Genomic DNA, 123,275 nt, shown 5'->3' with positions numbered 1-123,275 from the left:
CTTACAGCAAAGAGGAATTTTCACACGCTCTGAATCGGAATGTGGGGAGTAGCTGCTTGAAGGTTATTTGGGGGGGGGGGGGGGAAAGAGCACGTACGTCTGATTATCTCATTTCAAGATCCACAGTAGGCTTTTGCGAGAGAGGCTGAACACATCTCAAAGAAGATCACACAGAGACCCTTTTACTACAGTATGGTGAGCAATTACCACATGAATTAGCATGCGGTAATAGTTACCGCATGGCCATGATATTAGTCACATGCTAATTCACATGTAACTGCTTGCCATGGAGGGCAAACAGGTGTCATACAGTTAGCGCACAATAAGCTACTGTGAACTGTCATCACTGCAAATAGCATTGAATCTGAGGAAATACTCTTTCGCGGAAAGGGTGGTGGGGAGGCTTGGAATGGCCTCCTGGTGGAGGTCATGGAGACGAGGACTGTGTCGAGAGTTTAAGAAGGCATGGAACAGGCACGTGGGATCTCTTAGGAAAAGGAGGAGTTAGTGGTTACTGAGGATGGGCCATACAGCCCTTATCTGTCTTCATGTTTCTATTTTACTATTTATTTATTAGGATTTATTTACCGCCTTTTTGAAGGAATTCACGCAAGGCAGTGTACAGTAAGAAAACATGAGCAATAGACAATTACAGCAGTAAAAATATTCAAATAACAACACAAAGTATGGCTTAATATACTATTTACAATGTCAACACAATACGTAATAGAACATTTTAATTGATAGTGAAGGGTATAAGCAAGGATGGAACATATAGATAGGTAGGAGAGTAAGAAGAGTTAGAAAGTAAGGCAACTGATTTAAAGAAAGTTGCACGAGGTCAGAGAGATGGTTAAATATTATCTCACCTAGGGTAGGAGTGAATAAACTATCCCATGAAGAGGGAGCAGTAAGTGTATCTGCACTATTGAGGATGACTTTAACACACCCAGTACAGCATTAAAGGCCCACCTAACCCTTGGTGACATCTTCACTCAACCCCCCCCCCCCCCAGTAGCATCTTCTCTCAAATCCTCCTGACCCTACTATCTAGCCTCCTCACCCCAAAACCCCACCTCCCAATACCTTCCCCCTCCTGGCTCTTACCAGGGGACCATGGTGGCCAGTAGGAGGCAGGAACAAACCTGCTCTGTCTGTAACTGGTAAGGAGGTTTGATTAACAGGAGATGATGTGTGTGATGCTACCAAGCTCCACCCAAGGAGGATTTCATTCTCCCCAATGCAGCTGCCGCCATCTTGGTACACTCAAATCAATGTAATTGATAGGGCGACAAGCTCCGCCTACCGGCTTTAGGCCAGATAATGGGCTAAGCATGATTCTGTCTCATGTTAATCAAACCTCCTTGGTGCCTGGGCTCAAAATGGTGGCTCTGATTTCTAGTGGCAATCTCATCCTACCACTGCTAAAGGTTAGGCTGACAAATAAGGAGCAACTATTAACACTTGGCACGCTAGCATTTTTACCGTGTGCTAAAAATTAGTGGGCACTAACCGTGTAGATGCCCACAGGAATATTACGGACATGTACATGGTTAGCACGTGCTAAAAACGCTAACGCACCTCTAGCACGGCTTAGTAAACAGGGCCCTTGAAGTTCTGGCCAGAAGTATTTCACTTTGAGACGCATTTTATAAATAATTTCCAGGAGCAAATACAGAGTATTTATATAACATGTGTTTCTAAGGAAACAAATCTTTCTGAGCTTCCCAGATCAAGGTTATAAATGCTGCAAATAGAAAAATAAATGAATAACCACTTACCTCACAAGCAAACTAATGTAGCAGGACCCTGAGAAATGAAAAAGGAACATATTAAGAACAGTTGCTTTTATAGGGAGTAACTTTAGAAATGTTTTTTCCACATGTAAATCCTATTTTACCCATAGAAAAGGACTCCTACATAACTACCCCAGGGATTATGCCTGCATAAAGTAGGCATGAAGAATACCTGTGCTTTCTTTTACACACTTCTATTTTATATTAGTACGAGCTGAAGAGGATAACTTTATAGTACACAAGGAGTAGAGGCTGACCACAGACTAAACCAACTCGGGAGATGATGATGATAAAAACTCTTTATTAGTTGCTCAAGGGACCCGACAGGGCCCGTGTTTTGACGCACCAAGGCGTCTACTTCAGGGGGTCACAAATTGTATTCACAGAATGTGCATGTTAAACAGAAATGCAACTAAATGTTCATAAGTACATAAGTAATGCCACACTGGGAAAAGACCAAGGGTCCATCGAGCCCAGCATCCTGTCCACGACAGCGGCCAATCCAGGTCAAGGGCACCTGGCAAGCTTCCCAAATGTACAAACATTCTATATATGTTATTCCTGGAATTGTGGATTTTTCCCAAGTCCATTTAGTAGCGGTTTATGGACTTGTCCTTTAGGAAACCGTCTAACCCCTTTTTAAACTCTGTCAAGCTAACCGCCTTCACCACATTCTCCGGCAACGAATTCCAGAGTTTAATTACGCGTTGGGTGAAGAAAACTTTTCTCCGATTTGTTTTAAATTTACTACACTGTAGTTTCATCGCATGCCCCCTAGTCCTAGTATTTTTGGAAAGCGTGAACAGACGCTTCACATCCACCTGTTCCACTCCACTCATTATTTTATATACCTCTATCATGTCTCCCCTCAGCTGTCTCTTCTCCAAGCTGAAAAGCTCTAGCCTCCTTAGTCTTTCTTCATAGGGAAGTCGTCCCATCCCCGCTATCATTTTAGTCACCCTTCGCTGCACCTTTTCCAATTCCACTATATCTTTCTTGAGATGCGGCGACCAGAATTGAACACAATACTCAAGGTGCGGTCGCTCCATGGAGTGATATAACGGCATTATAACATCCTCACACCTGTTTTCCATACCTTTCCTAATAATACCCAACATTCTATTCACTTTCCGAGCCGCAGCAGCACACTGAGCAGAAGGTTTCAGTGTATTATCGACGACAACACCCAGATCCCTTTCTTGGTCCGTAACTCCTAACATGGAACCTTGCATGACGTAGCTAAAATTCGGGTTCTTTTTTCCCACATGCATCACCTTGCACTTGCTCACATTAAACGTCATCTGCCATCTAGCCGCCCACTCTCCCAGTCTCGTAAGGTCCTTCTGTAATTTTTCACAATCCTGTCACGAGTTAACGACTTTGAATAACTTTGTGTCATCAGCAAATTTAATTACCTCGTTAGTTACTCCCATCTCTAAATCATTTATAAATATATTAAAAAGCAGCATTCCTAGCACAGACCTGAGGAACCCCACTAACTACCATTCTCCATTGTGAATACTTCCCATTTAACCCCACTCTCTGTTTCCTATCCTTCAACCAGTTTTTAATCCACAATAGGACTTTTCCTCCTATCCCATGACCCTCCAATTTCCTCTGTAACCTTTCATGAGGTACCTTGTCAAACGCCTTTTGAAAATCCAGATATACAATATCAACCGGCTCCCCTTTGTCCACATGTTTATTGAAGGAGTAAATTGGTCAGGCAAGATTTCCCCACACAAAAGCCGTGCTGACTCGGTCTCAGTAATCCATGTCCTTGGATGTGCTCTGTGAACACTTAAAAATTTATACCAGGATTGTTCCAAAGTGCAAAGATTTTGGACCGCATTGAATGCTCAGGTATCGCAGATTTGGAGCACCACTTGGTGGTCATACCCGGGACAACTATTTGACCTTATCAAAACTCAGAGATCAATGCCGGAGGGGTTTGTTGCATTTGCAAAGAAAGCTGTACTGATGGCAAAGAAGGTAATACTACAATTGTGGCTGGCTACAGAAACTCCAAGTGTGTTGAATTGGAGGTCGGTGATGATTCAGTGTTGCTCATTGGAGAAGAAGGGCATAGCGGACCTGGCCTCTAAGAGAGGGGACAGGTTTTGTAAGACTTAGTCTCCATTCTGGGGCACTCTCACTCCAGTGGCTAGGAGTAGTATTCAAAACTGTTAGAATGTTGGTTGTGGGTAGTTTAAGGGGTGGGAGAGTGAGGGAAGGAGGGGTGGGGGTACGGTTTGGGGGGAGAGGGGAAGAAGAAGGGAGGGTTTAGGGAAGGTATAAAAGGAAAGAAAACGTTAAAAACATCTTGATGTATCAAAGTTCATTTTGGATTGTAATATGACATTGGTTTGAGATGTTAATAAACAAGAATTTAAAAAAATTATACCAGGTTTCTTCCACATGCTAGCTCGGTGGAGAAAAAAACTTACAGCATGATGGCAGGAAAAAAAACTGCTCGTCAAAACACGGGCTGTGTCGGGTCCCTCGAACAACTAATAAAGAGTTTTTATCATCATCATCTCCCGAGTTGGTTTAGTCTGTGGTCAGCCTCTACTCCTTGTGTACTGTCTGGACTCATTGTAGAGGTTTTTCCTGTTTTCAGGATAACTTTATAGCATACAGATTCAATAGTCCTGTTCTCAACTTAACGGTTTATAACAGTTGACTTCAGATCATATGTTTCACATCCAGCATTTCACCAGAAGAAAAGAGGAGGAATGTTAGAGGAAAATACCTCAAGAGAGAGCTGCAGAAAAGGTGCTCAGGACGCCAGAACAGTGATTGAGACCCGCCACGGACCCTGAAGAAGGTTCAAAACTCTGGCCATAGTCATCCATGGTGCTTGGATAACACTGGGTAGCACACACAGATAAGTTCAGCTTATAATAAGAAAAAAAAAAAAAAAGAGAAAACTTGTATTATTGAAAATATAGAAAAGTCATAAGGAGGTAGAGGATTTGAGCCGATGATGAGAGTGAATGCTCCCGGATAAAGTAGGCTGTGCCACAATAAGAGGGGGCTCTTTTGATGCATTTTTCTCCTCTTTCCTTCTGGTGAAATGCTGGATGTGAAACATATGATCTGAAGTCAACTGTTATAAACCGATAAGTTGAGAAGAAGACTATTGAATCTGTATGCTTTCTTTTGCTCAACCTGAGTGTAGGCATGTTCAGGGAACAGTTTCAGAGAAGAATAAGCAAAAAAGGCCACATAATAACACTTTCAGGGGTGGGGGGGAGTTATAAGTACATAAGTATTGCCATACTGGGAAAGACCAAAGGTCCATCAAGCCCAGCATCCTGTTTCCAATAGTGGCCAATCCAGGTCACAAATACCTGGCAAGATCCCAAAAAAAGTACTAATCATTTTATACTGCTTATCCCAGAAATAGTGGATTTTCCCCAAATTCATTTAATAATTGTCTATGGACTTTTCCTTTAGGAAGCCGTCCAAACCTTTTTTTAAACTCCGCTAAGATAACTGCCTTTACCACATTCTCTGGCAACAAATTCCAGTGTTTAATTACATTTGAGTGAAGAAACGTTTTCTCCGATTTGTTTTAAATTTACTACATTGTAGCTCCATCGCATGCCCCCTAGTCCTAGTATTTTTGGAAAGCATAAACAGACACTTCACATCTATCCATTCCACTCCACTCATTATTTTATAGACCTCTATCATATCTCCCCTCAGCTGTCTCTTCTGCAAGCTGAAGAGCCCTAGATGCTTCAGCCTTTCCTCATAGGAAAGTCGTCCCATCCCCTTTATCATTTTCGTCGCCCTTCTCTGTACCTTTTCTAATTCCACTATATCTTTTTTGAGATGCGGCAACCAGAATTGAACACAATATTTGAGGTGTGGTCACTACTATTAAGTTGGGTTATTTTAACACAGGTCTCATTGCATAATATGGGACCTGGGGTAAAATAACTTGACCTGTGGTAAAATAATCTGACTTAATAGTAATTGATTTCTCTCTTGTGTAATTCTTTTTATTTATATATTTTTAAGCTGAAAGTAGGAAAGAATTTGTGTTTCACTTCTCTTCCTGTTTGAGATTTGAGCCCATGCTTCTATGCATGAATTTTTGGACATGGGCCCCGTTTTCACAGCAAGGAAACCCACTGAAAATGTTTTGAGCCAAGACCTTGCTTCTACAGCATGGCAGCAATGTTTGGGCATTCAAAAGAGGAAAAAAGTTGTTTTGTCTATAAACTTTTGCAGAAAGGAAGTGCTAAAGAAAGTGAACATTAAAGAGGATTTGAGCTGAGTCCTTGCTTTCCTGCCAGGAAACCATTTTTGATCCAAGACTGTGCTTTTGCTGAAAATTTTAAAAGTGACATGCTGCACTATGTGACCTGAGAGCCTGCTTTTCCTGCCAGGGATCCGTTTTTGATCTGAGGCTGTGCTTTTGCAGAAATGGAACCATGGTAAGATTCTTACATAAGTACATGCCATACTGGGAAAGACCAAAGGTCCATTAAGCCCAGCATCCTGTTTCCAACAGTGGCCAATCCAGGTCACAAATACCTGGCAAGATCCCAAAAAAGTACAAAACATTTTATACTGCTTATCCCAGAAATAGTGGATTTTCCCCAAGTCCAATTTAGTAATGGTCTATGGACTTTTTTCATTTAGGAAGCCGTCCAAACCTTTTTAAAACTCCGCTAAGCGGAGACGTATTCAAGATGGCGTCCGGGTAAGATGTGCGGTCTTACCTCGGAGGATTTTTTTCAACTTTGTACATTTCTTTCCTATCGTTATGCCTAAAAGAAAGGGGAAAACGAGGGGTGGTAGCTCCTTACCCTCTATGGACCCTTCTAGACGGCAACCTCCGATTACGGACTACACAGTCCCTGTCACTACAACGGGCGTCCTGCAGATTGAGGCTGAGAGGAGCCTCGATCAGGGGAGTGAATTATCACTCAGCCCAAGGAGTCCTCGTTTGCCTCGAGTGGCAGGTAACGACGCGGAGGGAAGTCCCGCCCTACAGTTGGAAGCTGTGGTTTCGGGGAAGGAGCACTCCCTCGGCGCTGCGCTGCTACAATTGGGAATTTCCCGCCAAGAACCGAGTCAAACACTCACCCCCAGAAGCAGTAGTAGCCCGGTTAACATCCAGGAAGAAACCCGGCCCGTTCAGGAAATGGCGGACCAACGGTTGGAGCCTGTGTTGCAACTACAGCCTCTGGAAAAACCAGCAAAGGTGACGTTGGAATCCTTGTGGGGGGCGATGGAATCCCTGCATAAAATATGTTTTTCCTTTGTTTCTAGCTTGCAAACTAATACTTTAAAGACAGAGACTCTTCAGTCTGAATTAGTATCTCAAGCAAATAAATTGAAACAATGTGAACTTTCTATTTCACAACTGAAAGAACAAGAATGTAAATTACTTCAAAATGCAGACCTGATGCACAGGAAGATTGAGAACTTAGAGAATGGATCTAGAAATTTAAATTTGAGGTTTTTGAACTTTCCCTTCGTTAAATTTACCTCATTGAGAGATTTGTTCCATAAGCTCTTGAAAGATGTCTTTAAATATTCTGAGACAAATTTTCCTCCCATACAAAAACTTTACTTATTGCCTGTTCGAGATATTAAAGAAAAAGATAAAATTGTGGAGAATACTACTGTGGAAAACTTGGATGTGTCGGCTCTGCTAGAGCAGTCACAAGAAGAGGTAGAATTTAGATCTACCTTATTAGTATCCTTTGTCTTTCTTACAGACAAAGAAGCGATCTTGAGGCAATATTTAAGACAAATTTCTTCTGTTGTTTTTTTGGGAGAAAGAATCCAAATTTTCCCAGATGTGTCAAGGACTACACAAGAGCGTCGAAAAAAGTTTTTGATGATGAGGCAAGAGACTATACAACTGGGAGCTAAGTTTCAGCTTCGATTCCCCTGTAAATGTGTAGTGCATTATGAAAATAAGACATATCATTTCTTTGATGTTTTGCAATTGCGATCTTTCTTAAATGCAAGGTTACCTAAACCACCATAGGATCCAATGGAAGGACTTTAATTAATAGTAGTGACAACCCCAACGCCTTTTTTGACTTTAATATACATATTTCCTGTAGTATATTCTTATCCTCTTGTAAGATTTATTTAAGTCTCCCCTTCAGTTGAGGACTATAATAATGATACTTATTTGATGAGATTATTCTCAAATTATGTTTCCTTATTAAGTTAAATTGCTTACTGTTTCTTGACAAAGTTCTGCTTTGGTATGTAATTGTAAATTTATAAATAAAATAATAAAAAAAAAAAAAAAACTCCGCTAAGCTAACCGCCTTTACCACATTCTCTGGCAAAGAATTCCAGAGTTTAATTATACGTTGAGTGAAGAAAAATTTTCTCAGATTCATTTAAAATTTTTACTACATTGTAGCTTCATCGCATGCCCCCTAGTCCTAGTATTTTTGGAAAGCGTAAAGACACTTCACATCTACCCGTTCAACTCCACTCATTATTTTATAGACCTCTATCATATCTCCTCTCAGCCGCCTTTTCTCCAAGCTGAAGAGCCCTAGCCGCTTTAGCCTTTCCTCATAGGGAAGTCGTCCCATCCCCTTTATCATTTTCGTCGCCCTTCTCTGTACCTTTTCTAATTCCACTATATGTTTTTTGAGATGCGGCAACCAGAATTGAACACAACATTCGAGGCGTGGTCGCACTATGGAGCGATACAAAGGCATTATAACATCCTCATTTTTGTTTTCCATTCCTTTCCTAATAATACCTAACATTCTATTTGGTTTCTTAGCCGCAGCAGGCACACTGAGCAGAAGGTTTCAACGTATCATCGACGACGTCACCTAGATCCCTTTCTTGGTCTGTGACTCCTAACGTGGAACATTGCATGACGTGTACAATGTTTTATGCAGTACCATATGCACACCTACTGTATTCCTGTTTGTTCATTTACAGCACTTTCTTTATTCTTCCTCTCACAGTAAATGACAGCAGATAAAAACCCAAATGGTCCATCCAGTCTGCACCACAATGTGGTCAGAGCCACGGCGGCAAATCTGTGTAGGTCCCAGTCACCCATGCTTAAACGTTGGTTGTCAAGTCTCCACCAGCCAACCATGATGCAGTCTTGGTTATAACCTCATATCATCCCTTAGTATTGCTGACAGTATTCAACTTTGGTAAGTTGATTGGTATCAAGATTTTTCCCCTCCTCCTGAGCTGCACAACACCCTTACTTATAGCACATGACAATAAAGCTTCACCTGTCTTTTGGGAAAGCGATAGAACTAGAGGGCACAATACGAGATTGAAGGGGGGCAGACTCAAGAAAAATGTCAGGAAGTATTTTTTCATGGAGAGAGTGGTGGATGCTTGGAATGCTCTCCCGCGGGAGGTGGTGGAGAGGAAAACGGTAACGGAATTCAAACATGCGTGGGATAAACATAAAGGAATCCTGTTCTGAGGGAATGGATCCTCAGAAGCTCAGCTGAGATTAGGTGGCGGGGCTGGTGTTTGGGAGGCGAGGATATTGCTGGGCAGACTTATACGGTCTGTGCCAGAGCCGGTGGTTGGGAGGCAGGGATAGTGCTGGGCAGACTTATACGGTCTGTGCCCTGAAAATGACAGATACAAATCAAGGTAAGGTATACACAAAAAGTAGCTAGCACATATGAGTTTATCTTGTTGGGCAGACTGGATGGACCGTGCAGGTCTTTTTCTGCCATCATCTACTATGTTAGGGGCTCATTTTCAAAGCACTTAGCCTTCCAAAGTTCCATAGAAACCTATGGAACTTTGGAAGGCTAAGTGCTTTGAAAATATATCTATATGTTACCTGTCTTTTGCCGTTTGCTGGACACAGATCATAAGAGTCAGATCCCACTACTTTTGCCTCAACAGCCATGTTCTGTTTCCATCCTCTTTCTGTTTAGACATCTTTTGTGTCTATCCCATGCATTTTTTAATTTGCTCACTGTTTTTGACTCTACCACCTCTCCTGGAAGGGTGTTCCAGGCATCTAATACCCTCTCTGTGAAAGTTATTTCCTGATGTTACTATTAAGTCCACCTCCCTGCAACCTCCATTCACGTCCTCTAGTTCAACTGTCTCTACATCTCATAGTAACATAATAAATAACGGCAGATAAAGACCTGAATGGTCCCATCCAGTCTGCCCAATAAGATAAACTCATTTTACATGGTATGTGATACGTTATACCCGAGTTTGATTTGTCCTTGCCCTTCTCAGGGCACAGACTGTAAAGGTCTGCCCAGCACTCTTCTTGTACTAAACGTTCTGAAGCTAACTTCAAAGCCCCTTAAAATTTACACCCCAGCCCATCCCTATCTATTCAGTTACGATCAGGGCGTAGACCATAGAAGTCTGCCCAGCACTGGTTTTGCTTCCCAATTACTGGCATTGCCACCGGAGGCGTAGCTAGGGGGGATGCCAGGGGAGTGGCTGCTCCTCCATACGGATTTCCGACGGTGCCTATTTTTTACACAGTCTGTCATATTTAAAACATGCGCCAGTGCCAGTCCGCTCTCCCCGCGCCTTCAACCTGGCTACTCTTCTGGTTGCCACCCAATCTCCGCTAAGATTCCGTAGATCCATTCCTTCTAAACAGGATTTCTTTGTGCTTATCCCACACGTTTGAATTCCATTACCGTTTTCATCTTCACTACGTCTCACAGATGGGCATTCCACATATCCACCACCCTCTCCGTGAAAAAATACTTCCTGACATTAGTCCTGAGACTGCCCCCCTTCAACCTCAATTCATGTCCTCTAGTTCTACCGCCTTCCTGTCTCTGAAAAAGGTTAATTTGTGGATTAATGCCTTTCAAATATTTGAACGTCTGTATGATGCCACCCGTTTCTCCTTTCCTCCAAGGTATACATGTTCAGGTCGGCAAGTCTCTCCTCGCACGGGTTGCAACGCAAATCCCATCTCTGGAAGAGTTTATTTGAACATTAATAACTCCCAAGTACTTACATGTCTATTATATTACCTAACTCTCCCCTTTTCGCTAGTGTATACATAGTCGGTCCTCTAGTCTCTTCTCATAGGTCTTATGGCACAAACCTTGGAGACATTTAAATTCCGGAGGGTTTGCGGTTTCCATTCTGTTGCCTTGATTTCTGCTTCATACTGGTTTTGACTTGAGAAGACAATGTGTGTGTAGTGAACTTGAGAAAAGGGGCTCTGTTTGGTTCTCTATTTCTGTATATGCAGTTGATAAAAATGGTTTCCCTTGCTCGGTTCTGTACCTGTACGGTATTGTATTTTTGTTCACATTGCCTGCTGTACAATTGCTGCGCTGTTTTTTTAAATCTATTTTTGTTGGTATTAATAAACAATATTTATAAATTAAAGATAACCGATACCTGTTCTTCATGCATAAAGTATGTTTTCCATGCACTGTTTGAGGGGTACCATTGTTTTCCATACTATCTGACTTGTCCGACAACAAGTCAATCCCGTTTATGTTGGATAATCGAAACTGGACTGTATTTTACCACAAGTTGGGTAATTTTAGCACAAGTCTCATTGCATAAAATGGGACCCTGTCCTAAAATAACTCAACTTAACATTAGCCCACATCGATAACTTCCCCCGTTTCATGACCTATGATAAAAAATGAACCACTTACAAACATAACCATAACATTGTAGAGAATATCTTGAAGTTTTTTTCCTCCCTACACTCATTTTTTGTTAATTGTTTCTCGCAACTGAGTTTTCTGTTGTTGTGTGGATCGATTTGCTGGTCATCTATCAATACTCCATATTTTATAAAAGCATCATAAGTGCATGTGCTAAATAGGCTCCTACCAGCAGCACACAAATTCTATGCTGAATTTATGCTTGCTTCACAAGTGTAATCTGTGCATGTATACTGTGGGGGGTAATTTCATAAAGGATTTCTAATGCCTAAAGATCTTTTAATGTGCCTAAAAAAGCTTTTAGAACTTTGCTTTAACCCAACTAAGACCGAGCTTCTGTGGATCCCTAACACAAGTGGGCTCACACCTGACATCAAAATCTCTTTGGGGAATATGAACTCCCTCTCAAAGCACAAGTCAGGAACCAACACTCTGATCCCTCAAATCCAAGCAACCTTCAAGAGCTGTTTCTATCATTTGAAACAACTATGGTGCCTCTCTCCTTACATGGAGAAGACAAGTCTTGTCTCAGTTGTTCATGACATGATAACATCAAGACTAGATTACTGTAATGCACTCTACACTGGTCTAATTACAAAGGGCCTGCACCAGCTCCAATTGATCCAGAATGCTGTAGCAAGACTAATAGAAGGTTGTAAGTGACGTGACCACATCACACTATTTTTGCAAAAACTTCACTGGCTACCAGTATAATACAAGGCTAAATTTAAAACTCTATGTCTGATCTTGAAGGCCCGTAAAGGAAATGGATCACTGTCTACACACCTCCAAATTCCTCCCAAGGAGTATCCCTAACCACATCCTCTTCAAAGGGCATTATACAACATGATTTCTTTATTTATTTATTTATTGCATTTGTATCCCACATTATCCCACCTATTTGCAGGCTCAATGTGGCTTGCATAGTTTTGTTAACATTGTCATTGCAGGGTGACAGTTATATTTAATATTGTGCAGAGGTTAAATAAGGGTAGAAAGAGGAAGGAAAGGATTGATTAACGTAGTTATATTAGGTAAGCTATCTTGATTGAGTGGGTTGTCGGGTGATTTAGTGTGGCTATTAGTTCTCATTGTATGCCTTGTTGAAGAGATATGTCTTCAGAGATTTGCGAAAGATATTTGTTTCATCGATTGTTCTCAGTGCAGTGTAGGCAGTGCATTCCACAATTGCGTGCCCAGGTACGAGAATGTGGTAGCATGCATCTGCTTGTACTTTAGTCCTTTACAGCTGGGGAAGTGCAGGTCGAGAAATTTGCGGGATGATCTTGTGGCGTTTCTTGGAGGTAAGTCTACTTGAGTAGCCCCACACTATGGAATACACTCCCTAAAGGCTTCGCTTAACACAAGATTATTTCTACTTCAGGCAGCAGGTAAAAGTTTGGCTCTTCATCCAGGCCTTTAATGGAAGAAGTAACTAACTTCTTAGTCTCTCACACACAAACAAGGAGTGACACTGGCTGCACATTCTGTAGCAGGACATGTTTATCCACTCCTACCCTAGCTAATATTCAAGCACTTTTCTGACCTCACTTGCAATTTTCCTTAAATCAGTACTTTTATTTTCTTACTCTTGTTGCTCTCTTATCTATATGTTCCATCTTTTCTTATACCCTATGCTATTAAAATGTTTTCTTGCATATTGTGTTGACATTTTGTAATGTAGCAGACTATGCCATATTTTGTATTGTTGTTTGAATATTTTGACTGCTGTAACTGTCTATTGTTAATGTTTGGCTTATTCTTGCTATACACCACTTTGAGTGAATTCCTTCAAAAAGTTAGTAAATAAATCCTAATAAATAAAACAAACCTGTGAGAAAGTGTGTACTTTTATGCAACTGAGGTGTAGGTGTTTTCCAGGCAGAGTTTGAGCATAAATTATAAAATGAATGCATATGCATCTACTTTATGCATGAAAATTTATGCCTGCAGCTTCTAGCCACATTGTCTGCTGCTTTGCTTCTAGTATTAAAACAAAAAACAAAACCAAGTGTCTTTAAAACCTAGGCTGGAAATAGGTGTGTTTGTCTTCACATATTGGAAACCTGTTATAAAACTATCCTCCACCTGGGTATTCATGTATTTTATAAAATAAGGGCATATGTCACAGCTCCAACTAATCTCTGCCCTGGGAACTCCTGAGAGCAATCTTAGCACATTTATTCCATTTTCCACATATAAAAGTTACAAAAAGGTTTAAACAGAACTTGTTTATATACTCTGAATTTATGTATATGAACTAGGTTAACGGTGTTTCTTTGAATTGTCATTAATAAAAACTGTTGAACCTTAAACTAAAAGGAAGGGAGGGCGGGGGGGGGGGGGGGAGGGGGTGTCTAGGGATAAAAGAAGAAAATGATTTGATGTATGTGGACGGATTACAAGTTGTCTGTTGTATTAATAAGGTTATTTGCTGGACATTATGTATATATGTTTTATATAATACGTCAATAAACAGATTTAAACATAAAAGTTACAAAAAAAAAAACCTCCCACTGTATGAGCAACCAAAACTGTACACTCACATTATCTTCAAAAGCTCCTAAGAAAAATCTATTTTCCCCCGAGGTTACTGTGGAAGGAAAGTTTGGGAGGCCACAACCTCTCAAATTAAAGCTCCCTTCATTCAAGTTTAAATAAACACAGTCTAGCCCGGTCTCCAGCTGGTTGCATATGTTTCTGCCTAATGTCTAACCAAATGCGGGGAGATTTCAGAAACTTAGATGAACAGTGCTTCATAAAGAAACTTGCATTAGTTTGGGAAGGGTGCTTTCATTTACAAATAATGGGAGTTAATAAGAGCAGAAAGAGCTCTAATTCGTAAATCTTGTAGGAAAATGGCCCCCAAGTCCTTCCCCTGTCCTGGACGGCTGAGCTGTGAAAGCTGCACAACGAGCCCTTGTTTGCTAAACCCGACCGCTCCCCCTACCCTGCTCCACTGGTTGCAGTTTGTTTACATTTTTTAATGGCGATGATGAGGCCCCTTTTGTCCTCCTCCCGGGCCGGAAGTACAGCTGGCTATTCCAGAATGCCGTGCGGCCCTGTGGGCCGGCTGCAGTCATCGGGGCGCTATTCCATAGCCCCTGCTGGCGCTAGCTATCCCGGTATGCTGTGCGGCTCTGTGGACCGGCTGGCACCCTCTCGCCGCTCTATGGTGAGCCTTTCCGGCAGGGCGGCTATTTAAATAGGTCCATTTCCGGTTGGCGAGTAAAGCGTATTAGGAATAAACGGCGCTTTAACTTTTTTTTGCAGTAGCATTGGAAAAAAAAATGAAGCCGTTGCTGGCGGAGGGACAGAGCTAGTGCGAAAGTTTTAGAGCGTTAGATTGAGGGGAGTTTATTGAGTATACGACTGTTTGTTCATGTTTGTCTATAGGGTGGTCTGGAAATGCAAGGCCTTCGTTGCATAGGGGCTGAAAGGCAGAGAAACAAGTGACATAGGAGCCGGTGCTGTGGGTGTTTGAGCACCCCCAATACTGAGAAACTCCCTTGTATATGTCCAGGGAGGGTTATTTCCACTGGGCTTAGCACCCCCAATAATTTTGAAAAGTTGGCTTCCATGACGTGCGAAAAACAGTCCTTCAGGGGGTAGGGCTGCCCTGTCTGTGTTAATAGAAAACATATACCATCATACCATCTCTGTCTGTGTGCTGTCTTTTCTTTTTCCCCAGCTGTGTATATTTCTACATCTTTCTGGTAGGACACGGCGATAAAAATGAAATTTCCCCTTTGAAAACTTGGGTTTGGAAAGTCTGCTGGTACAAACGCATGTGGGGGCCAGTTTCCAGACCTGTGAATTTGCTCACCAGTTTATTGGGACACACTATACAATCTTTCAACAAAAATCAAAATGGTGTACAAACAAAATCAAATAACCAAAATAAAAGAAACAGAAATTGCAATATAGCAGAAGACAAGGAGAGGTGCCCAACAAACTAAAGTGTTACCATTTTTTTTATTTCCCACTAGTAAAAAAGGCCTGTTTCTGGAAGAAATAAAATGGGCGCTAGCAAGGTTTTCCTCGGAGTGTGTATGTTTGAGAGAGAGAAAGAAAGTGAATGTGCGAGTGTGTGTGTGACAGAGTGAGTGAGAGTGTGTGTGTGATTGAGAGTGTGTGCCAGGGGCGCCCCCCTCCCTCTGAGTTCCAGGGTCGGCCCCCCTCCCTCAGGGTTCCAGGGTCGTCGTCCCCCTCCCTCCGTCTGAGTTCCAGGGTCCCCCCTCCGTCCTTCCCAGTTCCAGGGTCGTTATCCCTCCCTCCCAGTTCCAGACCCCCTCCCTCCGATTTTTAAAAATCGGAGAGAGAGGGCCTGGAACTGGGAGTGAGGGACGACACCGTCATGCGGCTCCTGCGTTGCGTTTGGAGGAAGTACTGAGAGTTAAACCGGCTCCTGCGTTGCATGTGGCTGAAGCGGCTCCCATGTGCAGGAAGGGCTCAGTGTCGAGGGAGAGCTAAACCGTCTCCCACGTTGCGTGTGGAGGAAGGGCTGAAGTAGCTCCCGCGTTCTGTGTGCAGGAAGGGCTCAGTGGCGAGGTAGAGGTAAACCAGCTCCCGCGTAGCATGTGGAGGAAGGGGTGAGAGCTAAATCAGCTCCCGCATTGCGTGTGGAGGAAGGGCTGAAGTAGCTCCCACGTTCTGTGTGCAGGAAGGCCTCAGTAGCGAGCGAGACATAAAGCAGCTCCCGTGAGAGGGACAGGCTACGGAGGAGAGCGGCAGAGATGCAGAGTCCAATGACAGCGAGACAGAGGCGACCACAGTAACATCTCCTGACGTCAGGCACGCAGGCTTCTACTGTGGGAGAGTGACGTCAGGAGATGGTTACGAACACAGGTAGCCTCATTGGAACGTTGGAGGAGCAAATTATTAGATTAGTACTTAAAATGTTTTAGAAATATGCCCTACGTGCAAGAAAATCCCACTTCTTGGGGTTCAGTCTTATGAGCCAGTGCTGTGGGTGCTTGAGCACCCCCAATAATGAGAAACTATTTGTATATGGCCAGGGAGGGGTTATTTCCACTGAGCTTAGCACCCCCAATAATTTTGAAAAGTTGGCTTTCATGACAAGTGGCACCCTGTGCGAAAAACAGTCCTTCAGGGGTAGGGCCGCCCTGTCTGTGTTAATAGAAAACATAAACCATCTTACCATCTCTGTTGTGTGCTGTCTTTTCTTTTTCCCCAGCTGTGTATATTTCTACATCTTTTTGGTAGGACATGGCCATATAAATGAAATTTCCCCTTTGAAAATTTGGGCTTGGAAAGTCTGCTGGTACAAACGCATGAGGGGGACAGTTTCTAGTCTGGTGAATTTGCTCACCAGTTTATTAGCGCACTTACTATACAACCTTTCAACAAAAAAGTGGGGTACAAAGCAAAACCAAATAACCAAAATTAAAGAAACAGAAATTGCAATATAGCAAAAGTCAAGGATAAAGGAAGAGGTGCCAAAGAAACTAAAGAGCTGCATTTTGTGTTACCTTTCTCTTTTTCCCATTAGAACTTACATTTTTCAAGAAATGTGCCCTGTGTGCAAGAAAATCCCACTCCTTTGGGTTCAGTCTTATGGGGTGGTAAATATCACTATTCGGGAACACCTTTGGCTCTTCTGCTGTTGCTGTGGGTCCAAGAGAACAACAGATTCCAATAACTATATTTACAAAACACTTGCATGTTTTTAATGTATATGGGGAATAACTTTATAACTATAATACTTATTTTATAGTGCTGCTATATGTATGCAGCACTGTATAGTGGCACATATACATTATGTAGGTATATGTCCTATCCCAGAGAGCTTACAATCAAAGTTGTGCCTGAAGCAATAGAAGATGAAGTGACATTCCCCAAATCACAAGGCACATTGGTGGTGGCAGTGGGATTTGAACTGTGGTTTGCAACCTATTGCTCTAACCACTAGGCCACTTCCTCTCCCAGGATGCCTATAAGAACAAAAAAAACAAAACTTGTTTTATAAGGTTAAAATATAAGCATATGTCTTTCGTTTTAAGCAGTTTTTATTGAGAGCCAAAAACAACTTTTTAAACAGCTGTTTACATAGTAACAAAGTAAATGATGGCAGATAAAGACCTGAACGGTCTATTTTGCATGGATGTGATACTTTATACAGTGGGGGAAATAAGTATTTGATCCCTTGCTGATTTTGTAAGTTTGCCCACTGACAAAGACATGAGCAGCCCATAATTGAAGGGTAGGTTATTGGTAACAGTGAGAGATAGCACATCACAAATTAAATCCGGAAAATCACATTGTGGAAAGTATATGAATTTATTTGCATTCTGCAGAGGGAAATAAGTATTTAATCCCTCTGGCAAACAAGACCTAATACTTGGTGGCAAAACCCTTGTTGGCAAGCACAGCGGTCAGACGTCTTCTGTAGTTGATGATGAGGTTTGCACACATGTCAGGAGGAATTTTGGTCCACTCCTCTTTGCAGATCATCTCTAAATCATTAAGAGTTCTGGGCTGTCGCTTGGCAACTCGCAGCTTCAGCTCCCTCCATAAGTTTTCAATGGGATTAAGGTCTGGTGACTGGCTAGGCCACTCCATGACCCTAATGTGCTTCTTCCTGAGCCACTCCTTTGTTGCCTTGGCTGTATGTTTTGGGTCATTGTCGTGCTGGAAGACCCAGCCACGACCCATTTTTAAGGCCCTGGCGGAGGGAAGGAGGTTGTCACTCAGAATTGTACGGTACATGGCCCCATCCATTCTCCCATTGATGCGGTGAAGTAGTCCTGTGCCCTTAGCAGAGAAACACCCCCAAAACATAACATTTCCACCTCCATGCTTGACAGTGGGGACGGTGTTCTTTGGGTCATAGGCAGCATTTCTCTTCCTCCAAACACGGCGAGTTGAGTTCATGCCAAAGAGCTCAATTTTTGTCTCATCTGACCACAGCACCTTCTCCTAATCACTCTCGGCATCATCCAGGTGTTCACTGGCAAACTTCAGACGGGCCGTCACATGTGCCTTCCGGAGCAGGGGGACCTTGCGGGCACTGCAGGATTGCAATCCGTTATGTCGTAATGTGTTACCAATGGTTTTCGTGGTGACAGTGGTCCCAGCTGCCTTGAGATCATTGACAAGTTCCCCCCTTGTAGTTGTAGGCTGATTTCTAACCTTCCTCATGATCAAGGATACCCCACGAGGTGAGATTTTGCGTGGAGCCCCAGATCTTTGTCGATTGACAGTCATTTTGTACTTCTTCCATTTTCTTACTATGGCACCAACAGTTGTCTCCTTCTCGCCCAGCGTCTTACTGATGGTTTTGTAGCCCATTCCAGCCTTGTGCAGGTGTATGATCTTGTCCCTGACATCCTTAGACAGCTCCTTGCTCTTGGCCATTTTGTAGAGGTTAGAGTCTGACTGATTCACTGAGTCTGTGGACAGGTGTCTTTCATACAGGTGACCATTGCCGACAGCTGTCTGTCATGCAGGTAACGAGTTGATTTGGAGCATCTACCTGGTCTGTAGGGGCCAGATCTCTTACTGGTTGGTGGGGAATCAAATACTTATTTCCCTCTGCAGAATGCAAATAAATTCATATACGTTCCACAATGTGATTTTCCGGATTTAATTTGTGATGTGCTATCTCTCACTGTTACCAATAACCTACCCTTCAATTATGGGCTGCTCATGTCTTTGTCAGTGGGCAAACTTACAAAATCAGCAAGGGATCAAATACTTATTTCCCCCACTGTATGTATACTCGAGTTTGATTTGTTCTTGCCATTCTCAGGGCACAGACCGTAGAAGTCTGCTCAGCACTGTTCTTTTATTAAAAGTTCTGAAGATTCTGGAATCAAATAAAGACAAAAGAAGCTAAACTTATACAAAAAAACTGATTGAAATAATAAGCACAATGCTATCATGAAACCTCCCCTCCCCAGAAATTATTCAGTTCAAGTCCACTACAATTAGTAGTTCCAATTCTCATAACAAAGGAGAATAAAGGAAAAATATTAAGAAAAGATTCAGTACTTTCAAATTCCCCTATTACTCTGTAACCCATATATGCAATAAAATAAAAATGAAATGAAAAGATATACAATAAAATAAAGTGATGTGTGAACTATAATGTACAATATAAAAACATATAGACCACCAAGGTATTAAAATTGTTTTAAAATATATACCACAACTCTCTGACTCAAGAAGACTCTGACTCTGTCTGTCATCCATAATTGTCTGTCAACACACAGAAAAACAATAAATAAAAATAAAATAGTCATAATTAATACCTTATACACCAATATACCAGCCATACGGAAAATGCAGACCGTCAACAATATGAAGCTAGCAAGGGATCATAATATCACAATTCTCATGTAGAGCCACAAAACACCCTTTTAGAGGTAATGTGTCATGATTTAGGCTCTACACCCTTTCTGATGTTTGGTGCCACCTTAGTAAGGCCAACACACAATCTCTCCACTGCAAAACACTATACACAAACGTGCAAAAACACACTCATAACCTTAACAAACCATAAACAGCACTAATTCCGAGGACAGGACGAGCTAGAACCTTATGCATGGTGTGGAAAGGCAACTGTAATTACATCAGGCTCTAAAACACCAGTGCACAACCTAGTGAAAAAAAAACAAAACAAAAAGGGCTGCAAACTATACGCTAGCAGAATACTGCACCTTCCTTGATCACACCTGAAAAACACATGAAGGCAAAATACTGAACTGGAAAGTTACCTCAAGAAGTCAGACTCAGCATGCAGCAATACTACAAAAATTGAAACTTACATGAAAAATATCACAGATGCACATTTCCAAAAACTGACATATTCCAATTAATAAATCCTGAATAAAATAGTTTTTTCTAACTTTGTTGTCTGGTGACTTTGTTTTTCTGATCATGCTGGCTCAGTATCTGATTGTGCTGCTATCTGTCCTCTTAACTCCGTTTCCAGGGCTTCCTTTCCATTTATTTCTTTACTTTCCGCCCTTCTTCTTCATTTCTTGCCCTACATCTACAGTGGTGGAAATAAGTATTTGATCCCTTGCTGATTTTGTAAGTTTGCCCACTGACAAAGACATGAGCAGCCCATAATTGAAGGGTAGGTTATTGGTAACAGTGAGAGATAGCACATCACAAATTAAATCCGGAAAATCACATTGTGGAAAGTATATGAATTTATTTGCATTCTGCAGAGGGAAATAAGTATTTAATCCCTCTGGCAAACAAGACCTAATACTTGGTGGCAAAACCCTTGTTGGCAAGCACAGCGGTCAGACGTCTTCTGTAGTTGATGATGAGGTTTGCACACATGTCAGGAGGAATTTTGGTCCACTCCTCTTTGCAGATCATCTCTAAATCATTAAGAGTTCTGGGCTGTCGCTTGGCAACTCGCAGCTTCAGCTCCCTCCATAAGTTTTCAATGGGATTAAGGTCTGGTGACTGGCTAGGCCACTCCATGACCCTAATGTGCTTCTTCCTGAGCCACTCCTTTGTTGCCTTGGCTGTATGTTTTGGGTCATTGTCGTGCTGGAAGACCCAGCCACGACCCATTTTTAAGGCCCTGGCGGAGGGAAGGAGGTTGTCACTCAGAATTGTACGGTACATGGCCCCATCCATTCTCCCATTGATGCGGTGAAGTAGTCCTGTGCCCTTAGCAGAGAAACACCCCCAAAACATAACATTTCCACCTCCATGCTTGACAGTGGGGACGGTGTTCTTTGGGTCATAGGCAGCATTTCTCTTCCTCCAAACACGGCGAGTTGAGTTCATGCCAAAGAGCTCAATTTTTGTCTCATCTGACCACAGCACCTTCTCCCAATCACTCTCGGCATCATCCAGGTGTTCACTGGCAAACTTCAGACGGGCCGTCACATGTGCCTTCCGGAGCAGGGGGACCTTGCGGGCACTGCAGGATTGCAATCCGTTATGTCGTAATGTGTTACCAATGGTTTTCGTGGTGACAGTGGTCCCAGCTGCCTTGAGATCATTGACAAGTTCCCCCCTTGTAGTTGTAGGCTGATTTCTAACCTTCCTCATGATCAAGGATACCCCACGAGGTGAGATTTTGCGTGGAGCCCCAGATCTTTGTCGATTGACAGTCATTTTGTACTTCTTCCATTTTCTTACTATGGCACCAACAGTTGTCTCCTTCTCGCTCAGCGTCTTACTGATGGTTTTGTAGCCCATTCCAGCCTTGTGCAGGTGTATGATCTTGTCCCTGACATCCTTAGACAGCTCCTTGCTCTTGGCCATTTTGTAGAGGTTAGAGTCTGACTGATTCACTGAGTCTGTGGACAGGTGTCTTTCATACAGGTGACCATTGCCGACAGCTGTCTGTCATGCAGGTAACGAGTTGATTTGGAGCATCTACCTGGTCTGTAGGGGCCAGATCTCTTACTGGTTGGTGGGGGATCAAATACTTATTTCCCTCTGCAGAATGCAAATAAATTCATATACTTTCCACAATGTAATTTTCCGGATTTAATTTGTGATGTGCTATCTCTCACTGTTACCAATAACCTACCCTTCAATTATGGGCTGCTCATGTCTTTGTCAGTGGGCAAACTTACAAAATCAGCAAGGGATCAAATACTTATTTCCACCACTGTATAAGTAAAAGCTGGGCCCTCCGCAGACTTGACTGTCCAGTGGATCCAGCTTCTGCCTATTTTCTATATCCATGTGCACTTTTTCTCCTCTCTTCCTTTTCCCTCACCTCATCTCCTTCCTCACTTTTCCCTCGCCTCCATCCATGTCCAGCATTTCTTCTCTCTCCTCCATCCACCCATGTCCAGCGACCCTCCTGTCCCCCCTGCCATCCATCTATGTCCAGCAATCCCCTCTGCCCTCCCCTGCCATCCACCTATGTCCAGAAACCCCCCCTCCCCTGCCATCCACCCATGTCCAGCGGCCCTCCTGTCCTCCCTGCCCACCCCTGCCATCCACCTATGTCCAGAAACCCCCCTCCCCTGCCATCCACCCATGTCCAGCGACCCTCCTGTCCTCCCTGCCCGCCCCTGCCATCCACCTATGTCCAGAAACCCCCCTCCCCTCCATCCACCCATGTCCAGTGACCCTCCTGTCCTCCCTTCCCTCCCCTGCCATCCACCTATGTCCAGAAATCCCCTCCCCTCCATCCACCCATGTCCAGCGACCCTCCTGTCCTCCCTGCCATCCACCTATGTCCAGAAACCCCCCTCCCCTCCATCCACGCATGTCCAGCGACCCTCCTGTCCCCCCTGCCCTCCCCTGCCAACTGCCATCCACCTATGTCCAGTAACCCCCCCCCGTCCCCCTACCCTCCACCCATGTCCAGCGGCGCGACTCTCCTCGTTCCCCTGCTCCCCCTCCCTCCAGCCACCTGAGCCCCCCTCCCATCTGAGCCCCCACCCGCCCGACCCACCAAACTACCCTCTTCTGCTACCCGACCCGACGGCACCTCACCTGACCCAGCATTGCGGTGCCTCACGTCTGAGTAAAAGAAGAAAAATCGCTTCGTCCATTGGCCGGCCTTCCCTCATGTTCCGCCCTTGCGGAAGTTACATCAGAGGGCGGGACATGAGGGAAGGCCGGCCGACGGACGAAGCGATTTTTCTTCTTTTACTCAGACGTGAGGCACCGCCGCTTGTAGATTTTTAAAAAATGCTGGGTCAGGTGAGGTGCTGGCGGGTCGGGTGGCAGAAGAGGGTCGTTTGGCGGGTTGGGCAGGGGGGGGGCTCAGATGGGAGGGGGAGTCAGGTGGCTGGAGGGAGGGAGAGCAGAGGAACGAGGAGAGTCGCGTCGCTGGACATGGGTGGAGGGCAGGCGAGCAGCGGCGGTGGTCGGAGAGGTGAGGCAGAGTTGAGGCGCGCCGCCCTATGTGGCCACCTCAGTTGCCTCTGCCTAAGACCGGCCCTGTTTTTTGGTATCCTCCTTAGTTTCTCCTCACTTTTTTTTTGTTTCACATGATCTTTCTTATGATCTTTCTTTGCCATTTCTGGGACATCAGATCGTAGAAGTCCGTGTTTCGGCCCTAAGGCCTTCCTCAGGGGTCTTGATCAATCTCAGATGTTGCAGTGTTAAATTCAGTTTATTAACTGACAACACAACATTTTTATGAGAGAGGAGACCAACAAAGTTTTTGATTTAACAACAATTGGTGTGCAAATTTTCATCGGTGTATAATATTACACTGCAACATCTGAGATTGATCAAGACCCTTGAGGCAGGCCTTAGGGCCGAAACACGGCCGTGTCGGGTCGTTTTTTAGAAACCCAGTAAGGTTTATTTTTTTGTATCCTCCTTGGTTTCTCCTCACTTCTTTTTGTTTCACATGATCTTTCTTTGCCATTTCTGGGACATCAGATCGTAGAAGTCCGCCCAGCCACTGTCCTTCCATTCCAGCTACTGGAGTTGCTGTCAAAGCCCGCTCCAGCCTATCCAAATCCATCTTGTCATTTGCGGGATAGACTGTAAGTCTGCCCAGCACTGTCCTCGCGTTCCAGTTACTGCAATTGCCGTTGAAGCCCTCTCTGTCCTCAACCGAATTGCCACATACGGGACACAGATCGTAGAAGTGTGCCTGGCACCGGCCTTAGTTCTTTACAGCTGGAGTGTCTATCTAAGCACTACTCATCACATCAACACACATGCAGCAATTTAAGTTTTGGGTGTTTTATACCATTCATTAGTTGGAGATTCTCTGTTTTGATCCCATGCTTTTTTTAATTTCGTCACCATTTTTGTCTCTACCACTTCATTCAGGAGGGATTTCCAGACATCAACCACCCTCTCTGTGAAAAAGATCCCAAACAGCAAAATAGATGTTTTGCTGCTTATCCTAGAAATAAGCAGTGGATTTTCCCCAAGGCCATGTTAATAATGGCTTGTGGACTTTTGTTTTAGGAAGTTATCCAAACCTTTTTAAACCCTGCTAAGCTAACTGATTTTACCACATTCTCTGAATTCCAGAGTTTACTTACACGAGTGAAGAAATATGTTCTCTGATCATTTGTTTTAAATTACCTCTCCCTACACTCCACCCCCTCGCAAACTCCATTCATTGGGTAAATCTCTTCCACTGCCAACTCCAGACTCCATTCCCGTATGCCTAGAATAGACTTACTGAGTAAGTAAGTCAAGCTCCATCTCTGTCCATATTCAAATCAAGGCCAAAAGTTCCCCCTTTTTTTAGGCTACTTTTAACTCCTATTCGCTTGATCAGTACCCATGTCTGTTTTAATCATTCCCATCTTAAGTATATCCATATTCCTTTATTTGTCCTTTTGTCTGTTTTGATTAGATTATAAGCTGTGTTGAGCATGGTCTGTCTCATCCGTGTTTAGTGTACAGCGCTGCGTACATCTAGTAGCACTATAGAAATAAGAAGTAGTAGAAGTGATTAGCATGTACTGCTTCCATTGTATGCAGATAGATCTCATGCATATTCATTGTGGAAATCTTGAAAACCAGACTGGGTTGTGGCCCTCGAGGAGTGTAGTTGCCCACCCCTGCTCTAGCTAGTTGGGTTTTCAGGCTGTCCACAATGAATATGCATGAGCTAATGCATGCAAACTGTTTCCACTGTATGCAAATATATCTCATGCACATTCATTCTGCAAATCATGAAAACCAGGCTGGTTGGGTTGAGACTGACTACCCTAAAATTTTGTCTGCTACCCTTTGAGTATAATTAACATATGTTTCAAAAACCTGTTCCTACACATGCTCTTTGGAATGAATCCTTACTCTATTTTATGCCCAATAAATCTTAGTAACATAGTAAATGACGGCAGATAAAGACCTGAACGGTCTATCCAGTCTGCCCAACAAGATAAACTCATTTTGCATGGTATTTTAACTCCTAACCCTTATTCACTTGTTCAGAACCCTTATTTTATCATCCTCACTTTAATATTCCCTTATCTCTTGTTTGTCCTGTTTGTCTGTCCTAATTAGATTGTAAGCTCTGTCGAGCAGGGACTGTCTCTTCATGTTCAAGTGTACAGCGCTGCGTACGTCTAGTAGCGCTATAGAAATGATAAGTAGTAGTAGTAGTATGTGATACTTTATACCAGAGTTTGATTTATCCTTGCCATTCTCAGGGCACAGATGTAAAGTTTGCCCAGCACTGTTCTTGAACTAAAAGTTCTGAAGCTAACGTCAAAGCCCCTTAAAAATTTACATTCAAGCCCATCCTTATCTATTCAGTCATGATCAGGGCACAGACTGTAGAAGTCTGCCTAGCACCGGTTTTGCTTCCCAATTACTGGCAAAGTCCGGCATTGCCACCCAATCTCCGCTAAGATTCCGTGGATCCATTCCTTCTAAACAGGATTCTTTTGTGTTTATCCCACACATGTTTGAATTCCATTACCATCGTCATCTCCATCACCTCCTGTGGGAGGGCATGCCACGTTTCCACCACCCTCTCCATGAAAAAATACTTCCTGACATTACTCCTGAGTCTGCCCCCCTTCAACCTCAATTCATGTCCTCTAGTTCTACCGCCTTCCCGACTCCAGAAAAGGTTAATTTGTGGATTAATACCTTTCAAATATTTGAACGTCTGTATCATGTCACCTCTGTTTTTCCTTTCCTCCAAGGTATACATGTTCAGGTTCTCTTCATCCGCAATTTTAGCCACATTAACTAGATTGCTACTTAGGTGAAGGTCTGTTGTGATGGTATGAGACTGGAGTTGGCTCTAACAATAGCCCCAGCAGCAAAGAAATACAAATACCTGAGAGCACTAATGCAGTCTGAATCCACAACTTCCCACCCACCCAGCCCTTGGTCAGACTGCCAGAGCTGACATTAATGAGATAAGGTTCCTACTGTCACAGGAAGTTTGGCTAATTTATTACAAACTCATGAAACCAGGTTTTGAATTTCTATCTACCTTAGCCCAAGGATTGACTCTTCGGGGCCAGTTCTTTAACTGGGGGTCTAAAGTGAGGCGTTTGTACATCTAGAGCAGTATTTACCAAGTCTGGTTCTGGAGTACCCCTTGCCAGTCAGGTTTTCAAGATATCCACAATGAATACGCATGAAGTTGATTTGCATACACTGCCTCCATTATTCAGTAACATAGTAGATGACGGCGATAAAGACCTGTACAATCCATCCAGTCTGCCCAACAAGATAAACCCATAGCATAAGGTATGATGCGATATTACATATGTGTGCTTGATCTTGATTTGTCTTTGCACAGAGCATAGAAGTCTGCCCAGCACTAGCCTTGTCCTCCAACTACTGAAGCTGCCATTACAGCCCATCCAAACCTCTCCAGTCACAGATCATAGAAGTCTGCCTGGCCCTGGCCAATTTCTTTCATGCATATTCATTGTGGATATCTTGAAAACCTGACTTCCAGGAGTGGACTTGGGAAACGCTGATCTAGGGTATATGTTTGGTCTAGATGTGCGAAAACCAGGTGTAGCTTGAAGCTTCTGGGCCAAAGATATGCTTTGGACATATAGACTCCCAATGTTGGCACCTAGATATGAAGGAGGTGAGCCTTTTTCAACTGAAGGAAAACTCTGGAATGAGAGGGCACAGCAGGGGCGTAGCCAGATAGCAGATTTTGGGTGGGCCTAGGCAAGAAGTGGGTGGGCACCAAATGTTCTCTCCCTCACCCCCACATCAAAAAAATATCTCAGCTGGTGGGAATATGCTTCTCTCCAGTCTCCACCTTGGTAGTCTGCAGCAGGCATGCGCTGAAAACTGAGCATGCGAAGGTGCCAGTATTGTGGAGAGCAGCATTTTCATTACCATGTGCTACTGTTGGATGGGCCTGAGCCCTAAGTGGGTGGGCCCTGGCCCACCCAGGCCCACCTGTGGCTACACCACTGGGGCACAGGATGAAGTTAAGGGGAAACAGGCTTAGGAGGAATCTAAGAAAATACTCTTTCATGGAAAGGGTGGTGGATGCGTGGAATGGCCTCCCAGAGGAGGTCGTGGAGACGAGGACTGTGTCAGAATTTAAGGAAGCATGGGACAGGCACATGGGATCCCTTAGGAAAAGGAGGAGTTAGTGGTTAATGAGGAAGAGCAGACTGGATGGGCCATTTGGCCCTTATCTGCCGTCATGTTTCTATGCTTCTAAGAATAAATGCATAAGTATGGATAGAGCAGGCACATATTCTCCGCAGGGCACGCTAGGAGAGGCGCTGCTGAGAATGAGCCTTACTGACATCGCCGGACATCCCGTTTGAAAATTGATCCTAAATGCGTACAAGACGTAGTATAATATATAAAAGTAGAAACCCCTAAGTCTGCAGGATTTTGTATAGAAGTTACAGAATGTCAGTGGTGTCTATAACGTAATAGACTAATTAACTGCTAATTGGCATTAATGATCAAGTATTGACTAATTGGTGTTAATTGGCACTGAGCAGTTACATGGGTGACTGTCCTAAGTCGATATTCTATAAAAACTGTGCACAAAATCTAAAGTGTAAGGGGGTACGTGAACCTGGGAGGGGCATGGATGGGTGGGGTGGTGGCCAGCACTTGCGCATACAGGTTCTAGAATACTAGCATTTACATCAGCCATTGAGCTAGCGTAAGTGTTCGTGCCTTCGTGCTTAGGCATCAACATGATGCGAGCTAAGTTTAGTCAATCTATGGAGAATTACCCCCATACCCCCGTATTCTAAAGATCTGCGCCAAAATCTAAGCGTATTCTATAACAATGAGCTTAACTTAATCGACTTAGCAAGCTAATCAGCGTCAATAACAGCTCTTAACAAGCAATAACAAGCACTAATTGCCAATAATTACAATTTACGCACACAACTTGCTGAAGTGCATTCTGTAATGCAGAGCGCCTAACTTCTAATGCATGCAGGCAAAAAAGGGGCGTGGTTATGGGTGGGGAAATGTGTATTTTTGTAGGCATTCCAAAATTTACACGTGTAGTTATAGAAATATGGCCCAGTCCTCCTAAATCTATATGCCAGGATTTACGCCACATTTTTGCTGGTGTAAATAGAGACGCATAGTTTTAGGCGCTGTGATGTCAACTAAGCGTATTGGTTATAGAATATGCTTAGTCGACATTGATTTCTGTACCTTGGAGCCGAAACACGGCCGTGTTGGGTCATTTGAGGGTTTCCTCCTCCTTTTTGTTTTCTTTTGGATACCAGTTTTTTAGACGCCATATATAGAATCTTCCCCCATAATGTCCAATTATGGAGTTTTACTGGATTATTCTGAGAGGGGTAAAATTGGGGTAATCCTGATCATTGAATTTAATTATCAGAATCTTGGAGGGATGGGGGTAGAAGCCTGAAAATGAACTGGTGAACCTAATACTCTTGTGCAGGCCCTAGATATTTACGCTGCGTTGGGGGAGGGGGGTGAGCGGGGCAGATGTCTTTCCAGGCCTGTGGGGGATGTGGGGCCATGTACAGACATTCATTGTGCAACTTGTCACTTGCATAAATATTTGCATAAGTCAGTAGGGATGAAACCATGTGACTCTCAGAGGGAGGTGTGCCAGCCCAGCAGTGGAAGCTGTCTGCTCTTCCTGTAGGGAGTAGCTTGAAGCAGTTGCACATTGCAGCGCTGGGTGGTCTGCAGGCATGGGGGCAGGGTCCTGGTCAGAGTGGAGCCATGTATGAAAAACAATAACCACTTGTGTGGGATGTCCCTAGTTCTTTTTGCGTGTGTCTCAGTGTGATGGAGAGGTGGTCTTACTGTTTACCCTCTACTCTTTCACTTACAATTTATTTATTGATTTACATGTGGTTTTATTTTAATCCGGTCTGTTTGTTTTTAAATTGTTATGTTTTTCAGTTGGTTTTTAAGTGAATTGTTCTTGTATATGTTTTTATTGTAACCTGCCTAGAATGTTACAAACGCATGGGATAGAAATATTTGATGCAAATACTGAAGCTGCTGCACATTTAACAATAACAGCGAATAAGCTCAAGCAGAAATAAGGAAACTAAATAGCTGTCAGATTAGGATTTTAGATTTACGATAATTGCCTTTCCAAATCTATAACACTACCAAATGCATGCAGTGTTGGACAAGCTTGCAGAAAGATGATGCAGCAGCTCCTGTTTGAAGAGCTTACAACATACAGGACAAAGGAAGCTTTGGGAAGTTCATTTCAAGAAAATGGTTAAAAACAGCCCCAGGGGTTAAGATTTAAAAGCAGCCTCTGAAAGGGAGGGATTTTAGACTGAACAAGACCAGAGAGGGACCATGACCCACTGATTTGGGAGCCTGTTTCAGGCCTACCGGGAAGCAAGATGTGCAACACTGGTCCAGAGTTGGCAGGGTTGGTGTGGGGCTAAGGAGGGGGGGGGGGGGGTGCTGAAAAATGTTCCACCTAAACTGCTCCCCCTTGGTTGCTCTGCTTACTTTTCATATCTTAATCCGCCCAGTGGGTGGGGTGGGGGGCAAGGAGTGCCTATACACACTTTGTAACTAGTTAAGTGGGCATTTCCAAAATACTGCTTGGATGCCCTGCTAACATTTACATGGCACAGATTAGATATAAAATTCTGATTCTGGCCCATCTAGCCCAGTATTCTGCTTCCAACAGTGGACAATCCAGGTCACAAGTACCTGGGCACAAACCAATCCTAGAACAAGCAGTGGCTTCCCCATGTCTATCTTAATAGCAGACTTTGGACTTTTCCTCCAGATACACTAACCACTGTAATCACATCCTCCAGCAACGCGGTCCAGAGTTTAACTATTCTTTGAGTGAAAAAATATTTCCTCCTATTTGTTTTAAAAGTATTTCCATGTAATTTCATTGAATGTCCCGTGGTCTTTGTACTTTTTGAAAGAGTGAAAAATCGATTAACTTCAACCCATTCTTCACCACTCAGGATTTTATAGACCTCAATCATATCTCCCCTCAGCCGTCTGTTTTCCAAGCTGAAGAGCCTCATAACCTCTTCAGCATTTCCTCATACGGAGGAATTTAATCTCCTTCATCATTTTGGTTGCTCTTCTTTGAACCATTTCTAATTCCGCAGTATGTTTATTTAGATAAGACGACTAGAATTGAACACAATACACAAGGTAAGGTTGCACCATAGAGCGATACAGAGGCATTATAATATTCTGGGTCTTATTTTGCATCCCTTTCCTAATCATTCCTAGCATCCTATGTTCTGGATTGAAAGGTCATGAAATAAATAAATTTAGACGTGTAGAACCTCATATTAGGATGTAGAAGGTCGGAATTGAGACCTCGAGGTCAGGACATCTCCGGTTTCACTAGTATTTTAGAACAAAATCTGCTGACCTAGAGGCTGTTCTAAAACACAGGAGAAATGAACGTTTATGCAACGAGCTTGTGCAGCATAAACATCCATTTTAAGAAAACAAAGCTGTCGAACATTTCAACAGGTTGAAAACCAGTACACAACTGTGTTTGTGCTGATATATACATGTTTATCTTTACTTGATCCAGTCCTGCTGCTACCAGGACTTCTTATTTTTTTTTTCTTGATTCTTTATTTAATCAGTTTCAGAAACAGAAACAAGAAATTTCAAACATTATAGTAACAAAAATATAACAATAAGAAAATTCAAATCGATTCCAGCCCACATTACAGGGAGTATTGGCAAACTTAACAACAGAATACGGGAAATTAAGTACCAGTAAAACTAGTACTAACCTACTGCTGACTTACTAGTTACAACTCACTAACTACCTGCATTGGTCCTTACAGATGATTCTTTCTCCATCGAAAAATTTTCAGAATGGCCAGGATCCTGAAATACATAATCATTACCCTGAAATGTCGCCGAACACTTACAGGGAAACTTAAAAAGCAAAAGAAGCCCCTAATGCAAGGAGACGAGGCTTCAGGTCAAGAAACGTTTTCCGTCTAACCTGTGTGGTGGCTCTACCACATCAGGAAAGAGTTGTACTTTTTGGCCACAAAACAAAGCATGTTTCTTCTTAAAATAAGCACGCAACTCCATAACCGTATCTAATTCAGATAGAAAAGTCACAAAGAGAATTGCTCGGTGCGTAATCTCATCCTGAGAAGTTTCTACAACCTTTTGTTGAATCAAATTGAACCTTGGAGTCTAAAACATCCAAAGCTTCTCCCTCTGGTTTCTGAATAATTTTCCTTTGAGGTATATAACTTACATGCCCCTTATTTTTCTATAAAATGCTCCCAGATGTATGCAGAACTGGGCGATGTTAAATCTTTGCTTAGTACTTTGACTTTAGACTATAAGCACTGAAACAGAAGAGGCTGATTTCTTTCTTTCTGCTTATTTGTTCGTATTTTATAACCCACATTGTCAAAATCTAAGTGGGATGCAATTGACGTCCACAGGAAACAACAGAATAAAACATGACAAAATACAAAATCTTATAAAAATATAAAATCTTATAAAATTAAAAACATTAACACTAAAACAAAATATATAATAATGCATGAAAAACCCTGACTGTGCTTGCCAAAGATGAAAATAAAGAATTTTCCTGCTTATTTTACCTTTTTTTCATTGAATTTCCTGCTGCAAATCATTTAAGGGGCCTTTTACTAAAGGGTTGGCGCGTGCCAGTCTGGAACTATGGCTGGGCTACCGTAGGAGCCAGGCGGTAGTTCCCATCCCCAGTGCGTGCCATTTCCGGTGTCACAGGAATTTTTTCGATGTTTGTAGCGCCGGAACTTAACCGGCAGTAATCGGGCAGTGCCGTGTTAGTGCCGGAGCTCCTGCTGCCATCTCAATGGGAGGCAGTAAGGGCTTCCCAATGAAATGGCCATGTGGTAAGTGGTTCACTTACTGTACGGCCATTTATTTTTGTCAAAAATAGACAGCCCTTTACCTGCTGCAGTAAAAAACAAAAGGGGGGCCTTGGCAACAATAAAGACTTTATCTGAAACTGCACTTTCATTATTGGAAAAGACTGATTCTCAAACCCTGGAAGTAAAAGCTCTTACCGAAAGAACTTCTAAAATGGAACTTGTGGGTCAGGCAATGCTTAAAGATAAGAACTTTACCTCTAGGCGGTTGGAACATCTTGAAAATCAGTCTAGGAGATTAAACTTACGACTAATACATTTTCCCAGTTCACCTTTGGTTACACCTATACAAATGGTAAAGAAGTACCTTGTTGAAATATTGGGTATGTCAGATACCTCTCTGCCACCTATAACTCAAGCTTTTTACTTACAAGCGGATACACCTAGAGTATCAGGAGAATTTCCTCAGGATGGCAGGGAGATGAATTTGACTGCCTTTTTGGAATCATCTTTGGAGGTTGTGACGAAGAGGGCAACTTTATTGGTCTCATTTGCTTTGGAATTAGATAGGGATGCAGTATTGAGACTTTCATTGAGACACTTGGATTCAAGTTTTTTGGGGTCTAAAATAAGAATTTATCCTGACCTATCGAGAGAGACTCAAAAGAGGCGCAAGGCCTTTTTGGCTTTGCGCACAAGAACTTTGGCAATAGGAGTTAGTTTCCTATTGAAATTTCCTTGAGTATATAGAGTTGTATTTCAGTCTAAACAGTTTAAATTCTTTGACCCCAAACAACTGGAGGAATTTTTAGTAAGTAGGGAAGAGGTAAATGTAAGGATATAGTCCCATATGTTCACTGTTTATCGAACTAGGAGGAGGAAGCACCCGGGACGGGTGCATCATTATGAAAAAGTTTATTGCTTAAAAATTTCTTTTAGATTATTAGTACATAATCTCACATCTTGGATTAATTTCTTTAACTAGTGGTCGATATTTAAGTTGTAACTTGATTTAAGAAACTTATTTCTATTGTAAAATATTTCTGATTTGTGTATTATCATGCATAACTGTGTTTTATGTCTGTTAATAAAGCTCAATAAAACAAATTTAAAAAAGGGGGGGGGGCTTAGCGCACGTCAAAAACACACGCCAACACTGGCATAGGCCACCTTTGACCGAAACTTAGTAAAAGGGCCCCTAAATGTCCTTTTTGGTGCTTTCTGTGTCAAAAGAAGCAAATTTAACACTTCATACTGGTCAAATTATATCCTTTTCAAAGTGCAATTTTGTCTCATGGTCCTGCCACTCCTGCCTTCACTCACCCAGTTCTCTTCTGTTCTTCTTCTATGAATTATGGGCTACAATCTGGATTTCTTCCATTTTTCCCCAGCCCCACCCCATTAATGCTTTTCTCTGTTACTCCCACCTGTTCCCCAACATAGGGGCCGATGCTCACAGCCATGCGCAGATGGACCCACAATGCAACACTAATGCAAAAAAACGAGCTCAGCGATACTCGAAGCAAATGATATTCAGATTTTAGGTGCGGTGAAATCGGCACCATTAAACAGAAAGTGGAGGGAGAAATTCACCGGACACACGTGCGCAAAGGTTTTATGGTTAGGTCGGCTGTTGTATGCGCAGCCAGACAAAAATGGAAAGGGCCAGCACACGGTGTTTTTTTCTTCACTGCTTAAATATGAAATTCACAAATTTTACACGCACTTGGGAATTTTCATAAGGCTCACAGGGACCCTTTTACAAAGGTGAGCCAAAATGTGGGCTGTGGTAGTGTGGGCGCATGAATTGGACACGTGCTGGACCATTTCTCCGCAGTGTCTAGGAAAAAAGGGGGGTTTTGGGCCGTGAAATGGATGTGTGGCAAAGCTAAAACCTGCGCGCATCTATTTACTGCCTGATTCCTTAATGCCACTCATTGACTTAGCAGTAAGTACTCATGCGTTACCTGCATGGTAACTGTCCAGCCTGCATAAACTGCCAATTACCGCTGGGAATGCCCCCACGGTAGACAAATTATTTTCTACCACGGGTTTTCGGCACATGCCAAACTCAGAATTACCTAGCCAGGTGGTAATGCCGATTTGATGCACGCACATAGGCTCTTACGTGTCTTTGTAAAAGGGTCCCATATTTAGATGCAGAACAGGTGCCGATGTGTGTTTTTACATAGTAACGTAGTAGATGACGGCAGAGAAAGACCTGTACGGTCCATCCAGTCTGCCTAACAAGATAAACTCATATGTGCTACTTTATGTGTATACCTGACCTTGATTTGTATCTAAATATAATGATTAGAGCTAATAGAGTATCTTAATGTTCAACAACCAATTCTAAATCATTATACTCTATGTATTAACTACTATGGTAATTCAATAGAGGAAAAGCTTCAAATACGGATAGAGACTCCTTTGTTGATACACAACCTAAGGGAGCTCCATCTAATCATCACAGGCTGACAAACCTCCCCAACTTTAATAACGTGATGCCTAAACACTCAAACTTGTAAATGTGCAATGATCACTTATCTTCCAGCTGTTTGATCGATATATCTGTCTGACTTCGGCCGAGTTTCGACTCCTGCTTCAGAGTACCGTGGTGTCTTATAATCGAGGCAGTCAGATCCAGCACTTTATATATCGATTATAAGAGACCACGGTACCCTGAAGCAGGAGTCGAAACTCAGCCGAAGTCAGACAGATATAGCGATCAAACAGCTGGAAGATAAGTGATCCTTGCACATTTACAAGTTTGAGTGTTTAGGCATCACGTTATTAAAGTTGGGGAGGTTTTTCAGCCTGTGATGATTAGATGGAGCTCCCTTAGGTTGTGTATCAACAAAGGAGTATATCTGTATTTGAGGCTTTTCCTTACTTGATTTGTATCTGCCATTTTCAGGGCACAGACCATAGAAGTCTGCCCAGCACTAACCCCGCCTCCCACCACCGGCTCTGCCACCCAATTTCCGCTAAGCTTCTGAGGATCCATTCCTTCTGAACAGGATTCCTTTATGTTTATCCCACGAATGTTTGAATTCCGTTACCGTTTTCATCTCCACCACCTCCCGCGGGAGAGCATTCCAAGTATCCACCACTCTGTCCGTGAAAAAATACTTCCTGACATTTTTCTTGAGTCTGCCCCTCCCCTTCAACCTCATTTCATGTCCTCTAGTTCTACCACCTTCCCATCTTCACTTGGACATGTACACTTGTTTATTTCTCATTGGTCTTAAAAGTTGCAGGCACCTTCTTCGCTTCTAAAGGAAGACAAAACTGGAGTTCAACATGAAAAATAGACAGGAAATCCTCTCCTCAAAACCTATGTTGCCCTGGACCTGGTGAAAACCTTTTGGCGTTATAGGCAGTGCTGTGGAGTCGGTACACCAACCCTTCGACTCTGACTCCAGCTCCGACTCCGACTTCTATTTACATTTTTTGTTCTGGATCTAAAGTACTGGCAAATATAACTTTAGACCCAGGACAAAGATATGTATATACAATAGAGTCTTGATTATCTGTCGTAAACAGGACCGGCCCAGTGTCTGATAAGTGAGAAGATGGATAATATGGAAAACAATGGAAACCCCTCAAATAATGAACGGAAAACATAAATGATGCACAAAGAATAGGTGTAGGGTATCTTTAAAAATTTGTTTATTAATACTCAACAATGAAAAAAATCGTACAGCAGGCAATTTGAGCACAACTACAGTACTGTACAGGTCCAGAACCGAGCAAGGGAAACCATATTTATCAACTGCATATGCAGAAATACGGAACCAAGCAGAACCCCATTTCTCAAGCTCGCTGCATGTTCAGCCTCAATTGAGTCGTCATCTCCAGTCAATAAACAGAACTCTGCTCAGTTCAGCTGCTTCATAGAGTCCCATGTCTCAAGACAGCAGAACTGCAACTGGAAACCCTCAGGATCTAAGAATGAGAGTAAGAATAAAGAAAGTGCTGTAAATGTAAATGAACAAACAGGAATGCAGTAGGTGAACGTACAGTACTGCATAAAACTCACGTTTCCATTTCTGCAAAAGCACGGCTTCAGATCAAAAATAGATCCCTGGCAGGAAAGCAAGGTCTCATCTCAAAACATCTTTTCTGCAAAAGTTTCTGCTCTATAGACAGAACAACTTTTTTCCTCTTTTGACTGGTGAAAATTTGGTGCTATATTGTAAAAGCAAGGTCTCAGCTTAAAACTTCTTCAGCGGTTCCCTCGCTCAAAAGCAGGGTTCCAGGTCCAAACATTATGGTTCCCTTGCATAGAACCATGGTCTAAAAAACAAAACTGAATGCATGAAAGTATGGTCTCAAATCAAAAAAATATTTCACTCACTGTAAAAGCGGGGACGCAGAGCCAAAAATTCATGCATAGAAGCATGGGCTAAAATCACAAAGAGGAACAGAATCCACACGCTTTTTAACTCAGTTGAGGGGGTACATGAAGGAGTTTCAGCTGCAAAGCCTGGCTCCCTTGCAGAGAAGCACAGTCTCAGCTCAAACATGGCTTCCTTGCAGCGTGTGAAGCCGGAAAACAAGGAGAGAAGCCGCACGCTTCGTAACGGCAACTCAATGACATCAGCGGGGGGGGGGGGGGGGGGGGGGGGGGGGGTGTCGGATATGCCGGAAGGTCAGATAATCGAGACTGTACTGTATAAGTATAAAATGATAAATTTACCGTATACTATAAGTGTAAAAATACTAGGACTAGGGGGAATGTGATGAAGCTACAAAGTAGTAAATTTAAAACAAATTGGAGAAAATATTTCTTCACTCAACGTGTAATTAAACTCTGGAATTAATTGCTGGAGAATGTGGTAAAGTGGTTAGCTTAGCAGAGTTTAAAAAAAGGTTTGGATGTCTTCCTAAAGGAAAAGTCCATAGACCATTATTAAATTGGACTTGGGGAAAATCCACTATTTCTGGGATAAGCAGTATAAAATGCGTTGTACTTTTTTGGGATCTTGCCAGGTATTTGTGACCTGGAAACAGGATACTGGGCTTGATCGACCTTTGGTCTGTCCCGGTATGGCAATACTTATGTACTTATGATCCCACAGCCCTGGTTATAGGCCATCATTTCACCCTGTGCATGGCAAAGGAATACTCACTGACCTCATTAACATCTATTTAAATACAATTTGCGGCCATCGGTAGTAGTTTTGAGCATCTGCCTCATATGTTTTCCTAACTGCTTTCCCTGTGTCTTTTGACTCTTTGCTTTGTCAGTCTGTCTTACCTGGCCTGGAAGGCACGGTGTACACCCAGCAGTGCTATAAAAATGACAATAGTAAGGAGACAGTCCCTGCTTTGTAGAGCTTACAAAGTATTCACGAGTTGTGATTTCAGGTACTAAGTACATTGCAGTCTTGAGAGCCACGGATTTGTTATGTTTAAAGAGTTTCCGAAGAAAATTTTAAATTACAGGGGTCACAGATCGAGCAGGACAAAACCAGGTCCCCTGGCATGTCTGCACAGATCCACCTTAAGGAGGCAGGATCCCCCCTCCTCCCACCCCTCAGCTGGGGAGCCCTGCGCATGCTCAGCAGCTCTCTCTTCCTCCACTGTCTGCAGGGCTGCAAAGAACAGAAAAGACTCAGAAATAAAAGCAGAAACTTTCTCGTCTCCCCGGCCGGGACCGCAAATCCTTGCGAGCCCCCAGCCCCAGATCTGCAGGGGGGAGAGGAAGGGACTTGAGCCCAGCCTCCTCCCCTCCTATCTGCATTAGCTTCTAATGAGGAACAGAGATCGCTCCAGCCTGCATCGATCCCCGCAGCGGCTGCAGAATTCAGTGGGAAATGTCTGCCCTGGTTTCCGATCAGGTAAGAAATTGTCACCCCTGGACGGTGCATCAGTTTTTGGGTGTGCAGAGCTGGGGGGGAAAGGAGTGTGGCCTCCCCCCCCCTGAGGGGGTGGGAAGTGACAGGGCAGCCTCCTGCCCTTCTTGCATCTAGGCCATCTGTCCACCAGCATCAGCTGCAGCGTTTTGTTTTCATCCCCAGCATCCAAAATGGAGCGGGACCAGTTGATCAGCCGAGGTGGCAAATAATCCTTGAATTTTGTCCTGATGCATTTATAATCCGTCATTCCAGAACCAGAGTCTTGCTCGAGCCGGATCACAGATGATGATGATAAATAATAATAAAAATATAGCTGTAGCTGAGTTCTAAATGCAAAGCCACATCATAGAACAAAATCTATACAACAGTTCAGTTATAAAATAAAACTCCCGGGTATCCTGCACACATTCTGTATTATGCAACTAAGAACTCACCAAGTGCTTGGACTTTTATTATTAGAATTGAATGAACTAAGAAGCCACATAGGCATCTCACAAAACAGGACTGGAAACCCATGTTAAAATATGTGAGAAATCCTATAAAGGACAGGTCATCAGATTGTGGCCTGTGCCCCTTGCCCTCCCATCTGTCAGGTCTCCAGCTGGACGCCACCCTAAGCAATCCCCCTTTTTTGATAGCCAAGCTTTACATTTCCAGAGCAAGGGGGGGGGGGCGGGGGAGAGTCCCCGAAAAAGCTTCTGACTAGTCGCCACTCTTGTAAACCAGCAATATAGAAAGTCTCTTAATACAGGTAAACAACCTGTACTTTTTTGGGGTGTGTTTTTGTTTTAAAATGAAAGAAAATGAACAAGAAAAACAAAGGGGCTCGTATACTAAGTGTCAGAAATCATTAAGGCGCGGTTACCACGCGGCAAAATGGCTGAAGCTGGCCCCACAGTAGATTTTTGGTTCTGCGTGCGCAATCCACACCCTAAAACATAGTATTTTGTAGCTGGGGGCGTGTTTTGGGAGGGTGGAAAGTGGGTGCGGCCATGCTAATAAGTTAGCGCGTGGGAATTGCCGCGTGCTGAGTGAGCGCAGGATTAGTGCGTGAGGTCTTACCGCCACCGAAATAGGTGGCAGTAAGCACTCGTGTGCTAATGTGAATATTAGCGCGTGACCATTTTTGGGGAAAAAAATGCAAAAATCGCCCAGTTACTGGCAGCACTAAAAATGGCCGTAGTGTGCGGGAAAGACGTGCGCTGAGACTAGTTAAGGCCACTTTTTAGCGCTGCTTACTAGAAGGGCTCCAAAATTTGCAGTGTTTTTTTCTTTCCCTTTTTATTTCGTGTTGTATATTTTGGTTTTGTATCCCATTTAGAGTTTGTTTTACAAAGCTGTGATAACAATTAGCGGAGCCCAAATGCGACAAAGCCCATTCAATTGTAAAAAGAGCCCTTAGTTTTCAACTGAAAATTCATCTTAATTTAGCAGCATAAAAGTTATGCTTTTTAAATTTAGGCTGCCGTTCATTTGTCTAAATTTATGAACCTGGGGCGCTTTTACTAAGGTGCGTAGACGCCTACGAACATCCAACGCGCGTCAAATTGGCACTACCGCCCGGCAGGTAATTCCAACTTTGACATGTGCCCAAAACACGGGGTAGAAAATACTTTCCACCGTGTGGTGCTTACCCGGTGGTAATCGTCAGTTTACACGCGCTGGCTGCGTACCGCCCGGTTAGTGCGTCTGACCTTACTGCTAAGTTAACGGGTGGTGGTAAGGTCTCAGCCTGAACCTGGACGGGCGCTGGTTTTAATTTTGCCGCACGTCCATTTTCTGGCGCACACACAAAAATGCCTTTTTCTCCAGGCGTGCTGAGCAAATGGACCTGTGCGCGTCCAAAACACACGCCTACAGCAACGCAGGCCCCCTCATCTGTGAGCCTTGTGCTGGAAATCGGTGTTAAGCTCCTGCTTTTTTTCCTACCCTAAATTCACTTCTGCTGTGACCCACTTTTCATGTTCCTAAATTTAGGAGTTTAGTGAGATTTTGGGTAAAGATTTATGCCCCCAGCACTCCTAAATTTTAAGTGAGTCCAATTTATGAGCATAAATCCTTAAAATATTGGGCCCTTATTTCAGACCTGATCATCCTATATAATAATTCTCACCTCCAACGTTCTGACTTGCCTGGGACCGTGGCTCATTCCGAGTTGGTCTGCTAGGCTCCGTAGATCAGGCTGACATCACCGTAGCCATTATGATGTCAACTTCAGAACCCGGGGGGGGGAAAAAACCATGCCTCACAGCTGATCCCAGAGGAGGGTCGCTGGATATGGGTGGCTGGAGGGGGGGCAGGGGAGAGAGGAGGGTCACTGGACATGGGTGGCTGGGGGGGGACAGGGGAGAGAGGAGGTTCGCTGGACATGGGTGGCTGCAGTGGGCGCAGGGGGAGAGGAGGGTCGCTGGACATGGGTGGCTGCAGGGGAGCCGAGGAAAACCTTGCTAGCGCCCGTTTCATTTGTGTCAGAAACGGGCCTTTTTTACTACTATGTAAATAAGAAATATACAGGAATATACTAGATTCCGCAAAATCCTCAAATCGTTCCTATTCAAACAAACCCTCACAAAGCACAACCATATCTCAAACAATTAATTATTACCTGAATTGGTTATTATTCTATTTACCATTAACTTTCTGTTTGCTTCATGTACAATTTCTCATTCATAATAGATTTTCTAAATGTTAAACATTCATAGTTATCTCAGTATGTTTATGATACTGTAAAATTGGATTCTTACAACAAATTACTTTCTTATGCATTATTCTTTGTTATGTATCCTGTACTGGTTATTGTAAGCCACATTGAACTCAAACTTGTTTGGGATAATATGGGATATAAATGTCAGAAATAAATAAATATAATGCTAAAGGCATGTAACTAACAGAAAAAAGAAATATAATACAAAGGCAAGACCTGACAGAACAATAATAGCTCAAACCAAAGCAATAACAGTGAAATAAACTTAAGAACTAAATTGATTGGGCCGCATCTTGCACATACAAATCTTCAAATATCAGATCTGTAAGAAAAATAAAAATAACACCAAATAGGAAATCAGCTTTAGCAGAAACAAATTGACCCCCCTTCCATAAGATCTTAGAATTTATGATCTAATTATGAATCATGTAGTCCTTTTCCCGAGCTTCCTGTTAGTATACGATTTTAAGACGGAAGACTGCACAAAAATCCAGGTCTTTTTTCGCTTGATGGCACAGCTAGTTTGGGGGAGTGCAGGTGGGACAGTTCCCCAAATGTTTTGGGTACTGGTTTTGAATTGGCCTCTCCCTTTCAACAACCAATACGTACATTCAAATTGTAAAGGGGTCCGCTTCCTCCACTCTGGGTTGGGCCAATGGACCGTTCAGGTCTTTATCTGCCGTCATTTACTATGTTACTGTTTGGGGTTCTACATGGAATGTTGCTACTAATTGGGATTCCGGAATCTTGTAACTCTTTAGGATTCCAGAATCTTCAGAACTTTTAGTACAAGAACAGTGCTGGGCAGACTTCTACAGTCTGTGCCCTGAGAAAGGCAAGGACAAATCAAACTCGGGTATAAAGTATCGCATACCATGTAAAATGAGTTTATCTTGTTGGGCAGACTGGATGGACCGTTCAGGTCTTTATCTGCCATCATTTAGTATGTTACTCTTTGGGGTTCTACATGGAATGTTGCTACTAATTGGGATTCCGGAATCTTCAGAACTTTTAATAAAAGAACAGTGCTGGGCAGAGAATGGCAAGGACAAATCAAACTCGGGTATAAAGTATCACATACCATGTAAAATGAGTTTATCTTGTTGGGCAGACTGGATGGACCACTCAGGTCTTTATCTGCCGTCATTACTCTTTGGGGTTCTACATGGAATGTTGCTACTAATTGGGATTCCGGAATCTTGTAACTCTTTAGGATTCCAGACTTCTACGGTCTGTGCCCTGAGAATGGCAAGGTCAAATCGAACTTGGGTATGCATATAAAATATCGCATACCTTGTAAAATAAGTTTATCTTGATGGATATGGACCGTAAAGGTCTTTATCTGCCATCAGTTACTATGTTACTCTTCCTTTTTATTATTTATTTATTAATGTCATTAAATACAAAGATACCATCTTTGATAAGATACAACCATAGGATATAATTACAAAAGAAAATCTTTCCAAATAATAATAATAACCTTAGTTGCTTTATAGTCCACAAAATCAATTGGGGATTAAAGATAGTTTAAAGAAAACCCATGGAAGTTGGGATTTAAGCAATCATAAACCTTAGGATTGGCAGGAGGTTACCCCTTAGTTACTCTTCCATTAAAAAAGGGCACGTTCCCTAAACAACTAACAAGATCATTCTCAGCCCCATCCCAGAAGACCAGAAGGGGGTGACCTAGGAGATGTTACCAATTACAGACCAGTAGCCTCGATACCCCTACACATTACGGTCCTAGAAAGCATATTTGCCTCGCAACGTGCTAAATATTTAGAGTAGTTCAATCTGGTGCATCAAAATCAGGCTTTAGGAAAAGCTACAGTACAGAGACACTGTTGAGCAAACTAAGAACATTTATGAGTACGATTATGCGGTTTGATCTCTCCAGCTCATTTGACTTACTGAATCATCAAGTACTGTTAGAAATACTAGACTCCTTTAGACTAGGAGGACCTCAAGTGTTAAGAGGATTCCTTCGTCATAGATCTTACAGTGTGAAGACAAATGGCCTTATGACAGATGAATGGAAGGTCCAAGAAAACACATAGGCAGGTGATTCGCAAGATCCAGCACAGAATAGAAAAAAGATGTGAATCGCCAATGGCAATGTTGAGAAAAATAATTTATGTACAGGAGATTCTTTTTGTCAGGGCTATTCACATATTCACATGCACCCCTTGTCCATGCCTGTCCTGTTTCGCTGAATGTAATCCCAGGGCTGTTCTCCTCTCTACCGACTCACTCCGCTATCACCAGACACAGTCCCTTATGGCTGTCCTCCTTCCATGGCCGCACCCCAGTCTTGAGCAGGTTACGTCCTGTCTTGAACCCTGCTCACGGGCTGGACTCCCCAATCTGCCCGAAGGTCTGACGCCTTCACCAGTTATTGTGGGTGGGGCAATAACTGCTCCTCATTTCTAGCCCAGTCTTAAGGTGTTTCAGGATCCCCCTTCTCCTTCGGGTCACTTGGCAGAAGCTTGAAGGCAACCAAAGACCCCCTTCTAAAGAGTAAAAACTTCTCTTTCTCTCCTTGTAACTCCTCCCCCCTTGTGACTCTTCTCTACCATGGAACTATCTCTCTGCATTTTATTTCCAAATTACTCTCTTTGGGCTGGGCTTCCTCCCACCCAGGGACCTCCCAGTTATTCCCCACAGTGACTCACTCGTCTATTAATCCCCAACCTAACGGGGGATTACATAAATTCTAGAGGAAGACGGCTGTCGTCCTACTGCTTTTAGCTGTGATGTCCCTGTGTTGTGGAACTGTCCAGCCATAACTTTGAAATCAGAGGAACCATCAACAGATTAGCGCTAATTGCCAGGTGCTGTTCAATAAAGACGTTCCTAACTATTCAAAAAGGGAATGACGACATTATAAAAGATAGCATGGTCTTGGGACCTCTTATAGCACACAGCTAGTTCAAGTTCGAGACCCTACAGTGAGTTTAAATCATTTGTCAATCCATCATACTACTATTACAACCTACTACCAAAATGTACATAAGTATTGCCATACTGGGACAGACTGAAGGTCCATCAAGCCCAGCATCCTGTTTCCAACAGCAGCCAATCCAGGTCACAAATACCTGGCAAGATCCCAAAACAGTACAATACATTTTCTGCTACTTATTCTAAAAATAAGCAGTGGATTTTCTCTAAGTCCATCTTAATAATAGTTTATGGACTTTTCCTTTAGGAAGTCAGCCAAACCTTTTTTAAACCCTGCTAAGCTAACTTCTTTTACCACATTCTCTAGCAACGAATTCCAGAGTTTAATCATACGTTGAGTTAAGAAACACAATGGCTCATTCTGCAGCGTGACTGGAGCGCTAAAACATAATGTCACCGGGGGATTAGAACATAAGAGTAGCCATACTGGGCCAGACCAATGGTACATCTAGCCCAGTATCCTGCCAACAGGTCACAAGTGCCTGGCAGAAACCCAATTAGCAGCAATACTCCATGCTACCAATCCCAGGGCAAGCAGTTCCTTCCCCATCTCTGTCTCAAAAGCAGACTATGGACTTTTCCTCCATCAACTTGCCCAAACCTTTTTTAAATGCAGATACGCAAAGTGCTGTTACTACATCCTCCAGCAAAGGATTCCAGAGCTTAACTATTCGTTGAGTGAAAAAATAGTTTTAAAAGTATTTCCATGTAACTTCCTCAAGTGTCCCTTAGTCTTTGTACTTTTGGAACAAGTAAACAATCGATTTACTTCTACTCATTCTACACCACTCAGGATTTTGTAGACCTCAATCATATCTCCCATCATCCATCTCTTTTCCAAGCTGAAAAGCCCTAACCTCTTTAGCCTTTCCTCATACGAGAGCTCTTCTTTGAACCTTTTCTAATTCTGCTATATCTTTTTTGAGATACGGCGACCAGAACGGAACGCAATATTCCAGGTGCGGATGCACCATAGAGCGATACAAAGGCATTTTAGTGTTTTTAATCTTTGGCCGCCGCCGCCGCCACACACTGAGCAGAAGATTTCAGCGTATTATCTACAATGCCACCTAGATCTTTTTCTTGAGTGCTGACCCCCAAGGTGGACCCTAGCATCAGGTAACTACGATTCGGATTATTCTTTCCAATGAGCATCACCTTGCATTTGTCCAAATTAAATTTCATCTGCCATTTGGACGCCCATTCTTCCAATTTCCTAAGGTCTTCCTGCAATATTTCACAGTCCGCACGTGTTTTAACCTAGAATGGTTTTGTATCATCTGCAAATTTGATCACCTTACTCGTCGTTCCAATTTCCATATCATTTATAAATATGTTAAATAGTACCGGTCCCAGTACAGATCCCTTTGGCACTCCACTGTTCACCCTTCTCCATTGAGAGAAATGACCATTTAACCCTACCCTCTATTTTCTTTCCAATAACTAATTCCTAATCCACACCAAAACCATGCCTCCTATCCTCTGACTCTTTAATTTTCTCAGGAGTCTCTCATGAGGAACTTTTTATCAAAAGCTTTCTGAAAATCTAGATACACTACATCAACTGGCTCACCTTTAAAGGAAAATAGTCATTTAAATACTGAATTATTAGTTAGATATTTAGCACTGGGATATTTTAATAGTGAAAGCCTATCCGAAAGAGCTTTATTTCTCTTGAGTAAGACTAATAAGTTCGAGCAACCCCATTTATAATAAGAAAGGTTGTATTACATATTTAAAAATAATATGCAACTTAACAGGAAGCCAGTGAATATTTATCAGTAACGGTAAGGCAGATTCAAATCTAGATGTTCTAAATATAAGCCAAGCCACTGTATTCTGCTATGTCTGTAGTTTCTTGATCGTAAATAGCACTTGGAGAAAAATCAAGATTTAAGTGATTTCCAGAAGTAATTTGTTTCAGTCCAAATAGTAATAGGGAAGGCATTCCATTTAGAGACCACGGCCAGTGTAAATCTCTTGGCAGTGGAAAAAGGAGACTAACTTATTCACATGGGTAAGTCTAGTGGTGGTTCTGCAAGGCTGAACACAAATCAGAGTTGAAAGGAATGGAAAATAAAAGCGAGGATGTAATAATGCCTTTGTATCGCTCCATGGTGCGACTGCACCTTGAATACTGTGTGCAATTCTGGTTGCCGCATCTCAGAAATGATATAGTGGGATTAGAAAAGGTACAGAGAAGGGCGACGAAAATGATAAAGGGGATGGGACGACTTCCCTATGAGGAAAAGCTGAAGCGGTTAGGGCTCTTCAGCTTGGACAAAAGATGGCTGAGGGCAGATATGATAGATGTCTGTAAAATAATGAGTGGAATGGAACGGGTAGATGTGAATCACTTGTTTACTGTTTCCAATAATACTAGGATTAGGGGACATGCAAATTTAAAATGAATCTGAGAAAATATTTCTTCACTCCGCGTGTAATTAACCTCTGGAATTTGTTGCCAGAGAATATGGTAAAAGCAGTTAGCTTTGCAGGGTTTAAAAAAAAGATTTGGATAGTTAATTAAAAGAAAAATCCATAAGCCATTATTAAAATAGACTTGGGAAAATCCACTGCTTATTTCTGAGATAAGCAGCATAAAATGTATTGTACTGTTTTTGGATCTTGCCAATTACTTGTGACCTAGATTGGGCATTGTTGGAAACAGAGTACTAGGCTTGATGGACCTTCAGTCTGTCCCAGTATGGCAACACTTATGACAGAATCCATTCAAGATCTTAAAAACAAAACATAAGGCTTTAAAATGGATTCTGGCCTGAACAGACAACCGATGAATGGTTTGCAGCAAGGATGTAACATGCTAAATTTATTTTGGGATCAAATTAATTGGGCCACAGTGTTTTGAAGTAATTGAAGTCTTGTCAAAGATTTTGTGGTTAGACCCAAGTTGAGAGAATTGCAATAACTGGCAAGTTAAATTTCTTCCAGTCGGGGACACTGAAGAGGAACATTGAGGACAATCCCTGGTAACCCTAGCTGAGGGCAACCTGTTTTCTGTTGCAGGTACCGGTCACGTTCAATGACGTCGCTGCTTATTTCTGGGAAGTGGAGTGGGATGTTCTGGGAGAATGGCAGAAGGAGCTGTACAAGAACGTCATCAAGGAAATTCACAGCCTCCTGATGTCACGGGGTAAATACGCCTTTTCTGTCGCCTGCCATCCTTTGCCGGAACGGCAGTACCTTTTGCTAGGCTGGGATAATCCCAAATTCCTGATATATCCTGTCCAAAGAGGATCCTGCTTTACTACTACTAGTTGACATTTCTAAAGCGCTAAAGCTCCAGAACCCAGTGAGAGACTCAGTGGCGTTCCTAGGGTGGGTGACACCCAGGGCGGATCGCCGATGCCCCCCCCCCCCGGGTGCAGCACGACCCCCCCCCCCCCTGGCGAAAGGACACCTCCCTCCGGCGAAAGGACACCCCCCGGGTGCATTTTTACCTGCTGGGGGGGTGCAGCACCCACAGAGCTCTGTCTCGCAAGATGTGAGATAGCAGAGGATAGGCAGGCATAACCCGCTCACAATGAACAGCAAATAACAAGGAATCCTGTCGTTTCCTAAATCCTCCCCTCCCCTCTTATTTCAGTGCTTTCTCTCCGTTAACTTAGGTGCCAGGTGAGCGTTACGGATAACTGAAAAGCGAAAATTGTGAACCGGTTCCCTGTTAATGCTGTAGCAGACTGCTCGCTTCGCTCTTTCCCTGCTCCCTCTGCCCCGGAACAGGAAGTAACCTGTTCCGAGCTGGAGGGAGCAGAGAACGAGCGGAGCCGACAGGCGCGTGGCACCCCCCAGCGGCGTGCACCCGTGGCGGACCGGCCCCCCCCCTTGGTACGCCACTGGAGAGACTTGGCAGACTTGCTGTAAACAGTGAAATAACTTATGTTAAACTGGAGACCAGCTGGAAATTGCGTCTCTCTCTTCTCTGCAGCTGGGGTACAGGATGGAGAATTTACCTCTCTGATCCCTAGCTGAGATCCACAGGGTGTGATGTGTTAACTGTGCAGTATACAGCATGTAACCCCTCTAAGTCATAACCAGATGTCACACGACAAATATCCCTTTTTTTCTCCTCTCACTGGTCTCTAGTTATATTAATATCCCAGGACTTGGGTTTTCCTTCTGGGATTCTCCTAATAAAAAGCTGAGACTCCAGAGCTCCGGAAGCAGGAGCGTAGCCAGATAACAGATATTGGGTGGGCCTAGACACCAAGTGTTCTCCACCCCCCCCCACCCCCCAACAACAACAAAAAAATCTCAGCTGGCCGGAAAATGCTTCTTTCCACCTTAGCAGTCTGCAGCAGGCATGCGCTGAAAAATGAGCGTGCTCAGGTGCTGGTGTCGTGGAGAGTAGCGTTTTCGTTACCATCAGGGGGAAGTTCTCAGCTGGTTGAGCTTGCTACTGTTGGGTGGGCCTGAGCCCTAAATGGGTGGGCCCCGGCCCCCCCTGTCCGGAAGGGCACAACATGCTTCCAGAAAAGATTGACACCTTCTATGCCTGCACCTAGGAAGGTCATGATAGAAAATAATGTATCTTAAATACTCCAAAGTTTAATCTTAGTCACGTGTCAGACTGCAGCTGTCTCTTCTATCAGGCAAATATACACACCCAAAGAAAACACACAAACACCCACTCAGAGGTACACATTTCCACTGCTCCATCAGAATAGGAAAGAGATGAATTCCCCGGGGGTTGTTCAAGTGCCGTTTAAATGTAATTTTCCTATTTTGTATTGACAGGTTATTCCATTGTTAATCCTGATGTTATATTCAAGATTAAAAAGGAAGATGAGAAATATTTCACTCAACACTGTGAATGGGAGAGAAAAGAAAAAACAAATGACCCTTCCATGGGTAAGGAGATGTTTTGGGTTTAAGTGCTTTTTGCATTGTCAGATCACAGGAGATGGGCCATTATTATCAAACAATTGGAGAGTTAAACTCCATCTCCTGATGTTTGGATACGTGAAGGGGGTCGTCTGCTTTGATACGTTGCCTTTCTGTGATACAACCAAAGCAGTTTACATTTATTACATGCTGGTACTTTTCTCTGTCCTTAGTGGGCTCACAATTTAAGTTTTTGTACCTGGGGCAATGGAGGGTTAAGTAACTTGCCCAGGGTCACAAGGAGTCACAGTGAAAATTTAACCCAGTTCCCCAGGCTTTCAGCCCACTGCAGTAAACACTGGACCAGGGGCTGACTGACAGTATTGTGGGCCCCCCCCCCCAGGCAGTAAAGGTCATTGGGCCCCCGCCCGCGCTGCCACAGTCCCTGCCCCGCCACCCCCTCCCTCACACTTCAGCCCCCCGAGCCTCAGTGGGCCCTTCCTGGTCCTACTTTGAAGGACCCTTGTGGGTCTAGTGGCTTCTTTAGGTGCTATTCTGCCCGTCGTTATCGTGTATTCAAAATAGGTGACGAGACTTCCCGCGGTAGTCTCGTGGGTCTGGCAAGGGAGTCTCGGTAGCCATTTTTAAAACACGGCGGTGTGGAGAACATACAGAAATAGCCAGTGAAGCTTGAGGAATGATGTAGAGTTTGACAGCTAATATTTAATGTTGTATGTTTGCTGCAAAAACCCAAGGAAAACGTATAGTGTATTGAAAGGGGGGGGTGAGTTTCTGTGCATGAAAGAAAGAGCGGGATTGGACATGATTGTTGTATATGATCATCTTAGTGGGCTAATTAATTTGATGAGATAGCAAAAGCCAGACGGATGCCTGGGAGCATAAGGAGAGGAACGGCCAGCAGGAGAAAGTTGGTGATAAGTGTCTCTGTATAAGTCTTCAGTGAGATGTAATTTAGAGAACCGTGTACAGTTCAGAAAGATAGTAACAGGACGGAGTCAGTCCAGAGGGCCGTGGCCTTTGTCATAAAGCTTATGGGGACAGACTTAAAGACCTGAACGTGTATGTCTGGAGGAAAACTGGGATAAGAGAGATACGAAAGACATTTAAATACCTCAGCAGTATGACTGTACAGGAGGCAGGCATCCGGGAGCAAGAGGTCATAGGATGAAGGCGAAAGAGAGTAGGCTCAGGCAGGGCCGTGAGGGGGGGGGGAGGGGGGAGCAAAATTCTCTCTCTTTCTCTCCTGCTCCTGACAGGCCCCAGTGATTGTGTCCTGATAGGAGCAGGAGAGAGAAAACTCTGGAGCCGGGCCTCCCTCCAGCTTCTTTTCGCTGCCCTCTATCGCCGTGCCGAGCGCAACAAGAAAAAAAAGCAGGGGCAGGGCAGCACTGGAGTCTTCCACTGGCAAGGTTGGCAACGGCGATCCTGGGGGGCGGCAGCGGCCCTGCCCCGTCTCTCTGCGGGCCTGGACTCAGGAATAATCAAAACAGATATTTCTTTACACAAAGGGTGGTGGATGTGTTGGAGACAAAACTAATATCTGAATTCAAGAAAGCAGGGGACAGGTACAGAGGATCCCAGAGGGAGAGGAAGGGATCGTAGAGCAGAGGATGTGAAGCCATGCGTGAATTTTGACTGCATATACAGGGTGGGCAATTTTCAAAAAAGCCTTTTTACCCTGTGTAAATAGTTTTGAAAACAGCTTTGCTGACATTAACAGAGCTTTGATGAATCCTTCTAAACGTGCTTATTTTTCTCATCGCAGGCCTTCCGATTGTAACATCTGTGTTCTCCATGAGCATCAAACAAGAGGAAGAAGACCTCGCCATCATGGATCTCCAACAGTCAGAGACAACGCAAGAGACTCACCCTACTGTCACAAGCACGTGTAAAAATTCCTCCTGCACGTCCTTATGTCCTGTTAGATTATAGACTCTCTGGGATGGGCACCGTCAGTGAAGCCGATGGAAGAAAGACAGAAAGAGAATGAAAATGTAGATTAGGAGTAAGATGAACCCTAGATTTTTGTAGCAACAAAAGAGGGAAATGGAGAAATATAGGGAAAATCTAGGAGTATAAGTTGAAGTACATAAGTATTGCCATACTGGGACAGACCGAAGGTCCATCAAGCCCAGCATCCTGTTTCCAACAGTGGCCAATCCAGGTCACAAGTACCTGGAAGAAACCCAAATAGTAGCAACATTCCAGAACCCCAAAGAGTATCAACATTCCATGTAGAACCCCAAAGAGTAGCAAGATTCTAGAATTCTAAAGAATAACAAGATTCCATGCAGAATTTCAAAGTGTAGCAACATTCCATGTGGAACCCCAAAGAGTAGCAAGATTCCATTTAGAATCCCAAGTACTTAAGTGCTGCCATATTGGGACAGACTGAAGGTCCATCAAGCCCAGCATCCTGTTTCCAACAGTGGCCAATCCAGGTCACAAGTACCTGGCAAGATCCCAGAACAGTGCAATACATTTTATGCTGCTTATCCTAGAAACATTTCTGGCGATTTTAGTAGTCATGGTGAAGCACCAGAGGAGGGTCCTCGGGCAGAGATTTTATCCCGTTTGTTTGATCTTGTGGTTCATCTTTTGGGTAATTTGCTGTTCCATAGAGGGATGTCTCCTGCACCGAGTGGCAAATACAACTCTCAGCTGTACTGCCCTAGTCCCCTTACTGGGCAGACTAGATGGACCAGTCTGGTTTTCATCTGCCGTCATGTACTCTTATTACTGTATCTTGGAGTGTAATTGTAAAACGGGAGGAGAATAAAAATCGCACGTGCAATGCCTTTGACGGGGGAGGTGAGCATGAGAGAGGTCCCTACTTAAACCAGTAACAGCTTCCCTTGTGTCTTTTACACTCCCTGAAGCCTGTCCCTACCACTCCTCTTGCTTAAGCCATTGTTAAATTATCCATGTGACTTAGAAGCTTGTAGGTATGTTGTACCTATGGGGGTTTGCATGGAAACCTGCAGCGGGACCTTGGCATGGGGAGTCTTAGGGGCGCTTTTTCTAAGCCGCGCAGGTGCCTACGCATTTGAATTTTGAACTACCGCCCAGTTACCTTGTGGCACGGGCGGTAATTAAATTTTTTTTATGTGCGTCCACTATGCGCGCAGGAAAATAATATTTTATTTTCCGGCGTGCGGTAATCGGCATTGTACGCGCATTGATGATTACTGCCCGGTTAACACCTAAGACCTTCCCGCTAAGTGAATGTGTGGCAGTAAGGTCTCAGACCCAAAACGGATGTGCGCCAATTTTCATTTGGCCGCACGTCCATTTTCAGCCCCCCCCCCCCCCCAAAAAAGACGTTTTCTACAGGCGCGCTGAAAAATGAATCTGCGCACGTCCAAAACATGCGCCTACACTAGCGCAGGCCATTTTTCAGCACAACTTAGTAAAAGGACCATTTAGTTTGTACACTGCAAGATATGACTGGTCAAGGAGGCAAAATTTTAAAATGCTAGCCTATCGTGAGGTTCCATGAGCCCAGTCTTTGGGGGTTCTACATGGAATGTTACTACTCGTTGGGTTTCTGCCAGGTACTTGTGACCTGGATTGGCCACTGTTGGAAACAGGATGCTGGGCTTGATGGACCTTTGGTCTGTCCCAGTATGGCAATACTTATATACTTGGGATTCTGAATGGAATTTTGCTACTCTTTGAGGTTCTACATGGAATCTTATTATTCTTTAGGATTCCAGAATCTTGCTATTCTTTGGGGTTCTACATGGAATGTTGCTACTCTTTGGGTTTCTGCCAGGTATTTGTTACCTGGATTGGCCACTGTTGGAAACAGGATGCTGGGCTTGATGGACCGTCGATCTGTCTCAGTATGGCAATACTAATGTAGTTATGTACTCATATAGACGAGGGAGACGGTATTCCGATACTCATCCCCTATGGTGCACACCTGGTTCCGAGAGAAACCCTTTTGAACATGGACCTAATTTAAGTAAAATTCAGAGCTCACTCGCATTGATAAATCCAGGCTTTGAGGTTAACTTCTCTAAACAAGTTGTAACTATCTTTTCTCGTAACAGATTCCTCCGATGTCGTACCAGACATTTTAATCCGCTTTAAGGAAGAGGGTTTTAGAATTGAGCCCTCAGGATGTGAGGAAAGAGGAAACCTGCCCTTTGCGAGTCCTTATGAGGATTGGTGTGAAACAGGTGATGTAGCTTGGATTAAAAGCTGGTGGTGGTCTGATCTAGAGGTCAGAGGAGCAGTGTAGGCAACTAGACACTTCCAAAGATGACGATGGAGTCAGGCAATGCCGTGTATAAAATTTATTCAAAAGATCAATAGTCGACTCGACACGGTACCGTGTTTCGGGAAACATATAAATAAACCATACATTAAAAAGAATACATAATGGGATTTTAGTGCAAAATATGTGTTGTATCATCAGCATGGAATACTGAACGTAAAAAAACGGTATTGAATGAAAAAAATATATATAACCACATACAAGATAAAGTTTGTTCATTATTTTGGCTTTCCGTATTCACAAACTAGGGGGCTCTTTTACGAAGGTGCGTAGGCGCCTACGACTGTCCCAACACGTGCCAAATTGGAACTAGCGCCCGGCTACCGCATGCAATTCCATTTTTCAATGCATGCCCAAAACATGCAGTAAAATATAATTTTCTACTTTCTGCCATGTGGCGTTTGCCCCGGCAGTAATCGTAAGTTTTTGCGCGCTGCCAGGTTAGCGTGTGAGGCCTTACCGCTAAGTCAGTGGGTGGTGGTAAGGTCTTGGGCCGAAAATGGACGCGCGCTGGTTTTTATTTTGCCACATGTCCATTTTCTGGCCCCTTAAAAAAGGCTTTTTTCCAGGACGCGCTCATACAGCCGCAAGCCACTTTTTGCCGCGGCTTAGTAAAAGGGCCCCATATTTTGCAGTATTTATTTATTTGCTGCATTTGTATCCCACATTTTCCCACCTCTTTGCAGGCTCAATGTGGCCGCAATGGCATAATTCCATTTTGTATTTTTTTTTTCAATAGATTGATTTTTTTACATCTTTTTAATGTTTGATACTTGCTTTTTTTTAATGTTTTGAATGAATGGCTGTTTATATGCTTGGATATTTATTGTTTTCTTAGACTCCTGAGGGCTGGCACTGGTGCCATGTCGAGTCACCTATTGATCTTTTGAATACATTTCATACAGGACATTGCCCGACTCCATCGTCGTCTTTGGAAGTGTCTAGTTGCCTACATTCCTCCTTTGACCTCTATATACGTTCGTAGTGTTCCTGTTCCTCCACCTCGGTGGTTGATCTCTCCTTGATGAGTTGATCTGAACATTTCTTACAGGAAAGACACCTGTTCTTGGAATGAGGGTGTTATAATTCAGGCCCCTGATTTCTAATCTTTGTTCTGTGAATACATTTCTTTTCTTCTATTCCCGTTCCCTATCATCAAGCCGATCAATCCATAGACTGGTGGGTTGTGTCCATCTACCAGCAGGTGGAGATAGAGAGCAATCTTTTGCCTCCCTATATGTGGTCATGTGCTGCCGGAAATTCCCCAGTATGTTCTCTATCTCAGCAGGTGTGTGGTCACACAGCAGCAGCACTGGCTAGGTCTCCAAGCCTAATTGTTTAGGTTTTGTTGAGTACCTGGGGTTGAGGGCTCTTCGTGAGCAAGTGCAAACCTGGTGGTGCCAGGTCCCTCCTTTTCTCCCCCCTCCCACTGGCTCCGTTAAACAAAAACAAAAAAAAAATGTTTTTTAAACGTTCAAAAAGGACGTCCATTTGCAGCTGCTCACTGGAACAAGTTGTCGCTGCTCGGAGCAAGAAGCAGGTAATTTTTACCTTTAACTAGCGGGCAGGGGGTTCCCCGAACGGTCTCCATGTGGCTATGGCCGCGGTGGCAAGGGCGCGAAAAGACGCTCCCCGGAACGCGTTCGCGCGCTTAGCGGGGAAGCGGGGGGATCGAAGGTAGAGTCGCCCTTTTTGGGCGCCCTTTTGGAACCGGGAGAGTTCACCGGTTTTTCCTCCGGCGCGGCGGCCCATCCCCCGCTGGCCGCCCTCCTGGTCATGACCGGCCACGTGGCTCGGTCGGCTTCTTCTTGGGCCGCCCTTGAGATGGGAGATGTTAACAGCTTGGTCGCCCTTGAATCGGGCGACAGTAAGAAGTCGGCGAAATTAAAACGCCCTTCTTCCCGCATGGCTACTTCTCGGAGTTTCACGCCGGACACCATTTTGGACACGCAACACGACTCTCCCCCGCTACTGGGAGCGCAGATGGAGGGCGCCTCTAGGGCCGCGGCACAGGCTGCAGAAATGCACAGACTGGGGGGTTTCTCCCCTGAGCTCATTTTGCTGCTGTATCAAGCCTTTCTTATGCAGAACACTGCTCCTGCCCACCCCTCTGATCGGGGTGATGAGGCCTCTATGCTTAAGCGCCCTCGGGTGGATCTTCCACCCTCTGGGGACTCGGTCTCCTATGATGTGGATGACGGCAGCGTGTCTGAGTTCTCCCAGAGATCCTTAGCGGAATCGATGGAAGAGACTGATCTTCGCTCGGATGGAGCGGATGACCCCTCTGCAGCGCGGCTTTTTCGCTCAGAGGATTTGCCCAACCTGCTTGTGCAGGCCATGAGCATTTTGAAGATTGCCTCTCCGGAGGAAGGTTCTCTCTCAGCCTCTACTGGCTCCGCCATTATGCTGGGAACGAAGCGGCCGCCTAGAACCTTCCACGTTCATGAAGCCATGCAGACCTTAATTTCAGCGCAATGGGATGCCCCTGAGGCGAGCCTGAAAGTAGCCAGGGCTATGTCCCGTCTGTACCCCTTTCCTGAGGGGGAACGGGAAGCCTTTGTCTGGCCCACGGTAGATTCCTTAATCACTGCCGTGACTAAGAAAATGGCGCTGCCGGTGGAAGGTGGCACTGCCCTGAAGGACGCCCAAGACAGGAGAATGGAGGCAGCCTTAAAGTCGTCCTTTGAGGTGGCCGCTCTGAGTTTGCAAGCCTCGGTTTGCGGCTCCTACGTGGCTAGGGCGTGCCTGACTGTTTTGCAGCGGGCTTCCCCCTCGGACCCTTCCTGGAGGGCGGAATGGCCGACCCTGGAGTCGGGTTTGGCCTACTTGGCAGACTTGCTGTATGATGTTTTGAGAGCCTCGGCCAAGGGCATGGCTCAGACAGTCTCTGCGCGGCGGTGGCTCTGGCTTAAGCACTGGTCTGCTGACCATGCCTCTAAATCTCGCCTAGCCAAGTTGCCTTTTAAAGGCAAGCTGCTCTTTGGGGACGAGCTGGACAAGATCGTGATGGAGCTCGGCACGTCCAAGAGCAAGAGATTGCCGGAGGTCAGGGCTGGGGCCGGCAGTGCCCGTCCTGGTCCCTCTAAGGGCCGATTCCAGGAAGCCCGTCGGTATCGCCCGGGCAAGTCGGCCTCCTCTGCCTCCGCTTCCTTCAAACGGAACTTCTCCCCCAAGCAGCATTCCTTTTGTAGGGACCGCCGTCCCGGAGGTTCGTCTTCCGGCCCGCCCCCAGGGTCGCATACCCAATGACGGGGACCTGGTCCATGGCCCAGTGCAGATAGGAGGAAGGTTGTCCTCGTTTCTGGGCGAGTGGACCAGGGTAACTTCAGACGCTTGGGTTCTGGAAGTCATCAGAGACGGCTACAAGCTAGAGTTCTGCCGACCCCTAAGAGACGGGTTTGTAAACTCTCCTTGCAAGTCTCAGGTCAAAGCAGCTGCCGTGCAGCAGACTTTGAGCAACCTGATCCGCCTGGGCGCGGTGGACCCGGTGCCAGTAGATCAGCTTGGCAAGGGGCGCTACTCCATTTACTTTGTGGTGCCAAAGAAAGAAGGATCTGCTCGGCCTATTCTCGACCTCAAAGGAGTCAATCAGGCCTTGAAAGTTCGGCACTTCCGGATGGAGACCCTCCGCTCCGTAATAGCTGCGGTGAAAAAGGGATAATTCCTGGCCTCCCTGGACATCAAGGAAGCTTACCTACATATTCCCATCTGGCCGCCTCATCAGCGCTTTCTGCACTTTGCAGTGCTGGGCCGACACTTCCAGTTCAGAGCCCTCCTGTTCGGGTTGGCTACGGCTCCGCGGACCTTCTCCAAAGTAATGGTGGTCATTACGGCCTACCTCCGCAAGGAGGGAGTGCAAGTCCATCCCTATCTGGACGACTGGCTGATCCGAGCCCCTTCCTATGCGGAGTGCGGGAGAGCTACAGACAGGGTCATTGCTGTTCTGAGCTCCCTGGGATGGATCATCAACTGGGAGAAAAGCCAGCTGCGCCCGACTCAGGCTCTGGAGTATCTGGGAGTTCGATTCGACACCCAAGTGGGCAGAGTGTTCCTGCCGGACAACCGGAGCGTCAAGCTTCAGACCCAGATGGGCCAGTTCCTAGCCTCCTCTACTCTTCGGGCTTGGGACTATGTGCAGCTGCTGGGCTCCATGACGGCCACGATGGAGGTAGTGCCCTGGGCCACTGCAGCACTCTCTTCTGCGGCGGTGGACTCCAGTCTCGGAGGATTACGCCGTACGCCTTCCTTTGGATCCAGCGGTGCGAAAGGCGCTGAGCTGGTGCCTGAGGCCAGGCAACCTGTCCGCAGGAATGCCTCTTACGACCCCGGAGTGGGTTGTTGTCACGACGGACGCCTGCTTGACGGGCTGGGGAGCCCACTGCCTGGGACGGACAGCGCAGGGGCTCTGGTCTCCTGCAGAGACAAAATGGTCCATCAACCTCCTGGAGCTCCGAGCCATTCGGTTGGCGCTTCTTGAGTTTCTCCCGGTACTGGTGCTGAGGCCTGTACGGGTCCTGTCGGACAATGCCATGGCTGTGGCCTATGTCAATCGCCAGGGAGGTACCAGGAGCGCCCCTCTAGCCAAGAAGGCCATGAAGCTATGCCTGTGGGCGGAAGCGAATCTGGAACAGCTGTTGGCGGCCCACATTGCGGGAGTCATGAATGTCAAGGCGGACTTTCTCAGTCGCCATACCTTGGATCCCGGAGAGTGGCAACTGTCTGCTCGGGCGTTCTTGGACATCACGAAACGCTGGGGCCGGCCGAGCCTGGATCTGATGGCGTCCTCGGCCAATTGCCAAGTGCTGCACTTTTTCAGCAGAGGACGGGACCCTCGATCTCTGGGAGTCGATGCTCTTCTCCAGCAGTGGCCGGCACAGGAGCTTCTCTATGTGTTCCCGCCCTGGCCCATGATGGGCAGGGTGGCAATGCATCCGGGCCAGGTGATCCTGGTGGGTCCGGATTGGCCCAGACGTCCCTGGTATGCGGACTTAGTCAGACTCTCGGTGGACGGCCCTCTGCGGCTGCCAGCAGAGCGGGGCCTGTTGCATCAGGGTCCCGTGGTGATGGATGATCCCTCCCCCTTTGGTCTTATGGCCTGGCTATTGAGTGGAAACGGCTAAGGAAGAAGGGCTTCTCAGACAAGGTCATCGCCACTATGCTGAGAGCGAGGAAGCGCTCTACTTCCACCACTTACGCCAGGGTTTGGCGTACCTTTGCGTTGTGGTGCGAGGCAGGGTCTGTATCGCCCTTCACTGCTCCAATATCTTCAGTGTTGGCGTTCCTGCAAGAGGGGCTGGAGAAAGGCCTGTCGCGTAGTTCGCTGAAAGTCCAGGTGGCGGCTCTAGCTTGCTTCAGGGGTCGTCTGAAGGGGGCTTCCCTGGCTTCCCAGCCGGATGTGGTACGCTTTATCAAAGGAGTTAATCACCTGCGCCCCCCTCTACACTCGATAGTACCTACGTGGAATCTCAATCTGGTACTACGGACCTTGCAGAAGCCGCCCTTGCCAAGGGCATCGCTGAAGGACCTGACGTTGAAAGCAGTCTTCCTGGTGGCTATCACATCAGCCAGAAGAGTTTCCGAGCTCCAGGCGCTCTCGTGTAGAGAACCGTTCCTGCGATTCACTGAGGCAGGAGTATTGATTCGCCCAGTGCCTTCCTTCCTGCCCAAGGTTGTTTCTCGATTCCATGTAAATCAGCAGCTTTACCTACCCTCCTTTCGTAGGGAGGATTACCCAGAGGAGTACCCTGCGCTCAAATACCTGGATGTTAGACGGGTCATCATCAGATACTTGGAAGTGACCAATGATTTCTGGAAGTCGGATCATCTGTTCGTGCTGTTCGCAGGCCCTCGTAAGGGTCTGCAGGCATTTAAGCCTACAGTGGCACGTTGGGTCAAGCCAGGAGACGATCGCGGCAGCTTATGTGGCGGCGGGGAAGATTCCGCCTATTCAGCTGAAGGCGCACTCTACTAGAGCACAAGCAGCCTCGATGGCGGAGTCCAGATCTGTCTCCTTGGAAGAGATTTGCAGAGCGGCTACTTGGTCGTCGGCTCATACCTTCTCACGACATTACCGCTTGGATGTGGCTGCTCGGGCCGAGGCCCAGTTTGGGGCTTCAGTGTTGCGTTCAGGGATTTCCATGTCCCGCCCTGGGTGAGTACTGCTTTGGTACATCCCACCAGTCTATGGATTGATCGGCTTGATGATAGGGAAGGTAAAATTATGTATCATACCTGATAATTTTCTTTCCCTTAATCATAGCCGATCAATCCATAGCCCCTTCCAGATATCTGTATTGTTTGTGTTCTGGTTATATTTCAGGTTCAAGTTCAGTCTTCATTTCCTGTTCACGAGGACTTCGTGTTCAAGTTCTTCCAATTGAAGTCTCTTCGAGTTGAGACGATTTTGTGTTACAGTGAGCTGCTGCTTCCTCTCCCCCCGTTTCGGCGGTGGCTGGATTGATAACTAAATTATGCCGGCGCTCCCTCCCGCTTCGTGCGGCTGTAGGGTAGCTTTGTATCCCTCCCGCATCGGCGGTGTTAGGGTAAGCCAGCTCCTCCCGCGGTTGCGGTAGCAGGATAAGCCAGTTCCCCCCGCGTCGGCGGGTGTGGTTTCCCGCCCACCGCCCCGGCGGTGGTGAGCTGGGCAGAGTGTCCCTTTGTGGGTGTAATTCTCTAAGTGCTGAGTCCTGCGGATGGAGCATTGATATCGACATACTGGGGAATTTCCGGCAGCACATGACCACATATAGGGAGGCAAAAGATTGCTCTCTATCTCCACCTGCTGGTAGATGGACACAACCCACCAGTCTATGGATTGATCGGCTATGATTAAGGGAAAGAAAATTATCAGGTATGATACATAATTTTACCTTATTTTTGCTTTTCTGCTGTTATTTTCAGCTCTCCTTTCTTCTCCCTTTCTCTTATTCTCTCCCTTCGTTCTATTCTTGCCAGGCTGTTATCCTTTTTCAGAATTTCCTTTCTTTCTTACCTCTGTTTTCTCTCGTGTCTCTTTGCCTTCCTGTTTCTTTTTAATGAAATCCCTTTTCTTTCTACACTTTCTGTTCTGTGTCATTTCTAACCTCTCACTGCTGTTCCAGCCCTTTCTCTGTCCCTGCAGTGCATGTGTTTTGTTTTGTATGAGTCATGAAAGGGAGAGAGGCAGGATGGTCATTGTTGATTTAAATCTTGAATTGATAATGAACATGACTGTTGGGCAGACTGGATGGACCATTCAGGGCTTTATCTGCCACGTGAGAATCGTTAGCGTGGCTTTGTAAAAGAAGCCCTTAAAGTTTCAGAAATCACTGAATTCCCATCATTTCACTCGTAGCTAAGTTAGAAATGAGTTTGAGAACTGTTACAGAAGATAAGGCTTTAATATAGTAACCAAAATATGTGTTTTCTTTAAGACAAAGGATTCATTGCTGGTCTCCTGAAATTTTAGGGTTCTTTTACTAAGCTGTGGTAAAAACTGGCTGTAGTGCATTTTGAAGCAGGTCTTTCCTGCGCGCTAAGGCCATTTTTACTTCGGCCATTAAAAAATAAAGTAATAATTTGTATTTAGTGCATGGCCATTAATAAAACAGTTTTTCCATTAGCATGAGCCCATTAAAAAAAAAATTAGCGTGGTAAGGGCTTCCACGTTATCCCTGCGCTAACCCGTTAACTCGTGGTAATGTAGATGAGTTAACGGGTTAGTGCAGGGATGCTCACTCTCCACACTCTCAAATAAATATAAACAATTATTTTGCGTGTGCTTAGCACGCAATTGCAAAAAATTAACAGTGCTTTTAGCGCATCTCTCGTTAGTTTTTTTTTTAAGTGTGTAACGCAGCTTAGTAACAAGGCGTCTTAATTGCTGCAAGTTTTGCAGCACGCGAAGCGCCCGCAAAGGAAATTCGTGAAGCAAGAACATGATACTGGAAATAATTAAGAGACTGGACGTAACATCGTCAGTTTTGGCCAAAAACTGTTACTTTTTCTTAATATCCAAGACGGGGCAAAAAAAAATGAAGGTATTTTCCCATTTTTCAAATAGACGGTCTGAGTTACAACCACGATCCCCCAGTAAAGATCCTGAAAATTGAAGAGCCGTTCGTCTGGGACCAGCTGGAGGAAGGAGAGGAGGATACCGAAGCCAAGAGCGGTGAGCGTTAAATGCCTTTCTAATGAGATCATCACTGTGCGTTGTGGAGTGTTTCTAACTTTACATGTAGAGGGGTGAATTGTAGAAATGTTAAGGGCTCACGCCTTACATAAGTATTGCCATACTGTGAAGTGGAACGGGTAGACGTGAATCACTTGTTTACTCTTTTCAAAAATACTAGGACTAGGGGACACGCGATGTAGCTACAAAGTAGTAAATTTAAAACGAATCAGAGAAAATATTTCTTCTTCACTCAATGTGTAATTAAAACTCTGGAATTCATGGCCAGAGAATGTTGTAAAAGCAGTTAGCTCAGCGGGGTTCAAAAAAGGGTTGGATAGCTTCCTAAAAGAAAAGGCCACAAGCCTTTATTAATGTGACCTTGGGGGAAAATCCACTGCTTACGTCTAGGATAAGCACCATTAAATGTATTCTACTGTTTTGGGATCTTGCCAGGTACTTGTGACCTGGATTGGCCACTGTTGGAAACAGGATACTGAGCTTGATGGTCTGTCCCAGTATGGCAAACGCATATGTTCTTATGTTCCCTGTACCTGTCTGCAAACACTTCCTGTTATGTGTCATGCAAAGTCCTACCCTTTAACTAATTCTACAGGGTTATTTCCCTATTCTGTGTATCTCCTCCTCTGTAGCTGTAAATTAATGGTAATACTCTCATTTTTATCCAACAGATGATGGATTTGGGAATAATAGTGAGAAACATATAATGTGGGATGGACAACTGATGGAGGAATGGAACCAGGGAGATCCCTCCAGAGTCAGCCCAAATCCTGCAACAGAGTGTGAAGGAGGTATCAGGAGTTTAACATCGGCCAGCGTGGAAGAGAGTGTCCAATTAGGAGAAAGACCAGACACATGCACGGAACAAGACAGAAATTCCAACCACTGCCTAAATCCTGTACAGCCTGAGAGGCTTGGAGAAGGAGAGAGACCATTTCGAAGTGCTGATACTTGGGGAAACGTCAGCACAAATTCACAATCTCTTGATCACCAACAGACGATGCAGTGTGGGAACAGGATAACTGAAAAATCAAGTCACATGTCTATCCAAAAAAATCCTACGAGTGACAATAATTGTGCAAGTACTGAAGGTGAGAAAGAAATTCCTAAGAAAATAACTCTTTTGCCACATAAAAATCTTCTTATGCAAAAAAAGCCCTTAAAATGTACTCATTGTGAAAAGTCATTTACCTGCAAAGCAGACATGGAAAGTCATATCAGAATTCACTCAGGGGGAAGACAGTTTCAGTGTGCTGAATGTGGAAAGAAATTTACATGGCAATCAAACCTCATCGCGCATAAAAAAATTCACAGAGGAGACAGACCTTTTCAGTGTTCTGAATGTGAAAAATCTTTTGTATACAGATCTCAGCTTAAAATTCATCAGAAATTTCACAAAGGGGAGAAGCCATTTAAATGTTCACAGTGTGATAAAAGCTTCATTCATAAATCTTACCTAAGACAGCATGAAAGGATTCACACCGGTGAGAAACCATTTAAGTGTGCAGAATGTGACAAAAGCTTTATTCATAAATCCTATCTGAGACAGCATGAAAGGATACACACGGGGGATAAACCATTTAAATGTTCTCAGTGTGATAAATGTTTTAATCAGAAAGGTAACTTGAGACAGCATGAAAGGATCCATACAGGGGAAAAACCATTTAAATGTTCTCAGTGTGATAAATGTTTTAGTCAGATGTGCAACATGAGACAGCATGAAAGGATTCACCGAACTGAATTGGAAAAACGTGTAAGAGTTCACACAGTAGGAAAACAGTTTCAGTGTACCGAGTGTGAGAAAAAGTTTACGTGGAAGTCAAACCTCATAGCACATAAAAAAATTCACAGAGGAGACAGACCTTTTAAGTGTACTGAATGTGAAAAATGTTTTATTTATAGGTCACAGCTTAAAATACATCTAAAATTTCATAAAGGAGAAAAACCATTTAAGTGTTCACAATGTGATAAAAGCTTTATTCATAAATCCTATTTGAGACAGCATGAGAGAATTCACATGGGTGAAAAACCATTTAAATGTTCAGAATGTGATAAAAGCTTTATTCATAAATCTTATTTGAAACAGCATGAAAGAATCCACAGGGGCGAAAAACCGTTTAAATGTTCAGAATGTGATAAAAGCTTTATTCATAAATCTTATTTGAGACAGCATGAAAGAATCCACATGGGGGAGAAACCGTTTAAATGTTCACAATGTGATAAGAGCTTCATTCATAAATCGTATCTGAGACAGCATGAAAGAATGCACATGGGAGAGAAACCGTTCAGTTGTTCGGTATGTGATAAAAGCTTCATTCATAAATCTTACTTGAGACAGCATGAAAGAATTCACCTGGGAGAAAAACCGTTCAAATGTTCTGAGTGTGACAAGAGCTTCATCCATAAGTCATACCTGAGACAGCATGAAAGAATTCACTTGGGAGAAAAACCATTTAAATGTTCAGAATGTGATAAAAGCTTCATTCATAAATCCTATTTAAGACAACATGAAAGGATTCATACTGGAGATAAACCATTTAAATGTTCAGAATGTGATAAGTGTTTTAATCAGAAAGGCAACCTGAGGCAGCATGAAAGGATTCATACGGGAGAGAAGCCATTCAAATGTTCTGAATGTGAAAAATGTTTCAGTCAGATGTGTAACCTGAGACAACATGAAAGGATCCACAGAGTTGAGCTGGAAAGTCATGGAAGTATTCACTCAGAGGAAATTCAGTTTCAGTGAACTGGATACTACAAAATTGGGATGTAGTCCCAACTGTACTAAGTGCCACTGGCTTGATTAAAAAAAGAACTTCCAAGCACACATGGTACGTTGCCTGTAAATATTACACTCCATAAACTCTAAAAGGAGACTCCCTTTTGGCACTATGTAAGTATTAAAAAGAGCATTATAAGTCATTTTGAGAGATTTTGGTCATTCCCAGCATACTCTGGCTTAAAAGTGGTATTCATTCATGTCATGGTATGCACATGGAAACACTACTCGGTGAGAAACCATTTCAATGTTCTGAATACGATAAGTTTCTGTGAGATGGGCCATTTGAGATGGCATGACACTGGATAAAAGAATGTGAAAACTCCTCCTTGCTCACCAGATAATCTGTAAGAACTAGTGTATGCCAAGAGAGTACACTCCAAATGCTGAAGGCAGTATGGGTCTTATTGAAATAGATTATACATAGAGAGCTACTATGCTTGGCCTCTGCATATACGTGCAAGTAAAGGAAAAAACAAACTCAAGAACTAACTACAGTAAAGTATCAAACAGCCATGTAATTGTGATAAATAATGACTTAAAAAATATATATTAAACTATCTTGAATGTACAAGAAGTACAATAATGTACTTGATAAAACTGAAATCTCAACTTGACTTCAAGCGCGTTAGCTAAAAACACATGTCCTGTAAAATAGCAACAAATGCAGTAACGTCTTTAAAAGCCTCAATCTTTGTTGATGGAAGAGGTTCTGTATTGAGACCCACAATGTCTTCACATAAATGAATATGAGGAAGGCTTGCTGAAGGTGTTGGTTCACAGCAAGAACGGTAGTTGCATTGTTAAACGCTGATAAATAATCACATAAATTATTCTTCTAAGATGGTGTCGCTGTCATAGTACAGGAAGAACAACTTCAACTTGTGCAAAATGATGGCAATGAAAGTCTATAGGACTAGTCTACTATGCCATACTTTATATTGTTATTTAAATATTTTTACTGCTGTAGTTGTCTATTGCTCGTGTTTGATTTATTCTTACTGTACACCGCCTTGAGTGAATTCCTTCAAAAAGGCGGTAAATAAATCCTAATACATTTATTTTTATAGTGCTACCAAATGTCTGCAGTGTTTTACTGACATGGATATCAGACACTTTCCGCTCTTCGGACCTTAAAGTCTAGTCAGGGCAGACAAACAAAACAGACTGGATGGACCGTACAGGTCTTTATCTGCCATCATCTACTATGTTATGTTACTATAGAGGCGGAAAAAAAAGTGATCTAAACTGGATGGATTTAAATTGAATCAAGTTGGAAAAGTGAAGTCTGGAGGAGACTGTAAAGAGCTCATTGGCGGCTCTCTGCAATAGAATTGTTTGCTGGAAGGTAGAATTTAGGACGGGCCAATTAGAGAAAGCTGCAAGAAATAAAAATTTTGAGTGAGTGATGAGTAGAGTAGGAGGGATCATTTAGACCAATGTGCACATCTAAAATGACTCCACTTGACTGATATTTTACCCTTTTCAACTAATTTCCTGTAGCATAAGTTTGTAAATTCTTAGACAGACATGGGAGAAGCGATTGGTAGCATGGAATGTTGCTGCTCTTTGGGATTCTGCCAGGTACTTGTGACCTGAATTGGCCACTTTTGGAAACAGGATACTGGCCTAGATGGACCATTGGTCTGACCCATTATAGCTGTTCTTATGTTGTCTTTGGCAAGTCCAAACAGTCATCCAATAGAGATATCCAGAAGAAAGAGAGAGAACTAACCTCTGCGAACTAACCTCTGCTGTTACAGATACTAAAGGTGCAAATATATGTTATGTGAAACAAACACCTTCAGCAAGAGTCCTTGATGCTGGTAATTTGGAATCTATTTACACAAAGACATTGAGGTGGCCTGCGGTAGTTTGGACGTGTGGCACGCTGGACCATTTTACTGCGGCTGGGAAAATGGACTTTTTTTTAGTTGGACCAGTGAATGGCCGTGCTCTATAATTTTAAAAGTAGCGCGCAGCTATTTACTGCCTGAGCTCTTACCGTGAGTTCTTACCGCCACCCGTTGACCTGGTGGAAAGGTTCAAGCGCTGCGTGCGCCAGAGTGGCTGTTACCGCCTGAAACGCCCCCCACAGTAGAAAATAGAAAAATATTTCAGTTAGCGTGCACCTGCACTTTCCCGGCAGTACTGTTGATTTGGCGTGTCTTACCACTGCTTAGTAAAAGGGCCCCTGAGAGTCTTAATACAGAACCTTCCATCAAGAAAGTACAAAGACCAAGGGACACTCAATGAAGTTACATGAAAATATTTATTTTTTCACTCAGTGAATAGCTGAGCTCTGGAACTCGTTGCCAGAGAATGTGGTAACTGTGGTTAGCATATCTGGGTTTTAAAAAAGTTTTGGACAAGTTTCCAGAGGAAAAACTCCATAGTCTGCTATTGAGACAGACATGGGGAAGGCACTGCTAGCCCTGGGGATTGGTAGCATGGAATGTTGGTACTCTTTGAGATTCTGAATGGAATCTTGTTACTCTTCAGGATTACAGAATCTTGATATTCTTTGGGGTCCTATATGGAACGTTGGTACACTTTGAAATTCTGCATGGAATCTTGTTATTCTTTAGAATTCTAGAATCTTGCTAGTCTTTGGAGTTCTATATGGAATGTTGCTACTATTTGTGTTTCAGTCAGGTACTTGTGACCTGGCTTGGCCACTGTTGGAAGCAGGATCTGGGCTATATGGACCATTGGTCTGACCCCAGTATGACTGTTCTTATACTCTAAATACTGTTCTTTGGGATAAAAGCTCATTCATTTCTGTGTCGGGACCATTACAGTCTACTATTGTGTCTGGTCTTGCATTACAAACTCTATGCTGGTTTTCTCAGTTGATGTTGCTTTAAGATACTTTGGACCCTTGTTAGGCTAATGGAAAAGTGGATGGCTGCCGTTAAAACTCAAGTTCCATTCCTTTCTTCAGTTAGGTCTCATAGTTCTTCTTCTAGTTTTTTGCTTGATGGTTGTCCAATTCCTGTACTTACAGTAGTCTATTATCTAGCACTACTGCTTGACTCTTCACTGACTGAGGTAATTTCAAGCATGTTATTAAAACTATATTTATTAAATTTAGGTTACTTTGCAGAATGCGTGACGTATTGTCACTGGGAATTTTCTTATGATTTTGCAGGGTTTTGTTGTGTTGTGTCATTGATTTTTCTGTCGATATGAGAATTCATGTTAAAGCTTTGAAAAAGGAAGTCCCATTCATTTTGGCCGCTACCCTTAAAATTTTATAAACCAGTACGAAGTTTAAGGTCCATTGATCAACTAGATGTTTACGTCCCAAGTTTCCGTACGGTTAGCCTCTGTTCATCTACATTTCAAGTGGTTGACCCCAAAATTGTGCCATTCACTGCCTTCTGTGCAGTGAGGGGTCATTTTTACTAAGCCGCGGTAAAAATTGGCCTGCAGTAGTGTGGGGGTGCTTGTTTTTGGCGAACGCTGGGCAATTTTTTACGGGGCCGGGAACTGGGCGTACGCTAAAATTAAAACTTGCACCCACCCGTTGACCTAGTGGTAAGGGGCCTGCGCGGTAACCATGCATCGAGCGCCAGCATGGCCGCACTGCCGATTTTCACTGGGAACATCCCCCGCAGTAGAAAATAGAAAAATATTTTCTGCCGCGTTGGCGGGCACGTTACCCTGGCGGTAGTGCCGATTTTGCATGTTCTACTGCACGTTAGCCCTCCTGCAGCTTTACATAAGTATTGCCATACTGGGAAAGACCAAAGGTCCATCAAGCCCAGCATCCTGTTTCCAACAGTGGCCAATCCAGGTCACAAATACCTGGCAAGATCCCAAAAAAGTACAAAATATTTTATACTGCTTATCCCAGAAATAGTGGATTTCCCCCAAGTCCAATTTAATAATTTTCTATGGACTTTTCCTTTAGGAAGCCGTCCAAACTTTTTAAAAACTCTGCTAAGCCAACTGCCTTTACCAGATTCTCTGGCAATGAATTCCAGAGTTTAATTATACGTTGAGTGAAGAAAAAGTTTCTCCAATTCGTTTTACATTTACTACATTGTAGCTTCATCGCATGCCCCCTAGTCCTAGTATTTTTGGAAAGCGTAAACAGACGCTTCACATCTACCTGTTCGACTCCACTCATTATTATTTTATAGACCTCTATAAAGGGCCCCTGAATGTGTTTGTGGCATTCCCTTCACAAACATTTGGCATATGTGCTTCTTAGCATATAAATATGGTCTGACTGAGTCAGTTAGAGGTGGTTCTTATTATTTTATTGTCTATATTTTAATTGTTTTTATCAATGTGATCCGCCTTGAACTGTGGACTGAGCGGAACAAAGGAGCCCTTTTACAAAGGCATGCTGAAAAATGGCCTGCGGTAGTGTAGACACGTGTTCTGGATGCGTGCAGAATCATTTTTCAGCGCACCTGTAAAAAAATGCCCTTTTTTTGCCAAAAATGGAAATTGCCACGTGTCCATTTTGGTTCTGAGACCTTACCACCAGCCATTGACCTAGCGCTAAAAGTCTCACGTGATAACCGGACGGTAATGACCTACGTGTGTCAAATGCCACTTAGGGTGCGCCCGAAAATAAAAATTATTTTTCGGTCGCGCGCCCGAAAATGAAAGTACCGCAAGAGCCACGTGGTAGCCGGTAGGGCCCCAAAGTTTTTAAATGCGGGATTTTACAGGAAACAGATTTGTAATTAACAACCAGAAGACAGGCATTCATTGTCGAAATGTGGCCATGTTGGGAATTCAGTTTTACCTTTGAACCAGTTCTTTTCACCTCTTTTAGGGCCCTGTTTATTAAGGTGCACTAGCGTTTTTAGCGCACGCTAAAATTACTGTGCGCTAAATGCTAGAGTCGCCCATATATTCCTATGGGCGAATTATCGACTAGCGATTACTAACAGGGCCCTTATTGTTTTGTATATTTTTGTACCTCCTAATTGGTTTATTATATTTCTTTGTTGTCATTTGTTACTATTAAATGGCTGTTTCATAACTACTCTACATATTTATTTATGACTTTTAGTACCTCAATTTGTTTTTTTTGCTTTGAATTCTGCCATTCTCTCCATTTTGGTTTCCTTCTCTTCCTTTTTTCAGTTTATACTTAATAGCATCAACAGATCCAAACAGTCAAAAATGCTGCGGGGTCTCCATCCTTAAACTTGGATAAGTTTTCCGGGTGGACAGAAGGAAGGAGTGATAATCCACTAACAGGATGGGGAGGAAGAAGCAATAGAATTTGAAAACCAAGAGGAAAAAAAACTTATAAGAATCAAACAAAGAAAAAGCGATTGGATGAAGCACTGATAGGTTGAGAAATACAAAAATTACTTCAGAAACCACAAGTAGATGAAAACCTGACACAGGACAGGGAAAAGTTAAACGTAAGGATGAAAGATTGATACTTACACACTACAGGACAGTGGACTATAGACAAGATAGTTTGCAACCACTACAGGAAAAACTGTGGTACAACCGAGGAATACAGATTCTGTAAAACAGAACTGGAAATGGTTATACACCTCATAGCTGGCTGTGACATGTTGATGTCAGAAGGTAGCACGGGTCATCCACTGGAAACTATAAAAACACTATAAAACCTCTATGAGAATGAAGAGTGTGTGGTCATCTGGGACATGCCCGTTCTGACCAAGAAAACTAATAAGAGAAACACAAGAAGAGCCTTGTTAATACAAGTATCTGTACCAAGTGATTTATTTTGCGTAGCACATGCAGAAGATCATCAAATGGAAAGCGATGTGATCAGAGACCAAGAAAATTTGGCTTCCTTAAAAAGAATTTCCAGGAGCAATTTTATATTTTGCCTGTAGATATTCCATTCTATGAACTCTAGAAAGAAGACCTTTGACACGATGCAGATGTTAAGACGAGCACTGGCAGTAAATTTGAGCGATTGTGATCATACTTGGGCATGTTGTAGCATAAAGGTCATGGTATGCACGAAACAAACCCACTTTTAAGCACTACATTAAGATGAACCATTTGAATGTTCTGAATTTGTTAAATGGTTTAGTCAGAAAAACAACTTAAGTCAACTTACAATAATTCGCATACCACCCCTGAAAGAAACAAATAGTTGAAATATTGTACATGCAACAAAAACTATAGGTGTGCGTTCTGGGAGGATATGTAAAGACCCGATATACTGTGGTTTGAGTGAGGTTTATCCCTGTCATGGCTATGTACAAAACTGGCAATCTTCTGGACACAATAAAAAAAAAACGTACCTTTGCTGAATTTTTCCCAAAGGAACTACAACTGTAGCATTCAAAAATCATAAATTAAACTTCTATTACAAAATTAAGTTCACAGATATATTTATATACCAGCATTCCAATAGTTCATTCCAACCACATCTAATTACAAAAGTTATAAACATTTATCTTGAAATTATATTTCTCAGTCCATTTAATCAAAACAATTTGCTGCTTCAAGGCGATTCAGACTATTCCTTTCTCCAGTCTTGTCAAGAAGCTTCCTCACATGGGGAATTTTGCTTGGTACAGTTATAGTTACTCCAGTGATAGATTCAGCAAAGATATTTATGTACAAAATTAACTCATTTGGAGATATTCTGCATGTTTAAATGTTTTAGTTGGCAGTACAGCCAAGGGACAGTTCTAGTCTGCTGGCTTCACATTTGTCAAACACTTTCAGCAGTGAGTTTTCGTGTTCTTCCAGGGTTTGTTTGGAAACTATCAGATTATCTAAATACACAAGGACCTCAAGTAAATTTGTGTCTCCTAAGATGTTCTGTAGAATGTAGTAGGTGCTCCTGACATACCAAAGGGCAAATGAAGGATGTTTTCTCCTTGTCTTCCAGGCTCTTTTGGATCTGCTAGAATTTACTTCACTTATCCAAAACAGAAAACCACTTGCTGCCTTACAAGCAAGTTAGTGACTTCTTTTTTTTTTTTACATTTGTACCCTGCGCTTTCCCACTCATGGCAGGCTCAATGCGGCTTACATATTGTATACTGGTACTTATTTGTACCTGGGGCAATGGAGGGTTAAGTGACTTGCCCAGAGTCACAAGGAGCTGCCTGTGCATGAAGTGGGAATCGAACTCAGTTCCCCAGGACCAAAGTCCACCACCCTAACCACTAGGCCACTCCTCCACTCCACTTCTACGTAAGGGGATGGCATATTGATCAGGGATTTTGTCTTATTCAGGGTTTGATAGTTTTCACATCTAAACTTTCCATTCTTCTTTAGGTCTAGGTAACTTTCTATTAGAATCATATTATACACTAACTCTTGGATATCCTTCTTACATCTTCTGTACCAACTGAGACTGGTCTCATAGATCATTGTTGGAATAGTTTATTGTCTGTCATTTGAATTATATATTCCACTCCAGCGGCACATCCTACATCTTGGTTTCCAATAGAGAAAACATATATTAAATGAGGCATATTTTCAAAGCACTTAGCCTTCCAAAGTTCCATAGAAACCTAGTCTCCATAGTCTCCCAATTAGATGTTTTTTCAAATGCTTTTTTATCACTAGAAACATACCAGAAGAATCACCATCACTGGATGATTGATCATATTCCTCACTCTCAAATATTGTGATTAAAGCCTTGAGGAAGATTTAACTCTCCTTACTTAGGGCTTCTTTTACAAAGCCGCACTAGCAATTATCACATCGAGAATTGGTAGCGCAGCTTTGTAAAAGAGGCCCTATATCAGCCCAATGGACATACCATGTCTATCAGAAGATTCCATAATCATGATGTTAGCTACTTACTGGTTTCACATGATCTTCCTGCACTATTTTTCATCAAGGTTGTCCACAGTTTTTCAAGATCTGGGGCTTGGGTTTCATTCATCTTCCTTCCAGATGGAGAGATGTCTTGTCTTTGATTCATTTTCTGAGACAGAATGCCTAATGACTTCAATATGTAAAGGCCCATAATCAGAAAGCCATCAAGCAGGCAAAATATCCTGTTTAATTTTAAGGCCTGCTATTTGTCCTCAGAAATTGTGTTGTATTCTTATCTACTGGATAGGCAATCAGTTGAGAGAGGTTTTCTGAACTTAAACCATTCAGAGTCTTGTAAACTGAACAAGCTGTTTTAAACTCAGTATGTACCTGAATAGGTAGCCAATGTAATTGAATCATCAATAATGTCACTCCTATCAAATCTGAGAACCAAAAATCTATTTTGCTGTAGTATTGTCTCTAGTAGTTGACAAGTGTTCATTTTCCCTACATCAGCAGCAGAAAATCTTGCCCTTGGAAGCAGGTCTGAAATTTTGTCTGTGGTTCGCAAGGGTTCTCTTCTCATCCTAAGTAAGACAAAGTGCTCCTTTTTTTTAAACATAATGAGATGGACTCCTACTATCCTAAAGAATTTTTCTTTAGCAGGTCATTCAGCTTGATTATATTTTTAGTGATACAAAGCATTCCTTAGAAGGTTCAGGGCCGTTAATTTTTTTCACTAGGATTTCCTCTCATGTCCTATCATTTCTCTTCCTCGCAGACTTTCCTTAAATCCTGGAGGGTGGTCTAGATGATCTTCCAGTTTCAACGTCAGTATAAGAAACTCAGCATGGACAAATCCTCTGGTCTCTCATTCTGATATTCATGTTCTTTTTTTTGTTGTCTGTATTTCTAGAGTCCTAACAATACCAAAGCTAAAAGTAAAGGTATTTGCAAGTCTCAACTATTACAAATAATCTTCAAAGCAGGGGCGTAGCCAGACAACAGATTTTGGGTGGGCCTAGGCAAGAAGTGGGTGGCTACCAAATGTTCTCCCCTACCACCACCAAAAGACATTTCAGCTGACAGGAAAATGCTTCTTTCCACCTGGCAGTCTGCAGCAGGTTCCAGTGTCGTGGAGAGTAGCATTTTCATTACCATCAGGGGGAAGTCTTCAGCTGGTAGAGCTTGGGATCTCCACCAGCTACCACTAAACATGTATACTACTGTTGGGTGGTCCTGAGCTCTAAGTAGATGGGCCCTGGCCCACCTGTGGCTACGCCACTGCTTCAAAGTATCCACATAGACCTGGAAGTTAGCATTGGGATGGGCCAACTTCAAGGTATAAAGAAGATTTTCAGCATATCTCTCTCCACATCTTCTCATCCTCACTACTTGTCCACTCTTGTAGCATTTGGGTTATTAGACTCTTCCAATTTTCTTAATCCTTTTCCCTCACAGTAAAACTCCAAATCTCCTTTAGGGTCCAGATTCATAGATGGTCTTTAGAGCCTCTCTTGAAACTTATCCAAAAAACATGGATAAGGTTTCCAGTATTGGTGTTGCAGAAGAAATTGCTAGTGTAGCACCCATGCCAGAGCTTACATTTTCAAGGGTTCATCCTTTCTGCCTTAGGAAGTCTCCCAGCTTGGATGAGCACTACTTAAGATCCTCAGATAAGGAGAACCTGCTATAGGCACAACTCTTTGTTTTAATGTTGACGATCTACCTCTCATCTTCTTTGTCTAGTGAAATATCATAGGAGATTTTCTGGTTGGTCAGCAGATCTTTGCTTTCCACAAGTTATGTACTGTACATTATAGCATTAGCTTTTCCCTCTGTTTGACTTTTCACAGTACAGGAGGTCAGCTCTTCAAGCAAGTGCCTCATGAGTCTCAGTCCAACTCCTGGTGTGGGGTACATCACTGAGCATAAAATGCTGGGTGACATCAGCTTTTCTCTCATTTATACCCGATCTCCAATCTTCTCACTAGATCCATGGGCCCATTCCACAATTTGGTGCCTTGATTTACGTGGCTGAGCGCCAATTCTATAAAGGCACCTGAGCATTAAGACACATTGGTGTTGAACTTTAGACATGACCACTTATGGCTGGCCAAGTTGGTGTGACTACGTGCGCCATGCAACACACATAACTGATAGTATTCTGTACGTTGCACACATTGCTTGATGATACCCATAACCTGCCCGTGCTCCGCCCCCATGTACACCTCATAGCAGTTACACGCTCTAACCCTTAAACGTTACCTTATAGAATAGCACGTAGTGCACTTGTATGCATAAGTTCCAATTAAGGTGTCACAAGCACAAGACGCATATAGCTGCACGCACCCAGTCATAGAACTGCCCTGTGAGTTTACCAAATGTTTCTCAGGCTTTACAGCAGAGTATGTAGGTTGTCATCGGTAAAAAGGGGCTCCCCTTTTATGTAGCTCCTTCAGTGGCACCACAGGTCCTGTTGATGCAGGCTCCTCTTTGATATTCTTTGTGGTGAGCGTCAATTACTTCTTCCCAGAAAGAATACAGGAGGTGGTGCTCAAGGAGAAAAAAAAAATGTATAAAATACCTTGAACTCTCTGAAAATTTAGACAGATACTGGACCTGTAGACCACCACCAAAGTGAATAAAATATGTTATGCAACATAAAACTAAATTAGCATATGTATGGAATATGCATCAGATGTTAAGAAACACTTAAGTAAATCAGTATCGCTTTCTCTGTATTACAATAAAAGTAATATGCAATATTCTATTTGATCACCTGAGGTCAAGCAATAAATACAGGTAAGAAACAATATACCCTCTGACCACTAGAGGTCATAGTAAGGCTCAGAGTAAAAATTGGGTGTTATTCACTTATTGCCCACTGGAAGTCATAGTAAAATTTACTAGCGTTCACTGGTGCTGGCTTACAAGTTCTGAATGAAACAGTACCCATTTATATGAGGAAGCTGCTATGTGATATGTAAGCTATTCTGGGTTTCCTCTAGTAATCTTCAGTTGAGGTTAGGCAGTTAAACAAAAGCAACTTCCCTGGTACTAGAGATCAAAGGCTAATTTAGCACCAGGACTACTGAGAAGATTTTAACTGAAATGGCAAAGATTAATGGAGGTCTGTATGCCTTAGCTCCTGCACTGAACCTCTGCTGGCCCAGATGTTGGAGTGCCTTAGTACCAATGTCTTCATCTTTAGGATTGAGTGACATAGAGAAGAATGAAGGAGCCACTCTGGTTAGGATTTCATACTGCCTGAGGGATGGATAGGATCATTCCAGGGGTGAAAACCAGGATGCCCTGAGACTCAGAAACTGACCCAAATCTCAGATCAGACATATGTATCAAAGGATTTGATGTTGGGGGAGGGGAGGGTACTCGCCCCCACATTTCTCTTTAGATCATGAATAATGTAAAGGTTGGAGAGGAGAAGACCTGAAGATTTAGTGAAGACCCACTCACAGAAGACAGGGAGTTGTTGCGTGTGGTGGAAAAACATTTGTCAGGTGTGGGAGCTGGAAAGATCCAATCATAAAAGCTATGTCTGACATATTGATCCAAGTGAATGTTGCCGGTCTGCTCAGATCTCATCTGAGCAAAATGGGACCACAGTGTCCAAGGTGGATCTGTTACTTCACAGTAAATGAAGACATTCTTACCACAATATGACCCTGTATTTGTTCACACCGGAGCCTGCAAAGGCCTTTCCGGTACTATGTAAGCCACATTGAGCCTACAATAGGTGGGGAAATGTGGGATGCAAATGTAACAAATAAATACAATTCTTCAGCTTGCGTCTCAGTAGAAGTGAAACTGTGACCAAGTTTCAAACACCAAGAAAGGAAGGCAAAGAGACTTTGTCTTTGTTTATCTCTCTGCTGTGTGTCTGTTAAATGTTATTGCAGGTTCCAGTGACTCCTCTGATAAACATGAATGAAAAAAATCCTTTTTCTAGGAGTTTCCAGGAAAAGAAATAAGAGAAGAACTGCTAAATAATGAGGTCTTTAAAGACTTTAATTAGAGACTCTTGAAATCAGGACTGCAACTTTAAATTAATAAAAACTTTTTTTGAAAAAAAAACCCAAAAGCTAAAAAAATTATAAAATTATATAAAAAGGTTACAATAAATTTGGTGCTTATTTGTTCTCCATTCTTTATTAACTATTATTTTTATTACAGGTTGTATATGTCCAACAACAGAGAATGACACTTTGACATTTCTTTGGAGAATCCAAGATCTGCACTGTGCTTGTATCTGATCTGATTGAATTTGGAGGCACTTTTCAGGTTTTGTGATTCACTTGAACAATTTTTAACGCTTTTTCTACAGGTGAACATCTGTCTATCCACAGGGAAAGCCCTGCTGAAAATTCCTTTCCTCTCCCCACGTGAGGTTAAATTATCCGCACTGTTCACCGCATGGTGGGGAATGGTATAGAGAGGTTCTGTATGTGATCACTGTATTAAATGTTTTTACATTGTGAACCATGAAAAACAGATTATTATTTGTAAGAGCTGTATAGAAACTTTTTAATAAATAAAGTCGTCATGGACTTTCCATGGCTGCATTTGTACTTTGCTTCATAGCTGGTGCAAATGTGCATGAACATATTGGACCTACTTTACATCTGCCAGCCAGATTTTCAAAACAAAACTCTTTCCCTTTGAAAATGTGCTTGTAGGCCCATGACTGTCGTGACATGCAAAGTACCTAAGTCAGACTGGCTGAGAGAGAGAAAGCTCTGCAGACAGTAATATTAGCAGTTCGCTCATTATGGGGGTCTTTTACTAAGGCATGCTGGAGTTTTTAGTGCGTGCTAAAAATAGGACAGGTACAAATCAAGGTAGGGTATACACAAAAAGTAGCACATATGAGTTTATCTTGTTGGGCAGACTGGATGGACCGTGCAGGTCTTTTTCTGCCGTCATCTACTATGTTACTATGTTATAGAGACGCCAATGTATTCCTATGGGCGTCTTTAGCATTTAGCACACGCTAAAAATGCCAGTGCACCTAAGACTCTTTTTTTATGGATTTGTGTTGGTAGAACGGAGCCAGGTTTTGAGAACCCAAACAAATCTCTAAACAACCATAACCCTCCGGTTGCACTTACTGCTTATAAGGTGCACCAGGCTTGTGCATAGTGAAAGAGGGTAATCTTGTCATATGTGCCCAGAATGAGCATCTGTGGTGTAGTGATGACTTTTCAAGGTGTTATTGAAATATGGGGGAAGCCACTGCTCGCCTCAGCATTGGTAGCATGGAATGTTGCTACTCTTTGGGTTTCTGCCAGGTACTTGTGTCCTGGATTGGCCACTGTTGGAAGCAGGATACTTGGCCATTGGTCTGACCCAGTATGGCTTTTCTTATGTTCTAAATACCTAGTGTACCTGAATATAACCCACCTTGAGCTAAATTTAAATAAATAAATAAAAACATAAGTATACACGCATACAAACGATGTGTGTGCATTTTCAGTTTTTAGTTGCCTGACTGAACCTGATGCACACCTCTAGGAAGTACTGAGACTAACTTCAACACCTAACGCTCCCTGGCTTAGGAATGAGCTTCATTCCTTTAATGGTGTGTGCAAAATAACTGATTTGGAGACACTATCTCATGAGAAAAAAAGACAGTCTCAGAAAGGAACAGTGTGTGTGAGTACTGGATTCCCTAGGCAAACCTTCAATTCTCCAGCCTGTCGGCTCCTCCCTGCAAGATTTTGATAATTAAACTCTGACATCATGATCATTCTACAACACTTTTATAAAAACACATAATTTAACATCATACTTTTAAATATTAAGCTTTGTATGTACAAGTATGTCCCGATGGTTCTTTGAGTTTGTTTGGCTGTCAGGATTTATTGTCCCTTAGAAGCTGACACCCTAGGCGATCACCTAATCTCGCCTAACGGCCAGCCCTGAACCCACAGTGAAATCTCAGGGTGCCATCAGGGGGCAGTGGCAGTTGTGTCTTACAGGGCTAATTCTTGTTGAACAATGATGATAGAAGTTGACGGCACATTGGCCACCGCTGACAGGTTGGAGGTCCCTCCAATGATAAGTTATAACTCAGCAACAGGGTCTCAATAGGGATTTTATTTACATGCAAGTTGTGTAACACAGGCAGGACGTGACTTATACACTGCAGGCTCTTTACAAGATACAACTAAGGCTTTAGTTGCATTGCTTACTGTTTGGGGAGAGGCTTTTACCATGCCATAGATCTGGTCCAGTAAACCTTGGCAGATGCAACACAACACTTGAACAATAGATTGGCAAACAACATCAGACAATACTGGACAGTTCAGTGTCACTTAATATCTTAAACACATGTCAAAGTACTCAGCTTTGGCCTCCAAGCCTGGAATTGCATTGAATGCTGTGTTGTTACTAAATTGCTTCTTGAAGCTTTGGACATCTCACTAGTTGCTGAGTCTGTATTGAGGGTTTTTACATGCAGCCTCTCAATGAGAACAGCCTAGTTAGAGGTCAGTTGTTGTAATTTTTGCTTTGATATTGCGGCCAAAAAAGCAAACAGGATGCTATGAATTATTAGGAAAGGGATGGTGAATAAGACCGAAAATATTATAATGCCTTTTTATCGCTCCATGGTGCGCCCGCACCTTCAGTATTGCATTCAGTTCTGGTCGCCGTATCTCAAAAAAGGTTCAAAGAACAGAGACCAAAATGTTAAAGAGGATGGAACTCTTCTCGTATGAGGAAAGGCTAAAGAGGTTAGGGTTCTTCAGCTTGGAAAAGAGACGGATGAGGGGAGATATGATTGAGGTCTACAAAATCCTGAGTGGTGTAGAACGAGTAGAAGTAAATCGATTTTTTACTCGTTCCAAAAGTACAAAGACTAGAGGATACTCGAGGAAGTTACATGGAAATACTTTTAAAACAAATAGGAGGAAATATTTTTTCACTCAATGAATAGTTCAGCTCTGGAACTGTTTGCTAGAGGACGTGGTAACAGTGGTTAGCCTATCTGGGTTTAAAAAAGGTTTGGACAAATTCCTGGATGAAAAGTCCATAGTCTGCTACAGAGACAGACATGGGAAGCAACTGCTTGCTCCAGGATTTGTATTATGGAATGTTGATACTCTGAACGGAATCTTGCTACTCTTTGGGATTCTACATGGAATGTTGCTAGGTATTTGTGACCTGGCTTGGCCAGTGTTTGGAAAACAGGATACTGGGCTAGATGGACCATTGGTCTGACCCAGTATGGCTGAGATGAAAACGGTAATGGAATTCAAACATGCGTGGGATAAACACAAAGGAATCCTGTTTAGAAGGAATGGTTCCGTGGAATCTTAGCAGAGATTGGGTAGCGATGCCGGTAACTGGAAACAAAATGGGAGCTGGGCAGAGTTCTACGGTCTACGCCATGATCGTGACTGAATAGATAAGGGATGGGCTGGAGTGTAAATTTAAGGGGCTTCGATGTTAGCTTCAGAACTTAGTACAAGAACAGTACTGGGCAGACCTCTATGGTCTGTGCCCTGAGAAAGGCAAGGAGAAATCAAACTCGGGTATAAAGTATTACATACCATGTAAAATGAGTTTATCTTGTTGGGCAGACTGGATGGACCGTACAGGTCTTTATCTGCTGTCATTTACTATGTTATGTTACTCCTATGTTCTTATGTTTCTGAAGCTGGAAGACTCATTTTTTCTCACAGATCCACTGTTTTTGGATGGAGCAGTCAAAGTCATTCCATTTACCAGTGACATACATCTCGGCGCAGTGTTCCTGCTGTCTCATGTTGTTCGGCTCCCCATAATTCCACTTGCTGAGGAGAGGAAAAGACTTTTACAACCAGATTTTAACACACAAAACAATATTATACAGTTACAATACAATTACATTACCATAGCTTTACGGGTCAGTGACCATCAGTGTTTTTCAAAATGCTGCTAGTATGGTCTTATCCCTGGATATTCAATGCAGTGCCACATCTGGGCATATGCGGGCTACTGGCACTTACCCAAGTACCAGAGAAGCTAACCGAGCAGCTTGGACTTCATTTTATGTGGTAATCTGTCCAAGTAGCAGCTGAATTCCATCCCTGGACCATTCTGGCACTACCCGGACAGTTCTGTGGCCAACAGGACCAGTATGAGAGTCTGATCAGTACCATTTAATTGGCTAGGGGCCTTTTCTACCTGTTTGGGGTGTAGTTAACAATGCTAAGATGTTATTTTACTGTTGACCCTAGTTATTAGGAACGTCTTATTGCATAAAAATAGAACCTATGCTAAAATTGCACAAGTTACTGATAAAAACAGCCCATCTTAATGATAGCCCACATTGATAACGTCCCCAGTTTCAGTGTCTGGTAACCTGAGCTGATATTCTGATGTCATAAAGCCTCATTCCACCAATAAGAGCCAACCTTATCAGTGATGTCACAATGACTTGATTGCTCTATTCTTGGCTCACTTCTGATACTGTGATGTCATAATGCCTCATTCCACCACTCCCCTAAGAGTCAATCAGTGATGTCATAATGCCTCATTCCACCAGTCCCTAAGAGTCAACCTCATCAGTGATGTCACAATGGCTTGATTGTCCTATACTTGGCTCACCTTTATGTGATTCCGATTTCTACAGACATTTCTTTTTTCTTTTAATTAAGGAGGGAAGTTATCAACATGGGCTACCATTAAGACAGGTTATTATACTGTCAACCCCAGTTATTATTAACTAGGTCTCACTGCGTAAAATAACATGTCAACGGTAGCCCACGTTGATAACTACACCAAACAGCTTTCAGTATTGATCCTTTAATTTCACAACTAATTAACAGTTTTGAACTCACCAAAGGACAGTCTTACAGCACCTTTGTCGCAAACGAATTCTCAGATTGTCTTCCTACAGAATAATTAAATTTGGACAATTGGCGTTTATCTGAATTCAGAACATGTTCAGCAGAAATTCCCTTGTGATTTCTGCTTCCTCGTGCTTCACAAAGATAATTTTGCTTACCCAATTTTTTTTGGGGGGGGGGGGAGAGAAACAGGATAAGGGGAGATATGATTGAGGTCTAGAAAATGCAGAGTGGTGTAGAACAAGTAGAAGTAAATCAATTTTTTACTTATTCCAAAAGTACAAAAACTAGGGGATACTCGAGGAAGTTACATGGAAATACTTTTAAAACAAATAGGAGGAAATATTTTTTCAGTCAACGAATAGTTAAGCTCTGGAACTCTTTGCCGGTGGATGTGGTAACAGCAGTTAGCGTATCTGGGTTTAAAAAAGGTTTGGCCCCTCTGAAGGGACACCACCTTGTTGTGGTGGAGGGGCATCTGTGTTTCAATGACTCAGAGGGCTATGCTGAAGGGTTACCCATATCAGACAGGCCTCTGAGGAGAAACCAGACAAAGAGTGTCCCAAACTGGGAGAGTGGTAAGATGGCAACCTGAAAAGTTCATATGCTCAACGGCCCAGCTGCCCTCTGAAGTTTCGTCTTCTTTACGTAAATTTCCTCTCTACAATTGCAGTTACCTTAACTGAGAGGAAGGGGACAACCAGCGGTCAGCCGCTGATGGCCAACGTTTTGTCCCCTGAGCAGCAAGTGCGGGACCGCTGCGCGACGAACTGCCCACAGTTAGCAGATTAGCGCCAGCGAAGGAGCGTCAATGCTCTTGGACCTGGAAAAAACAACTCCATCGCTCCCGAATTATTCAACCACCATGTCCAAAGGAGTGGAGGAGTGAGTTAGAGGCATATGCTGAAACGGAGGACGTTTACAGCAGAACCCGAATCGGCGGAACCACTCCTAAACACCTAAGAGAAATCAACTTGGAGTTTTTGACTCCCATGGAGGTTACATTGAATACCATCCAGAAGGCGCTTCGGGACTTAACGGTGGCAGTAAATAATTTTGTTTCAGATATAATTTTATTAGAGAGTTACATGGACAATTTAACTGAACCCTTTGAGAGTGAAAAATTGATATAACAAATGATTCTACATGAGCAAGAAGTGGTTATGATTTTGAAAATGATAATAGACCAGAAACTTTGAATAATAAAATGAATATTATTATAGACTAGTAAAAAAGGCCCGTTTCTGACACAAATGAAACGGGCGCTAGCAAGGTTTTCCTCGGAGTGTGTATGTTTGGGAGAGTGTATGTGAGAGTGTCTGTTTGAGAGTCAGAGTGAAAGTGTGATTGTGTGAGAGAGAGCGTGAGTCTGGGTGTGAGTGTGTTTGTGAGAGAGTGTGTGTGTGAGAATGAGAGTGTGTGCAAGTGTGTATGTGAGACACAGTGTGAGTGAGAGTGTGTGTGTGTGGGCGAGAGAGAGAGTGTGTGTGAGACACAGATTCTCTGTTTGAGTGAGTGTATGAGACCAAGCGAGTGTGTGAGTGACTGTGTGGCACATAGAGAGTGAATGTGATACAGTGTGAGACAGAGTGTGTGAGAGTGAGAGTCAGAAAGACATTGTATATGAGAGAGAGAGTGTGAGCCGTGCCCTCCCAATCCATGGCCATCTGTCCCCTGCCCCCTCCATTCATCCTTTTCCAGCAATTCCCCTCTGTCCCTGAGCCCTGCCCTCCCAATCCATGGCCATCCATGTTTGTCTGTCACCTGCCCCCTCCATTCATCGCTATCCTGCATTTCCCCTCTCTGCCTGAGGCCTGCTCTGCAATCCATATCCATCCATGCCCATCTGTCCCCTCCATTCATCCCTATCCAGCAATTCCCCTCTCCCTGAGTCCTGCCCTTCCAATCCATGCCCATCCATGCTCATCTGTCACCTGGCCCCTCCATTTTTCCCTATCCAGCATTTCCCCTCTCTGCCTGAGGCCTGCTCTGCAATCCATATCCATCCATGCCCATCTGTCCCCTCCATTCATCCCTATCCAGCAATTCCCCTCTCCCTGAGTCCTGCCCTTCCAGTCCTGCCCTTCCAATCCATGCCCATCCATGCTCCTCTGTCACCTGGCCCCTCCATTTTTTCCTATCCAGCATTTTCCCTCTCTGCCTGAGGCCTGCTCTGCAATCCATATCCATCCATGCCCATCTGTCCCCTCCATTCATCCCTATCCAGCAATTCCCCTCTCCCTGAGTCCTGCCCTTCCAATCCATGCCCATCCATGCTCATCTGTCACCTGGCCCCTCCATTTTTCCCTATCCAGCATTTCCCCTCTCTGCCTGAGGCCTGCTCTGCAATCCATATCCATCCATGCCCATCTGTCCCCTCCATTCATCCCTATCCAGCAATTCCCCTCTCCCTGAGTCCTGCCCTTCCAATCCATGCCCATCCATGCTCCTCTGTCACCTGGCCCCTCCATTTTTCCCTATCCAGCATTTTCCCTCTCTGCCTGAGGCCTGCTCTGCAATCCATATCCATCCATGCCCATCTGTCCCCTCCATTCATCCCTATCCAGCAATTCCCCTCTCCCTGAGTCCTGCCCTTCCAATCCATGCCCATCCATGCTCATCTGTCACCTGGCCCCTCCATTTTTCCCTATCCAGCAATTTCCCTCTCTGAGTCCTGCCCTCCCAATCCATGCCCATCCATGCTCCTCTGTCCCCTGCCGCCTCCATTCATCCTTTTCCAGCAAGTCCCCTCTCGCCCTTCCATGTCCCCCCCCCCCCCTCGCATCCATGCTACGCTCTCTCCCATGTCCCAGCCTGGCCCGCCCTCTTCTCCCCCCCCCTTCGCATCCATGCCCCTCCCCCCTTCGCATCCATGCATCTTTTTTTTTTTTTTATTCTTTTTAACTTTACCTCCGTGGCGGTTCGTGCAGCGAAGCGTCAGGGAAGGAGGCGGCGCTCCCGACGTCTAGCTTTCCCTTCGCTGTGTTCCGCCTTGTTTTGAAGGCGGAACACAGCGAAGGGAAGGCTAGACGTCGGGAGCGCCGCCTCCTTCCCTGACGTTTCGCTTCCGGATTTGTTTGTTTTGTCGCGAGGGCGGGGCAGAGACGGCAGGCTGAACCCTTCAGCCTCAGCCTGGGAGTGACGTCAGATGGCTTCAAGGCTTCAAGGCTTCAGGGTTTGAAGCTTCCGGCTTCAAGTTTCCGGCTTCACAGAACGTTGGCTTCAGAACGTTCACGGTGCGTTTTATTATATTAGATGATTAATATTGAGATTATTGTTTTTTTCCCAGAGTTCCGGGTATGACTCCTAAAGTTTTCCTCAGAAATATTTCCTCAATTATTACTTTAAAAGGAGTGAAGCCTGTGAAAACTGGGATTACTTTAATCAGTGGGATTTGAATTAGAGTTGAATTAGAGACTTAAGTATATGTATTGTTAAACAATTTCTGGTTTTTAAAAGAGAGAGAATGTAATCAGATGTATTATTTCTAACTAAAACCTGGACAATAAGTATGTTCTCAATGACATGAATTGACTATACGCCGTATTTGGTCTTGAAGAAGCCAACTAGATGATCAACGCGGAATAATAAATTAGACGAGTAATATCTGGGGATAATCAGGTTAATACCACAGGGTTTTTTTTTCTGTTTACTATTTAATTGATCTCCTTGTCTTGTTTCACTCTCCCTATTTAGTGGTCTAAGGAAGAGAATAGAATTACCTGACTGAAATCATTTCTATATATTACTTTGTCTGTATTTCCAGCAAGTTGTTTTATCGCTTGTAAAAATTTAAATGGTTATAAAAAGTTTGGACAGCTTCCTGGAGGAAAAGTCCATAGTCTGCTATTGAGACAGACATGGGAAGCAACTGCTTGCCCTGGTACTTGTAGCATGGAATGTTGCCATGATTTCTGTTTCTGCCAGGTACTTGTGACCTGGTTTGGAAAACAGGATCGTGGGCTAGATGGGCCATTGGTCTGACCCACTTGGGCTACTGTTATGTTCTGGACGCCCAGATGCCCTTATAGAATACTATCAGCACCTAATTTTTGGGGTCCTCTATGGAATTGCCTCTTTAATGCTCCCACATTAACTCAGTGTTGATCGGTTAGCATGCACCAATGTGAACAAGCAGCTGGATAATGCTCATTCTCCATCCTCTCTAAAAAAAACATTAAAAAAAATAATGCATGCCAAGTGCGTGTCAGCTAATAGGCAAAATGCCACAAACCATAACCTGCCCGATATTTAGCGCTATTTAACTGGTCAAAACAGATGCTAACCGGCTGTCCTCCGCTGCGTATTCGCGGTTAGCGGCTGACAATATAACCAGCAATCCACTGATTTTTAAACTGGGTTTGATGGTCATATTTGGCCGTGTCAAATACTGATATGTCGACATAGCCGGTTATCTTCAAACCAGCTGAAAAACCCCCAGATATTCAATGCCATTCACTGGAAATGGCTTGGCATTGAATTTTCGGGTTCAGCGTGGACAGCGAGAGACGGTTTGGATATCGGGGTCTGTTTTTATTGTTTATTTCAGGCCTTTCATGAAAACAACCAAGGCAGTTTACCAGAAATGGGGGACAAGAACCACAATTGTAGTACAGAAAAAGTGTGCGTGTGGGGGGATATAGGAGTGAACACTGATTACAGCAGGCCGCTTCGGCCAACTGAGCTTCAGGGGAAGAGAGAAGTTTTCAGGGTGGCATGGAATTTCGTATGTGGTTGTTCTGATCTGATATTTGAAAGGGTGCTTTAGTAAAAAGACCCCTTAAACACTTAAATCTAAACAAATGAACTGCAGGCCTAAAGTTTTCAGAAACTGGTGATACTATCAAGTCCCCAGATCTGACTGAAAATCTACCATTATTGTGACAAAGTCTGCAGTGTGCCGCTCAGCTGGTTGTTTCACTGTCAGCGGCATAATCGAAAGAGGACGCCCATCTTCCGACACAAATCGGGAGATAGGTGTCCTCTCAGGGTCGCCCAAATCGGCATAATGGAAAGCCAATTTTGGGCGTCCTCAACTGCTTTCCATCGCGGGGATGACCCAAGCTTATGGGGGCGTGGTTAAGAGATGGGTGTCCTCAGCCGATAATGGAAAAAAGAAGGGCGTCCCTGATGAGCACTTGGCCGACTTTACTTTGTCCAATTTTTTTCATGATCAAGCCTCAAAAAGGTGCCCGATCTGACCAGATGACCACCGGAGGGAATCGGGGATGACCTCCCCTTACTCCCCCAGTGGTCACCAACCCCCTCCCACCCTAAAAATAAAAATTAAAAAAAAATTTTTTCCAGCCTCAATGCCAACCTCAAATGTCATACCCAGCTCCATCACAGCAGTATGCAGGTCCCTGGAGCAGTTTTTAGTGGGTGCAGTGCACTTCAGGCAGATGGACCCAGGCCCATCCCCACCCACCTGTTACACTTGTGGTGGTAGATGTGAGCCCTCCGAAACCCACTGTACCCACATCTAGGTGCCCCTCCTTTACCCCTTAGAGCTATGGTAGTTGTGTACAGTTGGGGGGGGCTCAGCACCGAAGGTAAGGGAGCTATGCACCTGGGAGCAATTTGTGAAGTCCACTGCAGCGCCCCCTAGGATGCCCGGTTGGTGTCCTGGCATGTGAGGGGGACCAGTGCACTACAAATACTGGCTCCTACGACCAAAGGGCATGGATTTAGTCTCCATTATCGGCGAAAACCGAGGTTGTCCATCTCTAAGGGCGACCATCTCAACATTTAGGTCGACCTAAATGTTGAGCTTTGGGCGTCCCCGACCGTATTATTGAAGCGAAAGATGGACGCCCATCTTGTTTCGATAATACGGGATGCCCCGCCCCTTCGCGGGGACGTCCTCAAAAATGGGCATCCCCGTTCAAAAATGCCCTTCTGTGTGCTCCTTATTGTACCATTTTTAAAGGGAAAACTGACCACGCTTTGGCTGACCACTTTTTAACACTGGGGAGGATAGGTGATGGGTGTATCAAGGTTTTAATGTGATTCTTGTAATCCAGAAACTCTCTGGGCTGAGGGTAAGGATTTTCTCTCCTCCTCACCCCCTTATTATATCACAAAGCCCTGCTAAAGCTGCCTTGCCATTGGTTTAAGCCTCAATAGATATGCCAATCTAAGGCACTCAGATTACCTGAAAACTGACTTACCTAAATGTTAGAGGCTTCCCATCAACCCACGTCCAAACATTTGCTTTTTTACGAAGACCAATCCAATAGCTGTGTGGCTTGATATAATCCAGTAAATATCTCTGAGTGGGAAAAGAATTCATACCACATGACAATACAGCAGAAGCTGCTAAAAAGACCACCAGTTACCCCACGGTCACCTATTCCACTCATTGTTACTGCATGTGAGGTTATAGTCCCTTTGCCACATTCTCCAGCTCACCTGCCCACAGTGCGAACAAGCTGGCTCTGCTGGTTACAGGGCAATTGCTTCATACTTTCCAACCTACTAAGCCTGCTAAAGGATGTGTTCTTGCCTTCAGCACATATAAAGATGGGGGTAGAAGATACTTAAGAGGGTGATACCATTGAAGTCTATAGAGGTCAATGATGTTGGGAAGAGATATTACCATTGAAATCCATGGGGGTCAATGATATAGAGAACAGATACTTAAGAGGGTCACGCCATAAAAGGGTGACACCATTGAAGTCTGTAGAGGTCAATGATGTTGGGAAGAGATATTTAAGAGTCTGACCATTGAAGTCTGTAGAAGTCAATGATGTTGGGAAGAGATATTTAAGAGTCTGACCATTGAAGTCTATAGAGGTCAATGATGTTGGGAAGAGATATTTAAGAGGCTGATACCATTGAAGTCTATAGAGGTCAATGATGTTGGGAAGAGATATTTCAGAGGCTGATACCATTGAAATCTATGGGGGTCAATGATGTTGGGAAGAGATATTTGATACCATTGAAATCTATGGGGGTCAATGATGTTGGGAACAGATATTTAAGAGGCTGATACCATTGAAGTCCATGGGGGTCAATGATATAGGGAACAGACATTTAAGAGGGTGATACCATTGAAGTCTATGCAGAAGGATGTGGTCATGTAGTCGAGAATCTCTTGAGCATAAGGAAGTTCAATGGTGCCTCCACATCTAATGATCATTTCACTCGCATCAGAATTATTCACCGTTTCATCCTCTTCGACAATCAGCAGGTGAGCGCTCTTAGAGATGCAGAACTCTTGAGCACTTTCCCAGTTTCTGTTGTCCGTCGAAAAGTAATAACAAGATCCCTGGTTCCAGTGCCAGTCTTGTGGACATCGGCAAAGTGTGCAGGTTGAGTCTGTGAGAAATAACAATGTGATACACCCAGGTGGGTACAAGAAGAAGGACCAAAAGCTACAATCATTAGCATGAACACGGTGATCTCATGACATCGGCCCAGAAAGAGCAAATGAGTTCAAGATTTTCAGAAAAAAGCTGGCTAATTCCTTAGAGTAGCAGGTCAAGTGCACCTGTGTAGAACCAATCGTAATGAACCTGACCTAGAGGGGGTAGTTTTCAAACAGTCAACTAAATGGCCTGCCAAGTACCTGTGAACCTCATACCTAATTTTCAAAGAGAAAGCATGTATGATTTTTCCCTTTCAAAATTGTCCACTAATACCTATGAACTTTGTACCTGTTACTTCCATGGCCTGATTACCTGTGTGTAAACTTTAATATCCAATATATTCATACTGTCGTCAACCCTGCCTTAAACACAGCCTGAGGGGACACATCGATTCTTTTTGGCTAAAAGGGAAACCATTAGCCAGACATAATAGGTGCAAATTTCAGACAGTAAGAATATTTTGAAGCTTTATGGTTACATGAGGGAAGAGAAGGCGTGCTGGATGATAACTAAAGTGGGGATCTTGTATGCTCAGCCACTCCGGATGGTGGCTTACAGGGAAAGAAGATATCCTGGATAAGGAAAACTATCTCACGTGATCATGCTGAATGGATGAAAGCTGAGATATGTACTTGGAAGTGGAAATTATTGGATGGGCCAGTTGGTCTTTTTCTGGAATGGTTGTGAGAATGAGATACAGGGATGTGTTATAGGGGTAAGTTGCAACACGGAGACGATACAGGGAAATGTTATCGGACTGATATTCAGGAGGGAGGTGAATGGATTCGAGAATGTGTTCGAGGCTATGACACAGAACAGATATGGATGGACTAGAGCAGTGCGCTGAGTACCTGGGGAACTGGGTTCAAATCCCACTGCAGCTCCTTGTGACCCTGGACAAGTTGCTTAACCCTCCACTGCCCTAGGTACAAAAACATATTGAGAGCCCACTAGAGTCAGAGAAAGTACCTGGATGTGCTGTGTACGTCTAGTAGTGCTATAGAAATGATTAATAGTAGGATGGGCTTGAGGCTTTTAACGTCTCACCTATTTTTTTGTGTAACGCTTCCATTTCATTGTTCACCTCGGTCCTGATTTTCTCTCGGTCCTTCCTTGCATCTTCCAAATCCTTGGCCACTGAAGATACAGAAACACAAGTGTCTCCATAAAGATTTGAAAGACTTTACAGTTCACGATGATGGTGTGGAACATGGCATCTCCCCACCTCATGGCCTGACAGGTGAGGGTTACCACTGCATTCAAAGACCTACACATCCAACTTCTTTAAGAAGCAGGAGATAGAAATGCATGGATTAAAAACTGGAGCCAATCACTTTCCTTAACTATCTTGGTGTTTACTCTGGATTGTTCCTGATCCTCCCTCAAGCACTCCATGTCATAGGAGCCTGGTTTGTGGGTGCCAGCGAGTTTCAAGCACCCTACTTCAGGCAGTGGCGTAGCTACGTGGGGCCAGGGGGCCTGGGCCCCCATAGATTTGGCCCTGGACTCCCCTGCCAACGACCCTCTCGACCCCCCCCCCTCCTGCCGCCATCGCCGTGGGCTACCTTTGCTGGCGGGGGACCCCAATCCCTGCCAGCCGAGGAGGTCCTCTTCTTCCCGCGAAGGCTTCGTTCTGTTTCTGATGTCAGACTCACAGAAACAGAACGAAGCCTTGCAGATCAGCCAGGCTTCGTTCTGTTTCTGTGAGTCTGATGTCCTGCACGTACAACGTGTAGGACGTCAGAAACAGAACAAAGCCTTCGCAGGAAGAAGAGGACCCCGGCTGGTGGGGATTGGGGTCCCCCGCCAGCAAAGGTAGGCGACGGCGGGAGAGGGTTGGCGGCGGGAGGGGGATCGAGAGGGTCGTCAGCAGGGGGGGGGCTAAAATGTGCCCCCTCACCTCAGGCTCTGGACCCCCTCCCGCCGAAGTCTGGCTAAGCCCCTGACTTCAGGGTGTCTAGGTAGGGTTAATTAGTATTGTATTTGGCATCCCCAAGCATTCTGAAATTTTGACGTCTATGTTCCAGGTGCAACTTTCGAAGATTGAGAATCTATCTGCCATCATCTCTTACCACTGTTGTCCTGCAGCTCCTGGAGGGCTCTCTGCATATCAGTCCTGGCTTCTCCCTGCTCCGTCATCGCCTTCAGCGTAGTCTCTGACACTGAAAACACAAGAGTGTTGGGAAGTAGATAGGACACTGGTGCCTGTAGACTTTTAAGACTGAATGCAAAGACAGAAGAAAATCAGGGGACTGCCGATGTGTCTACAGTGAAGAAATCCTAGAATAAAATCGCGAAATAATCCGCTGTCTAAGAAATGACTATATTATAAACTGTATGCAAAACAGTATATCTCTTGCAGGAAAAAAGGCCTCAAAGAGCTCCTAGATACTGATAAATCTATCGGAGCTGAAACAGATCACAAGGATCTTACCTTCATCATTGGCCAAAAAAACCTTTAAACAGTATAGTGCTTCCTGCAGTATTGATAGTATCTGTAATCACTGTGCCTTTTTATATATACTTATTTTCACATGCTAAATAGAACTGTTGGTACCAACACTTATCTTTTTAAAGGTGGTACTCTTGGACCGCGTTGCCCAAACAGGTGCTGTGCTGTCTTCACCTTCTGTGCCCCCGAGCCGATGATGGCCAGCGTTTCGCAATGCTGCTTCAGGGTCTCGGTGCCTCCTTGCTGTCTTTATCCTGTGCTTCTGAGCAGCCTCCCAGGACAGCTTCACAGCAAGCCCTTCTCCCTTCCTGCAGACAGAGCACCTCTTAAAAAACAGCCTAATTCCCTGACTTTCAAGGGCTAGTTTCTCTCCTTCCAACTGGGGTTTGCTTCACATTTCCTAGGCCCTCTCGTGAAGCATACTCCAGTTGGAAGGAGAGAAACTAGCCCTTGAAAGTCAGGGAATTAGGCTGTTTTTTAAGAGGTGCTCTGTCTGACCCTGAAGCAGCATTGCGAAACGCTGGCCATCGTCGGCTCAGGGGCACAGAAGGTGAAGACAGCACAGCATCTGTTTGGGCAACGCGGTCCAAGAGTACCACCTTTAAAAAGATACGTGTTGGTACCAACAGTTCTATTTAGCATGTGAAAACAAAAATATAAGTATATATAAAAAGGCACAGTGATTACAGATACTATCAATACTGCAGGAAGCACTATATTGTTTAAAGAGTTTTTTGGCCATTGATGAAGGTAAGATCCTTGTGATCTGTTTCAGCTCCAATAGATTTATCAATATCTAGGAGCTCTTTGAGGCCTATTTTCTTGCAAGAGATATACTGTTTTGCATACAGTTTATAATATAGTAATTTCTTAGACAGCGGATTAGTTCGTGATTTAGTTCTAGGATACTAGTATATCCGCACCCCATGAATAGTACAATTATAGTGGATTCTACAGTGAAGAAATACCAGAATTTGGGTGACAAAAAAAAAAGCTGAGTTCCTATAATCAGGTTTCCAAATGTGTGTTCTATTTTCAGCCAAACCTAGGAGCCTAAGTTTTCAGCTGAGATTTTGTCTTAATTTAGAAACCTAAAAGACAACAAGGGTTAGGGGAGTAAATTACATGCAGAATGGCATTTTTAACGCAAGCACGCTTTTTGCCTCTTCTTTGCCCACAGAAAAAGACAAAGCCATGTCTGTCTGCGTACAAAACTAGGTTGTGAAATTCTGTCTTTTGTAAATGACGGAGGATCGGTTTGGTAGCTGTATCATGATTGCCCTCTCATGGCAGAAAGTGAGAACTGCAGTCACCATTAACCCACTAGAGAAGGGTTTTGTTTTACACAACATCTCCCAAACTTTCCAAGGTTTTGACCCATCATGAGGGATCACAGTCCTGGTTCTGCCTCACTGAATCTATGTACTTGCAGCTTCTTGTCATTAGAGGTACCGGGTTTCAATGGGAGTGGAGGGGGCAAAAGCAGTAAACCAGGACAGGCCCCGGGTAGAGTGAACACACACACAAGTGAGGCAAACTGTAGAGTCATTCTGTGGCATCACAAACCCTCTCCCCAAAAATCAGGAAAGAATTTCAGTTTAGTCACGCAGCAGTGGGCGCTTGAAGAAAGAACTCTCAAGACCATCACTTACTGCATAATTAATCAAATCAACAAAAATAAAACATGGAAAAGAAAATAAGATGATACCTTTTTGATTGGACATAACTTAATACATTTCTTGATTAGCTTTTGAAGGTTGCCCTTCTTCGTCAGATCGGAAATAAGCAAATGTTGGTAGATGACAGTATATATAAGTGAAACATCAAAGCATTTCAGTGGCTGGTGGCCACCTCAGAACACACCCTCCCTACCTCAGACAGCCTAAAAATACTCGGCGTCACAATTGACCGCAACCTTACCCTTGAGAGCCAAGTAAACTCCGTAATAAAGAAAATGTTCTATTCAATGTGGACACAAACGAATAAAACCTTTTTTCCCGAGGGAAATTTTTTGAAACCTTGTACAATCAATGGTCTTAAGCCACGCAGATTACTGCAATGGAATCTATGCGGGATGTAATGAAAAACTCGCCAAAAAACTCCAAACCGCCCAAAACACAGCTGCCAGGCTGGTATTTGGTAAAGCACGCTTCGAAAGTGCTAAACTCCTCCAAGAAAAGCTGCACTGGCTCCCAATTAAAGAATGGATCATCTTCAAAATCTGCACCTTGGTTCACAAAGAGGCATATTTTCAAAGCACTTAGCCTTCCAAAGTTCCATAGAAACCTATGGAACTTTGGAAGGCTAAACACTTTGAAAATATGCCTCCCAAAATCATCTACAGCGTAGTCCCAGGATACATGACAGACCTCATAGATCTACCAACCAGAAACAGAATCGGATCATCAATACAAAACAACTTACGCATCCAGCTTTTCCTACATAAGCGCACAACTATGGAATGGACTCCCCAAAACTGTGAAAATAATCCATGACCAGGAAATCACTAAAAACCAACTTCTTCAAAAAGGCTTACCCCACCAATCCAACGTAAATCCCCACACCCAGCAACACAGCATAACCAATGATCGTACTGGACAACACACAATCTTCACTCCCTCCGACCTTCATGGTACCTGATACACAACTACCTCATTCGACCACAACATAACCTTGTATTTATCAACCAACTGGCGAACGCCTTTACGGTATTATGTAAGCTACATTGAGCCTGCAAATAGGTGGGAAAATGTGGGGTACAAATGTAACAAATAAATAAATTCATGGTTATGGCTTGAGGAGACAGCAAGCTGCCTATAAGTCAGTCTTAATATTAAGAAAAACGCTGGTTCAACATTCGAGTCACTTGAAGTCCCTGGCAGATCCTAATGGGGTGACCCCTTCCCTGCTGTTCACCCCTAGCTTTTGGAATTAAGACATGGGACTCCCCAAACTAACATAGCGTGGATACAGTATGTGATGTGTTAATTTATCTGGACACATAGAGCATGCATACGGATGTCGGTCGGAGAAAAATTTGATTCATGGCTTGGGAGAAGGGCGAGGAAAAAAAATACTTAATAAAAGGCCAAAAAATAAAAATCAATGCAAAGCAACAAAAAGAAAGGATATTAAACCTAAAAAAAACAAACCTCCACCACCTGATGTCCTAAATAAAGTGAGAAAAACACAGAAAATAAAACTCAGTGTAAACTTTAAGAAACATTGGCCAAAGCACTGTGCCAATGCCAGATAGGCAGAGGGTGATATGGTCTCTCACCATTTCTGACGGTGTCCGAGTACTGCGCATGTAGTCGCTCCAGCTCTTCTGAGATCTTGGAGACTGCAGTGGGGAGAGGAGGAAAAGCGTCACTGAAAATTCTTTCCAAAATAAATCTACCACTTTTATTGGAGGGGGAGGGAGGGAGGAGGAAGATCAGAGCTGGGCTGAGCAGAGCTATGGCACATACTGCACCCTGGAGGGAGTCTTTTCAGTTGCACTAAGACATTTGTGCAAATATCTTGACAGCATAGCGCCTAGTGCGATTGCTCAGTTATTGTCACTATTTTCCTGGTTGCCCAAACTTGTGTATGCAATTTTGAATGACATTTATAAAATTTGGGGATAGCACCTGAAAAATCACCATTATGAATCTAGAGGCTGTTCTAACGAAACTGACGGGTGCTCGTTTTCTATCTATGGGCTTCGTATGGTTTATTAAAAATTTGCTATACCGCTATAGCTAACTATCAGGTCACAGCAGTTTACAAAGTACATAAAAATATAGAAGATGGAAAAGAGCTACATTTTGAATAGGAAAGATTGCATATACTGGCAAAGCCAACACACTATTAAAGCTAAGAGTAGCAGGAAAAATAAACTAGACATGCAAAATAATAAGGAGCTAAATGGTAATCCTGTTTAGAAGGAATGGTTCCGTGGAATCTTAGAGGAGATTGGGTGGTGACGCCGGTAATTGGAAACAAAACGGGAAGCTGGGCAGACTTCTATGGTCTACGCCCTGATCGTGACTGAATAGATAGGGATGGGCTGGAGTGTAAATTTTAAGGGGCTTCAAAGTTAGCTTCAGAACTTAGTACAAGAACAGTGCTGAGCAGACTTGTACGGTCTGTGCCCTGAGAAAGGAAAGGACAAATCAAACTCTGGTATAAAGTATCACATACCATGTAAAATGAGTTTATCTTGTTGGGCAGACTGGATGGACCGTTCAGGTCTTTATCTGCCGTCATTTACTATGTTACCTTAGCATCTAGCGTGCTCGAATTCCATGAGCACACGGTAATCTTTATTACAGGGGCCCCATAATTAGGTGTTACTATCCTTGCTGTGCTCTAACTCTGCCCACACATTATACAGATTGAAGGGTCCTTTTACTAAGGTGTGTTCAACACACATGTCAATTTGGAACTACCACGAACCCCCGGGCGGTAATTCCATTTTTAATGTGCGTCCGAAAAAATATTTTTATTTTCTATCCGGGGGCGGTAATCGGCAGTGTAAGCATGCTGATGATTACCGCCCGGTTAACGCGTGAGATCTTGGCGGTAAGGTCTCGGGCCCAAAATGGACGCACGTCCATTTTCAGCCCCCAAGAAAAGGCCTTTATTGCAGGCGAGCTGTAAAATGGACCAGCGCAGGCCATTTTTTTCAGCGCACCTTAGTAAAAGGATGCCTGAGTGATTAGCGTGATCTTTGAAAATCAGAGGCTTGGGGAGTTATGCATTTATCGGCCACCAGTAGATACATAACTCCTTTTGAAATTGGTCCCTCAGTGCTGTATCCCTGATGATGTTCACCTGATTTTCACCAGTTAACCGCTGCCTTGGTTGTGCTACCTTCTCATATTCCAGCGTGTAGTTAGGGAGGAGGGTCTGTCAGGGTGTGTGTGCATTTGTCTGTCTGTCATACGCAGTTTGGCGGTTCAGCCCGATGTTGTTGTGCTGGGAATATCTTTAAGACTGAATTTGCTGTGAAAATAACAACCATTGCGTTATGGTGGTACATTGAACGGCTCCTGAAGAAGCCTATGGCGAAACACAAGCTATGTGTACAGCTGTTTCCTTGAATGGTCTTTGTATGGAAAGAAGACGGTTGTCATTGGTACTGTAGTGATGGACATCTGAATGCTATTGTTTCAAGGACTTGATTATAGCAGGATTACAACTGGAATATCACAGTGATTTATGGTTTTCAGCTTGAACGACAATTGAGGGTATAAGAAGAGTTCAATACAGGGGTGTGTTTAGTTTTCTCTGGATAGTGACAGTTAAGAGAGAAGACTTTGATAATGAGTGGCTCTGGAGGAAATGAAGCACGTAATATATGAATGAATCTATAATGAACAAGAACAATTAACAGACCCATAATAAGCTATTGTTAAATTGATCCAGAGATATTTTAGAGATGTTGTAAAAAATTTATGAAAGGTTTTGTAGTAGGATTTTGTATGTGTTTATATTAAAATGTAAAAATATATTCTTTGTAGAGTAAGAGATATAACATAAGTGACAAATATTATCCCAAAATTAATATATTTTGCACTTATGTCATACGCAGAGAGACAGACAGACACTTATTAAGCTTGCCTGATGTAAAATGTGTCAAGTAGATTGTTCTGATTCTGTGCTTTACTCTGTCTTCGAAAAACTTGTCCTCTCTTTTTCCACAATGGCTCTGAGCTATCAGACTATGGCAGAAATGTTCATGTTTAATTAAAACCTGATAAACCGTCTTTCAGGGAAAATTAAAGCTACTCTGAAAGGAACTAGAAAAACGGTAAGAAAATCAGAGCACCAAAAACAGTTCTAGGACAGGAGAGAAGAACCTACTAGTCCATCAGGGCCTGGGTATCAGAGGGGAATGCTTGGGTAAAAAGATAGACCTTCACGAGGGCTCTGAATTTACAAGTGGACTTCAAGAGGCAAAGAATGCAGAGTGACGGGTCGATTCAGGTGAGCGAGATGGGGTGTAAGGCATAAATGGAGAATTTTGTGAACCATTGTGAGTATCTTGTGTTGAAGCCGGTGATGATGCTTAAAGAGGGGAGGGGGTGACACATGAAACAGTAAGTGTACTGTGGTATTTTGCACAGACTGAAGTCTTTTTAAGGAGGAAGCTGGAAGACTTGCAGTAATCCAGTCTGAAAGGCACTAAAGAACAGAGCTAAGAGTGCTGTTCTTTTCGCTCGGGGTGGAACCCTTGGGTTGGCGCCTGAGATCTCCCCAAAATGAACAAAGAGCCAGCCACACTAAGGCATCCTTTACCCCTCCTTCCCCATCATGGAGAACCACTGACCATACTTACACTTCAGAAAAGCCACCGTGACCAGGACCAGCCACAGCAGCAGAGAAACCAGCAGCAGAAAATAAAGACAAGTCATGGGTTTCTTGTCTTTGTCCTTCCGGACCGGATCCCCAGTCATGGGTGGAGCTGGAAAGACACGTAATAAATTAGTAAACAGGATACATCCCAGAGCATCAAAAGTTAAGCTCCATCTTCTCAGGGCCTTCTGTATTTATCAATACAGTGATCACAGGGCTCTTTTGCTGTGTTTCACGCTGGTGGTGGGGCATCAGAGAATTTACTTGTGACCCCCATTGTCTGGGGCTCTAATGGATTTAGGATTTAGAATTTACTTGTCCGACACCCTAAACTACCAGATGCAGATCATGTCAAGTAAATGTGATTTTTTTATTTATTTAATTGGGTGACTACAGAATTAGATTTAGGGCATGTGCTGGATGTGGTTTACGTTTAGATTTCAGCAAAGCTTTTGACAGTGTCCTGCAGAGGGCGCTCGTGAAATTCAGCAGCTTGCGGAGGGTCCTAAGGGGGTAGACTGGATTAGAAGCTGGCGCAGGGATAGACAACAGAGAAATCAGGCTTGATCCAACACAGCACTCTGTTTTCTTAGTCCAAGGACCTGAGCTTTGGAACAAACTACCCGTCCACCTTCGTCTCTTGTCTTCCCTGCAGCAATTTAAAACGAACCTTAAGACCTTGTTATTTGCAGACGCCTTTGACTAATTCAGTCCACGTTCCTTATATGAGGGGCAACACAATCCCCTTCCCACCATCCTATAAAACAATGTATTTCATCCCCCTTTCCTCACAGTCTGTCGCTCTGGTCTTTTTTTCACCTTGCTCTTCATCATAAGCTGCCTAGATATTATTTTGATGGGCAGGATATAAGTCCTGAATAAACTTGGAATTCGGTTTAAGGAGGGAAAGGTGAGTTGTGGAGTGTCACTGAGGCAGATTCTGTTTAATATCATAGGCAAACGTTCAAGCTGTGGGCCTTTTATATAAGTGGGCAAAGAGAGCTTAGTATGGGCTTCAGTGGCAACCTCAGTATTTGGGAAGTAATGCCAGTGCTGGGCAGACCTCTACATTCTGTGTCTCAAAAATGGCAGACATGGGGTCAAGTATACATGGAGGGGCATAATCGAATGGGGCTGGCCCCGTAAAGCGGTGTCTTGACCGTATTATTGAAACAAGATAGCTGGCTATCTTTCGTTTCAATAATACGGTTGGGGCCAGCTTTAGAGATGGCCGGCATTGGTTTTCAGCAATAATGGAAATTAATGCCGGCCATCTCAAGCCTGGCCAAATCCAAGCCATTTGGTCATGGGAGGAGCCAGCATTTGTAGTGCACTGGTCCCCCTCACATGCCAGGACACCAACCGGGCACCCTAGGGGTCACTGCAGTGGACTTCAAAAATAGCTCCCAGGTGCATAGCTCCCTTACCTTGTGTGCTGAGCCCCCCCAAATCCCACTCCCCACAACTGTGTACCACTACCATAGCCCTTATGGATGAAGGGGGGGCACCTACATGTGGGTACAGTGGGTTTGGGGGGGTTTGGAGGGCTCCCATTTATCACCACAAGTGTAACAGGTAGGGGGGGGGATGGGCCTGGGTCCACTTGCCTGAAGTGCACTGCACCCACTACAAACTGCTCCAGGGACCTGCATACTGCTGTCATGGAGCTGGGTATGACATTTGAGGCTGGAAAAAAATGATTTTTAATTTTTTTTGGGGGGGGTGGGAGGGGGTTGGTGACCACTGGGGGAGTAAGGGGAGGTGATTCCCTCTGGTGGTCATCTGGTCAATTGGGGCACTTTTTGAGGCTTGGTCCTAAAAATAAATGGACCAAGTGAAGCCGGCCATCTCGTAACCACGCCCCCGTCCCGCCTTCAGTACCCTGTCGAAACGCCCCCTTTAACTTTGGCCGGCTCTGCGACGGAAAGCAGTTGGAGCCGGCCAAAATCGGCTTTCGATTATACCGATTTGGCTGGGTTCAGAAGATGGCAGGCCATCTCCTTCGAAAATAAGCAGAATAGTCGCCTCAGGGACAGGGAAATACCCAGTGTACCTGAATGTAACTCGCCTTGAGCTACTATTAAAAAGGTGTGAGCAAAAACCTAAATTAAAAAAAATAAAATAAAGTAGTTTGTTCCATTTTATTGGGCACAAGGGTTTAGCCAGAACATTTTTACAGAGGGGTGCGTCCCCCCTCCCCTAAAATCCTGTCTGCGGCACTCATAGGCTGGGGCAGGACAGTTCAGGGAGGAAGTCCCTGTGAAGGCTGCAGCAGACAGGATTTTAAGGCATGGGGGGGGGGGGGGGTCTGACAGGGGGTACATACACCACTGACACACCTTGTTTAAATACGCCACTGATTGGGCAGGTCTTTATCTGCTGTCATTTACTATGTTGCTACGTAGAGATAACAAAAAAAACTGTATTAGATAGTTCAGGGTTTAAGAGAGGCCTGTCTGTCTTTCAAGCCAAGGTTAGTGGTCAAGGTCTTAACAAAGATATGGGAAACCTGCATGCCACGGGGTAAATCCAGGACTGGATCAACCCTGACCTGTGAATTGGGATGCAGTTGGCGGCCTTGTCTTTTCCTCTTACTCCATACGGTGGACCAGTGGTGGAATGTATTTGGGATACAATCCTAGGTTTACCCAATTGAATTCCCCCCCCTCCCCCCAAAAGCAAGACTGCATTCCCTAGGACTTGATTCCCTTGGGCGAATCTGGAGCCAGTTGGCAACCTTATCTTATACGCGCCTTCCCTCACAACAATATGATGGAAAGGTTAGAAGGAAATTTGTCTTTTTGCGGATGACACAACAGATCTGCAACCAAATGGAATAGCAGTTATGACCCTAATCACCTAACTGGGCAGACTATTTGGGTCATTTCAGTCTTCTTCTGCCGTCATCCACTATGTCTATGTTCCCTGACTTTCCGGCTCACACTCACATGCTGCTGGAGCTCTGAAGGCTGTTTCCACTGCTGTACACGACAGGTTCAGCCCTGTAAGAAGAAGCAGAAGGGAATATGAGAAAGCAGCCCTAAGCAACAAGCATATTGGACCCCACCATCATAAAGTAAAGTGGCCAGGTAAGATCGCTCCCCTCCCCTCCACCTGCTCCTTCTCTTCTGCCTTTCCTCTGCAGTACAAACCGTGAAATGACAGGGCCCCCCCTCCCTGTGCAGGAGGGTAAGAAGTGCTGCCCACCTATTCTTCCAATATGATGGGGGACAGGAAAGGTAGATTGAAGGAATTCTACATGCGGTAGCTTTTGCCCACCTGCTCGCTGACAAGACCAGGACAAAGTTCTACCAGCACACCTGGCCACAACACTTTGGAACCTCTGAATAAGTACATAAGTGTTGCCATACGGGGACAGACCAAAAGCCCATTAAGCCCAGCATCCTGTTTCCAACAGTGGCCAATCCAGGTCACAAATACCTGGCAAGATCCCCCCTAAAAGTTCAATACATTTTATGCTGCTTATCCCAAAAATAAGCAGTGGATTTTCCCCAAGTCATTTTGATAATAGGCTATGGACTTTTCCTTTAGGAAGCTGGCTAACCACCTTTACCACATTCTCTGGCAATGAATTCCAGAGTTTAATTACATGTTGAGTGAAGAAAAATGTTCTCCGATTCGTATTAAATCTCCTACTTTGTAGCTTCCGCGCATGCCCCCTAGTATTTTTGGAAAGAGTAAACAAACGATTCACGTCTATCCGTTCCACTCCACTCATTATTTTATAGACCTCTATCATATCTCCAAGCTGAACAGCCCTAGACGCTTCAGCCTTTCCTCATAGGGAAGTCGTCCTATCCCCTCTATCATTGTCACCCTTCTCTGTACCTTTTCTAATTCCACTATATCTTTTTTGAGCGGCGACCAGAATTCAACACAATATTCGAGGTGTGGTTGCACCATGGACCGATACAGAGGCATTATAATGTCCTCACTTTTGTTTTCCATTCTATTTGCTTTCTTAGCCGCCACAGCACACTGACAGCATTTCCCTGAATGTTTGGGTCTAGGTACTTACCTGCTTTTCCTATACTTTTATCCTGCCCTGACCAAACAGTTCCTGAATGATATTCTAACTATGCTGTTCATCTCGCTCCTCCTTGGAAACTAATCCATCTGCGATTCTGAATCGTGCCATGAGTATCCCAGGGGGCAGCATTCTGCTGCCCATTCAAAAATGGTGAAATAAACCAGAAGTTCTGCAGATGATCACAACCTGTGGACAAAGACGACACTACTCGTAGCAAACCAGGGCCCAGAGCATTGGTATCAGGAATTTGTTTACCTATATTAGGTGGCCTGAATGATGTTGCTTCCACTGGAGAAACTGCTAGGTCTGGAAACGAAAAGAAAGATGTCATTCCTCTCTCTGTTCATGTGGCCGAATCCCACCACACCCACTGAGTCTCAGAACAAAAAGCATCCGAGGTAGGTAAAAGCTGATCCTTCAGTCTAAATTTAGCGGGCATGAATTTACTCCTGAGGAAGCTTTGAGTGGCAAAATGGGCTGCTCCATTGAGCCTGTTTAAGATAAGTTGCCCGCTCCTTGCAAATTTTGTAATTTTCAGTAACTATATAAAAAAGCCTTCAGTGTAAAATATAAAGTCTTGAAGGTATATTGAAAAGCTTTTCAATATGTATAAATAGGAGGATTTTTGACCACCAAGTGGAAGTCTGTGAGGTGAGTTCTAGCTCATTGCTTGAGTGATTGAACTGCTGCTGAGGTCTTTTTCCTCTTTTTACTTGGAAGGGTGTATACTATCTATTTATGTGAAGGGCTCTCTACCAGTTGTTTGTATTTTACAGGTATATATCACACACACTAAAGTGTTTCATATGATTTCAAGGGAGGGAAGAGAAAGTAAAGGGGCCAGATGGTTTACCATTACCATTCATATGTTTGGGAGTCCACCCGGGATTATTGAATACCTTATCCAAGCTTACTGCACACTATGTAGTAGCCCTCAGCTAGCCCACTGACTATGTAGTTACACAAAACTTCTAGAAAAAGAATCATCCAGGGCTCGGAGGCAGTCACATAATAGAAATATGAAGGTTGTAGGGAATGACATATCTTGATATAGAGAGAGAGAGCTAGCGGTTACCTCATTTTGGATTCACATTGTGACCTCCCCCTCATCCCCTTTTCTATGCATGAACATCCTAGCTGAATAAAAGACCTTGGTAATTGTCAGTTTCTTACCAGTCCTGGGAGGTCTCAATGGTGGAACTTCTACTGTAGAAATTTCCTTTCCTGGAAGAGAAAGGAAGAGTCAGGGCAGATCCTACGTAATCTCTCTGAAATTGAGTTAATGTCCTATCTCTGCCACCATTTTTTAAGCCAGACGATTCTCAGACATGTTAGGCAAAAGCTGATAATCCATTCTAATAAGAATGAGAAGAACTGATGAAAAGTACGTCCGTGCACACACACTGGGGGAAGGTGATGGAATTGTGAGTGGAATTGTGAACATTTGCATGGTTGTCACAAGCCAGTTGAGCCCTTTCACTATTTCTAAGGGTTATGGAGAAGTGGCCTAATGGGTTGATGGGGAAGCCAGAGTTCAAATCCCTCTGTGGCTTCTTGTGATTGTGGTCAAGCCATTTAACCCTGTGCTAGCAGCAAGGGCCATTTTTCCTGCGTGCCAGGGCCCTTTATACCGCAGCGGGTAAAAAAGCCCCCAGCACACATGGCCATGCGATGAGAGAACTCTTACCGCGTGGCCATGCTGCAGGGAGCCCTTACCGCCATCAAGGTGGTGATAAGGTCTCCCACTCTAAAGCGGCGATGCCAAATTACTGCCGGGTTATCGCCACGCAAGCCATTTCAGGGGATTTTCTTTTTCCCCTGGAAATAGTGCACGCTCAGGGCGGGACCGCCACTCTGTAAAAGGGTCCCTTAGATTGTAAGCCCTGGGGGGGGGGGGGGGCAGGGAAATACCTACAGTATCTGAAGGTAACCTGCACTTACTGAAAAAGGCATGAGCCAAATCCAAAATGCCTTCCTTATGTAAGCTGACTTACCACCGTGTCATAGCCCACTGACCATGGAGTGAAAAAAAATCTCTTAGTACTCTAAAGGTGATCATATAATTAAAATCGGGTCATGCCAAATAACTTCAAAAGAGAATTTAGAAAAGACAGACGATGTGCCTTCCAGTATACAGAGCCTTATAAGGAATGACACTTACATAGCTCCATATTTACTTGATTTATTACTCTTTATATTTCAACTTTAGCAAACCACACTAAACATCCGACCCAGTATTCAAGGCCACTTAGCCACTGCGTGCTGCTACCTGGATATCTTTCGATTTTCAGTGGCATTATCCAGATAGTACCACTGAAAATGATCACAGACCACCCCAGTGCTATCCGGATCGTGCCACTGAAAATGATCACAGACCACCCCAGTGCTATCCGGATCGTGCCACTGATAATGATCACAGACCATCCCAGTGCTATCCGGATCAGACCACCCATACGCTATCTGGATAATGCCAGGGTGGTATTATCCCATCTCTGAAACTATATTTTGTCATGCTAATGCTAGGTCTACTTCCATTCAGACTCACATTATGATCCTTTTGCTCTTGAGTTTTCTAGCTAAATATGATAAGACCTTGGTAATTGTCAGATTCTTACCGGCTCTGGAAGGCTTCAATGGCGGAACTTCTATTGTAGAAATTTCAAGGCCTGAAAAAGAAAGGGAGAGTGAATGGGTATTAGGCAAAAGCACTCGGTTCATAAGTAAGGTTGCCAGTGGCTCCAGGTCATGAGGGGTAGGCCGAGCCACTTCTAGTTTACTCCCATTGCATCTATGGGTCTTGTAAGTCTCTGTTTTCTAGACACTGAAATTGCAAGTCCACAGATGCAACAGGGCAAAACCTGAAAGGGCTTACCCATCCCTGATGACCTGAAGCTACAGTTACTGATCATGATCTGTCTAATGTTTTCGTTTGGACCAGCATATAAATTTTCCAGCCTTATTTAGGCTCTCCTGGCTCACTTTTGATCATGATTTTTGAGTCGGCCATCTTGGATTGTAATACTTTTCACCTGCTTTGGATTTTCCATATCAATTATCTTGCATTCACGTGCTGGAGGTGGAGGGGTACAAGCAACAGATGAAAGTTGTGAATATCCCAGCCAGAACCTCTTTTCTGATCTCCTTGCTCATCTACAGCAAGTTGGGTCAAACACTGCAGTCTGAATTGCTATCGGGCTCATTTTCGAAAGAGAAGGATGCCCATCTTTCGACACAAATTGGAAGATGGACGTCCTCACAGAAACGTCCAAATCGGTATAATCGAAAGCCGATTTTGGACGTCCCCAACTGCACTCCGTCGCAGGGACGGCCAAAGTTCAAGGGGGTGTATTGGAGGCATAGCAAATGCGGGACTTGGGCATGCCTAACACTTGGACGTCCCTGATGAGCACTTGGTTGTTTTCACCCAGACCTGTTTTTCTTACGACGAAGGCACAAAAAGGTGCCTGAAATGACCAGATAACCACCAGAGAGAATCAGGGATGACCTCCCATTACTCCACCAGTGGTCACTAACCCCCTCCCACCCTCAGATGTCATACTCAGGTCTGTGACAGCAGTGTGCAGGTCCCTGGAGCAGTTTTAGTGGGTGCAGTGCACTTCAGACGGGCAGACTCGGACTCAGCCCCATCCCCCCCACCTGTTACATTTGTGGAGGAAACAGTGAGCTCTCCAAAACCCACCAGAAACCTACTGTACCCACATATAGGTGCCCCCTTCACCCGTAAGTGCTATGGTAGTGGTGTACAGTTGGGGGTAGTGGGTTTTGGGTGGCTCAGCACACAAGGTAAGGGAGCTATGTCCCTGGGAGCAATTTATGAAGTCCACTGCAGTGCCCCCTAGGGTGCCCGGTTGGTGTCTTGGCATGTCAAGGGGACCAGTGCACTACAAATGCTGGCTCCTCCCATGACCAAATGGCTTGCATTTGGTCGTTTCTGAGATGGACGTCTTTGGTTTCGAAAATCAGAAACATCCATGTCTACGGACGACCAAATTTAAGGATTTGGACGTCCCTGACGGTATTTTCGAAATGAAAGATGGATGTCCATCTTGTTTTGAATATACGGGTTTCCCCACCCGTGGATCTGGACGTTTTGCGAGGATGTCCAAATCAAAACTTGGACGTCCCTTTCGAAAATGCCCCTCTTTGTGTTCCCTGAGATCACAGTCACATCAGAAAATCTGAACTGTTCCAGTAGCTAAAGAGATAGTCCAGTGGATTGGCATGGATATGTCCTTTCGCCCCTGGTGTGTGCAGACTGGCTCTTATTTTGGCTATTCATGGCTTGTGCTCAGGGTTGTCTTACTTTACCACCTTGGACACAGTTCAGGAAATCAATATTCTCTTTCTGTTTGTTTCATTCTTTTTTTATTTGAATACTCACAGACAGAACAAAAAGTCATAACAGGTTATAATTAGACTGGTTGCATTTTTACTTCCTGTAATGCACTAGCTAGAAAATCCCAAGTCATTCCATCAATGCTTACATTTCTCTTAGCCTTTTTATTTGTATTATGTCAATACTCAAACTGGGCAAACCCAGGATAAACATGACAAAATATGTCTTCATGGGAATGGCAGTGGATGCACGGAAAAGCCTCCTGGGGGAGGCGGTAAGAACCGTAATGCAACTCAAGAAGACCCGGGAGGAGCACAGAGGATCCCTAGATGGGAAGGGAATGCCAACTGGAAGAGGAGGCAGCGAGATTAGCAGGGCTTCATGGTCCTTATTCTCTGTCATCCCAAAATTCAGGAGCACAGAGGCTTCTAAGTATGACGGGAATACCAAAGGTGAGGAGCAAAATACGGGGAAAGCAGCACTGACAGATGCTAAAAAACAAAGATTTCTTCATGGATCGTCAGAAGCTTAGCCAAGAATGGGTGGCAGCGCTGGTGGTTGGGAAGTGGGGCTAGTACTGGGCAGATTTCTACAGTCTGTGCCCTGAAAATGGGAGATACAAATCAAGGTCAGGTATACACATAAAGTAGCACATATGAGTTTATCTTGTTGGGCAGACTGGATGGACTGTACAGGTCTTTTTCTGCCGTCACTTACTATGTTACTACATGTTACTATGTAACCTGGAAGAGGAGGCAGAAGAGATTAGTTGGGCTTGATGGTCTTTATCCATTTGCCCGGGGCCATCAAACCTGCCTCAAGCTGAAGAAGGCACAGTCTGAAGACCAACTTTGTGGTCCCCTCCTCAATTCCTGCCCTGGGCCCCTGAATGTCTAACACCAGCCCTGATCCTGTGTATATCTTCCCAAAATCTAAGCCAATAACCTTAACACTTCCAAGGACACTACCTGGGTTAACTACTGCCCTGGCCCAGAAAAGATGGTGGGGGGGGGGGGGGATTGCATTATTTTCAACAGTGCAGCAGTAGACTTTTGCAGGTCTTCGCAATGCCAACAATCTCTAGCAAACCTTGGCTGCCCTTGTGGTCAACTGGGATATCCTAGTTAGACGTTGTAAAAGTCAGCTGCATGTCATGAAGGCTTATGTGGGTGGGGGCGGTATGGAAAGCTACCCATGTATATCTAATGGCTGTGACACTCCCATCTCTTGCATCAATGAGGGAGGTTGCAGTGTTGAAGAACTAAGAGCAAAGATCAAACGCCTCCATTTCTGCCTTGAAAATGGTAATGATTTTTGGTTATTTAACCCCCAAAGACTTGTTTTTCCTAAAGAAACTAAGAAATGCAAGTGAGACTTTCACAACTTTTACAGTTCACTGCATTCTCACAGGTTTGCTGCTACTCTGTCATGTGCACGGGGGGGGGGGGGGGGGGGGGACTGTGGAACTGTGGTTTCCTTCTTCTTTCCCCTACATCACACATAGCCCTCTTTTGGCAGGGGATACACAGAGATGACCAAAACACTTAAAATTCCCCCTGTGCTCACTTCCTCTTCAGAGGACCTCGTTCAGAATACAAAGATCAAGATCCATAAGAAATAACTGTTCACAGTCAGACCAACAAATCTTACATTTTGGGAAGTTGGGCGTCCCCACTTTCTGTCAATTTGCAACATCATTCTGCAATCTGTCTTCAAGTTCTACTACTATTACTTATTTCTATAGCGCTACTAGACGTTCGCAGTGCTGAACACTGAACATGTAAGAGACAGTCCCTGCTTGACAGAGCTTACAATCTAATCAAGCCAGACAAACAGGATGAATAAGGGATAAGGACAAAGAATAGCAAGATTCCAGAATCCCAAAACTACTACTACCACTACTACTTATCATTTCTATAGTGCTACTAGACGTAGGCAGCGCTGTACACTGGACATGAAGAGACAGTCCCTGCTCGACAAAGCTTACAATCTAATTAGGACAGACAAACAGGACAAATAAGGGATAAGGCTAAAGAGTAGCAAGATTCCAGAATCCCAAAGGCTAGTGCTACTAGACGTACACAGCGCTGTACACTGGATATGACAAGTCAGTCCCTGCTTGACAGAACTTACAATCTAATTAGGACAGACAAACAGGACAAGTAAGGGATAAGGACAAAGGGTAGCAAGATACCATGCAGAATCTCGAAGAGCAGCAACATTCCATGCAGAATCTCGAAGAGCAGCAACATTCCATGCAGAATCCCGAAGAGTAGCAAGATTCCAGAATACCAAAGAGTAACAACATTCTGTGCAGAATCCCAAAGACGACTACTACTACTACTTGTGATTTCTATATTGTTACTAGACGTACGCAGCGCTGTATCCTGGACATGAAGAGACAGTCCCTGCTCAACAGAGCTTAATATCTAATCAAGACAGACAAGCAGGACAACTAAGGGATAAGGACAAGGGGTAGCAAGAGTCCAATACGATGTCACAGTCACTAAAAAAGTTACTTATCTGAAAATCAGCTAAGAGGTCCTTTTACTAAGCTGTGCCAAAAAGTGGCCTGTGCGCTTCTGTAGACACACGTATTGGACATGCACAGCTCCATTTTTCAGCGCACCTGCAAAAAAGGTCGTTGAGGGGGGGGGGGGGGGGGGCTGAAAATGGCCGTGCGGCAAAATGAAATTTCCTAACCACTTAAAAAGCGCTGAAAATCGGCTGGTAAAAATCTTGAGTGCTATTCTAGAACAGCAAATTAATGTGCCAGATCCTTATTGAACACTAGCACAAGTCACTGATGTGCCTAAATTTAGGGGTGAACACTTCTGCGTGTTCTACGGCAGGTGTAAATGCTTGTAGCGGAAGCAGAAAGACGCCTTTACGAAGACACCAAAATGGGAGTACAGGATGACACAATGCCAATCCACCGGGGAGATGTAGTTCAAAGCAGATTTATTCGAACATCAAAATGAGAAGACCCATGCTTCGGCAGACGCAGACGCCTGCCTCAGTTTACAGGTCAGCATTAAGCCAGCATAATGCTGAACTGTGAATTGTCCTCAGTGGCATAGCTACGTGGGGCCCAGGACCCCTCAAAGGAGCATACAGGACGTGAGGGGGAACAGAAAGCAGGGCAGGCAATGCGGTGGCACCGGAGACCGGTGCTAGAGAAAGCTTCAGCTGGCAGGAGTTAGGGACCCCCGCCAGCCAAGGTATTTGCTGCAGCAGCAGAGCTGCCAAGGGGTCCCAATTTTTGAGAGGGAGATTTTAGTACACGCCCAGCCCCGCCCCACTTTGCATTGGCTCCGCCCCCTGGCACACCTCAAACCTGCAGCCATTTCAGAAAATATTTTATTTAATAGCCTAATACCATTTTCAATTAGCTTTCGGAGGACAAAACCTTCTGCCACAGGTCAGTATAATGCTGTTATGGTATCTTCTCCTAACCTGAGGAAGGAAGGGTTGATCTCTGAAAGCTAATCAAAAATGTTTTAAAATCAGTGAAGGTATCACCTTATTTTCTATTTTGTTTTATTTGCATTTATTAAACATAAAATTATTTTCTTTAACTTTGTTGTCTGGCCATTCACTTTTTCTTATTATGTTGCTCCCAGTTGTCGTGTTCCACGCCCCTACCTGTGCTCCCGTTGGGGGGAGCGATGGTTATCGGGCCTCGCAGCGTCCCGGGTGGCGGAGGCAGACCTCCGAGGAAGCCGACGCTGCCATGGGTCGGACTGAGGCCGGCGCGGAAGCTCCGCCTCCTCACACCGGATTGGTGCGCCGGCACTGAAAAGACTGTGTCCACCGTGAGTGCTAGCCGTCCTTGCTAGCTGCCTTCAGAGACTGTGTCCTTTTTCAGTGCTAGCCGTCCTTGCTAGCTGCCTTCAGAGACTGTGTCCTTCTTCAGTGCTAGCCGTCCTTGCTAGCTGCCTTCAGAGACTGTGTCCTTCTTCAGTGCTAGCCGTCCTTGCTAGCTGCCTTCAGAGACTGTGTCCTTTTTCAGTGCTAGCCGTCCTTGCTAGCTGCCTTCAGAGACTGTGTCCTTCTTCAGTGCTAGCCGTCCTTGCTGGCTGTCTTCAGAGATTGTGTCCTTCTTCAGTGCTAGCCGCCCTTGCTAGCTGCCCTTCAGAGACTGTGTTGCTGACTACCAGCCAGGCCAGTCGTCACCCCGCGGTTCCAGCAGTCCTGCTGGCCGCCTGCAGCTGGGGGCTCAACCCTCGGTGAACGGCGGTCGCTGCGGGTGAAGATTCAGGGTGCACGGCTGTCCTCTGAGGTCTTGCGGGCCTCAGGGAACCTAAGGGCTCACCCTCAACAGAAGTAAGACACCAGTCTCTTGATTCTGCTTTCCTTTATCTTTCTCTTGTCAGGGTTTCCTGCCATTCATCATTTTTCTCTCCTGTTTTCTTCAATATTTTTCTGCCTCTCTCTCTGTCCAGTTTTAATTCATTCTTACTATCCATTCTTTAATTTCCTTCTTTTTCCTTCATCTACCTATGGCTTTTCATCTTTTCCTCACGCATGCTCTCCACATGCCCCTTCCTCTTATTCTCCAGTCTTTCACTACTCTGTCCTCTCCCCCATTCCATCCAGCAGCTCCCCTCTTTCTCTCCCCATCCTAGTATCTCCCCTCTTTCTTTCTTTCTGCATCCTTCCATCCAGCGTCTCCTTTTCTCCCTACCCTTTCTCTCCCCATCTTTCCACCTATCTATCCTGATCCTTCCATCTAGTGTCTCTCTACCCTTGTCTGTTCAGTCTCTCCCCTTTCTCTCCCTATCCTTCCATCTGTTTCCCTCTCTCTCCCCATCCTTCCATCCAGTGTCTCTCTCTACCCTTTTCCATTCATCATGTCCCCCCTCTCTCTCCTGTTTCTCTCCCTACCCTTCCTTCCAGTGTCTTCCCTCTTTCTGCTCTCAGCCAGGATCCCCCCTTTCTCTCTTTCTTCAGCCTTTCTCCATGTCCCCTCCTTCTCTCCCCATCTTTCCAGCCATCTATCCTGATCCTTCCATCTAGTGTCTGTTCAGTCTCTCCCCTTTCATCCATCTCCCCTCTTTCTCTCCCTATCCTTCCATCTGTTTTCCCTCTCTCTCCCCATCCTTCCATCCAGTGTCTCTCTCTACCCTTTTCCATTCATCATGTCCCCCCTCTCTCTCCCCATCCTTCAATGTCTCTCCTGTTTCTCTCCCTACCCTTCCTTCCAGTGTCTTCCCTCTTTCTGCTCTCAGCCAGGATCCCCCTTTCTCTCTTTCTTCAGCCCTTCTCCATGTCCCCTCCTTCTCTCCCCATCTTTCCACTCTCTCCATTCTACCTGCCTCTCGCTCCCCCTTCCACCCGACAATCATTTCCTGGCCACTGCTGCTTCTCCTGTTGAGCAGCAGCGGACGTGACAAAAAAAAAGAAAAGAAAAAGAGCTAACAAACAAAAAAATTAAAAAAGCAAGCACGGGGCCGCAGGAGCCTTCAAGCATGGGCTGTCGGCGCTGCAGCCGCTCCTCTCTCCTCTCTCTGTCCCCGGAGCAGAGCAGGAAGTCGATGTTTGTCAACTTCCTGCTCCTCTGGGGGCAGAGAGAGAAGAGAGGAGCAGCTGTAGAGCTGACAGCCCATGCTTGAAGGCTGCTGCGGCCCCGCGCTTGCTTTTTTAATGTTTTTTTTTTTGTCACAGTCGCTGAAGAGGGGAAGCAGCAGTGGCCAGGAAATTAATACCGGGTGGAAGGGGGAGCTGCCGACGCCGTGTCTCAGCAGGAGACTTTCCTGCTTTGGCGGGAGTGTGGGAGATCTCCCGCTGAATGCGGGAGACTTGACAGGTCTGTAGCAGTGGCAGGGGGGCAGTCCAAAATTGACCCCCTCCCACCGTGAGGTCTGGCTACGCCCCTGTTTGAAGGCTGCTGCTTGTATTGGCTTTTGTTTGCGCACCAGCCATTACTCTAAGTTGTGTATAGTGACCCCTGAGGCAGGCGGCTGCGTCCGCTGAAACGCGGACTGTGCCGGGTCTTCTAATTTTGGTGGATTGGTCACCGAGTCATCCTCTACTCCTGTTTTGCCTTCTTTAGGTGTAAATGTTTCCAGCTAAACACAGCACCTTATGCACACCTGACAGTATTCAAATCTAATCTGAGCATTTTTATTCCGCTTAACATAAAAAGGCTAAAGGCAGAGCACAACATCAATAGTGTAAAACCGCTAGAATTACAATCAGCACACAACAATCAAGCAATCAAGGCAGATCACAATATAAAATAAAATAGAAATCACAAATTACAATCAGTATACTTTCAACATACTCAAGAGTCCCTCAAATATTGTGCAAATAAGGGGACTCTTATACAAAGATGCACAAAAAAGTGGCCTCTGGTACTGTGGGCTCATGTATTGGACGTACGCTGGACCATTTCTCCAATGCATCTGGAAAAAAGGGGTGAGTTTGGGTCGGGAAATGGACGTGTGGCAAAAATAAAACCACTTTGCATCTATTTACAGCCTGAGCCCTTAATGCCACCCAGTGACTTAGCAATAAGGGCTCACACGTTACCCACATGCCAACTGCCAATTATCACTGGGAACACTCCCGCGGTAACCTTGGGTTTTCAGGGCGTGCCAAAGTCAGAATCACCGCCAGATTGATTTCACTTCTCAGGATCAGTGGCAGTTTCCTCCATCACTGTGGCTTGAGCACCGAAAATGCCTCCGACCTCCAACACTCCAATCGGAATCTCTCAGAAGAGCTTGCTGGGGTCACTGCCCTCTCGCCCTTTAATTCTATTTAGTGCACCAATTCGTCACGTAACTTCCATGCTACAGCAAGCCCTTCTGAGAGATCCAGATATTCCGATTGGAGTGTTGGAGGAGGAAACTTCCACTGATCCTGAGAAGTGAAATCAATTTGACTTTGCATAAGAACGTAAAAAATCTTGGTTTGGTTATGTGATGTGATATTACTCTATGTATCATATATTATTTCAAGAGCACGTTGAATTTTGCATATGTACATGGCCTAGAAAAAGTTGTAAATAAAAAACATAAAATGCCTTGATGAAAGCTTTTCTCCCCATACTTTTGTCTGACACACTGAAAAACTTCCACTGCATGTCCCATTGATCTGAGTAATTAGTTAACAGCGTACACGCAGACATGTCCAAACTTATTACACTGCGCATTCCTAGTTGATCCACCATCTCCATCTCAAGTCTGCCGACACACCTTTTCCCTGAGGCTAAAATCTCTATAGACTTTAAGAAAACTATTTAAAACACAAACAGATGTCACAGTTTAGCATTGTAGATCTTGTATTTTTTTTTTGGGGGGGGGACTTTAAAAAAATATTTTTAAAGCAAAAAAAACAATGGTTATCTGGAACATATACTTATTTAAGGACATTTACAATTTGCCTATCTCAAAATCTAGGCAACTTACAACCACAGTATACAATATAAAACATATGAAATGAACTGAAAATGTACAAAGGACTATCTCACATAAAACCACATATCACAAGTTTTCCATTCCTTCAATGCCTATTATCTAAATACCACACCCTGGAGATAAATAAATACTACTGTAATAAACCATGCTTATAGCTTGATAACAAGATATACCCCATAAAATAGTTCTATGTGCATTTCTTGTTGCAATTCATGGTCATGTTTATGGAAACACCTTATGATAGATGACTTTTTAATAGAAAACTGAAGGGTTACCATGAAATTCTTTCCACTTGTCTCTGGGTTTGTCTTGCTTTTTGGATCTGGATGCCTTATCCGACTTCATGGGCTTCCACTTCTTCATATCCGCTGCGGCTTCATTTTCATAATCGCCATCGGAGCTGGGACCGCTGTCTGTATGAACCAGAAGGCAATTCTTTTAAGGCATTCCATCCTTCACTCAGATCCAAAATGAATTAATACAATATTAATATTTAGTATAAATTATTATACCTTAGATTTTATATCTTTTCTTACTGCATTTGTATTTCAGCACATCTACAATGAATATGCATGAGATAAATTTGCATGCCCTACCTCCATTTCATTGCAAATCTCTCTCATGCATATTTAGGTTTTTAGGCTTCCTAAAAACCTGAGGAGTGGATGGAAAAACTGTTTGGACACTAAACCTCAGTCAACAATGGCCAACTACAAAGTGATCTTACAAAACGCTAGGATCAGGCGACCCTCAGGGGGAGGAATGCTGGCTTCGGCCTAACCCCTGGTAAGCCTTTCCTCTACCACCGGCTGCCTTTCAGGTGCTGTGGAGGACTTGCAGCTCATCTGCATATCCTTACAGCCTTCTCCGGGGTGACACCCAGGTCCACCCCGATCCACTCAGGGCCTCCGCTCTAGGTGCCCAGCGCTCCCACCAGGTGCTGTGGAGGACTTGCAGCCCTTCTGCATTTCCTCACAGCTGTATCCGGGGTGACTCCAGTTCCACCCCGACCTTCCCAGGGCCTTCTCTCCAAGTGCCCAGAGTTCCCAGGTGCTTTTTGGCTAGGATCAGGCGACCCTCAGGGGGAGGAATGCTGGCTTCGGCCTAACCCCTGGTAAGCCTTTCCTCAGCTGAGAGGTACCCACCTCTACCACCGGCTGCCTTTCAGGTGCTGTGGAGGACTTGCAGCTCATCTGCATATCCTTACAGCCTTCTCCGGGGTGACACCCAGGTCCACCCCGATCCACTCAGGGCCTCCGCTCTAGGTGCCCAGCGCTCCCACCAGGTGCTGTGGAGGACTTGCAGCCCTTCTGCATTTCCTCACAGCTGTATCCGGGGTGACTCCAGTTCCACCCCGACCTTCCCAGGGCCTTCTCTCCAAGTGCCCAGAGTTCCCAGGTGCTTTTTGGCTAGGATCAGGCGACCCTCAGGGGGAGGAATGCTGGCTTCGGCCTAACCCCTGGTAAGCCTTTCCTCAGCTGAGAGGTACCCACCTCTACCACCGGCTGCCTTTCAGGTGCTGTGGAGGACTTGCAGCTCATCTGCATATCCTTACAGCCTTCTCCGGGGTGACACCCAGGTCCACCCCGATCCACTCAGGGCCTCCGCTCTAGGTGCCCAGCGCTCCCACCAGGTGCTGTGGAGGACTTGCAGCCCTTCTGCATTTCCTCACAGCTGTATCCGGGTGACTCCAGTTCCACCCCGACCTTCCCAGGGCCTTCTCTCCAAGTGCCCAGAGTTCCCAGGTGCTTTTTGGCTAGGATCAGGCGACCCTCAGGGGGAGGAATGCTGGCTTCGGCCTAACCCCTGGTAAGCCTTTCCTCAGCTGAGAGGTACCCACCTCTACCACCGGCTGCCTTTCAGGTGCTGTGGAGGACTTGCAGCTCATCTGCATATCCTTACAGCCTTCTCCGGGGTGACACCCAGGTCCACCCCGATCCACTCAGGGCCTCCGCTCGAGGTGCCCAGCGCTCCCACCAGGTGCTGTGGAGGACTTGCAGCCCTTCTGCATTTCCTCACAGCTGTATCCGGGGTGACTCCAGTTCCACCCCGACCTTCCCAGGGCCTTCTCTCCAAGTGCCCAGAGTTCCCAGGTGCTTTTTGGCTAGGATCAGGCGACCCTCAGGGGGAGGAATGCTGGCTTCGGCCTAACCCCTGGTAAGCCTTTCCTCAGCTGAGAGGTACCCACCTCTACCACCGGCTGCCTTTCAGGTGCTGTGGAGGACTTGCAGCTCATCTGCATATCCTTACAGCCTTCTCCGGGGTGACACCCAGGTCCACCCCGATCCACTCAGGGCCTCCGCTCTAGGTGCCCAGCGCTCCCACCAGGTGCTGTGGAGGACTTGCAGCCCTTCTGCATTTCCTCACAGCTGTATCCGGGGTGACTCCAGTTCCACCCCGACCTTCCCAGGGCCTTCTCTCCAAGTGCCCAGAGTTCCCAGGTGCTTTTTGGCTAGGATCAGGCGACCCTCAGGGGGAGGAATGCTGGCTTCGGCCTAACCCCTGGTAAGCCTTTCCTCAGCTGAGAGGTACCCACCTCTACCACCGGCTGCCTTTCAGGTGCTGTGGAGGACTTGCAGCTCATCTGCATATCCTTACAGCCTTCTCCGGGGTGACACCCAGGTCCACCCCGATCCACTCAGGGCCTCCGCTCTAGGTGCCCAGCGCTCCCACCAGGTGCTGTGGAGGACTTGCAGCCCTTCTGCATTTCCTCACAGCTGTATCCGGGGTGACTCCAGTTCCACCCCGACCTTCCCAGGGCCTTCTCTCCAAGTGCCCAGAGTTCCCAGGTGCTTTTTGGCTAGGATCAGGCGACCCTCAGGGGGAGGAATGCTGGCTTCGGCCTAACCCCTGGTAAGCCTTTCCTCAGCTGAGAGGTACCCACCTCTACCACCGGCTGCCTTTCAGGTGCTGTGGAGGACTTGCAGCTCATCTGCATATCCTTACAGCCTTCTCCGGGGTGACACCCAGGTCCACCCCGATCCACTCAGGGCCTCCGCTCTAGGTGCCGCGCGCCTAATGGCGCGCGGGGCATTTTTCTCTTTGTATCTAATCTTTTTCCAGTTGCTAAAGTACCTTAATCGTTTATGGCCCCTATTCACATTCTCTTCCTAGCTCTGTCCCTTCCTAATCTTTTCCCTCACCCCCTACCTCTCTCCGCTACAGGAACTCACTTCCCATCCATTGACTTCATCACCTCACCTTCTCTCCTACCCTCTTCCTCCTTTTTGGCTTTTAATCTCCGTCTCTTTCTTCCCTCCATTTTGCCTTCCCCATTCCACCTAAATACCTCTCGCCTTCGTGGCCACACCTCTCCTACTCTCCTCCGCTCTCTTTTACTCCTTCTCTTACTCTCAGCTGGTGACATCAATCCCAATCCTGGCCCTCCTCACCAACTATTATCCAAACTCTACAGATCTCACCGTGACCTCTCTAACCTCATCTCTATTCCTCTACTCCCCTCCTCTTCTCTGCCCTTCTCTTGCGCCCTATGGAATGCCCGCTCTATCTGTAACAAACTCCCCTATATCCAGGACCTCTTTATCTCGCGTCACCTCCATCTGCTCGCCATAACAGAAACCTGGCTCTGCCCTGATGACTCTGCTTCAGTCGCAGCCCTGTGCCATGGCGGTTATCTATTTTCACATACTCCTCGCCCTGCTGGCCGTGGGGGCGGTGTTGGACTACTTCTCTCTCCCTCCTCCAGATTTCAACCCCTTCTTCCACCTCAATCTCACTGTTTTTCCTCCTTTGAAGTCCACTCTATCCGCCTTTTCTCTCCTCTGCCTCTTCGAATAGCGGTCATTTATCGTCCCCCTGATAAGTCCCTTTCATCCTTTCTCAGTGACTTTGATGCCTGGCTTGCCTTCTTCCATGATCCTTCCTCCCCCTCTCTCATCCTTGGTGACTTTAATATTCCTGCTAATGATCCTTCCAACTCTTATATTTCCAAGTTACTCGCTTTAACGTCGTCCTTTAATCTCCAACTATGCTCCACCTCCCCCACTCATCAAAATGGTCACTGTCTTGATCTCATCTTCTCCTCCAACTGTTCACCCTCTAGTTTCCTTGCCTCCGATCTTCCCCTCTCTGATCACCATCTTATAACTTTCACACTTAAATCTCCTCCCTCCCAGTCCCGTCCTATCCTATCTAATTTATCTAGGAATCTTCACGACATTGACCCTTCATCTCTATCCTCCCATGTTTCAAACCTCCTCTCTACTGTGGCACCATCCACGTCTGTCAACGAGGCTGTTTCTTCTTACAACAATACTCTATCCTCTGCCTTAGACACTCTTGCACCTTTGATGACCCGCCCTGTAAGGCGTACAAAACCCCAACCTTGGCTGACTTCTAATATCCGCTACCTACGTTCCTGTACCCGCTCCGCCGAACGCCTCTGGCGGAAATCTCGGGCCCTTGCTGATTTCTTACACTTTAAGTTCATGCTGACCTCCTTCCAATCTGCTCTTTTACGTGCCAAACAGGATTATTATATCCAACTGACCAACTCTCTTGGCTCTAATCCTCGACTTCTCTTCACCACATTGAACTCTCTCCTCAAGGTGCCCCCTCCCCCAACTCCCCCTTCACTATCTCCTCAGACCCTTGCTGAATTCTTTCACAACAAGGTTCAAAAGATAAACCTTGCTTTCTCTACCTCACCAGCTCTCCCTCCACTAGTCCGTTCCCCTCTCTCTCCTTCCCCTCATTCCCTTTCCTCCTTTCCTGAAGTTACTATTGAGGAAACTACACTTCTCCTTTCTTCCTCAAAATGTACCACCTGTTCCTCTGATCCCATTCCCACCCACCTTCTTAATGCCATCTCTCCTACTCTTATTCCTTTTATCTGTCACATTCTCAACCTCTCACTTTCCACTGCGACTGTCCCTGCTGCCTTTAAACATGCTGTGGTCACACCTCTCCTTAAGAAGCCTTCACTTGACCCTACTTGTCCCTCTAATTACCGACCCATCTCCCTCCTTCCTTTTCTCTCCAAATTACTTGAGGGTGCTGTTCACCGCCGCTGCCTTGATTTTCTCTCCTCACATGCTATTCTTGACCCATTACAATCTGGTTTTCGCCCTCTCCACTCAACCGAAACTGCGCTTACTAAAGTCTCCAATGACCTATTACTGGCTAAATCCAGAGGTCAATATTCCATCCTCATTCTTCTTGATCTTTCCGCTGCTTTTGACACTGTCGATCACAGCATACTTCTCGATACCCTGTCCTCACTTGGATTCCAGGGCTCTGTCCTTTCCTGGTTCTCTTCCTACCTCTCCCTCCGCACCTTTAGTGTTCACTCTGGTGGATCCTCTTCTACTTCTATCCCTCTGCCTGTCGGCGTACCCCAGGGTTCTGTTCTTGGTCCCCTCCTCTTTTCTATCTACACTTCTTCCCTTGGTTCATTAATCTCATCCCATGGCTTTTCCTACCACCTCTATGCTGATGACTCCCAAATCTACCTTTCTACCCCTGATATCTCACCTTGCATCCAAACCAAAGTTTCAGCGTGCTTGTCTGACATTGCTGCCTGGATGTCTCAACGCCACCTGAAATTAAATATGACCAAAACCGAGCTTCTCATTTTCCCCCCCAAACCCACCTCCCCGCTCCCCCCATTTTCTATTTCTGTTGATGGCTCTCTCATTCTCCCTGTCTCCTCAGCTCGAAACCTTGGGGTCATCTTTGACTCTTCTCTCTCCTTCTCTGCTCATATCCAGCAGACCGCCAAGACCTGTCGTTTCTTTCTTTACAACATCCGTAAAATCCGCCCCTTTCTTTCCGAGCACTCTACCAAAACCCTCATCCACACCCTTGTCACCTCTCGTTTAGACTACTGCAATCTGCTTCTTGCTGGCCTCCCACTTAGTCACCTCTCCCCTCTCCAGTCAGTTCAAAACTCTGCTGCCCGTCTCATCTTCCGCCAGGGTCGCTTTACTCATACTACCCCTCTCCTCAAGACCCTTCACTGGCTCCCTATCCGTTTTCGCATCCTGTTCAAACTTCTTCTACTAACCTATAAATGTACTCACTCTGCTGCTCCCCAGTATCTCTCCACACTCGTCCTTCCCTACACCCTTCCCGTGCACTCCGCTCCATGGATAAATCCTTCTTATCTGTTCCCTTCTCCACTACTGCCAACTCCAGACTTCGCGCCTTCTGTCTCGCTGCACCCTACGCCTGGAATAAACTTCCTGAGCCCCTACGTCTTGCCCCATCCTTGGCCACCTTTAAATCTAGACTGAAAACCCACCTCTTTGACATTGCTTTTGACTCGTAACCACTTGTAACCACTCGCCTCCACCTACCCCCTCCTCTCTTCCTTCCCGTTCACATTAATTGATTTGATTTGCTTACTTTATTTATTTTTTGTCTATTAGACTGTAAGCTCTTTGAGCAGGGACTGTCTTTCTTCTATGTTTGTACAGCGCTGCGTATGCCTTGTAGCGCTATAGAAATGCTAAATAGTAGTAGTAGTAGTAACTGTCCACTCTGCAGACTTCACTTACCTAGGAACCAAATGATGGAACTCCTTACCACCCAAAATAAGAAATATACAGGAATATACTAGATTCCGCAAAATCCTCAAATCGTTCCTATTCAAACAAACCCTCAAAAAGAACAACCATATCTCAAACAACTAATTATTACCTGAATTGGTTATTACTCTATTTACCATTAACTTTCTCTTTGCTTCATGTACAATTTCTCATTCATAATAGATTTTCTAAATGTTAAACACCCATAGTTATCCCAGTACGTTTATGATAATGTATTGTACAATTGGATTCATACAAATTACTTTCTTGTGCATTATTCTTTGTTCTGTATCCTGTACTGTTTATTTTAAGCCACATTGAACTCAAACTTGTTTGTGATAATGTAGGATATAAATGTCATAAATAAATAAAACTACAGACTGGGCAGCCAAATGGCAGATGATGTTTAATGTGAGCAAGTGCAGAGTGATGCATGAGAGACTATAGTTATGTGATGCAAGGTTCCACATTAGGAGTCACCAACCACAAAAGGGATCTAGGTGTCATCGTTGATGATACGTTGAAATCCTCTGCTCAGTGTGCTGCTGTGGCTAAGAAAGTAAATAGAATGTTAGGTATTATTAGGAAAAGAATGGAAAACAAAAAAGAGGATGTTATAATGCCTTTGTATCGCTCCATGGTGCGACGGCACCTCGAATATTGTGTTCAATTCTTGTCACTGCATCTCAAAAAAAGATGCAGTGGAATTAGAAAAGGTACAGAGAAGGGTGACGAAAATGATAAAGGGGATGGGACAACCTCCCCATGAGGAGTAGGGGTCAAATGCAGAACTCACAGCTATTCACACGGCAAAAAAAACCAAAACAGATCTTGAATTCAAGATCTTTTTATTTTTTTGGGTGCGTGAATAGCTGTGAGTTCTGCATTTGTTCCCCAGTCACAGAAATCAATGGTGTCGCTGTTTAACTGGAAATAGAAAAGATAAGCCTCGTGGTGCAAAGAGCGGATTACCTTTTAAGCCACAGCTTCTGTTAGTTGGGATGTCCTGTTAAATCGACCCCCTGAGGCAGGCTTTGTTTTACGCCGAAACATGGCCTTGTCAGGTCATTAACAAAGCTCACTTGTACCTTTTCTTGAGATCCCGTTGTGCTTCTTTTCTGGATAGCTTTGCTGGGTACTTTGACCCTCTCCATTGTATGCCATGATCCAGTGCAGAACACAGAAAGAGGAATGCTGAACATTGGTGGAACAGGTGAGATGCTAGACCCAAGATAATACGTCACGGGGAGAGCGAGGCGGCACTCTGGTGGAGGAATATTTTTCAAGGCCCCTAATCATCACATCAGTGATCTTCCAACCAGGGTATTACAAAATGATTTTTTTTCTGTTTGTATTATGGATTGTGCTGCACTTTGTGATATGAACTACTTCAGGTCTCTTTTTTGGTCACTAATTAAGCCACCTAATGCACGCCAAAATGGAGCTACAGCGTGGCTCCTGTGATAATTTCATTTTGGCGCACATCCGAAAAATAATTTTTATTTTCAGACATGTGCCAAGTGGCATTTGACACACGTAGGTCATTACTGCCCGGTTACCGCGTGAGACTTTACCGCTAGGTCAATGGCTGGTGGTAAGGTCTCAGATCCAAAATAGACGCATGGCAATTTTCATTTTGCCGCACATCCATTTTTGGCAAAAATTTTAAAAAGGCATTTGTAGGTGCACTGAAAAAATAATTCTGCGCGCGCCCAAAACACATATCTACACTACCGCAGGCCATATTTCAGCGCACCTTAGTAAAAGGACCCCTATATAAACAGTCGTGTGATGCAAAACTTTCCAAGAGCATACGACAATCAAGACAGGAAAGATTAAACACTTTGAAACAAACTTGATGAGGACATCAATTACAAGACCTAGCCCCCTCCCTACAGCTCTAAATTTTGCTGACTTCCTCAGCACCCCCCTCTCTAAACACATTGCCATTCTGTTATCTTATAGCCCTGACAGCTGACACCAACGTTGTAACCCAACCTGCGATCTGTGCAAAACCTCATCCCTAGCTCGTTCAGCACCGATCCTCTTTAAAAGAGCTAAGCTCTATGAAAGCAGCCTTCGATTTCTGGTACATCATACCATAATTCCGCTTATTTCTTTAAAATAAAAATTCTAATCGAATTACAGATAGAGACCTCAACAGTAGAGGGAATTACAATGTTAATGTAACTGTCTAAGAACTCTAGGACACAATCAATTAGATACTGAATTAGAAAACAAATATGTTTTAAGTGCTTTTCAAACAAAACAAAAAAAAGTAGATAAGATGGTAATTCTATAATCTGCCTGGGAAAACTATTCCAAACCCTGGCCCCTTGAAAGGGGAAAGATAGTTCAACCTGAACCTTCACCATTCCATCCCTCACTCGTACCCAACCCTATTGTTTCCTACCTAGGCTTTCTCCCAGAAACCTTGACTGCTCCTTTTTTGAAAAATATATTTTATTGAGTTTCAAAACAACCAGATTCATTAACGAATGCTCCTGTTAATGCCTGTTGTAAACCGTCCTGCTATGCCTTTGGCTTTAAGGGCAGTATGTCAGATTTGCGCAAAATAAATATCCCTAGCCCAATAATAAGATCTCACCTACACCTTGTTTGATGACCTTTATTTTCCAAAAATACTAGGACTAGGGGGCATGCGATGAAGCTACAAAGTAGTACATTTAAAATGAATGGGAGAAAATATTTTTTTCACTCAACGTGTAATTAAACTCTGGAATTCGTTGCCAGAGAAGGTGGTAAAGGCGATTAGCTTAGCAGGGTTTAAAAAAAGGTTTGGCCAACTTCTTAAAGGAAAAGTCCATAGGCCATTATGGGTAAAAGCCACTGCTATTTCTGGGATAAGCAGCATAAAATGTATTGAACTTTTAGGGGGGATCTTGCCAGGTATTTATGACCTGGATTGGCCACTGTTGGAAACAGGACGCTGGGCTTGATGGACCTATGGTCTGTCCCAGTGTGGCATACTTACGTACATATGAACAAGCCAAGCAAACACAGCCTACTTTATTTCAAGTTCAACAGAATGAAAACAAATCACATCTTTTCATTATATTATAAAGTATCAAAATGTTGGTAATGCCAACAGAGGGATTGTTAGAGGAGCTGTCCCATACCTGTCTTTCTCCCTGGCTTCGGAGGGATCCATCCCAGGTTCCCATAGACATTATGCTTATCCATCTCCTCTGCTACAGAATTCTCAAATTGGACCTGCGATGTGTTAGTTACAGCCAAAGAGCTTTGAGTGTCAATAAATTCTCAAATCTCCCCCTTTCTCTCTTTGCACACCTTTTCTTTTCAAGAGGCGTGCCCTCTCATATTGCTGTGCATATTTTAGGTCCTTCCTCTTCTGGTACAGTCATGGGTGACAGAACATGACTCGCCCTGAAGCCATGCACAGAGACCCAGGGACAGTGTCTGGGGACCGGTGAAGTCATCTCCTGAGAAACAGGAAGGGGTTCCTAGGCTTTTCCCTCTCTCCTGCAATAGCTGCCACAGTGATGCAGAAGATTCTTGAATTTTGCAGGATGGGATGGACGGAGGGGCTAAGGGCTGGACTGTGTGATGCTATAAAGGCAATTTTTTTTTTAAACAAGTAACTGGTTATATACTAGCTCTTGTAAAAATAAGAAATTTGGTATACTGCCTTCTGAGGTACAACCAAAGCAGTTTACATATTACTTACAGGTACTTTCTCTGTCCCTAGTGAGCTCACAATCTGTTTTGCACCTGGGGCAGGGCTGTAGCTAGCCCTCCATTTTTTTTTTGGGGGGGGGGGGGCAATGCATTTCTCTCTCTACCGAGTAATTAAGTTTAATAAATGAAAAGATAAAGATGTTGGCATGTTGCTCAGCTGGCCCAACCCAGCACTGACCCTTTTCCTATGAACATCATGCATGTCACATGCTCATCCCTACAGATAGGATGGGGGCAAATTTCAAAGGGTTTTTCATGGGTAAACATGCATGTACTCATGGAAATCCCTCTTGAAAACTGCTCCTGAGGTCACACATAGAGGGGCTAGTGGAAGAACTAGGGATTAGAACTGAGGCACAGGGAGATACAGGGACTTAACTTGAGGTCAGTCACAGAATAAAGACTCAATCAAAGATCCCGGAAGATGCATTTCTACAGCTGAACGCTCTGACCATTGAACCATCTCTTACACTCAGGATGTAAGGGGGAGTCTGGGGAAGGGTGGCAACCACAGAGAGACTAGGTGGAGATGCAGTGAAGATAATATGCTGGTGGACCAGACAGTGTGGGATGAAATGGCACAAGTATATTGGCACCTCCTCTAGCAAGGTGGCAAACTTCCCC

General features: G+C 44.3%; 2 protein-coding genes across 2 annotated transcripts; one reads left to right on the top strand and one right to left on the bottom strand.

The window, feature by feature from the left end:
• Nucleotides 1-37,837: 37,837 nt before the first annotated feature.
• Nucleotides 37,838-64,090, top strand: LOC115466113 (zinc finger protein 271-like). Its single transcript, XM_030197154.1, has 7 exons — nucleotides 37,838-38,018; nucleotides 46,726-46,852; nucleotides 48,457-48,570; nucleotides 50,330-50,452; nucleotides 52,620-52,748; nucleotides 60,888-60,995; nucleotides 61,688-64,090. Exons 1-7 carry the CDS (start codon nucleotides 37,995-37,997, stop codon nucleotides 63,760-63,762), a joined length of 2,700 nt encoding a protein of 899 aa, XP_030053014.1. The 5' UTR covers nucleotides 37,838-37,994; the 3' UTR covers nucleotides 63,763-64,090.
• A 15,083-nt stretch (nucleotides 64,091-79,173) lies between these two features.
• Nucleotides 79,174-122,184, bottom strand: CLEC4G (C-type lectin domain family 4 member G). Its single transcript, XM_030197158.1, has 13 exons — nucleotides 122,072-122,184; nucleotides 112,659-112,796; nucleotides 103,218-103,268; nucleotides 101,776-101,826; nucleotides 100,858-100,908; nucleotides 99,500-99,553; nucleotides 96,535-96,660; nucleotides 93,490-93,552; nucleotides 89,830-89,919; nucleotides 88,805-88,894; nucleotides 87,553-87,707; nucleotides 86,558-86,658; nucleotides 79,174-79,349 (listed from the first exon to the last, which is right to left on the bottom strand). Exons 1-13 carry the CDS (start codon nucleotides 122,133-122,135, stop codon nucleotides 79,223-79,225), a joined length of 1,161 nt encoding a protein of 386 aa, XP_030053018.1. The 5' UTR covers nucleotides 122,136-122,184; the 3' UTR covers nucleotides 79,174-79,222.
• Nucleotides 122,185-123,275: the final 1,091 nt, after the last annotated feature.

The sequence above is a fragment of the Microcaecilia unicolor genome, chromosome 3 (genome assembly GCF_901765095.1).
Source record: "Microcaecilia unicolor chromosome 3, aMicUni1.1, whole genome shotgun sequence".
Classification (NCBI taxonomy): Eukaryota; Metazoa; Chordata; class Amphibia; order Gymnophiona; family Siphonopidae; genus Microcaecilia; species Microcaecilia unicolor.
The sequence above is the reverse complement of the archived record's forward strand: the minus strand, read 5'-3'. Positions and strand labels throughout refer to the sequence as shown.

Excerpts from the sequence above, each read along its gene's own strand:
- CLEC4G (XM_030197158.1), bottom strand. The coding sequence starts at position 122,135 with ATGGATAAGCATAATGTCTATGGGAACCTGGGATGGATCCCTCCGAAG. Across the intron at positions 112,797-122,071 it reads GAAGCCAGGGAGAAAGACAG|ACAGCGGTCCCAGCTCCGAT; the intron begins GTATGGGACAGC and ends TGGTTCATACAG. Across the intron at positions 79,350-86,557 it reads GGGAAGCCTCTAACATTTAG|CAAGTGGAATTATGGGGAGC; the intron begins GTAAGTCAGTTT and ends TCCTCTCCTCAG.
- LOC115466113 (XM_030197154.1), top strand. The coding sequence starts at position 37,995 with ATGTCTGCCCTGGTTTCCGATCAG. Across the intron at positions 46,853-48,456 it reads CAGCCTCCTGATGTCACGGG|GTTATTCCATTGTTAATCCT; the intron begins GTAAATACGCCT and ends TTGTATTGACAG. Across the intron at positions 52,749-60,887 it reads TGAGGATTGGTGTGAAACAG|ACGGTCTGAGTTACAACCAC; the intron begins GTGATGTAGCTT and ends TTTTTCAAATAG.